We start from the raw sequence: 144,179 nt of genomic DNA on the forward strand, positions 1-144,179 counted from the left end.
AAAACACACATTAAGCCGGGAGGCGCCATACATGCTCCGTAAGATCATGACGAAGAGCATGATGCACAATCCGATCTCGAAGCTCCTTGCCGGTACGTTGGTGAAGTGCAATCCTTTCCTCGAACGTACGCTCAGGTAAGACGATTGGATCAATGTCGTCTCCATCCTCGAGTGAGCTTATGGCGTACCCCGCGTCTTCAACCTTCATGTTATGCAATATAACACATGCGTACATTGTTCGAGTGATCCGATTCACGCTTTTTGATCTTGCTGGTTGGGTTAGAATGTGCCATGAGTTTTGAAGCCCTCCAAAGGCACGCTCGACATCCTTCCGGGCACTTTCTTGAAACTTTTTAATTTTCTTTCGCTTCTCATCTTAAGGGCATGAATACACCTTTACAAAAGTCGACCATTCGGGATAAATGTCGTCTGCAAGATAGTAACCCTTTTTGTAGTGGGTGCCATTAACAGTGAACGAGCTATCAGGTGCACAATCTTCAATGATTTCCCTGAATAAAGGCGACTAGTTCAGAACATTTATATCGTTGTTCGAACCAGCTGTGCCGAAAAAAGCATGCCAGATCTACCTATCGTATGAAGCTACTGCTTCAAGCATGATGGTTGGATGACCGTGATCACCACGCGTAAACTGACCTTGCCATGCCTTGGGGCAGTTCTTCCAAGGCCAGTGCATACAATCAATGCTTCCAAGCATGTAACACCCTGAGCTAGGCTTGAAATACTACCGAAAATATATAGCGTATACATGGGATTATCGTAGAACATAAACTATATGAAAATAAAGGGATTCGGTGAATCCATCATCAACAAACAAGTACATAAAGCATAATGCAAGTAGGGGCAAATGAATCCTTGATCCATGTAAGACTAAGCCCAAACTTTAGCGCAAGCATCCATCAACCATCACGTCTTGGATTCACAAGGTTACCTGAAAAGTGTACTAAACAAGGTCAACACTAGGTTGGCGAGTTCGTAGGGGCAAATGACGAGGATCTAATGCCAAAGCCATTCACATTATGAACTAAGCTAATGAACAAGGAACACACTTACAGTAAGCCCTTAGAAGGCACAAGTACTCAATATCGGTTGGCTCGTAGCGCAACCTGGACCCACATGTATCCATTGCACAATCATACCATAGCTAGAACACACATAATGCACAAGAACACAAAATGTCGACATCAACAAATATCCATCAAGTTCTAAAATGTCAAACATGTCCATCAATGTCCCTCAATTGTTCTCATGTCATCCAATTGTCATCAAGTACGTATAGCACCCGTTTATTGCACATGCACACAAGGTCCCTCTATTGTCATCGATATTGTCATCAAGTACATAAGTACCCGTTTAATGTCATCAAGTACATAAGTACCCGTTTAATGTCATCAAGTACGTAAGTACCCGTTTATTTGTACATGCACACATTGTCCCTCTATTGTCGTCGATATTGTCATCAAGTACATAAGTACTCGTTTAATGTTATCAAGTACATAAGTACCCGTTTAATGTCATCAAGTACGTAAGTACCCGTTTATTGTCATCATGTCCATCAACTCAACCATGCACAATACACATACATTTCATACGACTTTACATTTAAGGAATCTTAGATGTTTGTATACAGGGTCACCCGCAGCCTTCCTACCACATCTCCAACTCATTAAATGTATCATCGTCTTCCATGTATGTACAACTACCCTAATCATAAATAAATCAATCCTACTCAAACAATACATAATCAATCAATGTCCATCAATGACCCTCACATATGTACTCACATAATGAACTACGCAAGGTATATAGAATACGCATAGTAAACAAGAACAAGTAATAATGATATCAAGAAGTATCTAACAAGTTCTATAATGCCCAACATGTCTATCAATGTCCCTCAATTGCACTCAATTACACGTAATGTACCTGATTGTACTCAATTGCGCGTAATGTACTTCATTGTACTCAATTGCACCATGACCATCAATGTCCACCCAGAAACAAACACTATGTGTATATACTTCGTACGATACTACTTTTGAAATGCCTTTGATACTTATATATAGGGTCACCCACAGCCTTCCCACCACATCTCCAACCTTTCAAAGGTATTATCGTCCTCCATATATACACAACTAACCTAAAAGTCAACCAAACACGTACATACAATAATCATATAACAACCACGTATTTACACATTAACAATTCCATCAATCAAACAATGTCATCACTCAAGACACTTAACATATGCACAATCAAGTCATGTCATCATCAAGGAGATCAAACGTATGCTCAATTGAACTATGTCATCAATCAAGGCAACACATAATTGCACAAACAACAAGTTAACACACAAAGGTTGTACACTTTTCAGCCCGAATCTCAAACGAGTAAGGAGCTACGAACTCACCTTGATCGGCAATAGCAAGTTAATATCAAGCTACGAATGCCCAATGGTCGTCAAAAGTCCACAATCTAACAATATATGTCACAATACAAGACATGGTCAATACTAGTTATACTATACCACAATTTCCCCTAAAGATGTTTTATAAGTCATTCGAGAACGTTTAAATGACAAATGAAGAGTTTTGGTTAGACACGGTTCAATGACTTAGCACCAAAATTCCACTTGAAAATCAAAGTGTTTAGAAATGTGTTTAACCAATTTTGTTAACCTTAGTATGTTAATATAAGACCAAAAACAAGTTTTGGATCATTAAAAGTCGACCGATAACCGAACGAAAAAGTTGGGGAAGGAACAGAAAAACTGCGGCCGCTCGCACGGTCGGCCGTGTGAGCGTCTGCAGTACGGGAAGAACTGGGCATGTAGCACAGCCACAAGCACGATGCGTCTATCTGAGCGGTCGTGCTCCGACTGGCAGATTCTTGACTTCAAGATCGACTAAGGAAGCTCCAAGACACATTTTTATACATAAATCAACATATTTTAACATCATTAAACATAACCCACATCATAATCTTGATTCATAACATCAATCTTGATTCAAATCGTTTGTTGACCTAATTTTAGTAACATAAACCCTAATTTTGCCCTCTTTAGGGTTTGACCCGATTTTGACCCAAGTTTTGTTAGCTATGACTATAATCAAGTTTACAAACATAAAATAATCGATTTGGGAGGAACTTGACTTACCAAAATCACCACAATTGTTCAAACCCGAAAATTGACCCAAATGGAGGATTCTTGCACTTTTTGATGACCCAAATTTTGATATGATGCAAAGGAGATGTAATAGATGATGTTTCTAGCACTAATCCAATTTGAAACCATAATCTTGGTGTAAGAATCTTAGAGAGAGAAAGACATTTGTGTGTGTGTGTATGTGTTTTTTTCTTGTAAGAAGAAAGGAAGGAAGAAAAGATAAGGGAAGGAATGAATGGATGGTTGGAAAAATAAGGAAGTTAGTTGGGTGATGGGTCATGGGTTTGACCCATGGAGGATCCATTTCATGTTGCTAACTAGATTTAATGTCATCTAGTACCGTAAAGCCAATTAGATATAAATGTCATCTCAAGGTTTAGGTTCGATTTGCACCAACGATGATATCGACTAGCACATAAGTCTTAAACGATAAAGTGATCTATTTGGACACATTGCACTTACATGAACTCCAAATTGCACTTGAACTATATTGGCCAACTCGATAGTTAGTTAAATTGTACATATGGTCAAAAGGTCACGAACCACGATTGTTACAAAGCATGCCTGGGAAGCCATGAAGCTCTTCATGTCGAGCGTACAAGCATTGTATGTCCTCCGTGTTGGTCTACGCAAGTATTCATCCCTGTAAAGTTCAAACACACACTTACAATAATAGTCTAGATAACACCTTGCTGTTTCTTCACCCATCTGTAGATACTCGTCAAGCGAGTCGGGATTGTAGCCATACGCCAATTGACGTATGGCGCATACACACTTTTGGATGGTGCTAAAACCAGGCTTTCCTCGGGCATCAAGCTGCTTGTCTTGCATTCTTTTAAAATGCAAAGGCACAGGACCTGGATTGCGAGATGGGTATGATATTATGTCGTTGACAATGCGCATGAACATAGGTCTAGACATATGAAATCGTCGCCTAAAGCTCTTCAACAAATACTTTGGGTTTTCGTTAAAGTAAGCTGCCATTAGGCGCTCGTCAGCACCATATCGATCTCTTTCGACGACGCTACGGGGTATGTATGGTCTTGATGATTCACCTTGTTCAAGAAAATTAACACATTCGGCCATGATACCAAAAATCTCTTTATCATCGTCTCCAGTAGGAAACCAATCGGGTCTCGTGTACGTTGATAAACTTGAATGAAACTGGTTGTTCATGATGATTTATGTATACGAAAGTGTGTTTTGGTATAATATAGCTGAATATATGCAAGAATGGTGTCAAATGGTGGTTCACTTGAAGTTTATATATAGCCATTTTGAAAAACTAGCCATTAAGGATTAAAGTTGTCACTTTTTTGAACCTGTTTTGAACTATATAGCCGTTTAGCGGCTAATTTTGCCAAATTGTGAAACTTATTTTTGTCTCCTTCCCTTTTGAAATCCAACCGTTACATTAAAAAAAAAAAAGAAACGAAGAAGACTAGTCCCTAGAGGAACGAACGTGCCAGACGAGCAAGGAACGAGTCCCACCCAACGGTGTGGACTCGTCCCTGCAAGTCGAACGAGGCCAGGGACGAACCACTGGCTACCCTCTAAGTATTTGAATATTGCATTGAATATTTGTGGGATGAAATATATGAGTTATATATTAGATTTGTGAAACAACTACCTAATAGCAAAACTTAATAATACATTGCACCGGAATTAAGATTTTTTTGGTTTTATTGGTTGTCTAATTATCATACGTAGAATTTTTTTTATATGTAAGAATCGCATAAAAAAGTTTATGTGACACAAGTCACAACATCCAATTTTAATTGTCAACGTGTCATTACATATTCATATTCGTGAATTAAGGGTCACAATAGTTTTTTGTTTTTTTTTTCCTGATGGTCGCAATATAAATTTGTTGAAAATGCCAACATGAGATCGATTCAACAACCTACATGTCGTTTAGTGAGTTTTTGACCTTGTATATATATCGACATCCGATATCTTAATTTATAATTCCACTTGACCTATATTCACAATTTTCCATCCCATAGCCAATAATTTCACAATTGAATAATTGAGAGAGAAAAAAAAGGAGTTTAAAATCATGGCGTTGGGTAACACCACCAGGTCAACGGTCAACCCCACCAGGGTATTAGCGGCGACGTCGCCGCTAATAGTGGGACCCCCGACACATACCGACCAGCTTGCAGACTAACGTGACCGTCGACGTGGCAGTGCCACGTCATCACCATTTGCGGCGACGTCGCCGCTAATGTTGATGACGTGGCACTGCCACGTCGACGGTCACGTAAGCTGGTCGGTATGTGTACATCGGGAATTTAAGTATCGGGAATGGTTTTTTGTATTTGTTTCAGTAAAATGAACACTTGTTTCAATAATATAAACACTTGTTTCAATAATATAAACACTTGTTTCAATAAGATCAACAGATAGTGCATAGGAATTATCGTTGCAACAATTTGAGACTATATATATATGGAATGTCTAATTATCTATCGTATACTTATACTTGACAACCAATATTCATGTAATAATAAGTCATGGTTTTCATACTGAATCTTTGTCTATTTCGGAAAAAATTTGGATACATAGGAATCATCATTTTCATTACATATTTGTAGTTGTTGTTATTGTGTATCTTTTCCTTTTCAATCTTATTGTTTATATATATATATATGTATTATGAATATAGATATAGATATTATACGTATGTGTAAATATATATATATATACATATATAGGAATCATCGTTTTCATTACATATTTGTAGTTGCTGGTTTTGTGTATCTTTTCCTTTTCAAGCTTATTGTTTATATATATATATATGTATTATGAATATAGATATTGATATTTTATGTATGTGTAAATATATATACATATATATATATATTATGGACATCATTAATAGTTAATGAGGTTGATGTTGATTTGAATTGTTTCAGATGGATAGTTTAGAGGATATTTGGGCAGACCCAGAAAACGTACGTATTGAAGTGCCGGATAATGTGTTTGAGCAACCTGTTGCAGACGGTGAATATGAATGCGAACCTGGGGACTTTGAAACTGATGAGGTGTTCGGTTCCTTTGAAGAATTAACGGAGTGGGCTCAAAGAATAGCAATGGATTTGGGTTATGTTCTAGTTATACGGCGGACGAACAAAAACTCAAAAGAGGTGGTCAATAAAGTGACCCTTATATGTCACCACGGTGGAGCGCGCGATGCAAGGTTAATTGGTCCACCTAAACGGTCAAGTAAGATAGGTTGTCCTTTCACTTTAATAGGCCGCTCTGGGCGTGATGGTGGTTGGAGGTTAAGTGTCCAGGATTGGAGACACAATCATGATCCAACTACTAATCTGCAAGGGAATGCATACGCCAGACGGATGACGGATGAAGAAAAGGAATTTGTGGGAACCCAATCGGATCGCGGTTTGTACCCACATCAGATCCTGGTAAACCTCAAACTTGAATTTCCAGGAAACTTGACTCGCAAAGGAGACATTACGAACTTCCTAAAAGCGAGAAGAAGGTCGGGGCAAGCAGGGCGCACTCCAATGCAGGTACAAACATTAAATATTTTATTGTACTACGTAGTTGGAATTGACTTATTTACTCTATCTTGGTCATTAATCGCAGGTTATGTTTTCATTGTTGCAAGAGAAAAGGTACTTTTACCAGTTCACCACAAATAACAAAAATGAACGCTTGGAGAACCTATTTTCATTCATCCAACATCAATGACCCTATGGCGCGCATTTCCCTGGGTTATTGAAATCGACTCCACTTACAAAACTAACATCTACAACATGCCGCTAGTTGAGATCGTCGGCGTGACTTCAACGGGGAAGACCTTCAGTTTAGCGTATGCGTTTATCGTAAACGAGCGGGAGGCAAATTATCAATGGGTTTTACGATGTCTTCGGTCCACCCTTGATGATAGCTTTGCCGTTCGTGTCGTTCTTACTGACAGGGAGCTGGCCCTGATGAGAGCTTTGAAGGTTGTTATGCCGGATTCGAAACATCTACTGTGTAGGTACCATATATGGCAAAACATAATCAAGCACTGCGAACCGGCATTGCGTATGAAGAAAGATGTTAACATTGACAGGCTTAACGTTTGGTGGAAAAAAGTATATCAGTCTCGGACTTCTGCCAGCCTTTGGGACCCACCCCTGCTAGTGAACCAAGTCTTCTTGAATTTTGCTTTTTTATCCCTGTAGATCTTCAGGGCATCCTGACGTATCATCCTGGTCACGGCCTCTCGTAACGGGTGATTTTCTGGGTGACCTAGATAGGGTTCTAAGTAGAACCGTCTCTGCAATAGTACCAAGTAAAAGTTAGCATCTACCATATTTTTTAAATAAAGTATTTAAAAAGTAAAAAAAATTAGTTTTATACCATAAGCCAGTCAGTAAGTCCATCCTTGATGGGCTGGGGCACCTGATCCCACGACTCGTAATTATGTGGGACGGTAGCGACATAGGTCCCCAAATAGCTCTTGTACCACTTGGCGTGGTCCCCGATTGCCTGCCACCTACTGAGATCGTTATTTAACATAAGCGAGATTCGGCGTCCCGAATTCTGAAACTCGCGCTCCAGATCGTTGTTAGCAGCAGCAGCTCTCCCTGTGCTAATACCTGCAAAACAAAATAAAATAACAAATATATATACATATGTACCATATATTTATATGCAACGTACATTAATATATACTTACCACCCGTACGCCTACAACCCCATTCGGGATTCCACCCCCAGTTTGGAGGGTCGTTGCCACCATCTCCGCCGTGAAGTGCAGCCATTTTAACCTACATCAGCCGTCTCAATTTATAAAATAACATAAACAAACATAAAAGTCATAAAAAAGGTGCGACCTAAATTAACATATTTTCGACACAAAATTGTTTTCCAAAATTATTATACCTAAAATGACCACTTTTTTGCAACTTTTTTTCAAACATTCGTTTATAACATTAATACTAACCTAATAACAACTATATTAACAATTACAATTATACTAAAAGTGTTTTTCTAACTAAGAATCATACTTTGAACTATAATAAACAATAATTATAACTACAAATGTTTTCCTAAAAATTAATGAATTTCTAAAAATCATATCATTCCTAACTATAATAACATAAGTAATCTTTCCTAACTATAAAACTATAACATTTCTATAACTAATACTTTCTAACATATAATTACTAACACTTGTTCCTAACATATTTTTTATATAACATTAAACTATAACATTTATATAACTAATATTTTCTAACACATATTTTTTCTAACTTTTTTTTTCAACATATATTTTCTAACAAAAATATATAACAATTCTATAACTAATAATTTCTATAAGAAATAAATATTTGATAACATTATTATATATTCAAATAAAAACAAGTATTTAAAAGGTAAATGAGTGTTATCTCGTCTGAAAAATAGTTTACCGGAAAAATATGTATAGCAAAAAACGGACTGTCTGGCTGGCCGGAAAAAATAATAGTCACCGGAAAACTATAAAAATTGTTTTCCCATACGTCAGTGGTGGAAAATACGTTCCCCGCAAAACTGGTAGAAAGAATAAATTTTCGCCGGAAAAATGTCGCCGCTAAAAATACGCCTGAAAAACGACTCCGGGAAGCCGGAAAAGGTAGATAGTGTAAAAAGGAATGTTGATAACAATGATGAGGGGATAGATGGCCGGATTTGTGAGTTATAAGAATGGAGTAAAAAGGATTTTCCTGCAGAAAGAATGGAGGAGGACGAAATTTCTTAAGGAGGAGGAGAAGTATTCCGGAGAAGAGGAGGAGAAGAGGAACGAATGGATTGCATTGTTTATATCGAAAATCTGCCAGTGGGGGACCCACTATTAGCGGCGACGTCGCCGCTAATAGTGGGGACCACCACCACGTGATACGGTCAAACGTTACAGACGCAAGTGACCCTGGGACCCACTATTAGCGGCGACGTCGCCGCTAATAGTGGGTGGTCGGGTTACACTTTTTTCCCTGGTCGGGTTACGCGCTTCGAAAATCATTGGTATATACTAATAAAAATTGTCGGTTAATAGCGCCAAAATCAATTACAAATTACAAATTATGGAGTCAGTCAACCCCCTAACATGAATAAAAAATATCTTATAAGGTGACTTTGCCTAGTGGAATATGTTCAAGTATTAAAATATTACCATTCGGGAAATTTTATCATTCTTTGGCAATATAACCTTACAATACAAAATCACATATAATGAACATCATCTATAAGAAAATTTGTATTGTTCGTGTTTATGTCATCCAAACCATTCTCCCCATTAACATTTTTAAGAAAAAATTATAATGGTTACTTATACCGTCAATATACTAGTGGCATGTTGGTGATGCTTATGATTACAATCTTATTATTATGTGAGATTCGTGGTACGACCAGTGATGATTGGTAGTGATCGTGTGTGGTTGTGGTCACGAACTGTTTAAATTTATTTTTATTTTTTTCACTCTAATGATGGTGGGTTCTAGATTAAAACTAAACGTTGATTAGTAATAGCCTAATAGGTTAAAAGTATTTAAGATTTTTTTTGATGTAATCATGGTATGACGTTAACCAGGACTCATGGTGGCTACAAATAATGTTACCACTATGAATGTTCGAATAGAGTAATAAACAAAATATGTTAATGTTATCTTTATACTAAATTTTTTTTTAAGAAATGGAAAACTCGACTTTATAAACTTTTCACTTTGCAAGCTATCATAGATCCAGATTTGCAAAGGAGACCCATCACCCGATCACTGACCTTTACTACCTTTTTACACAAAATTACTGATATATATAGCTACACCTGTCACATGCTTTGTTTTCGATTTTACTCTTATTAAACTTTGCTTTTGGCGAAGAGGTTAAATACAATAATTCCCTACCAAAAAATAGATCAATATTATATAGTTTTATCATGTTATTAATCAATGAGATATGTATCTTTTGTTTCGTCCTATTGCCGAGTATTATAACTATTAATTCCTTTTTTTTGGATTTAATTTGCCACATTTACTATTCAAAGGAATTTAAATACAAAGAAATCTGATAATAGAGTGATGTGATTGAAAATGAGAATGTTTTCTAACTTATAGTGAATTAATGATATAAAATAAGGTTAAGGAAACAAAATATAAATAAAGTGATTTCTACATTTCGGACAAATGAATAGTTGCTTTTCTTTTTATTAGGTATCGGGTGAATGCATTTTTTAGTATGGATCTGGTTAATTAAAACATTATACTCTAGATCTCTTGTTGTGATATTTAAATTGTACATGTCAAGAAATTAAATATAATTTATCTTTTATATTGTTGTAAAAGACAATAACTTAAAACACATTTGATAGATGTGACTGGAAAAAAACAATATACGAATAATTATCCATACACAGGGTATTTCACTATATTTGTGACTAATAGTTAACAAATTTATCTCCCAATTACCAACTTAGCATACGTTTAAAAGTACACCTAATTTGTTAAACTCAGTTGTACTTAGGGCTGTAAACGGTTCGGTTCGATTCAGTTAGCTAGAAATTTTGAACCGTTTTTTCGGGTTTCGGTTTGGTTTGGTTAGTTAGAAATTTTGAACCGTTAATTTCGACTACCCAAAAAAGTCGGTTAATTTCGGTTAACCATTATTAAAGTTATGTTAATATAAAGTTTAAGTTTTCAATTATAATAGTCAATTTACATTGTATTAATTAATTTTTCTATGTATAATAGTTATTTAACTAAATTAATATTTTGTTTTATAAATAAATATACATTACATCTAATTTTGAATTACTTTTTTCTAAGGTTATATTTATGAAATGCAAGTTACTATTTAAGAGTATCACGATTTACTACTTAAAATATCTTCTCTTCGATAAGAATATCGATTTGAAATGATAAAAATTCCTATTTTTGATAAATACTTTAAAAAAAGTTAACAACTTTTTTTAAAAAAAGTATCTATATATAAGAAAATTACTTAGAATATACAAAACTAATAATAGATTGTGAAAGAAAATTAAGAAAATTGTTAATACTTTAGGCAACAAATACAATAATTTAGCTAAATAGATTTGTAAATGATGTATTCATGTAATATTTATATGTATAAATATGCATATATATGATTATATGTAGGTATATATCAAAATTTGCTTCGGTTCGGTTAACCGCAGGTAATGAATATTTAAAACCGTAACCGAATCGTTACAAATCGGGTTTTTTCGGGTTTCGTTTTTTTCCGCTTTTGATTTTTTCTGTTTTTGATCACGCGATTCAGATCGGTTTTCCTGTTTTTCGATTCATTTCTTACAACCCTAGTTGTACTACCGAAGTTATCAAACACATTTGCTTTTACATCAACAATCAATTAGAAACATGTAAGCAATGCACATGTGTTGTTACACGAGACATGACACTTGTATGGGATGACACAATGTATCATGATCGGTAAATCAATGATGAGTTGGTGGAGTGGTTTGGAGTTCCCTGGTGACCTATAGGTCTCAGGTTTGAATCTTCATTCCACCAACTTTGAGATATAGGTAGTCCTTCTATGAGGGTTTGGCTTGGGTATACCAAGACCCAAGTCTGAGAGGGCAGGGTTTATCCCTATTAATCGTCATGCCTTCGGGCGGATTAGTAGGGGGTTTTCCCCCCATTGGGTATTTGAAATAGGCAATTCTACTTCGAGGAAGTTCTCTAGCGCGGACCCGGTCAAGACAACGTATGCTAAACCTCTCGCTATCAAATCGCGATACGAAGTTTAAAGCTAAATTTACCTTTAAAAAAAAATGTATCATGACGGTAACTTCCTTAAATTAAATTAAATTAATAATAATAATGTCTCACCGAAACTAAACATAATAGTTGGTTCATAAAGCCTTTAAAGTTAGTGTTTTGTTGTAACAAAATTAAAAATGATAATGATCCAAAGACTTTCGTTGCATTGAAAATACTCGTTCCATTATTTTGAAATCGTAAATTGAAAATTGTTGGATGATGATGTGTCAAGTCTCAATTCGTCAAAAGAAAAAAGTTTAAGAAAAAAAAAATCATTAATAAAGTCATATTTAAAGCCCACTATTTTTGGTCGATGGTGTTTGAAATTGTAAATGTACCTGGCTTCTAATCCTACAAAGTGACCCCAATGAAAGTTATTTGTTTGATGGCTCTTTAAAAATAGAATATTATTGAGGGCAAACCTTTCTTTTCGTGGTCTCCATAATCCCTCATTAGACTGCAGTTTATGCACGTTTGGGTTAGAAAACGAGCTCACCTGTATGCGAATCCGAGTTTTACATCCTAAAACTTTATGCCGTCCTGGTGCCAAATTTGAATACCTTATGGCTCACCATGGGATATAATAACATGACTCTAAACGTTCGATGCATCTGATAAAACAAGCACATTATGAAAGCAGTTTGTTTCATGTGGGCCCTTTGAAAACATAGAAATAAAGTCACGCTTTCATCAAGTAGAAGATCTAGTAGTGCTTCTACTAGATCTTCTACTTGATGAGAGTGTGACTTCTATTTGATTTATTGTTTCGATTTCCTTCCTTTACTTGTCTCATCGTCAAGAGTCACTTTTCTTGACCATTATGGCAAATTACCCTTATGATGTAATTTTATTTTGGTATTTCGTTGAACCTTTCAATAGAATTTCATTGGTGTTAAAAATAAATACAAATTCCGGATTAGACACTCAACTTTGATGATGGATTTACAACTCATTCCTATAGCCAATATAAATTAGAAGCCGAACAAATAGAAATCAACTATCCGCTAAATTAAATGGTTATAGCTTAGTAATGGGCTACTATCATGTTGGACCAGCTGATTTGGGCTGCTATATAGTTTGATCCAACAAGTCACTGAACATATAACATAGGACCAATAAATATGCCCCATAAAGGCATAAATTACACTCATGGTGCTCGTGATACCTCCCTGTTCGTCTATTCGGGAAGGAGCAGGCAACCCACATTCAAATTTGGATCTCCCGCCGTGTGAATTTCTTAGGAAACGGAGAGAAGAATAGAGAAGATTGTTTGCATGTAAACCAAAAATTTAATTTACTCAATAATCAGCACAATAAAAACCTCAAACTGTTCATGAGTTCATCCGTCGTATTTCAAGACTCTATTATAATGTCATAAATTTCATATAAACAAACTCAGTGTTCATAATCTTGGTAATCCTCCAAGAACGTTATACCTTTATCCTGAGTAATTCAGAACTATCTATAATAGATAAATGCCTGCGCGATGCGGCGGTGTGGCGGAGACGGTAGCGTTGGCATCGACAGTAGCCATGTGGTGGCGGTGGCTATGTCATTATTAATCCAAAAACAATTAAAAAATAGGTAGTATAGTTATTTTTATAGTTGAATAATGTATGTTATAAATAATTTTTATTAAGAATATTATAAATATATTAGGTAAAGATGTTTAAATGAATGAAAAAATCAAGTTCAGGGACCAAAAATGTAATTTTCCCCTAATTATTATGCACATTTTGACTAGATTTCCTTCCTACCCATTATCCATTGTTCACAAGCTTCTTATTTAGTTCAATACTTGTACTTATTATGTACTTTAAATACTTATAATCTCATCCATAATAATACTATAGTATCTGATATGTCCATTTATATGCATATTCCCATATCGTTTCTAAGTCGTTTTAAGCTTAATTATGTGTAAATTATATGTATATTTGATGCTTTGATGGTATTGTTAGTAATTTCAGGCTTAGAACAGGTAAAATGGTTAGAAACAGCTTTCGGAGGACTAGAAGATGCACTAGGATGGTTCGTGGACGCATACGAGTGAGGACGGAATAAAAACTACAAGTTTTGGCTGAAAACAGGGCAGGTGCGTCGCACCTAGTAGAGTGGTGCGGAGTATTTTCTTATCAGAAACTTGGAAGTTGTTGAAAAGCAGGGAGGTGCGACGCACCAACCCTGTGGTGCGTCGCATATCGGGCAGGATTAATTTTGGAAACAAGGCCAGGTGCGCCGCACCTGAAGCTTGGTGCGTCGCACCTGTAGGTCGGTTTGTGAAGACTTTTTGCAAACTCTATAAATACAAGACCATAACCCTCCCATTCGATACACAATCACCTCTAGTCGATTTTAGGGTTCTTTGGGGCTATTCTCAGCAGCTTTTTCGTCCATCAAGGTCTAAGGGTTGTTCGTGAGCTTCAAGGCATTCGGTTGTCGATTTTCTTAGCGTTTACTTGTTTTCTACACATTGGTACAATATGTTCTTCTATATTTTTACTCTTTGTGCTTTGTTTTTGATTATGAGTAGCTAAATAATTCGTCATCCACTGAGATGAAGTGATACATTGAATAATGGTTGCATAAATCTTTTGAATTCAAGTTGATTTGATTTAACGTTGTGTTGTAATCTTAGCTTATTAATTCTTTGTTATTTAACTCTTAATTGCGGATAGTTTTTGCATGATCTCAGTGGTAACTTAGGTTGTGTAGAAGTTATTTTGATTGCTTGGTTAGAAGCAATTGTTTCTATGACGGGTACGGTAGAAAGTAATTGATAGTTAATAAGGGTTAACGGGTTAATGGTTGGGTACAATCAATAGACACAATTGTTATCTAAGTAACCAAAACAATTATTTGGCTAGGAAAGTTATGAAATGTGTCTTGGGGTACCGGTCTTAGTAATTGAACTAGTTAATTAAGGGAATTTAATAAAGTAACGAACTTGACGGGTACGGGGTGAGTCTTTGTTTAATTCTTGGTTATAAAATCAACATATTTGAATTGGTTCTTTAAATATATGCAACCTAAATAATGTGTATCATGGAGTCGAAGTGGATGATCTTCTCATCCTATTTGATTTAAAACAATTTTCTTTTCGATAAATTCTACGGAATTTCTAACTCTTTCAATCAACTAACTTTCCATTTAAAATCAAGATGACGTGGTGTCTTTAAAAACCATACTCTTTTTAACTACTTAAAACTCGTTAGCTCTTTGTAGTCTCCGTGGAACGAACCTTTACTTACTTTAATCTATATTACATACGAACGGGTCCACTGCCCGATTGTGTGTGGTATTCGATTCGGAGTATTTATAAGGATTTTAATTTAACTAGATTTTCACACATCAGTATCTAAATCAACACGCCACTTTTCACTTGACAATCAACATTAATTTAAACAATTCCACTTTCTGACCAGCTGTTGGTTTTAGTATATTCGAGTTACTTATACTTTAAACTAGGAACTGAAACCAAATTCATATTAAACTAGACTTGTATACCTTTCCAACGATAGCTTACACATCTCCTACGGACTTACGGTTTGAAAGTTATAAGCATTTTAAAATGACATATTTTTCGTAAAAGTTGCTGTCCTAAATTCGAAATCCAACAAAAACACCCTTAAACTAACTCCAACAAATTTCTAATGCTTCCACTTATTAGTCTAAACTTATATGACTCTTAAACTAGTGATTTTAACAAGATTTGATATGAAACAAACATTATATTCATCATAAAACCCATTTAGCCAAACACTACCAAAATCTTTCATCTTTGACCAAATCTCTTACTAAACAATTCTAGCTCATCATATCATTCTTAAACTACATTTTATTTCCAATGCAACATTATAACTAGTTGTAAAAAGAATCATAATTCAACTAGTTATTTACTCACTTTCACCATGTTACTCATTTTGCCATCAAAATCATCTTTTACAAAATAACTAGCTTTACAACCAAACTTGATTTTAACTACAATATATATATTTCAATCATCAAATTATGGTATAATATCCACATTCTAGCATCATACAAGACTATATTCAAGATTATATCATACATGTATATAAGCCCCAAAAATCCCATTTTCTATCTATTCACATAATTACAACAACCAAGGATTCAAGATTATACCTTAAGAATAAGATTATCAAGATAATTAGTAACTTGAAATCCCTTGTATAATCATCCTAATGCATTGTATGAGCTTTCTCCATCTTCAATTTTACCCAAATTCATCATCTCTAGAAACCCATCTTTTACACACACTAAAACACCAAGAACACATACACACTAACTCTCTTTGATTTGAGATAAAAAGAGGATTTGTTGTGGTTAGAGATGGATATTATCACTTGAATGGATAAATCATTTGAATTGTTACATGAATATTAAGCTTTTCTTCTCTTTTTCTTCTTCACAGTCACATACACACACTATACACACTCACACACTTCTTTTTTTTTTTCCAGAAGGTTTTAGAAGGGGGGGAAGTGGGGGACGACTTTTTGGTAAAAAGGGTAAGAAATCATATACCCAATACCACTTAAAACTATATCTAACTCTTTATTTAACTTAAAAGTTAGTTTTACTCATTTTAATGTATGTTATAATATTTGGGAACATTGTATATCATTAAAAATGAAATAACATTATTACGTCATAAATATAATTTTACACTTTTCAGTATATTATTTTTAGTATTATTAATACTTCTGAAAAACGAGATGTTACACCAGTTAACCAAAATTTGTACATGTATTTGAATTTAGTTTGCATCTGGGGGTTTTGAAAACCCTAGTATGGAATTAGGAAATAAATTTCCAGATTTGTTGCATGTATAACAGATTTATTTGTATTGAATTTAGTTTGGAATTGGGGGTTTTGAAAACCCTAATTTTATTTGACAATTAGTGAAATGAATTTGTATTCCATATATGAGCATATGAATTCGTTTTCAATATATGAGAACTTTTGTTTGGTTAACCTTTTTAGAGTCTGCTGCTTCTGGCCGGAATTTGTTGGTGTTAATTCAATATTATTATTATTATTATTATTATTATTATTATTATTATACAGATTAGGAATACGTTTTTATACACATAATTGTTGACTGGGCATCCAAGTCATCGATAAAAATAATCCACTTCATTGCCACGCCATCAAAAAATAATGTAACCGATAAAAAGGTAAATTTTTGGTCAACCATGTACAAATTTGAAAAGTATGTTGGTCATACAGCTTAATATTCTGATTTGATGGGCAACCATGTACAAGAAGGAAAGTACGATGGTCATCCGATGACTTAACCCTAAAAGAAAATACGTTTAATCGGCTATCACCGGTCAACCGGTCAACTTTTGGTCAACCGTGTACAAATTTGAAAAGTATATTGGTCATACAGCTTAGTTTTCTGGTTTGATGGACAACCATGTACAAGAAAGAAAGTACGATAGTTATCCTGTGACTTAACCCTTTATACTAATGTCTTAAGTTTCAAAATTCACATACCAATGGACATTTTGGTCATTTACATAATAGACAAACTCTCGTGCTCATAAACTTGGAACTCCCCTTTTTTCACCAACACACACAAAATACACAGTAAGCCACACCGCACTCCACCACTTTGAACATTGATATATATCGACTTTCAGGTATTCTTTCTGATCATCTTCTATGTATCTATACATACATTCATCTGCATTTATTCTATCCTTTATCTTAAATATAACCTCTAATAATTACATATTTTGTCTTTGTGTCTGTTTGTGTGTGTGCTTATACAAAACACTTAAACCCTAAATAGTAATAAGAGTTAAAACCCTAATTTACTGTCTGTAATTTTATTTAAAACATATTAATTGGACCAATAATTAATCACTAATTTAGAATTCTTGAAAATATTTTATAAAAATAAAAAAGTTGAAATTTTTATTATCTATTTATCTCTTTCTTTAACAATGAGTGAACACCCATAAAATAAAACATTAGATTCTCACTATTTTAAGTTTATTTAAAAAAATTTAGTCAAAATTTGTTTTTCAAAATAAAAAAATAAAATAATGTTTTGGGTTTTTCCTGCATGCAGATGACTTTAGACAGAGTTAATCGGCCAAGTGCTGACGTGGTTGATCAGTTGAATACGGGTTTAGGAAATATGAGTTTGAATTCGGGCCAAAGAAAAGGGTGGGAAGATTCGACCATAGGATATGTAACGGGGGACGGTAGTAGACTTAATTGGGCGACGTGGGCTGAAGCTAAGAAGAAAGCTGGTAAATGGGGTGATGATAATAATGTGGAGAATATCGAGGATGATGATGAGAATGACGTTGATGAGTCGGATGAGGATGGGCTAGTTAGCGATGATTATGATTCAGACGACAGTCAAAAGAGCCATGATTCGCGGAAAAAGAATCCATGGTTAGCTGAATTTTTTAGTACTTTGGATGGTTTAACTGCTGAACAGATTGTGGAACCAGCTAGGCAATGGCATTGTCCAGCTTGTCGGGATGGTCCTGGTTCTATTCATTGGTTCAGGGGTATGAAGTCGTTTGTTACTCATGTGAAAACTAAAGGGACACGAAGGCCGAGGCTGCATTGGGATTTTGCGGAGCTTTTGGATGAAGAATTGCGTAGGAGGGGCGCTACGTTAGTAAAAGCTGGCGAATCGTATGGAAAGTGGAAGGGACTTGATAAAGAAACTGAAGATCGGGAAATAGTCTGGCCACCGATGGTGATTGTTATGAATACACAGCTTGAGAAGGATGAAAACGAGAAGGTATATCCCTATTTTTATAGAGGTTGCAATTTTGACCTGTTCATACATGAATGTTTTGAAAAATGGATAAAATTGTTTGCTCCTCCCATAGCCCATAGGATAGACATGATTCAATGCAGACCTGTTTTGACTCTTTACTCAACCATCCATCTTGCCGCTTCTAGTACTGTATTTGGATGTATGTTTGAATCAAATATCTAGAAGTAGCTTTTTAGTGTACCATTCGAGTATTCTGGGTCAAAATAATCAGAATTGGTGAAATAAATAAGCAATAGCTATAACAAAACTGATTGTTAAGTTGAGTGTTAGGCTATTGTCCTTACTTTTACTAACTCATTATTTAATCAAGTGATTCCAAAGTTGCAACAATCACTATGAAAATGCATATCCAAAAATAGTTGATCTAACCATTAATATAGAGTATTCCATTAACTTAATGTGGTTTTTATGTATTAAAACTCAAGAAGATTTACAAAAGTTCAATTGTAATTACAGTGGCTTGGCATGGGACCCCAAGAGCTTCTTGAATACTTTGAGTCTTATGAAGCTGTGAAAGCACGTAGTTCATTTGGGCCTGAAGGGCACAGGGGGATGAGTGTGTTAATATTTGACACCTCAGCTATTGGATATTTAGAGGCTGAGCGTCTAAGCAATCATTTTGTACGTCAAGGTGTAGATAGAGATGCTTGGAATCGTCACCCATATCTGCTCCATCCCGATGGTAAGCGCCAGTTATATGGCTTCATGGCAAAAGAAAGTGACTTGGATGCCTTTAACCAGCATTCACCTGGTATGTACTCTTGTTCTTTCTTTCTTACATGTTTGGCTGTTGGATGGGGAAATTTTCTGAAAACAGGTGGAAAGGGTTCAATACAGCGTAAAGTAAACACAATTATATACAACTTTTCAAATTGTTCTATTCAAACAAATTTGATCGTTATCTCAATGAATACCTTTTGTAAGTGATGGTCATGGTTTTGAACCTAAAAATCCTGGGCACACCCGTAACCTTGATTTGACATTTTCTATAACTGGTTAGGCAGGGCAGTTTCACAATTTGAGCTGATATATTTTTTCTTCTTTTGTTTTCAATATTATTTTAAAGTATGTAATAATCATCTTTAAGATTAAATATCTTATTATCGATGCTTGAACCAAATCTTACAAACATTTCTCATATGAACAAATTGATAACCAAATTTTATTAAACATCATCTCTAACTTTTATGTATTTAATAAAGCCTTGTTTTGAAAAGATTTATAGATTCCTAAGGGAACTATAATTATATTAATAAACTAAGTTTTGGTTTCCAATCTGTGCATATCCTGAAAGTCGTATTCATATATACTTACAAGTTACAAACTCTGATTAACTCAGTGCGGTTTGGCTGGGTTAGATCTTTAAAACGGACTGTGTATGATGGTTAGGAGAATCCTAACCGGTGGGCTAGATTGTCAAGCCAATCGGCATCACTCTGATACTCTGATTGTTTCGTTTGGTCTCTGCTGAACTATGCACATCCCTTTTTAGACATATTTAATATATTAATTATGTTTGAAATTTGCAGTTAAAAAAAAGAGTGAAATTTATGTTTGAAATTCATAAATCTGGACAAATATGGTGTTGGCTGTCAACTTTGTTATAGAAGTTACTATTTTGACCTGAACCACCCGTTTTGACTCCATAAGTTTCTTCCCCGACCCATCCATTTTTCTATTTATAGGAATCACTGTTTGAGTCTTTAAAACCCTTCGTTGTTTGCTTATTTAGGAAAATTGAAGTTGAAATCTGAGTTGGTGTCATATCAAGAAAAGGTTGTGGATAAATTAAAGCAACTAAACAAGGACAGTGAACAACTGATCTGGTATAAGAAAAAGATTGCCAAACAAGAGAGGAGTTCAAAAGCGCTTGAAGATGCATTTTGGTTATTGTCTGAGAAGCTCAGGAAGATTGAAGAAGAGAACAAACTTGTCAGGCAGAGAACAAAGAAGTACCATGAACAGAACCAAGAAGAGGTATTTCTGTTAACGTTTCTACGTAAAATTAGTTTGAAATTGTTGTAATACAATATTTTGAAGCATATTCTGATACTGGGATATAACTTGTACTTTGGCACCCTGTTTGATATATTGCGGTACTCGCATTCGGTATGCAACCAGCCGTTATAGTTAGTGTAGTGTTGTTCAACTAAGCTTTCCTATCTTAGGTACTGCCAGCTTTACCTAAGCTTTCCCCTTTCTTATTGGGAAAGTGATCCGTACTGCGCCGCTTTACCTATCTTAGGTACTGCCATGTTAAAAAAAGTTACAAATTAAACCTTTGAATTTGATAAACATACACAACCCCCCTGAATTTTACATAATCCCCCCTGCTTTACCTATCTTAGGTACTGCCAGCTTTACCTAAGCTTTCCCCTTTCTTATTTATGTCCTATCTCTATAAATAGATGGATTTCCAAGAGAATTTCTTTAAGGAACAGATACAAGTGATTCAAGATGCCAGGGATGCACACCAAAAAGAATTTGAGCAGCTACAGCAGAAGGAATGCAAGATAGATGGGAAATCTTGTGAAGTTGCAGATGCTTTTCAGAGGTATTACCCCTTCTTGCTTTTAGAGCAATGCTTTATATCCCATGAGATTTCAGACGGTTGACTTGACAAATTGCTCACGAAAATTATTGGACTATTTTTGGAATCTCTCAATGTACCCAGAAAAGAAACAAATTGCGTAACTTTTGAATTGAAAAGTCTGTACACATCTTGTAGTCGGCTAAGTTAGGTTTGGATAGTTCATGGCTCCACCTTTCATATTTTTGCTGCACGCCTATTTGCTAAAACCTTATGTGTACTGGTGGGTGACAATTTCTAAGCTGATACTTATTATTGGGTTGGGTTGGGAGATGATTTAATCCATTGGTCAAAATTAAAAATTTAGGTAAACGGTAAGTCGTCCAAAGTGTGTATTTGATACTTGTAGCCCCCTAAATTATCTTATTTGTAAGGGATTGTATTTTAATGGCATCAAAAGAGTTTTGTAATCATATATAAACATTTATATACAGTTTTAGGTCAAACCCAATCTGACCCATTTTAAAACCAACTCACTTAACACAAATCTATTTTAATCTGTTCACCGTCTGACCAGCCAATCTTTGCACCTCTATGAATGCGTGATGATCGTAAGAAAGAAATGCAGGATGTTACCTTTTATAGGTTAAATATGTTTCCTACCGTTATTACTTTCACCCTCTGAATCGTGAATCTTTATGAACACATATAGCAAGGAGAATGTTGAAGAGCTTGTGAAGTCTCAGGCAAAAGAGATAAAGGAAATCGAGGAAGAAAGGGAGAGGTTGATGAAATTGCATGAAGAGGAGGTGGCTGAAATGAAAAGCAAGCATGGGAATGAAGAGATAGAAATGGAGCAAAAATTTAACTCAAAATTGGACCAGTTGATGGTAAAATTGCACTTGGTAAAAGGCTAGTATCAAAAGCTTTATTTAGCTAGAATTTTCCAAACCTCATCATGTTATAGTTTTGGTGAGGTCCATGTAGTTAGCATGTGGTTCAACTGCTATGCAAGTGTTTGCATCTCCAAAGAACTTGTGTTTATGCTGCTTAGCTCTATCTTGTTTCTGTTTTGCTGCATGGAGTTGTAGTCGTGACCTTGTGGGTGTGTATATGTATCGTTACCGTTATGCACTTCTTATTTTCTTGGTTATCTTCGTGCAATTGCAGCAATATATGTAATACATGTTTGTCAAATTGGTGACGCTTTTATTCACTTGCATGCGACAGGAACACAATATGTTTGGTTCAACTCGGTTCAAATTTTTGTAAAAAGCCTTTTTTTGGCTTGGTTATCTTGTATTAGCTGTAAATTTAGTTCGAATATTTTATGTCTCCTTAGTAAATCTAAACTAGAAACCAAGTATTTATGTGTGGTCCGTGGTTTGGTTTTTAGATAAAACTGTTCTATTGTTCTTGATTTTCTGATTTTGGTCCCATCCTGTGTAGTTGCAGTCTGATTAACACCATCAACTCCATAATCATCCGACACAATCTAGTGAAATATTAATGTTTCTATTATGTTTTGCTGCTCCTTTCGAGTAATTGTTAGTTTGTGATGATTATACATGCTCAAACCTTTGATGGATCACTTATTGTCGAAACTATTTCTTTCTTTTATTTTTTGATTTTGGCGGTCTTCCTGTTGGTCATTAAATAACTGGCTCAAAAAGTGTATCAGATTCACCGATTAGTTTAGTAATCATCATAAATTGTAATAGCAAACTGAGAGACCACATTTGGAACAAAGCAACTTATCAAATTTTTCGTTACCATCATTATGTGAATCACTATTTGTATTTTGACATAATGTATTGATTAGTTTAGTAATCACTATTTTTTAATATATCTTGATTAATGAATAAATGTTTGGGCTCCATGAATTTTATGGACTAAATACGTGAGTCCACACCTAAGCTTAGTTATATTCCCATCCCCTATACATATATATGTATCATGTTTTCATGTATGATTATGAACTTGGTTGTGGTTTTTATATTGTTCACGGAAAGTTTTATATAATTCGACAAAAACTTCCATTTTTCCCTTTAAATTTGTCCTTATATATCATATATGAATGGTTGTTATATCATCTCTCTTCCGCAACTCAGATGGGTTCTGCAGTCGGCGAAAGTCAAGTGCATTCTATGGATTCAATTTAGGTATGTGTAGGGCAGTTTCCTCTGTTTTTATACTCTTTATTAGTTATGTACTTTTTGTGCTAGGGAATTAAAATTGAATTTAATCTGTAAGGGGTAAAATTTGATAGATGAAGTAGTCTTTTCACCTTTGTTATATTGTCGTTGTTTTCTTTCTTGTAGTGATGCCGGTTGTTCAAAGACGAGTGAAAGGACCTATGTGGTTGCATTTCCTGATTGGGGTAAGTTTCTTACTACTGTTGTTTGGTGCACATTCACCTTAAGGGAGCGACGTAATACTTTCTATTTTGTTTTGCTCTCAATTAGTTCTTGCTTGTTCTTCCATATATGGACACTTTTATAAGTTTTGCATCATATGTGTGACACCACTTTTGCTTATTAATTGATATTTATTTCACTGACCCATGTTCAGTGAACACATATATCGTAAATTACACTAGCATTGACTCTTAAGCTGATAAGTTCAAACAACTTTTGAGCTTTGATATGTGTTTAGAAGTGGAAAGTTTGACCAAATTTCTTATATATGGGTCCGTTCCGGTTATAATACATATCTGATAGGCCAAACGCCTAAAGTTTAGAAAATGTCTCCAGGCACACATGACTGAGTGGGTTTTGCCTAAAACAGAGAAAATAAAGTTGGTTTCGAAAAGAATCCCCAACAAGTCTTTCAATTGGATTCCTTTTTCTTCTGTCCACAAGCACATTGAAAGCCCCAGAAAGTGTATTGTAAATGCTTTTTGTCATGTACAACCTCATAAATTATATTATTCTATATTAATTTATTGTTGATATAATATACATTTGCAATCATTTTGACACTAGTTATTCATATAGGAAAAATTATGTGCAAAAGGTGTTCTGTTCTAGGTAAACACGACCAAACCGGTATAAAGGACGCATTTTAACCCAAACTATCTCAATGGGATTGACCCGTTAACCCAACTGCTCATTTTTACCACCTTTAGTCTAACGGTTTTATATTTATGTTTTTGGTTTTCCTTCTATGGTTTGTTGTGGTACAAGACTTTTAACTCCATTGTTTTATTGATGATTATCTTCTATTGATATCTTTCTGTTATTGGAAACTCTGATGCAGGCCCAGCCTGTGCTAGAGTTCTCATCAGCTTGTGCAGGATTGGCAGGTTAGCTTCAATTTTAGATCTGCATAACCCAACCCTTGTTCCATAACATCAGTTGGTCTTTTAGTCTTAATCTCTAAGCCCTTGTAGTTTTATGGATAATTTGATATGTATACTTCATTTGCTAGTTGGTGCGTAGGAGTTAAATAGCACCATGATACTATCATATAAGAAGCATTAAAATACGCCTGAATGTTAGCCATTTTCTCATCTATTTCAGTTTTGGTTGTAAGTGACTCAATTACTATCTTTGTTGAATGAATTTTTGTAGGTGGTGCAATTCCAGCTCTTGCTCAACTAGCATCATCTTCTTATCACGCAGCAGTCTCATTCCCATCGTTATCCACATCACCTCCTAAGGATCATGAATTAAACAAATCGAGAACTTCTTCCACTCTATAGTCAGACAATACGGTGCGTCTTGTGCTCATGGATACAATGTCATGTATGAAAGCAAATGCTCTTCAAAGTCATGATTTACTGGGTTAAGGTGACCTGACTTCTTTGTCACTAACTACATGTACATCTTTCGAAATTTGGAATCTTATATGAAACTCTACACACACATTGTAGGTACATACTTTTTTTTGTAGTTTATGCATTACATAACCTTATATTAATAATTAACTTAGCTTAGAATTAGGACCAGAATATCTCTTGCTATTTGGTGACAATATTTCTTAGTTAGTATCCCTGATTTTATGGGATTGTTATAACTAGAATTGTGGGTCTGTTGCTGTTTTAGTTCTCTATTAAAGAGGCCAGAATATGTAATTGTTATATACACATAAATAATTAAACTATTTATGTTTCAGTCGCACATGGACTCAAAGACCCATGTCTAGCGTGTATATTTCTGTAGGCAATGGGTTGCTTTTACCTCAATGTGTCAGACTTAATTAGTTTTTATCCATGCTTTTGTTTGTTTTTGTGTTCGTATTTATTTACATTTTTAGGTTGTGTTACTGTTTTGAAAGAATATATGTTGGAGTGACGGAAAACTGTGATAAATAAGTTGTTGCTATAAGTCGATTGAGTAGGAATACAGGTGATCAGGTGATCAGCCGATCAGGTGGTTCATAATGATGATGTAAAGTAGTTGCAAAGTTGTCAACATAAGAGCATCGCTAGAGTATGCAGAAGGGAGTAGCTTGGCATGGGCAACTGCAGAAAAGATATATGCTTTTGGAGAACGGAAAAAAACATGAGAAAGTTCATTTGCGCTTCTGTAATATAAACAATGTGCAGGTTCTTCATGTTTGGGAGAAGCAGAAACAAGGTTGCAGAGTCAATGGTAAACTTATTAGTCCTGTCTTTCATTTTTTTTTTCTTGAGCTGTGTCTATGTTTGCGGTTGTGCCATTATTGATTCTGTGTAGCTTTGAAAATTCCTGGGGGTTATGTTCGCTGAGGCCATGATTTTTTTGGGTTAGTTGACTTAGTTCTTCGGCAAATGTCATACTTGTGTTGGAATGAGTAACTTGATGCAAGTTATGTAGTGGTAGTTGGTCTGGAGGCTGATATGTGGCTGTTTGAATTGCTGTAAGATCATTAGCACATTATAGTCTGGTTTGAACTTAGTACGCGAGATTAGGGCTCAAAGATTAGCTTGGCTGGTTCTAGTTTGAGCTGTTGCTATTAGTTTCTCTCTGAGGAGGTTCGAGTCTGTTTGGGGATGGAATGAGATTTTAGATTGTATGCCCACCGTATCAGTTCTAGTATGAAGACTCAAGCAAAGTGTGTCAGGATAAATTGATTCCCAAGGCTTCAAATAGATTAGTTTAAGACTTCAACCAGAAATCTTACTATTCAAAACTGATTATATCACAATGCTTGTAGAGTACCAATTGATCTAGGCATTTTGTAAAATCTTGGTGCCTGCAATCTCCATCTTTATATCTATACAAGTTTTAATGAATATGTGCAAGTTTTCGGTAGATTGAACAGGATCTGTGTCAGTGTCAGTATCGAATTATTAGCAGGTTTTTTTGTTAAAGGTCATAATATATTTCCTTTACTGTTTTCTGGCATAAAATGAGAAATAAGAGAAAACTGGCTAAAGCTTTGCATGCCATAGCAAATCTAGTGAAGGTAATATCATCTAATGCAACAAATACAGAGAAATGAGAGTACAGTACAATACAATATCAAGTAGTTTTCTATGCCAAGAACATTTGACGCTTTCTTACAACAAGAAGATCATTTACACTAACATCTGCTGATCCTCATGATGTTAACATCATAGATAATTTTCTTTAGAATAATAATAATAATAATAAAAAAGAACCTATACTCATTTTTCAAATGATATTTTACAATGTGCAATAGCTGCTTGGATGGATTGATCTCTTGAATAAAACGAATTCCTTCTTTCATCATGACTATTATCATGCATTGGGGAAGACTTGACTGAGACCGGACAACTTTTGCTACCCACTTGTTTTGACGTTCGCGTTATTCTAATATTCTTCATTATGGCATCCATCATCTTACTAAAACCATCACATCTCATCATTCGACATGATTTAATCTCTTCTTTACTTCGGTTTAGAGTATAAGTGTTCGTGACAAACTTGTTATTAACGCCGTTTTTTATGGTCATTAGACCACAATTTCTTTGCAAGTCTATTTTATTTAGTTTGTGGTCAGTGAAAGTTTTCTTGGTCTTCTTGTCGAATTTGTCAATTGGCGACGATTGCAGTCGCCAGGAGAGGTTTAGCGACGAGATGAGAATGCTCTTGATGGATCTTAGTTTCACCATGAACTTCCTTATGCCACCAAACCTAGCCGAGTTCCTTTGAAAATTCACAAGAGAATTTATTTAATTACTTTAATACCGACCAAGTACATATATTAAAATAAAAATATGAAACTAATAAAAACAAAGTAATATCCATATGTGAATTGAATATTTCTTGATATAAGACACAGAAGCAAAAGGACAATAACGTGTACATTGATCTAAAAGACAAATTTATTCTTGTAATAGAAAATTTTTTGGAGACGGCAAACATTATATCTTTCACAAATATGTTTTTTTTTACAAGACTACTATTGGGTCAACGCATCTAGTATTTTCTATTTCGTGTCACTCTTGAGGTTATTAGACCTTTTCAACTAATTAAATGCAGTCTTACGTGCATAAAGAAAATTGTAAGTTTCATATCAAAATTATACCGTCCATAAGTATACAACTGCTTAATGTTAACTTAAAAGTTTTGTTGAACAAAACTTTCATCTAAGTTTTTAGGATTCCAATACATAGTTACTATTAGCAAGACATTTTTTTTTCCTTTTTAATATTACTCCCTAATTTAATTAGTACCTATAAAGGATTAAATAAACTTTGTTAGAGAAAATATTACCGGTTCTTTAGCTTTGGTAGATTTTTCTTGAATCTTCGTGACCGAGTTGCTCCTCGATCTTCAATGGGAGCCCCGAAGACGTATGGTGAATGCAACCCTTGATGACACCGTGGGCTAGTCACTCTTTGAAATATGCGTTTGTAATGGATTGAATTTTTGCTTTTGTTGTCATGTTTGTGCTTTTTATGAGCAACATCCATCACTTGAGAAGTTGCACAAGTGGAAGTGCTCATAGGTGATTCATGGTCGTGGAATGGATGGTTAGAGGTCGCAATGGGGGTAGTAGGAAAGTCGAGAAGGGTCGAAGAAGAATTAAATGAGAAACAAAATTCAAGTTCTTCTTCTTTTTCATCGTTATGATTGGTTTTTGTGATCAATGCTGATAGTGATGGTGGTGGCGGCAAAGATATTTCAAGGTAATTCTTTTTTTTATGATGGTTTGAAATACGACGTCTAGTGTGATGGTGATCATCGACACCACCATCTTTATCGCCGGAGAGAAGCCCGACTTTTGAGGAAGTAGAGAAGGAGAAGCTTTCTGGATTTTGCAAGTCATTCATGTTTGTTAACTTGCAAGAAACTAATTTTATGTTTCTAACTTTATAAGTGTATAACATATGGTGGGCTTTTAGACCATAAGACAAACTTATAGATTATTAATTTTGGACCATAATCAATCTTGTTTAGCCGTCGGTAGTCATAAATCGTACGAGTATATTATAAAGATAGTAATGACAAAAGAGAACATATATCTTATCCAAATTATGGAAATAAATTGTTTTTAAGTTGTATTTATATCTAAGATTATTGATACGTGTATGATTTGTGTTGAAGAATCTTTATTTTTTAGATTTTCTGTGTTTTATGCATCAAAGTTGTCAAGTTGAAACACATTTCATAATCAATGGCGTAAAACGTCTACTTAAAGTTGCATCTAACCAATTACAAGATTGAAACACATTTCAGAATCCTTGGTGTGAATGTCGTGTGTGAGAAAATGGTCAAGGAATATTGTAATTGTAATATTGAAATGATAAATATAGTCTTCGAAATTTACAAAAGTTATTGCATTCATAAGATTTGATTAGAACTTTTGCAAATTAAAATTCGCTCATGTTAATGGCCACAATTAGCTAGGAAGTACTATAATTAACGACATTTGGTGCTTTTTATATTGACTAGGCAAAAAATATTCTTTCAGTTATACACAAATATTCAAGTACTTTAACATCGTATTTATCTAGCTAATCAAAAAGTTTGAAAACTGACAACAAGATATTTGATATTTGACATGATAGCGTATATGTATACAATTTGAAAACTGAATAACTACAATAAACACGTACAATTATAATTTGATATGCAACAAAAATTCACACACACGCAAAAAAAAAGGAATTTTTAGTAATATACTTTCCCAATGTATCTAATTGCCAATGTTACAAAAGAATACAACATCGTAAAGGAGAATAAAAGAAGGAAAAAAAAAACCGAAAAAAATCCCCCTCCAAATATACATTTTGTCACACTTTGAACTTTTGCATCCGATGGAGAAAACCGTTATCATACACTTACAACAACCTTTAACCGAAACAACCTCTAATGAACAAGGAAATCGAAGAAGATGATCGATGATTATAACTTACTTAAGAACAACACTCACATTACGCATCATTTCCTTAAACTCCGAGAAATCAACAAGCCCGTCGTGATTTCTATCGACAGATGAAATCATCATCTCGACTCTCCTCATTTCATTTCCTTCCGCGAATCCTAACTTAACAAGCACGGTTTGTAGCTCTGTGGCCGATATGTATCCATCCCCGTCTTCGTCAAACACCTTAAATGCCTCGGTTAAATCGGTCTCCTCTTGCTTGACATCACTATCCGCAACCTCATCTTTGTCTCCATCTTGATTACCTATACAATCAACAAATAACTATAGTCGTTTTTCGTATATTTTCATCATACTTGCAAAAGACTTGGTTTCCTAGTAAAGTTTATAATTAATAAAGCATTAACTGTGGGGTTTTCCCCTGAATTTTGTGGTTGGGCTCTGCATACTGCCTCATGTCCAAAATTTAAACGTTTAAAAAAATTTAAAAAAATTCATGGAACATATTCTAAACAAAAAATATACGGACTCTATATATTTGATTAATCTCGTGGAATAGATATTACCTAAATCGTCGCTATCACCCAACCGAAAAAATAGATCATCAATCTCCTTATGCAAAGATTGGAAATCATCAAATGTAAGCCCGGTATTGCCAGGTTGAATGAAAGTCTTGATAATAGAATCCAATTCATTCATATTCGCATCAAGTCCTAAAAGGATCAACGCGCGACTTAGTTCATCAACCGTGATCAATTCATCATGGTTGGTATCAAACATGTCAAAAATCCTACGAAGGCGGACAGAGTTCAACGAGGGTGATCTAAGACAAAACGAAGAGGATTTTAGGTTGTTATGTTTAGGGGAAAGTTGATCAACGACGGTGGTTGTTGTAGGTGTTTCCATCGTGTTTTTTTTCCCTTTCCCCCGGATTTCGTATTCAATCTGTTGTTTGAAATGAACAAAAGATTGAATGGAATAGGGGGAAATATGAAAATAATAGAATGTAACAAGAAGATTCAAATGAATATATTTTTTTTTTGTGTGGGATTTTATTGCAAATTTGGATGGCGATCCGAGATCGAGATCATGGAAATTATGAATCAATAATTGAAATATGATTGGGATTGGATTGCTGGCAGAATCTTGGATCGAATGGATACGCCAATATTACGGTAACTTCCATTACTTATAGATTTAAAAGTTTCGTTAAAAAAATGATGTTACAATTTTCGTGGAGATAGTTTTAAAACCGTTATATACACATGGGAGTAACAAACGAATAATCTAATTCCCATGATGATATAATATAAATATATAAATGAAATAATATGGTAACAACTACTAAAGTAAATAAAGTTTATTATATAGAGCATAACAACGATGTCAAATCAAGTAGTTGAAATATAATGTAGTTGATCAATCTTAACTTGTCTAATGTTTTATAGTTTGTTGGTTTTACTTTCAGAGTATTTGTACATGGAAATAAAGAGAGAGTTGCAATTGAATGAAAGTACGGGCTGGACTCAGCGCTTGATGGGCTAATATATCTATGGGGCTAAAAGCCTAAATCTAGTAGATGGGCCAAGATTTTACAGCAAAGATGCAACCCACCCATACATACAACAACAAGTCAACCTGTCTCTAATAACGTCTCTTATAAGGCTGTAAAACTCTATAGTAGTTATAATTTCTGATTTTTACCTCTAATGACATCATTAGCTGATCTATATGTTGAAGAGGATTACATTCAGGAGTATCAATATATTGCATGCATAGAAAGTTTTAGTCGCTGCATTGCACGTTGAATGGTAATTTGGTTGAAGATAAGTCCATGTTTATCTAGTCGCTCCGTGAACTTTATAATATTAGGGGTGGCAAAATGGGTGGTTCACGTGGGTTGGGTAACTTTTCAAAGCAAGTAATTTGGCTGTTATGAGTTGAAACAGGACGGACAGTTAAAAAACCTACCCCTTTTAACTTATTTTTTGTTCTTTGTTTCGTTTAACCCATCCATAAGTAAATGGGTCAAACTTTACACATCCGTTGAAATGTGTCAACAAAAAATTAGGCTCCGTGAAACCAGAAGCATTCTGATACAATTCGATGACAGCAGTTGAGTTCCTTTTCTTCAAAAAGTATCCATACAGAAAATTAGTATCTTTGTTTAAGTTAAAACATGACACTATGTCAAAAGAAGTAAAGAGATATGAAAATAAGATTAGAACTTATGACCTCCACTTTTACCTAACATGTCCCTCGATACTAGGCTACTAACTCGGGGAACCCAAATTGAGGAAAGTAAGAAACAAAATTCAGGTGTTCAAAGTTGAGTAGGAGTATAAAATACACCATTATGGTGGTTAAAAGAGATTATACAGACAGAGAACCAGAATTGTTTGTGAAGCAATGAGTGATGAAGCATCAGAACAATTACATTAAATACATAGCTAAATTACGAAACAGATGTATTTTAGGTCCTTATTCATCAGAAACTTTAACTATTTTCTTGCCAACGTTATAGCCACGAAAGAGCCCTGCAAAAGCTGAAGGAATAGTTTCTACACCACATGATACATCTTCAAGAACATGCATTTTCCCCCTTTGAATGTGATCAATGGTTGTGGAGACAAACTCGGGAAACAAACTCATGTAATCACCTACTAAGAAACCTTGAATGGAGATTCTCTTGTATATTACATTTAGCATATCGGGTGCTGCACGTTTTCCTGCACTTGTGTATTCTGAAATAGCTCCACAAACAGCAACCCTACCACGCAAGTTCATATTGGATACCGCTGCTTCTAGCATCTCGGCTCCCACATTATCAAAATATATGTCAATCCCATCAGGGAAATACCTAATATGAAAAAATCACCCTTTGTCAAATCTCAAAAGGTCAAGAACTATTAATACAAAAAACTTTTAGTAACGTTTATACCTCTGGAGCGTAGCGTCTAGATCAGTTGCTTCTTTATAGTTGAACGCTTCATCAAACCCGAGCTTTTCTTTTAGCAAATTCACCTGAAGGTCAAATTACAATCAAATGCCCATGTTATATTTTGATAAAATATGAAACTAAAAAGCCTAATCGAAATAAGAGGCCGAAATGGTTACAGAACAAACCTTTTTTGTGCTCCCAGCACAACCCACAACATAACACCCCAACTGTTTAGCATATTGGCCTACCAAATTTCCAATAGAGCCAGATGCCGCAGACACAAAAACCTTTTCACCCTTGTTGGGCTTACATACTTCAAAGAAGCCAGCGTATGCGGTGAGCCCACTTATCCCTGTATTTCATACAAAGCCCATATCAGGTAATAATTTTAACTATGATCAAATAGTCAGAAACTTTTCAATACTTTTAAAAAATTTTTTGTCATTAAGAACACATTAAAACAAAATTTCCTATAAACTAATATATTGCTATACTAACATATAGTTCTTACAGAAATATTTGTGTATTGAGGTGGTTAAAATTGACATACCTAAAAGTCCAACATGGTATGACAATGGTAAGCCCATTGGATCCAATTTTCTTAGCATGAATCCCTGTGATATGCTATACTCTCCCCAGCTTATAACGCCTGCCACATAGTCACCTTTTTCAAATTCTGAATTTCCAGAAGCTATTACTTTTCCCACACCAAAAGCATCAATCACCTAAACAAATCCAGTTTAGGTTAAAGGGGCGAGCCAGAAAATATATATAGCTTATAGGGACGGAGCCAGAAAATCATTATCAACTTATCAAGTGATCAAATTTTACTATTTTATCAAATTGGAAATATACTTTAAAATAATCATTATTCACGTAAAATAAACATGCGTCGAGGGGTCATCAGACCCCTCTGACGTCTCCAATGTGGCACCACCGGTTGTTTGTTTTTTGTAGTGGTTGTAACTCAATGATGATCCATGAAATGATATTAATTAGTACTACTTTCTGTCTTTTTGCTTACACATTGTTAGCTAAATACCAAACACACATGCTTTTATTCTTCAACTTGTCAATTAAGTAATATAACTAAGTGGTTTTCTTAGGTAATATTTTGGAAGTAAAGAATGAAAGAAAAAAAAAACACTTTAAAACCATATATAAAGTACATTATTGGGTTAACAACTAACCTCACCAGGAGTAAGACCAACTGTATAGCTCCGGGAAACACTAACAGTCTTCATTCGGTTAAGCTGATATGGGTCAATTGATATATAAAGATTCTTGATGATGATATCATTTGATCCAGGCTTTACCGAAAGGAACAAGTGTTCAGTTTTGACCTCGAAATCACTCTCTTCTGGTGCACCTTCAATTTGAGCCTTTATGGCTATGTATTTGTTTGTAACCTCCATTTGCAACTATTGTCAAATGAGTTATGAAATATGAACCCACCTTTTAAGCTGTTATGGGTTGAGAAAAAGAGGGTGGCAAATGACCATTTTTAATAACAAGATTACAGAATGGTGACAAAAAGGGTATCAAATCATCCTTTTGACTTTTTATATTTGGATCAAAGGACATATAATATTGAATTTAACAATTAGATTAGAAAGTTTGTACATATTCTAACAAGAATAATGCTAAGTTTAAAGTAATATAGATTAGAATGGTCTTCAATATGCTTCGGCACACCGGCCAGGTCAGCAAAATGGTCAAGTAAACTCAACGAGCACATTGAATTTTTTTTGCCTCCAACACATTAAAAACTCAGTTTATGTCAACCTTTATATGAAACTAAACATACATTATATTGAATTAAAAACAGAATCACACCAATAAAAGGAAATGGCAAAGATAGCTCCTTAAGGTATATATAAGAGTTTATTAAATGCATTAATAATATACACATTTCTCTTAATAACACCAGAACGTACAGATATCACAGACATATACACAAAACACACAGAAAACGCATATTCAAAAGACACACGCAAATCACACTTAGCGTTTGTTCCTATATGGATGTTTGTTTATCTTGTATGTAGTATTGTAGTTTCATGGTTGCATTTACCGCTAGTATTTAGAGGTGCCCGAATGGACAATTTGGACAGAGTGGGTAATTGGCTCAAAGGGGTTGTTTGGGTTTACCCGTAAGCATCTATTCGGTTCATTTTCATTGGTTTTGCTAACCCGTGCCCTTACATTCAATGAACTCAAACTTTCCAAAACCCGTATTAAGAATTATCAACATATTAATATCAATCTATTAAGATACCATGTTAGTGTTTCTATTAACAAAACGATTTGTAAATCTATGAGCTTTTAACTTCTCTTTGGGCACCTTTGACACGTTTCATGTTGGATACAAGTATTTAAGGTTTGCCGTTTGTCTTGCTTCAAGATAAAATATAAACCAATAAACCCGTTTCATATGCCTATTCAACACAGATGTAACGAGGTCCAGTTAAAATAACCGACTACCCTTGTTTGAGTGAGCCCTCACCATTGGATGGTGGATGGCTCGTGCTATCCCGTTTATTAAAAAAAAAGTGGTAACAACAAATTTTGTGTTTTATGGTTTTACTATCTATATATAGTTAAAACTTAAACTACTAGCTTTTCAAATCATTTTAACTATCCGGTTTACAAAACCACAAAGGAATTTCAAAACATGCCATTGAACTGAACCAAACAAACCTGGAATTTGCTTACTCAGATTTGGAATTTAAATAGTGTTCATAGTAACATTCAAAAAAAAAAGTGTTCATAGTCTAGTATTAAATAATTATTTAAACGGTCCTAAAAGAGCATAGAATGCTTTTTTCTCCCAACATAGAACCAGACTCAATCACGAAACAGAAGCTGTTCTGTGTGTCCTTATTCATCAGAAAGTTTAACTATTTTCTTGCCAACATTAGAGCCACTAAAGAGCCCGAGAAAAGCTGAAGGAATAGATTCTATACCACTTGAGACATCTTCAAGAACATGGATTTTGCCCGTTTGAATGTGATCAACTGTCGTGGAGACAAACTCAGGAAACAAATTCATGTAATCACCTGCTAAGAAACCCCGAATGTTGATTCTCTTGTATATGACACTTAGCATATCTGGTGCAGCACGTTTTCCAGCATCCAGGTATTCCGATATAACCCCACAAACTGCAATTCTTCCATACAAATTCATATTTGATACGGCTGCATCTAACATCTCGGCTCCCACATTATCAAAATATATGTCAATCCCCTCAGGAAAATACCTAATGTCATAAAATTACGCTTATGTTAAAACTCAAAAGAGTTGCAAAAGTGAAAATTATTGGTATCGTCTGTACCTTTCTAGCGTTGAGTGTAGATCGGTTTCTTCTTTATAGTTAAATGCTTCATCAAACCCCAGTGTTTCCTTTAGCAGTTCTACCTAAAACGTCAAATTTTTACAAAAATTTCACAAATGTTATATACAAAAATTTCACATCTATAGATTTGAAACAATTAGCTGCATAACAAACCTTTTTTGTGCTTCCAGCACAACCCACAACATAACATCCCAAGCTTTTAGCATATTGGCCTACCAAATTTCCTACAGATCCAGAAGCAGCAGATACAAAGACCTTTTCACCCTTCTTTGGCTTACATACTTCAAAAAACCCAGCATATGCTGTAAGCCCACTAAACCCTGCATTGCATAGAAAGCCCATATCATGTCATAAAAATTATTGGTTATCACCAAATAATCAGAACTTTCCAAAGATTTTTAGAGTTATGAGTACACATTAAACAAAATTATCAACTAAATATGTAATGATATATATAAATTGTTAGATGTTGACATACCTAGAACCCCAACATGGTATGACAATGGTAAGCCCATTGGATCCAATTTGCTTAGAATTAAGCCTTGTGATATGCTATACTCTCCCCAACTTATCATGCCCACAACATAATCCCCCTTTTCAAATTGTGGATTACCAGAAGCTACTACTTTCCCCACACCATATGCATCAATCACCTAAACAAATTCAGTTAGCAATATTTATATATATAGTTAAATAACAAACAACAAGCAAGGTTGGATCATGCGGTAACACCCATGACTCTGGATACAAAGGTCAAGGGTTTGATCCTTACTCCTTGCAAGACCGGAGGTCCTTTTTCTACTTTAGGTAAAATCTGAAAGCATTCTCTACCTCAGGTGATCTACATCTCAACCTCTCTCATACACCGTCATAGACGGTATTGGGACGCATAACCCGTGAAAGACGGCATTGGGTGTTACTTATCTTTTAACTAACAAACAAACTCTGAGTTGAAGTATAACAAACACATTTGTAAAGACAATTTTCCTAATTATTGTATGGACTTGTAGATAAGACAATTTTCTTCTTTATTTGTAACTAGCTAGTTGAGTTAAAGAGTACGTGTGAAATAAGAGGTAAATTTGTTGTACATTCTGCTATGATTACCACACTCGAAGTTATGTACAATTGGATTAAGTTCCGCTTTCTAATTCGGTCCATTTTCTCACCATGAATTCTAGTTTACATGGTATCAGAGCTAATCAATGATAGTTTATCTTTATAATTCTTTTTTATTGGTTTTCAAACAAATTACGTGCTTCCGCTTGGTTATTTGTGATTCCATTAGTATGTTCGCCGTGGTGTGCTATGGTTTTGATTGTGTGATTCGTTGTTTTTTCATTAAGGAAATGTATTGATGTATATATAAGACTCTTTTCCTTTAATTTGTAATTAATTGAGTTAAGGAGTCAAATAAGTGTAAAATTATGATCATAACACCCACAACCGACATTCTCTAAAATATAATAACGTTTCATTTCTCCACCACTCATGATTGTATCATAAAACTTTAGGGTGCGTTTAGATCATGAAAACTCCCTTGTTTTCCGTTTTCATTTTCCATGAAAACATGGAAAACAGAGAACGCGTTTAAATTGTAACATTTTAGAAAATGAAAATTCTCTTTTTCAACTTTTGCACTAAAATTAAATAACTGTTTTTTTCAGTTTTTGTTTTCACTTTTCTATTTTCTAAACCTTTTATAAACTTAAAATTATTTGACCATGTTTTCTAGTTTTCTAAAATGGAAAAATGAAAAACTCCATCTTTTATTTTGAACGCGTTTTCAAAATTTTCAAAGGTTTTTTAAAAATGAAAAACCTTTTTCATTTTCTAAAAAACTAGAAATGAAAAACTTAAAAACATTTTCTCCGATTAAACGCGCACTTAATGTCCCACCTTATCCAACTCTTCAGCTATCATAAGGTTCATATAATTCGATAATTCATGTTCCATGAAAAAAAAAAAAAAAGAAAAAAAAAAGTAGACTATTGAGTTTGACTTGAGAACTAACCTCACCAGGAGCAATAGCAACAGCATAGTTTGAAGTTTTCTGAGAAGCACTAGCAGTCTTCATTCGGTTAATCTGATATGGGTCAATCGATACATACAGATTTTTTATAATGATATCATTGGATCCCGGCTTAACCGATAGCGAAAACTGTTCTGTTTTGACCTCGAAATCACTCTCTTTTGGTATACCATCAACTTTAGCTTTGATGGCTATGTACTTGTTTGTAACCTCCTCCATTTTCACAACTATTTAGTTATTCTCAAATGATGATGTTCTTTTTAAGAGCAAATGTAATGTAAAGTTGCATATGATCCTTTTCTATGTTTATAGACGGAGAAGACAATGATAGCAAATAACCATGACCATTTTTTTTTAATAACAAGACAACGATGGCAAAATAAGAAACAATGATGACAAAAAGAGTATCGAATAATTAAATTGACTTATATATGAGGGATCAATGAACAAATATTATAGTACGAGATTTAGTTTAGACTCCAAGAGCGTCTCAATGTTATAAAAGTGAAAAGTCTGTTGTATTATACCATTAAGTTTTTATAAATTTGCACTTTACTTTTTTTCTTTTGAATTTCAATAAGACTACACCTCTAGATTAGGCAGGTGGAAAACTTATACAGGTATTTTTACAACAATTTAAATTTACATTAATCCTCTGTGCCCCATAATATTATTTGCTTTCTATTTCTATTTCTTATACCAAAAATAGCCTAACGCTTTCAAATTTTGCACTATCGAGTCTTTGCAAGCCTTCTTGTTTGAGAACCTTTATATTAATTAACTTTCTAACATTTTATAAGTAGGTCTAAGCAATTATTATTTTCCTATCCATATTCCTTACCACTTACAATTTAATCAAGTTAAATAGAGACATTTCATCTTTTTCTAGTTCATTAGGCCCATGCTTATAGGTCATTGTCCCTGCGTCTTCTATGCTTCCGACGCAACAAGTGGTTCAGACGCAATTATTACCGGCTGCGTCTTGCGAGCATCTAGGAGGTGTCTTCCGAAGTTAGACGCGGAAAGGAGAGAGAGGTGGGGCCCGAATAGTGTTAGAAATGGAGAAGAAGTGGGGGTTATAAGAAGGGGGTGTTCTTGGTGTGTCTAGAAGAGAGAGAAACTGATGAATAATGTTAGACGTGGGTTAGAAGTGAGGTGTTATAAGGAGGGGCCTTAAGAACCATTTTCAATAAACTTTCGTAAACTTTGATAAACAATAAGTTTTATTAAAACCCAAGTCAATCTTGTTGTACTGGATTAACCTAGAATCAGTCGGATGACCGGTTAAATAACACCCAACCGGAATTCTAATCCAGAATTAGTTCAAACTGATTTTGTTCGATATTTCTTCTTTTTAAAGGGAAAATATAGAAATAACCATATTTTTATATCAACTTTTAGTTAAGTTTAATATTCACCATATTTATATAATAATACTAGTTTTAATACCAGTACAATTTACGGTAGCTATATTATTGTATCATAAAGAAATTCGAATATGCCTCATATATAATTCGTGAATATGAAATAAATTGTAGTTAAAGTAAATCGATTATTGAAACTAAATTATAATAAACAGTATTGATAAATATAATATATGTTTAGTTAGAGTTTTAGATTTAACTTAAATTTTTAGAACACATCAAACTTAGAACTTGTAAGCATAATGAATGATGACACATAGCCTTGCAATTTCAGATTGTAAACTTAAATTTTTGAAGTATTCATGTTAAAAATTTATTATAATTAATATAAGTAATAGGAGTTGAAGAATTGAGAAATAAAAAGAGATAATTTATTAATGAGAAAACGATCAATCAAATAAGGTTATAATGTCTTTTGTATTAATAAACTAAGAGTTAAAGTTTAATTCCAAGTGTAATAAGAAAATTGAATTTATATACAATTAAAAAAAACTAAATTAACAAAATAAATAAATTAAAAGGACACGTGTCGATCAAGGATTACGGCACGTGTCGTCTCAAGAACGTGTCAATCATGTTTTAGTTTATTGGTAGATAATATAAATATTATATGATATAACATATCCGTATTTGATTATATATTTTGAGCATCATTTCTAATGGATTGTAATTATTTAATTTGAAATTTAGGTTTAGTATTTAGTTTTGTAAGAATTTATTCGTTTTATCATATACCTTTCATTTTAGTCTATATTTACAACTTTTTCAAAAAAAAAATAAAAAAATTAAAAAAGGTAGAACTAGCTTAATTAAAATATCTGGAAAAAGCAAAACATATCGTTGTTCAAGTCTCTAAAATGGCATATCCATGTCATTTTATTTTATTTTTTTATTTGCTTTAGGTATTTCGACTTGATTATTTGATAGTTCTTGTTAAATATAACTTTAAATGATGTAATTCAAGAGCAGAATTTTCTTTTAAAAAAACGTTATATATTTTTATATATTCACATTGACTACAACCCTTACAATTATATTTAACATTTTTTATTTGATATTTGTAACATAAACTCGCCACCAAGCTACCGAAAAAATGATGACTAAAGTGAAAAAAAAAAATAATAATAAATTTTTTTTTAGAGTTAGTGGTATAATTAAAGCCCCACCCTATGTGATGTCGTCATCTCCATCCCTAATGCCACATCAGTTTTCTAATGTGTAAAACTTTTACAATGTATAATTCACTAATTATCTTTTAATATCATGCCTTTAATTTTTCATGTGACTTGATCTTATGATTAGAAGGATTATTAGATTGATTAATTAGAAAGATCTATCACTACTCTACCCAAAAACAACTCTAATCTTCATCCGGCCATCACCATCGAGCTCATTATTTTATTTTTTTCTATTTTTTAATTTTTTTTTTTGAAAAAATCTTTTTAATTATTTAAAACATAAATTAAAATAATATGAAAAGAAAGAAAGACACAAATGGCCCCACGAGTACTAACGACAAAAGCAACTTTCCTATATATATACTCAAAGACTCATACTAGTGTCTCTACATCCCGGTCTAACAGTTTTCGAAAATGGACTAGTAAAGATGATGATCCTTGACGACAAGGCCATGCTTATCCCATCTTGAACGATGAGCACGATGACTACATGATATTTTCAAACTAATGTCAGTATTTGTATCACATATTCACAACACATGCATAGGAAACGGCCTAATGACTATATGATATTTTCAAACTAATGTCAGTATTTGTATCATATATTTTTATCTTCTTTATTTGTTTTGTTATAATAAATTTATGTTTGAATATGTTGAGTTATCTTATCTTATTATTATTTTACTTATATTTGATTGAAAAATGTAAAGCAAGCTTAGTAAAAGATACGATTATGCTTTTAACTCAGTCACCGACCCGTTATTCAACGAGTTATTAGTTACGCTTTGCTAATGATAATTTACTTCTATCTTATGTTGGAATAAAAAGTTAATTATATATCATTTACGCCCCGTATACCCTGAACAGGGAATATTTGGTAACCCGACCAGGAGTCACTTGTATTTTAGTAACGACATCGTTGCTGATGATTTGACCTTTTGACTGCCCGATTGACTAACTTTTGAAAGTGGGTTCACACCTTTAGCAGCGGCGTCGCTGCTTAAGGCTAGTAGTATTTATGTTTTTAAATTCTAAATGACATCATTTCACTATACACGTTACAGTTTCATATTTTTAAAGAAAAATGATTAACCTTTCATCCAATGTTTTAAAAACCGGTATTTTAGTTATACCGGCGTGGAAAAATTTTCCGGTATTATCGGTAATACCGGAAATACCGGTCAGTACGACTATTTTTAATTTATTATATTTTTTGTGTAAAAATCTTACAAAACTTGTTACAATTTAACAAAAATAGTCAAAATGCAATTATAATTTACTCAAAAATAATACCAAATATGTATTTCATAACAAAGTATAGGTTTTAAAGTTCACAAATAACAAAAAATAACATTAAAGTATCATAAAAATAATTTTAAAAAAAAATCAAAATTTATTTTTTGAAAATACCGGAAATACCGGTATGGTAATACCGGAAAATACCGGGAATACCGGCCGGTATTGAATAGTGAAAATACCGGCAAAATACCGGACTTAAAATACCGGCGTGGTCTCCGGTACCAGTAATACCGGTTATACCGGCCGGTATTTACCGGTATTTAAAACATTGCCTTCATCTAAAGTTCCTCCTAAACCACCACATGTTATGATATTATAATTAGGAGGATTTTGGGCTCATGTACAATGCACATGATGGCTTGACAAGGAATTTTTAACTGGAGTTAGCGGCATGAACAACGACCGACAATGAAAATGAATAGCACAGAAATACCTTGTGAGAAATAAAAAGTATAAAGATGAAAATGGTAATCCAGCAATACACATGGACGATTTGTGACAATTTCTCTAATTTTAAAATCTTAGAAGAGTAAGAATGTATCCAATTATAATTCATTTAATGTTTATTTTAGTGAGAAAAAAAATAAGTAATCATTGTTCATAAATAAACAGTAAATTTAAGTTGATAAATTTCGTAGCTGGAAAAAAAATGTATCATTTGCTTTTGAATTTTTTATTTGAATATATAGATGTACTAGTCTTCGGATCACAACCAATGGCATCAAATACAAAGCTAAATCATGACACAGATTACATATTATTCATCAGAAACTTTAACTATTCTCTTGCCAACATTATTGCCACTAAAGAGCCCGAGAAAAGCTGAAGGAATAGATTCTACGCCACTTGAAACATCTTCAAGAACATGAATTTTGCCAGTTTGAATGTGATCAACGGTCGTGGAGACAAACTCAGGCAACAAATTCATGTAATCAACTGATAAGAACCCCCGAATGTTGATTCTCTTGTATATGACACTTAGCATATCTGGTGCAATCCGTTTTCCAGCATCTAGGTATTCCGATATTACCCCACAAACTGCAATTCTTCCATACAAGCTCATATTTGATATGACTGCATCTAACATCTCACCTCCCACGTTATCAAAATATATGTCAATCCCATCCGGAAAATACCTAATGTGATAAAATTACGCTTATGTTAAAACTCAAGGGTTACAAAAGCCAAAAACTCTTCGTAGCTTCCATACCTTTCTAGCGTTGAGTGTAGATCGGTTTCTTCTTCATAGTTAAACGCTTCATCGAACCCAAGTGTTTCCTTCAGGAGTTTTACCTGAAAATTTGATTTTTACAAAAATTTCAATTTACAAAAATTTCATATTGTTAAATTTATAACAAGCAATACTTTTTATAACAAACCTTTTTTGTGCTACCAGCACAACCAACAACATAACATCCCAAGATTTTGGCATATTGGCCTACCAAATTTCCCACAGATCCAGAAGCACCAGATATAAAGACCTTTTCACCCTTCTTGGGTTTACATACTTGAAAGAACCCAGCATATGCAGTAAGCCCACTAAACCCTGTATATCATACCAAGCCCATATCATGTTATAAAAATATAAATGATATTGGTTAGCATCAAATAATCATAACTTTTCAAAGATTGTTAGTGTGAAAAGTAGACATTAAAACAAAGTTATCAATCAAATACATATACTATCTAATATATGTACATTGTAAGAATTTGACATACCTAAAACCCCAACATGGTATGACAATGGTAGGCCCATTGGATCCAGTTTGTTTAGAATTAAGCCTTGTGAGATGCTATATTCCCCTTTGCTATATTCCCCCCAGCTTATCATGCCCACAACATAATCACCCTTTTGAAATAGTGGATTCCCAGAAGCTACTACTTTCCCCACACCATATGCATCAATCACCTATTTAAATAACAAACAAATTTTGTAAAGATACAAGGACCAAACATCTTAAGGTTAAAGGTTCAAGGGTGCTAGATGTAACTTTTTTAATTCATTGCAAACTTGTTGTACAATTTGGTTAGGATTACCACAGCGGAAATTATATAGAACTGAATATAGTTTCACTTTCTCATTTCAATTTTGGTTTATTTTTTCACCATTTATCTAATTTACATGGTATCGAAGCTAATAAATGGTGGGTTTTTTTGTTATAATTCTTCTCGCTTGATTTTTGATCAAATTATGTGCTCCCGTTTGGTTATTTGAGATTCCATGGGTTTGTTCGCGGTGATGTGCGCTATGGTTGAAAGGGTATGTAAAGATACAGTTGCATAGTGGGTAAACCTTAGGGGCCAGTTGCAAGTTTATATCAATGATAGAATTTGTGATCTTTACAACATTAAGGGGTGTTTGGTAGAGTTAAATGGAATCGGAGAAAAGTGAATAGAAAAAACTTCTCTTGTTTGGTGAATGAGAAAAGGAATGAAGATGTGAGAATCATTGACAATTCTTCCATTTTCTATAAATTACATGAAATAGATGGGAATGAAAAAAAATTTTTTTTTTTTAATGATATTATATGTATCAAATTTGGTAAAGGTGATAATGGAAATATTTAGAAGATAAGAATTTATAATGCAATTATAAAGATAAAGGTTTAAAGTGTAAATTAATTTATTACGGGACAAATTTGGTCATTTTTAATAACTTTTTCCATAGAGAATAATGTGTGATAATTTTTATAAAGGGGTATATATATAAGCCTCTTTTCTTCTAATTTGTCACTAATTATGTTAAAAGAGTATGAAATATGGTGTAAACTTTATTGGTTATGATTACCCGCAACGGACATTCTTTACAATTGACTAAAGTTTCATTTTCTTGTTTCAATTCGCTTTATTTTTTCACCGTTCATGATTTTATCATAAAACTTGTATGTCTTACCTATCTAACCCTTCAACTGTTAGATTTATAAGGTTCGTATGAGCCACGGAAGATAAAGAAAAAAAATCACCCCTAGAGCAAAATTCATCATAAGACTTCTTTATGTACCACCTTATATAATTCTTCAGGTATATTATGGGGTTCATTCCAAATGTAACAAATTTTGGACGAATGTTTATATATAATGTGAAATAACTAAAGTTGTGTTCATTATAGTAATTATACTTAAATTATGTCTATTGTACGTATCCAAATATATCGCACCAAACAAAAATCAACAAGTGGCAGTTATATATGGTTGTCACGTATGAATTTTTACATACAATATATCGACATAATTTAAAGATAAATACATATATACAATGAACACAACTTTAATTATTTCAAACTATAGACATTCGTCCAAAGTGATATGTGATTTGGCGTGGAAGAATTATGCACGATCTTTATTTTAATATATGCATGTTATTTTATATGTTAGGTAATGCAATGTTTAAAATAAGGTATATAATACCGGTATGAGAGAATACTCCTATACAATGAGCCTGGTATTTTGTCCGGTAGTTTTACTAGTCATTATCGCCGGTGTTTTACGGTATTTCTCATATTGTAAAACCGGTTTAAAGTTTTTATATTTTTTTAATTTTTTATAAAATTATTTTTATCGTATATACTTTAAGGTTTTTTCTTCTTGTTTATAGACTTTAAAACTTATATTTTGTTATGATACACCTATATGAGATTATTTTGAGAAAATTGTAATTATATTTTGACTACTTTTTTAAATTATAACAAGTTTTGAAACATTTTTAAAATAATATCTATTAAAAAGAATTAATCATACCGATATTACCGGTCGGTAATACTGTCCGAGTATTACGCCGGCACGGGGAAAAAAATACTGGTAGTTAAAACATTGAGTTAATGTATCTTAGTGGGTTAGATAGTTAGATAATGATAGTTATAACTTTCTGAATGTGTCCCATGTTAATTAGGCAGGTCCCTTCCCATACTTGCAAGGCTATTTATAGCTATAGTTAATCGTTTGCAATTTTTTAAAAATGGTTAATACTTTGAAATTTGGTGTGTACGTCGGATTTGAATAGTAGCAACGCCCTAAAGGGTAATGAATTTGTCTGTTCTTTTCTTTTTATTTTTGGAGTCTCACTCAATCTACGGATTACTATCCTTGGGAGTTTGTACGTTTTTTTTCATAAATCTATTAGAAACTATTTGAATTGAAGGAACCATGAGAATCTCTAAAATATAATTTGATGTTCATATGTAAATGCTATGTGAACAAATTTGTTCACATATAAACAGATCAAGTTATACTTAATATTACAGATCTGTGATCGGGTTCAACATGAACCTTACCATATGATCCGTATAATACTCTATAATACTATTGCATTTGACTTGAGAACTAACCTCACCAGGAGCAAGAGCAATTGCATAGTTTGTAGTTTTCTGAGAAGCACTGGCAGTCTTCATTCGGTTAATCTGATATGGGTCTATCGATACATACAGATTCTTGATAATGATATCATTGGTTCCAGGCTTAACCGATAGGGATAACCGTTCCGTTTTGACCTCGAAATCACTCTCTTTTGGTGCACCATCAACTTGAGCCTTTATGGCTATGTATTTGTTTGTAACCTCCTCCATTCACAACTATTTAATTATTGTCAAATACTCAGATGATGATAATTATGATGATTTAAGAGAAAATGTAATGTAAAGTGCATATGATCTTTTTCTATGTTTATAGACGGAGAAGACAGGGATGGCAAATAGCCATGACCATTTTTAATAACAAGACAACCATGGATCATGGGCAAATATTATACGTAAGGATGACAATGGAGTAGGTATTATTAGGGATCTCTATCCCCATCCCCGTATCCGGTTTTCATTTGTAATTTCCATCTCTGTCCCCATCCCCGCCGGGAAAGGAAGTTACATCTTCATACCCGTCCCCATTGGGTATCTGGGATTTTTTTTTTTGTACGAACATAAATTTATTGTGATAGAAGATATGCAGAAGAATTTATATTTCGACATTTTTTTTCTATGTATAAACTAATATATATGTTAGGTAAATGATTAATAAAGTATAACACATGAAAAGTATTAAACAAAAGCTCTAAACTTAAAAATCATTATAATTTATAAAAAAGAACTTAAGGTGATTCTAATAAATATATATATATATATAGTATTTTTGGGTTCGAGTACGGGGATTGGGGATTTACGGTTTCCCATATCCGTCCCCATCCCCATCGGGGAATAGATTTATATCCCCATACCCCTCCCCATCCCTGGTCAACGTGAGGATTCCTCGGTCAAATCGGATGCTGGTATCGGATTCCCCATCAGGTATGTGTATTTTTGTCATCCCTAATTATACGTACTCCGTATTGGAACACATGTCATGATTTGTTAAAATTGTTTTTACCAAAAAATTGTTTTTAGTATATACCAATAACAATAACAATACATTATAAAGCATTTGTTCCTGTTAAAATTTTTCAACTTTCAACTTTTCAACTACTCATTTTTATCCCTATTCTCTACTCTCAAATCTCAACCACTCATTTTTTTTCTCCATCCTCCATAAATCATTTTGTTCTTCTTATTCATTCAAAATCTTTTATCACAAAAACCGTACATCGATAAGTTATGAAAATTATATGGGTGTTCTTAAAACTTCATGTTCTTTCAATAGAGATGTCATTCGATATACTTTCGATGAATTTTTAAATCTGAAGGCGGAACCCGTACGGCTAAAACATTTGGCTATTACACTCTATGACCAATCACTCCCACTATCTCACCGTCGCAACGCACGGATACTTTATCTCGTATAACAATACTAATATAATATTAATATTAATATGTTAGTTCTTTAAGGAGTAATCAAATATACTCGTATATCATTTCCCAATTTGAAAAAAATATTAATTTTTCAAACAAAATTGTCTAAAAATCTTCTTAATTATAACGTATTGTCACGTGAAAAAATCAAGGAAAGAGATTAGAAAAAAGAATAATTGAATTACACTTGTCAAGATTTAAGGTTTTTAAAAAGATTTTTAGGGTATTTTTAAGAGGACTAATCATTTTTCAAATTATCTATAACCCTTTATAAAACATATCGACATCTTCTATTTTAGGAAATTTATCACTTTTTTTTTATCCAAAATACCCTTATTTTTTAATCTTAATTCCTCTATACACGTAATTTATACTTTTATACTAATTAATAAATAAAATAACCCTCTCTTTAAAAGTTATACAAGAATTATCTAAAATACCATTAATGATTAAATTACAAATTTTAACCGTTTACCAAAAATATCTTTATTAACTTTTTATATCAAATATCTTTACATCAATTATCTATATCACTCGACGCCTCCACCGCCACCGAACAGTACCCCTGCCACACTGGCACACTGCAACCTAAAATCACCGACAATCTACTCTGACATATAGAAACTCAAACTCACGTGAATTTACTCAAGTTTCAAGGTCGATTAGCTTACTAAAGAGCTACCTACCACATTAACAATCTAAATTAAGTTAATTTATTTTTTACGCGACATGTTTGTGATGTTTATACTAAAATTAAAAATATAAGTTAAAATTAATCAAATGGTTTGATCGTAGAATTTGAAAATTTGTTTTAGTTTGACTTTATGAGTATGTTTGGAGAAATAACGGTAGCTTTTGCTTGGAGTTATAAGTTGTACTTTTAGTTGAAACTATAATATAATGAATTATATAAACGATTGTATATAAAACCTAAAAAGATTATACGTAAAAACAATAAAAAAAAAATTGGATAGAAAAATTAAAAGAAAATAGATTATACATACCAATTAAAGGAGATGAAGGATCCGATGATACTAGTGATTGAAGATAGAATCTATGACTGGTTGAAGAGAATAAATTTATTAGGTTTTTTTCATGGTTATGTATTGTTTGGGAGCCGTATATATCAGAAACTAATTTACGTGGGAGATTTAGAAGGTTAAATAAGTAATTTAAAGATTAAAAGCTTTCAGCTTTTCTTGAACACTTGTTGTAGTAGCGTTAGATAAAATAGTTTTTTCAACCAACCCAAAAACCAAACAAGACTTTTTATTAACTAGGAGTTTTTTCTTAAAAGCTTGTAACTCTTAAAAGCTCCATGCCAAACACACTATTTTTTGTGTAGTTTTTAAAAATTAAAAGCTTCATCGAAATGCTAAAACTTTTGAAACGCTAAAGCTAAAGCTAGTTGTATCCAAACAAAGCTTTTAACACTTTAGGAACTCTTAGTTTAAATTTAAAAAGCTAAAGCTCTTGAAAAGAGCTTAAAAAACTTGTGCCAAACATAGGCTATGAGTTATTTATTTTTCAACTTTGATCGTGAAATATGTATTGAGACATAAATATGTAGAAGACAACATTGCGTATTGTTTATTGTTTTATATAATATTTGATGCAAAATATATTAACATATTGGATGTTAAATATATTTCATTGGTATACTTTATATCGATTATTATATAACATAAATAAAATATTTGAAGTTAAAATTGAAAAAATTAATAAAAAAAAGAGGCTTTTAAAGTCAAATAGAACATATATTAAGTTAGATCAAGTGGTTTATGAATAATGTTATAAGTTAGAGATCATGGAGTCTATTGCATTTGTCTTTTTAATTTGCTATTTAAAATTGATAAAAACATTAATGATGATGTGACGAATGAAGTGTCACATGAGCACTAAAAGGTGTAGATTTAATTGTCTTTATATTTAAAAAAAATACAAAAAATACCATAAAATGACACATAAGCAAAAAACTAACTAGGCAACAAAACAAAATAGCCACATTAGCCCTAATTTATCATCGCTTAGTTATATATATATATATATATATATATATAGGTAACACTCCGGTGAGAACACTTTTAAAATAAGAACGGTGAGAACACTTAAAAATATCATTTTGATGCATTAAAAGTCCATAAAACTAACATAGTGCTTAACTAGTTATCATTATTTAAGTGTTTAACAACAACTAATTATCATTATTTAAGTGTTTAATAACACATTGATCCGTCAAAATCGAAAAAATCACGTTTTTTGTTTTGTGCATCCATCTTGGATGCATATTTATCAAAATGATGCATCCAACAAAAAACGTGATTTTTTCGAGTTTGACGGATCAATGTGTCGTTAAACACTTTAATGATGATAATTAGTTAAACACTATATCAGTTTTATAGACTTTTAATGCATCAAAATGTAGTTTTTAAGTGTTCTCATTTGTTCTCATTTAAGTTGGTTCTTATTTGATTGTCACCTATATATATATATAGTTTGAATCAACTTCGTAATTATCTCAAAATTTATAGCAGTTATACAATTTGTTTAGATAACAATATCAATTTCAATTATCAAAAGACTGTCATCTTAAATTGTAAAATATGTTAAAGTGTGTAGTGAACTTTTTGGTTAAATAAGCAAAGTATGTATTTAAGAGAATATAGGTATTAATGCATAAAAAATGAGGAGGGGTGGAGAGTTTATATAGGCCCTAACAATTACACTAAGCACCCTTGCTAATTTCATTACAAGCCCTTGGTTAATTATTACAAAACCCTCCATCCATAACAATATTAAATATAAGGACAACATAACTGTAAATTAGCAAAACTAGCACTAATTAAAATCTAAGCTAACATATATATATATATATATATATATATATATCTTTTATGAATAAAAGAAAATTGTGATAACATCATTATTCTTATTTTTCACTTTTAAAGATTTTAATTGTTAACAATTTTGCATATATATATATATATTACTATCGGATTACATGACATATGCATACACTTTTCGGTATATGAAAATAAAATTTTTTCTTGATTTGCTCGTGTAATACGCGGGTTACTATCTATCCATCTATCTATCTGTGTATATATATATATATATATATAGAGAGAGAGAGAGAGAGAGAGATGAGTTGGTTATTGTAAAACAAGTATTAAAGTAAAACAAATAAGATAAGATCTTGACTCTTCAATCGTAATAAAATTGATTCACGAAACACAAGTATTAAAATGATGCACGATACTTTTCATAATGCATGATGATTTTCAATGGAAAAAACTCCTATTATTTTATTTTAATACTTGTTTTATTTTACCTAAAAACTATATATATATATATATATATATATATCAAAGCATTATTAAATAAGGTTGTTTTTTGTTTTTGTTTTTTTTTACTATTCTTCATAATACTTTTGATAATACTTTACATATATTAGATAATTTACTTTTAAAATGCATATTGGGAAGTCCTTGCCAATGAAATAAGACATGAGATTTTTCTTAAACATTAAGTAGGTTTCTTCTGTAAAAGCATTATTAAATAAAGTTGTTTTCTGTTTTTTTTTTTTTTTACTATTCTTCATAATGCTTTTGATAATAATTTACATATATTAAATAATTTACCTTTGAAATGTATATTGGGAAATCCTTGTCAATGAGGTGGGATAGGAGATTTTTTTCTAACATTAAGTCGGTTTCCTCTAGAATGGTAGTGGGACTTCCAACGCTAGTCATACCCTCGGATTGACTGTGCTGGTGACGTGGTCGATCATTACCGGACGATGAAGAGACAATGTCCCTAAGTCCAATCACCACTGTTGTTCAAAAAATAATTTACATATATTAGATATAGTTTCAAACAGATGGTTTTATATGTGTTGTATTTTTTTTATGTATATTAAAATTATAACGATATAATATAGTTTTTGCAAATCCCATTTATGTCATTATTTGCATCATCAAGCCTTGACATCAGGTAAAACAATTTTGTTAATGTTTCGTTTTCTCATATGATTGCCGGCCAAAGTAAGATGGACAATGATATTTTTTTCTATTCACCAAGTCAAAAGCATATGAATTAGATAGGAAACAAAGCATCTTCATTTCGGTTCCGAACTAACGACCTGTATATGTGACACTTGTATAATTCTAATTTTCAAATTCACAAAATATTTCAGCCCATGGCCACAAAAGATTCAGCCCATATTATAAGAAAAGGAAAAAAAATTTCAACCTAACGTTGAGCCCATATAAACATTAATTTAATATGACAGAACCCAACATCAATGCTAAGCCCACTAAGCCAGATATCCTAACTTCAATGACTTTGCCTTTGAGGCTATGAGACATCTCTATTATTACATGGTGTCTTGGTGATGTACGAATAAAGGTAGTTCTAAAGTTATCACATGATACCATTACGATCACAAAGTTTGTACCGAAAACTTAATGCCCTTGTTATCCACTCATCGTCTGTTTGTTATTGCTCTTATAAGGAGCCAATACTTTTAGAGCTGATGAGACTATTTATTATTATGATATTGAAGGAAGACAATGATTATTTTGTGTGTGTATATATTGGGAATTTGAAGGGTCCTAGACTAGTGTTGGGTTAATTATGTATTGGAAATGTTGTATAGGAGTGGGGATTCTCTCAACTTGACCAGAAAATGTTTTTACTTTATCTTTAAAGAATTAATTATCGATTTTTTTTATGTGATGTTGAGAAAGATTAAATATGAGTTAACACTAAATGTCGCATTGTGACCCATAGTATCATGTGATGACTTCAAAACTACTTTTATTCATACAACACCATGTAATAGAGATGTTTCAAATGTGAAGTCAATGAAGTCAGTATTAGTTGTTAGTAGCTCGTTATCCCTAACTTTTTAATTAAATGCGACACCAGGTCAACATTTAACATACAACTTTGTTGTGTTTCATTATATATGGTGTGAGAACTAGATATCATGATATAAAGTTCATTCATTTAATTTAAAAATTATATTGACAGACAACCCTGGTTAAAATGAAGATTAAAAAAAAAAAAAGAGAGAATAAGAAAATTAAATTAAAGATTGTGTAATGAGAATGGGTGGATAATAGGATACAACCTCAAGATTTCTAGTAGTGAAATAGCAATAATACCCTTATAGTTGTGCAATCAAGTTGCATGTAATAATATAAAGAATTTCAGGGGTAACATTGTAAAACAACTTGAAAAAGAAGTTATCTTTAAAGGAGGGGCTTATCTACTTTAAAAGAAGAAAGTGCACCTCAAATTTTGTTAAGAGGATTTGCAGGCCAAAGATAGTATCTTTTTATAGGCTATCAAAAATCTTGTAATCATCATCACATATATTTTACAGTAGTACCCTGCAAAATCTTTCTAAAAAATGTCTCATTCTCTGTGTTGTACCCCTCTTGCCTCATTGAGTTCTTCAACCAAACCAGGTAGTCATTTCTTTCTCTTACATATATTGTATATATGTATATGTATATGCATATGTATTTGAATTTGACTATTATAAGGTACATATATATATCTGTTTGTGTATGTACAAGAGTCTAGAGTAATTATTATAACTTGAAAGTGTAATTATTGTTTTAGAGTGTTTTGCAGACACCATGTATCATTTGAAGTGATAATAATTGTATTTGGTCATTTGGTGTGATGAAAACTGTGTAGTATACTCCTTTTGTCCCAATTTATATGTACTGCATTGACTATTTGAAGTCTTTCTCTATAAAAGTTGACCTTAAGTTTTCTTTTTTGTGTTATATAATAATTGATGCAAAATATATGAACGGATTGGATTTTAGATGTTATTTCATTGATATAATTTTCATCAAGTATTAAGTAACATAATTAAAAATATTTAGGGTCAAAGTAGAAAAAGGAAAGACTTCAAAAAGTCAATATAGGAAATGTCTATTGTGATGGGGGAGGAGTTATTTTGTTATGTGCTAAGGGTGTTTGTATCTTCACGATTGCTTATTTAAGTGCTTATAAGTACATTTTTTCATAACAATGCACATCCATCCATCCATCCATCCATCCATCCTCTGAATGTATGTATATGTAGAGACAGCCATATAATGATTATTCGCCTTGTTAGAAGTCTTGTTATGGCATATACTTGGTAAAAGAATACAATGATGTCTGCACATATAGGCCATGACTTTTCTTAAAGTGTGGTAGAATGGTCTTATTGGTTTCTAACAAATTGTAATGTTATAGGGCTCATTGGAGGAAATTCTAGAGCCCCAAAAGTGATTTTTATCAACAATTTGACTAATCAGAAGTCAAAATCTGAAAGATTTCAAACTTTGGAAGTCAAGGTAAGAGTCTTTTGGGTAAATGTATACTCATACTTGCCTTAATTTCCTCATAAACCACTGCAAAAACTTGTATCTCTGTTTTCTACTAGAAAAATTATAGTTTGATGCATAATGAGCCTAAAATTTGTGTATTAAGATGCCACAATTCTGAAGAACTAAAAAAAGTCAACATTATATGTAAGAAAGTAAAGATTTATCACATTATATATCAGAAACAATATGTATTTCTGTTATTCACTTTCACGTCCGTTTTGCAGGCTAGCACCGACGATACAAAAAGTGTCACAAAAGTAAACAGTATAGTATGTAGTGCTTGTGAGGGAAATGGTAAGCTAATGTATACAAGGTTTAAAGACCTTCAAGTTACTTGTTACAATTTATTGCTCCCTTTTTATCAATCAAAATTCAGTCAATTTAATCATTGTGTACTTGTTTAGGCCCTTAAGAAACTATTGACTAATGCCCTTGCAGCTACGAAAGTTAAATTGACAATACATAACCTTGCTATTAATCGTATACAACAACGAAATGGTTCAGTAATTGATTTTTGAAACAAGTGCATACTTCAGGAATTAAGGGACGAAACTGATAGAAAAATAGAAGGTTAACAATAGACTTCAAATGAGAAAATGTATCTCTTTTTATAAAATAGACATTTGACCACATTAGCCAGCTTATGTTTTTGTGATGTCAAGCTATTGTACTTTGTAAATCAAATTTGGAGTATAAGCTTTACTTTTCTATCCCCATGACTTATGAAATCGTTTAACTTCTTTGTATGGTTTGATTTGGCAAACTTTAGGTGCTATACAATGTACACAATGCAAAGGACATGGAGTAAACTCAGAAGATCACTTCGGTGGACGATTCAAAGCTGGTGGTTTATGCTGGCTCTGCAGGTTTGTTATTCTATATTCTTGTTATTTTAATAAAATATATGAGTATAAAGTAAGATATATCATAATATTACCTGAAGTTATATTATTTGTTTGATTAATGTTGAAATCTTATTGGTTGAAGTAACAATTGCAAGAATTCAACTGTTAGTATTTTCACAACATGACTATCCTTGCATGATGTGCAGAGGTAAAAAGGAGATTCTTTGTGGAGACTGCAATGGAGCTGGATTTACAGGCGGGTTCATGAGCACTGCTGATTCATAAAAAAAATAATTCCGTTTCTATAATGCTCTATAAATCAGTTTTGTTCGTTCTAAATGCTGTAGACCTATATATAGTGAACAGCTAATGTGTTACACTGCAGTGTTATGCTGCTGCTTCTTGCGAAACACTAAAACTCGGTTTATTTAAATTCATTCGTTCTGTAAGTGTAAGTTAATAGTAGTGAATTTTCACCTTATAGTTTTATGGATCATGCATTTCTCGACATTAGACTCACTTCATCCATGGTGGATGAATGTTGCTACTTATTATCGCAATCATATAAAGCATATATTATTTATAAAAAGAATCAACGAAGTGTTGTGGGTAAACTTAAGCCGCAGGCCCTAGTTTAACCCAAACTAAATATGACCCCTTTCTATTTAGACTTATTACCTGACCCACCCATTCTGCTCATTTGTTTCATATGCGTTCCCTGCAAGTATCAACTATTTAAACCCGTCCGACTGTTATTCATTACCCACCCACAAGACTCGCCTATATTGTTGTGACCTTTACCACGAGATGAGTCCTGTAACCCTGTCACCTGTGAGAAAGTATAAAATGTAATGTGAATACTAATTAGCGGCCCAATTGATATTTTTTATTGTACTAAAATACAGTTGCTCTAATAACTTATCGATCAATCATAGCTCTTGATTCTTCAAATTTTCAATTTTGACTTTTATTGACTTTTAACAAATAAATAAATACATTTACACATATAAAGATCGACCACTTATAACCAAAAGATAAATATAAGGATGAATGATTAACTTTATTCAAATATCTATAATAAAATAATATAACGCCTTTGTGTTACGTTATAATTAATCCTCATCCTATTATGGTATTATCCTACTATAACTATGTATATATACACACACATGTATGATATATGATATTAATCTTATCTTAATCTCAAACTTACCTTAATTTTAATCTTAATTAATATTAACTAAAAGACCATTGACTTAATAACTATTAACCAATTCGATGTATCTAAATTATTTAAATCAAAACATGTCTAAAATAATTTAATTCTTGTCCATCACAAATTTACACTTTTTAACCAATATTTTCAATATAAAACTATAAAAAATAGCTAATATATCCGATAAGATACTAACTAATATATATTTAATAAAATAATAGACAACATATATTACATGATATATCTTAATATTATATAAATAAAATATCAATTAACTTAAAAAAATAAAATCTAATGTAGATATATTAAGATTTTAAAAGTAATTGTTCAATTAGTTTTTTGGAAGTTTTTAGTAATTGTCATGATATATATATAAGAAACAAAAGATGTAAAAATATAAAATTTATAGAAACCGCATATAACATTGTCATATTTTAATTGAAATATTTAAGATATATCTTATCTAAAAATATTATATTGATAACGTCTAAGTCACATATATTGGACACGGGTTTCGTTGGCTCTAAATTTTGCAAATCTATTTGAAGAATGAGGTTTCGAATTATCTCAAACTTTGAACTCAAATCCACCAAGCTAATGTTTATGCCAGCTAATCATCATGTTAGCTCTACTTTGTAAAAGACACCACCGTCGGTAATTATCCCGCCTTTGAAAGTGTTAGTGATAATTTTGAATTTTGTTTGTTACGCATCAACGCCTTTGCAAAAGATGAAAAAAGATATATATTTTAAATGTCCATTTATCATATTATTTTGCTTTATATATGCTAACATTCTTGACATTTGAATAAAACAGTTAGCTTTTACGTATTTCTTTAACTTTGAAATTACAAACTTTTATGAGTCTAAGTATGAAGATCTAATATTGATAATGTCATAAACCCGTGTCCAGTGTGGACACGGATTTAAAATCTAGTTAGTTTCACTATAAACCATCTGGCAAGTGCTTTAAACTCATTTGCACCTCATGGAGCTTTTTTATAAAATTCCTTTTTCTAAACTAGTGAAGCATAAGTTTATGCTTCTGGATATCAACGTTGACCACTGGAATCTTTTATTATGCATTTTTTATATATCTATAACAATGAAGATATAATTATGTCTTCTGTTTTTTGGTATGACAGATATTATCTGAATAAGTAGAACCCCATGTTCAATCCATTTGTACTCGAAGGTCCTTTAATGAAGGGAGGGAGACAGGAGGTTCATTTGCCAGGTTTGAAACTGGGATCAATAACATTCGTATCTAATATCAGCGGGTTCATAACCAAGATTATGATAACATTGCTCTAAGATAACACTAGAGTTACACTCAAGTCAAAAATTTCATTATTATTATTTTTTATTTAAAATGTTTCAATTTGTTGTACGAAAATGGTGTTTGTAATTATTGTGGTACAAAACTAGTGAATCTGCATTTGGTTTGGATGTTGGGTTTTTTCCAAATAGGATTTGGCAAATGAAGCTTGTACTTTTTGCAATTAAAAATATGCTTAAAGTGTGAACCGCATTTGCCAAATATAGGTTGGACAAATCCAAAACCCTCCAAAATGCATTTCCCAATTGCTAGTTCACTTAGTCTTGTACCACAATTATATCAAAAAAAATGATTGATAGACCTAATTGGTAAGCCTAAAATAGATCAGATTGATAAGCTTATAAATACGATAAAAACACATGAATGGTAAAGATGGAGAGACTCTTAAATATGCCCTATCTTGTAAAAAAGTTATATGTCCTTCCAACCAAATTATTGGGAAATGATAAATCCATTTAACAAAACCTCTTAATAATCATCCTAACATTAAGAATGAGGACATTTGAAAAGATCAATGGATAAAATTAAGAAATACAAATAGTAGAATCCACGTATCATATTTATAAGGTTTTAAGAAGATTTTTATAATATTTAGAATGATTAATCAATTTTCATTGTATTAAAAGAAAAAGAAAAGTTGGTGTAGAAGCCTTGTGTTACTCCAACACCCACATCATGTATCCTTCTAACAATATAGAACAACTGATGGTCAAAAATGAATATGTGTAATCCATATAGACCAATCACAACACACCATCATGGCATCATCCTATCTTATATACTTCCAATCATTTTGATATCTTTTTTCTCAAAAATTCTGTTTGCCAAAAACAAACCAAGAAACAACAACAGTATAGAGTATGGCAGCCACACTTGCTTGTCTCCAAATCCCAACAGTTACCTCTAAATCATCACATTCACAAACACAGTCACTAATTCTATCAGATTCTACTAAACTACAAAATAATCTCCCTAATAATAATGTCATTAACTTTAACCACTTGAAGTCAGCTTCTCTCCCTCTCTCAGCACTCACATTACCCTTCTTCTTAAGCCCACAGGTAATTAAGTACATTTTTATATAACCAACCATCAATAGATGAATTGATATTTGCGGATACTTAAGACCTTGTCTTCGGTTCAAATCCTGGTATGAGCAAAATGGTCCCCGGGTTGATGAGTATATGCAGAGTCAATGCCGCTGAGCCCAAAATTTTCCCTTCTTTTTAAAATAAAGTACTTTGGAAACTATTCTGTCAATAAATTAGACCCTCTTCTTTGGTATATTCTTTTGATAAAAAAAAAACTGGAAACAGGATGCATTGGCTGCTGGAGGTGAGCTGGGGATACTTGAAGGAAGATCATTGGCCTTAATTCATCCAATAGTGATGGGTGGTCTATTTGTATACACATTATATGCTGGCTATTTAGGATGGCAATGGAGAAGGGTAAGAACAATACAAGATGAGATTAATGAGTTGAAAAAACAAGAAAAGCCGGTTGCTGTTACTCCAGAAGGATCACCAGCTGAAACCACCCCACCATCACCAATTCAAACCAAGATTCAACAACTTTCTGAGGTTTGTTTCAAGGTTTTTGCTATACCATGCATTTCTAGGAATCAGATATTTATTTATTTTTGGGTGAAGTGTTTAGGATGTATCAACTATAGCCCGAAATGTATCTGCCTTTAAATGAGTCGACTGTGTGTACCCCAACTTTCAAATATTGTTATTATATGTACCTGACTAACTAGAAACATATATATTGGTAATGTGGCCGCAACTTATATAGGCGCCACGTTTATCCAAATACTTCGATATTTGAAAGTTGGATACACAAAATAGATCCTTAGTTTTATAATGTACATCTCTTGTGGAGTTAGGATTTAAAGAAGTTGGGATTACTTAGTTTGATGTGCCTATCTGCTTAAGGTATCAACCCGCTACCAAGGTATTTTTAAGTGCTTATTATTTATGAAATAAACAGGTAAACAGTTTTAGAATAGTGTTTGGTATTGTTTATCCGCTTTGAAAATAGTCATACGTAAGTAATAAGCTAATAAGCACTTAATAAAAGCAACCCCAAACACCCGATATTACCTCAAACTTATGTTTAGAGTTTAGGTCTTGTCTGAGCAATCAAGAAACTCCTGTTCGGAGTGTTAAGAGAATCACAGGGTTATCTATTACTTTCCTTTCAAGTATTATATGTTATCTTTCGTATGGTTAGGGGATGCCACTGTCTGTTGTTTTCTTATTCTAACCGTATATGTATGAGATGGTATATGATTAGTCCTTACGAGGATTTACTAACTTACAAAATGTTCAAAATGAGTACATGTGAGTACAAAAATGGATAATAATAGTTCTTTCTATAAGGGGTGAAATGGTCTGCGGTGATAATATTGAGTTTAAAGACAGTTCCCCTAGGTAACTTGCGTAAGATGACATTGTTGTTGTTTAGGCTAGCTAGCAATTCACACTAAGCAACACAGAGTACTGCTTCAAGCTACAGGTTGAAAAGGCATTAAGATGAGAGGGAAAATAAGAGATGAGACAAAGAAACCATTAGCTAGTGCACCAACCTTCTATGCTTATATATAGGCGTGATATTTGGTCGGCCCGTTGGCTTGACTTTGAGCCTGATTGAAGCCCATAGGGATTTCTACACCACCAAATAGAAACATGAAATGTGATTTACAGTTTTAAAAATTTGTATATGAATAAATATAAAAACTATGAGAATTCTGATATGGAATAATAAAGTTAAAGTACTATTTTGGGAATAAGAGAGAATTAATCAAGTTTGAACTCTATACAGGAGAGAAAGGAGTTGATTAAGGGGCAATATAAGGACAAACACTTCAATGCAGGTTCGATATTGCTCGGATTTGGTGTGTTTGAGTCCATTGGTGGTGGAGTCAACACTTATATTAGGACAGGGAAGCTATTTCCAGGGCCACATCTATACGCTGGTGCAGGTAACAAACTTACTTCAATCCATTTTTTTAAACAAATATAACTTTGGAATATATTAGTTACATGTACGTGTATACCATATATATAAAAAAGAAATGAAATCACCAGTATTTTTCTGGAACAGCAATAACGGTGTTGTGGGCTGCAGCCGCTGCACTAGTACCCCCAATGCAGAAAGGAAATGAAACTGCACGAAACCTTCATATAGCTTTGAATGTGCTAAATGTTCTCCTTTTCGTATGGCAAATCCCAACCGGATGGGATATTGTTCTTAAGGTCTTTGAGTTCACCAAATGGCCCTAAATTAAATGTTTTATGTCCTAATAAACTGAGCTTACTTCTTACATATATCTACCTAATTGATTATACTTGTACCATTCTTTATGTTTAATCAATATATACCTAGTTATCATTTATGTGGATGTTTATATTCTAATAATCCTGGGGACTTTAGAACCCATTTCTGTATTTCCTTTGGTTATGTTTGTTGTGATCTCCCTGGATATTGTCTTCTTTGATGGAACTTTTATGACTTCTTTTTTCTTTCTAGTGGTACTGTTTTGCTTTTACATCTTGTGGGGGTTCCGTATTTACGCCTGATCATCTTGGAGGTGGTTTACATAAGTTTATGGACTATTCTTTTATCGCCAATTAATTTTGGGCTATTTGATTGGAAAGTACTCCAACTTATCCCATAAATTTTTTTTGAGGCCCGAATAAAAAACTTCTCTATTGTGAGGAAGAAAACCGGCTAAAATGTCTTTTGTGAGACTGTACCGGCTGAAGCATGATGTGGAGCCGGTTATTCTGGCCTCCATGTGTGCATCTTGAACCCCATTTTTACCCTATTTATTAATTTGTATATATAACAGTAGTAGTTTCTATACACTTGCAGTATATAAAAGTTCCATGTTTGTCATACAACCGTTTGGACCATGTTCTAGGTTAACATTTTTCAATTGCTTTTGTTCGGAACCCAGAAAAAATATTTGGAACAAGTTGAAGTATTTTTCAATTAAATAGCCCATTAATTTTAGAATGAAATCTCATTTTGGCTTTTATATATGTTAGCCATTGTTGTGGCCATTAATATCAAGTGGAATTGAGATTATATGCTCATCATTGTATTGTATACATATACATTTGTCATCCCTTTTCTACTTTCATAAGGGAAATAGATCCTCATACGCTAGGGTGCACCTAACTTTTATACTTTCAATGTATTTTATTTACGGTGCCTTAAATAGATTGATAGACGAACTTTTCAAAGGGATCTCGTGCTAAAAATCGGTCAACATCCCCAACTTTCGACAAACTCAGCCGGATTGGTCATGACTCGGCTGGTTGTATCGAATCGTGTCAACAAAAAGTCAAATAACTTTTATCTAATAATGGGTTAGTTGATGAATTATGTTATTACTTTTAGATAAGTATGTTTAAATTGAAAAATTATGTTAATGTTTTTAGACAATTATGTTTAGATTGAAGTTTTTTTTTAATATTGTTAGTTTTGTTTATTACATATAAATTTCAAAGTTATTATTTTAATGTGAAATATTCATTTGAAAACTAAAAAATTAGCCAAAACACAATGTAATTTCAATCTAACACAATGTGTTTTATATGTTTTTTTAAAACACTATGTGTTTTTATTATATAATATAAAAACACATTTTGTTAAGTTTTAAATCACAGTGATTATTCAAAGACACGATGATATGAACTTAACACAATGTGTTTATATAAAAAAAACACATTGTGTTAAATTCAGATCACAGTGTGTTTTGGCCAGTTTTATAGTTTTCACGAAAATTTTAGTTTTCAAATAATCACAACCTAATAATACATAAAAACCCAATCCGATATTTTTACTCGATCCAATATGATATTTCAAAAAATCCTGACTCCTTTTTCGCCAAACTAATCCCGATTCCGGAGGGTGCAACGTAAATAAAACTTAATACCTTTCTCTTATAAAACCATTTATAACCACTAGATATATGCCCGCGTGATGCGACAACGACGGCGGTTTGGTGACGGTGGTGCGAGAGCTAGCGAGATAGGACGGAGGCTCAAGGAGGAGGTATGTTTTTGAGTTAGGATTTAAGATATATTTTAGAGATGGATACACACATAGGGTTAAGAAAAGAGAAAAATGTGAAAAATGTTGAAAAAAGTAATTAGGGGTTTATTGAGGATAATGAAAAAATGTTTAATTTTTTAATCCACTTTGCTTTATAAGGGATTATAGATATAGATATAGATTTGTGTGTAATTATAACATTTGTAGCAATTTATCGTTGTCATTTTATAGTTTCATGAATATTATTGACATCAATAATAGACAGGATGTTATGTCACAGTGTCACATCAGTTTATTAAAGATTTATCTACATGACACTTCTCTTTTCAAATTATACAGAGGATACTCACTTGACTCATATGTCTTTATATTATTCATGCTAACCAAACTTTGAATAGTTACTTGTTAAATTTCATAGAAAAAACAAGCAAGAAAACTTTGAATAAGGCAACAAGGGAAAAGCAAGATTCCTATCATCATCAACCACTATTTTATTTGTTATTTATATTAGTGTGTTGAAGTCATAGGTACCCTTAAGTAATATTATTCCTTTTACTCAACTCTCTATGACTTATCTCCCTAATGGCAAACATCATCTCTCCAAGGTTGTATGCTTGCTACAATTGTCACAACCATGTTGCACTACATGATGATATTGTCTCTAAAACTTTTCAGGTACATACTATATATATGCATATATCTTTCATATTTGATCTATAGTTAGAAAGTTTGATGATCATCATGTGGTTTGATTGTAGGCAAAACATGGGAGAGCCTATTTGTTCTCGCACGTGATGAACTTGGTAGCGGGTATCAAAGAGGACCGACACTTGATGACCGGATTACATAGTGTGGCAGACGTTCATTGCTCAGATTGTGGGGAGATATTAGGATGGAAGTATGAGAAAGCATACGAGGAATCCCAAAAGTATAAAGAAGGCAAAACTGTCTTAGAAAAGTTTAAGATTGTGAAAGACAATTGGTAACTACTACTCAATATTCTTATTGCTTGTGAAACAAGTACTATATTTTTCTTAATTATCATTTATGGATATTTCATTGTCTATAGTGATGTTGAGATAGCTAAAGTTCATGATAGGTTGGTGCTTTAGCTTGTTGAACTATGTTTGTAAATTATTATTAAGATAATATGGTATAAAACATCTTTGTTTGTGTTGATGTATTCTCTTGTGGATAAAGATTTGTTTAATTAATTAAATATTGATTATCCTATTCAATTATATACTAACTGCTTCTCATTGGATGTGTTTTTATGTCAATAATTATTGTATGTATTTTAATCACTATATAAACTTTCCTGGAAGCACTCATGGATAGATACTGAAATGAAATCTATATAGAATTCATGTTAAAACCTCGATCTCTGAAGTTATAAGAGGATAACAGTATGGAGTCACGGGTAGTCTGTCGTCGAATCCAGCATCACTCGGAAACCACCCCCGGGCGTTCAGGGTCAACCATTTCAACATTGTGGGGTGTTTATAATCCATTTGGCTTCGGGATTTTTTTTTTTTTTGTTATCGCTTTCCTATCACAAATACGAGTAGATAATAGTAAAAAAAAAGGTGCGCGGGTAGAAAGGAATAGTTCTTGATGGGATGGAAAATTCTATAGCATCCAGTCCTGGGTTATTTTGATGGATGATACTTGATGCACTGATTGTAGCTATTACACTACAGATTGTATGAGGCTATATTTGTTACAGTATATCAACCTAAAGTATGGAGCCTTTTCTCCATTTCACAAATCACCTCTAATTGGTATGTACCAATAACGGTCTATTAGATCAGTAACTAGAACACAAGACATTATCAAAGACGATTCAAGAAAGTTGGTGCAGTTGCTTTCTTCATCGTCATGTTTAACATACAACATATAAAGCACAGAATATACATAAATTTAGCACCATATTCTACAGGGCATAGCCTAAAAAAGAAGAAAGATTGTGTATGACAAGTTTTCTAGAGCTTTGACCATGCAGATTACATGTTTATAAAGACATTTGACACGTTATTCAGAATCATGACAAAATCAGACGGAGGATTTCCCCAGAATACTTGAAAGATTTCTCTGTTTCTTCAAGACAATGGTTCTTCTCTTCTCTAGTCCAGTTCTGGTCATATCATTATAACACAAGTGTTAAAAGTATGCTTTTGAACCTACTAACTGCCATTCAAATTTGACATACTTTTTGGTACACCTTCAATACATTTATTCGAGGTCAGCCAAATGGGTCACATCGGTTGTTAAATAGGTCAAATGTAGCCCAACATGTATGCAACTATGCACATATTTACAGCTTATGAAGTTGTACAAACTTAGAAAAAAAAATATAAACAAAAAATGTAAGAACAGCAAAAACCAAACTTGACCCCACCGGTTTTGACAAGTAGAAAAAAAATATGACCAAACCCACTCCCATTTTGACCTATCCGGCAAACCTGTTTGATTGCAACTTCTGGCAACTAGCAAGTATCATATCTTAACTAGAAAATAGAAGGATATAATAGAATATAATTATGAAATCAGTTCAGTTGACTAATTGACTTCACAGCATGAAGAGTAATTTACCTCGGCAACTGCATTCAACTTCTCCCTAACATTTTGCAAAAGCTGGGAAAGTTCGCCATCCCATTTGTAGAACTCTAATTCCTTTCCATTCAGTACCTCCTTGGCTACCTAAATGTGGAACTTGTTATATGCAAAATATTTGTGCAGGCAGGATATGAACAATATAAACAGAGTAGAGGTGACATAATTAGCGCCACATGTATAATATTCATGGTTCGAGTCAGGTAGGCTGTAAACCACTCGAACCAAAATACTCTCAGCCAAAATTTAATTTGGTTGTATTATTTACAAGTACTTAGTGTTAAATATGATCATAAATTTTAGAGGATTACTATATCCTTCTACAAACATGCCTACATATGTTCTTGCACCCACATGCCACTCATTTCATACATTCAAAAAAGGGCCCACAGCAGCAAAATCCTTTGGATGAATCATAAGCGCATGTAGCAAGATTTATAGGAATGTTTGTAGAGGACTTAACATATCACTAATGTTGATTCACTTAGAATCTAACTTATGAGCAAAATTAAAGCGATTTAGAAGCTTCTATGTATTGACAACACACTTTGTGCGACTTTCCCCCCATTTGGCCCATTTCTGTTTTAGCTGAAACTTTTAACTGTGTGGTTGGTTAGATGTAAAAGATGAGCTGAACCCAATCCTGGAATGAATTGAAATTGCCAACTCTAAAGATCATTAGTTTACAAGTGTCCTTCTAAGAGCATAAAATCCATATGGACTTATGAACCAAGCGTTGGTCTACCAGCGATCATTTTAGTGATATGACCCTCAGAAGTACATACCCTGGTGCACCAAGGATCAATTTTGGGTATACAAACCTTGTTAAGCCAAAGAGCCTTCGTGCAACAGGGTTCCCCTTTATGCTTACAAACCAGATAAACCTTAGAAAGTTGAGAAGTGTTTGATCATTTTTTGATAGTACAAATGAGCTTATGAATGATATTAACTAGTGGCAAGCTCATGAAGGGCCAAGAATATGAGAAATACGACCAACATGATCAACTTTAAAAAAAAAACATGTAGCTTTGCTAACCTTTTTTCCTATCATCCGACCACCGGCAGAGTGAGCAAAATAGGTGTTGTAGAAGTGACAAAGAAATGCTTGTGGATCTTTCTTTGATAATTCTTCAACATAAGCCGCATATTTGAGTCCTGGTGGTGAAGGTTCAGGTATAGAGTGGCCTTGTTCTTTAAACCATGCCAAATCTTTTGCCAGACATTCCGACCTCTCCAGTCCAGTGTTCCTAAATTCAGCATCTGTAACGGAAAACAATAAAAAATAACAAACTAATTAGAGTGTGTAAGTTGAAAAGGTCGACGACATATTTGGCCACTCAACACCCTTATGCCTATACATCTAAGAGTCTAAATGGTGTTTCAATATATAAATTGGAAGTGATTATGTCATATTAAATAATAGAACCAGTCATCGGTTGCAATATAACAGGCTGCTAGAGATAGTGTTGGAACAGATTTCAGCTGTTTAAGGTTGTGATAATTAGAGAATTAAAAACCAAAGATAGCATGACCAAATGGAGTGTTCTTGTGAATAAGAAATCTTGAAATGAGAGTAGGTTAAACGAAGGGATTAAGTTTACTTTTGTAGATCAACTTCCTATGTGGTATAAATCTCAATTCCCAAACCTATTAATCTGACCATAATCGGTTGGCTAATCAAAACAAAATATCTTCATCCAATGATTACTTAAAACTTCTTAAAGTAACAACAATAAATTTCAAAGTAAATACTAGCAACTTCATTAAATAGATGGTACAGTATATGCATAAGGAAGTTCTAAATGATTATGCTTTCAAATCCTTAATTAAACACTTCATTCTCCAACGCCTACTATGATGTGAGAATATAGGAATACGTGATAGTGGATCCTTAGAGGCTGTTCAAATGTGTATGCCAAATGATTGCTGCAAGCTTAACAAATTATATTTCGATAACTTCATGTTTTCAACATCAGTTTTCTTATAATTAATCCTTGTTTATTTGTTCAAAACTAATTATATGAACCTAGAAACTAGAAATCATAATCACTTTTTGCAGAACACAAACCTAAAGAACTAGGAACCTTTTACAATCTCAAACTCTCAATATATTCATGTGGTTCAAACTCTTTGTACAGTCGTATTTGCAAATTTTGACTAAATATAAATAAAAGTAAAACATTTATCTAACTTTTAAATCACAGGAGAGAAGAGATCAAAAGTAACCATTATGAAAAATGAGCTTCCAAAATACCCAGAGTAAAGTATGCCTTATCATATGGTACAATTAAATGATTAATTCAAGTAGAAATTCATGGATTATCTGAAAGCTTTCGAATAGATAAAGGCCATATGCTCCCTGGTAAAATATGGAGATTGATCCAGAATAAAAATGGTTATCTTATTTTTACACTTCATTAGTTAAAGCTATACATTCGAACAATGTTGAAACAAGTATTGAAAAGATATTACAACACCCAATACATCACTCCACAATATTATAATGTGTTACTTCACTCTAAAAGGATTTACACAACTACTGTATGCATCATAACTCAATTCATTTATTAATAAAAGATAGAATGACCAAGCATAGTTGTCATTGATCTTTTTACAGGCTCTTATTTGCCGCTAAAAAAAAGTGATACGGGTAAATTTGCATGATAACTTAAGAGAGCTTATTTGCCACCAAGTTGATTTCGATACTTCAAATCCATCATTATACTTCCAAATTTTGCATATAAACATCTTGGTGAAACATATACACATTCTATATACGTGACATTCTAATTAATTGATATATACATCTTACCATATGTTCAATATGAAATTCAAAAGTATAAGGATAACTTTGAAGTTCCTTGATCATTTTGGTAGCAAATAAGCCCCTTCAAAAAAAGATGAGTCACAAATGTACTCTAATGATATATTTTGGATGGCAAATTAGCCATTTTAACTTGGATTAGCGACAACTAAAATCTTTCAAAAGATTCATGGCAAATTTATTCTGGTCCTATATGTTGGGCAAGTTGAGTGCCAAATTTGCTCTTTTAACCGATTGGCAACTTTGCCTTTGCAAGTATATTTGGATTGCAAATTTGCTATTGTAACCTTACTTGATAGCATTAACAACTCTTAAGAACCATGAATCTTTTATACCCTACTCAAATACTAATCATAATCTTATAGCTACTTAATAGTGAATATGTAACTAAAAAACTTAAAACACACAACAAAACAAATTAAAACTTGCACTCAGTCTCCCAAACCCCACAATCATCATAATCCCATAAAAAAGAAGCCCTTATTGGTAAATCTAGAACACTCATTAGCCTACATGATGAACTCTATGATTAACAACTCATAAAAAGCATGACTATCATGTACCCTTCTCAAGTAACAATATATACCCAAATCCCAACTGCTACGCGACGTATATGACGTAGGCCATCATTCATTTACCCAAGTTAGAGAGACTGCTTCCAAAGAAACACCGGACTTTGCGCATAAATTTAACTCTACTAACTAACCGAAAACAATTAAATAAAAACAAGAAACTTACATTCAGGGAAATCAGCCTTATCAACAATCTTTTCAAGTGTATCATAAACCAATTTACTATCAACCAAAAACTTCAAATAACCATCAATACTTGGTTCCCATTTAGGCAAAGGCTTTTCTTGTGCTTCTTTTTCACCTTCTTTTGATTGATCTTTTGTATGCAATTTCATAGCCACAAATCTCATTTCTTCCACAAACCCTTTTCCTTCACCAGGATACCTTTTCTTTGACATCTCCTCCGCCGCTGCCTCCGTCGTTCCGGCAGCCTCCACCACCATTTTCTTGGGCTTAAACACAAAAAGATTCAAACTTTGTGTAGATTTTGATATGGGTATGTTGTATATAGATGTTTTAAGAGTAGATATGAACTGGGTCTTCTTTAAAAACAATTTTGATGGTGTTTTAGAGGCTGATATGAATTGGGGTTTGTTTATATATAGTTGTGATTGTGATATTGAAGTTATTGAAGCCATCTTTTTGAATTGGAATTAAGATGATTATTAGGATTATATATATATATATATATATATGGGTTTTGGTTGTTCTAATCTTCAAGACAAAGGCAATATAATAATATAATATAAATATAAATATACAATACGTATGGGATTATTATAATGAATGATTTGATGTTCTGGGGAGTTCAAGAAAGAAAGAGACAGAAGTGTGTGTTTGGAGGAAGGAAGATGAATGAATGTATGTATGGACTATGTATGGGCACAAGTTTCAGACAACTTGTTTTCGGATATACTTTTCTGTTAAACGGTATTTTGGAGTTTATATATAAAAAGTATGGAAAATTTCATGAGAAGGGTAACTTTTTAATTAAAATCCTTAAATTAAAAAAATCTATTGAGGTGTCGTTTATTAAAAAGATTTTATTTTAAAATATTTATCAATAAAGATAATGACGTTAGTTTTTCATCGGTAGTCACTCATTAAATATCACGTCACCATGTCATATTGTCAAAAAAGTTTACATGGACATCCTACTTTTTTTTTAACAGTAAATTTGGGCTCAGCGGCATGTCTCTGTATATATCTAACTCCAATACCGAAGGAAACCCATTATGGGAAAACCCTATCTCCATTCCTGGAAGCATTTTGCACACACCAAAATTTGAACCTAAAACCTCACAGTATCAGGCTCCGCCATATACCAATCCATTTTCATATTGAAAATACATATGTGTTTATATATAGGGTGTCAATCAAATGAGAACCAACTTAAAATGAAAACATATGAGAACACTCAAAAACTACATTTTGATGCATTAAAAGTCCATAAAACTGATATAGTGCTTAACTAATTATCATTATTTAAGTGTTTAACAACACATTGATCCGTCAAACTCGAAAAAATCACGTTTTTTGTTGGATGCATCATTTTGATAAATATGCATCCAATATGGATGCATAAAACAAAAAACGTGATTTTTTCGATTTTGACAGATCAATGTGTTGTTAAACACTTAAATAATGATAATTAGTTAAGCACTATGTTAGTTTTATGGACTTTTAATGCATCAAAATGATGTTTTTAAGTGTTCTCACAGTTCTTATTTTAAAAGTGTTCTCACCGGAATGTTACCCTTATATATATATATATATGGGGGATGGTAATATAAGGCTGTAGGGTATCTAAGCTTAGGTGTGGAACACTCACACATTGTTTTTTTAATCCATAAAAATCATGGGGGCCCATGCATTTATTCATTAAACAATAAATAGTAAAATATTAGTATGTGAGGGGTTCCACACCTAAGCTTAGGTGCCGAACAACCTTATATTCCCTTTTCCCTATATATATATGTGTGTGTGTGTGTGTGTGTGTGGAAAAGTGAATATAAGGCTGTCCGGCACTTAAGCTTAGGTGTGGAACCCTTCACAATTCACATACTAATTTTTTAATATTTTTTGAATTTTAAATAAATCACATGGGCCTCATGAATTTTATGGATTAAAAAAAATACGTGAGTGTTTCACACTTATGTATATATATAGGGGAATGGGAATATAAGGCTCACATGAATTTTATGGATTAAAGTGGGTGTTATGTATATATATAGGGGAATGGGAATATAAGGCTCTTAAGTATCTAAACTTAAGTGTGATAAGGCTCTTAAGTATCTAAACTTAAGTGTGAAACACTTAAGTTTAGATACTTAAGAGCCTTATATTCCCATTCCCCTATATATATATACATAACACCCACTTTAGTCTCCTTTAGCCCAACGAATCAAAAGTTTTAAAGAAATATCGAGGGTGTCGTAAGAAGAAGGAAATACAAACTAGAAAGATTTTTTCTTGGATAAAGAAACAAATTACTCAATCTATTTCCATATTGCTGAATGCTTGACCCGACCCCTTGTTGTTTGAAAAAACCTTCCACTTCAGTTGGTATTCATAGATGTAGAAATCGGGCCTATAAATAGGGATATTCCCGAAATTATCGAGGGTGTCGTTGGTCTTATACATTTAAGAAGAAGGAAATATATTTTAAGTTCATATCTTTATCCACGTGGACTTCTTTTAATTACATGGCAGGCTGACAAAACGGTTGACTAACGATAAAACGGTATTACCTTTATTGAAAAACTCTTAGAAATGAAATCTTTTTAAAAAACGGAACTTAAATAGGATCACTTTAATAAAAATTTTAAGTAAAAAGATTATTTTTTATGGATTGTTCCCTAAAAAGAAAAGTAAAGTTTGTTTTTTTCTTTTTTGAAAAGGTTAATTTCGTTTGAAATTTCTTGTCACGATTCAATAGCGGGAGTTCTAGCATATATTATTTTAATCGGGTTTGTGCTAGAAAACTTTCTCGAAGTAGAATTGTCTATTTCAAATATTCGATGAGAGAAAAGCTTCTTACTAATCCACACGAAGCCACAACGATTAATAGGGGTAAACACTTTACTTCTCCAAGATTCAGACCTGGATTCAACAGGCTCAAACCCCTTCATGGGAAATTAACCTTGCTACTGAAGTTTAGGGATGACAATGTACCAAATATGACGGATATATGTAATCCTGGATCTAGATCCTATTTTTAAAAAATGACCATCCGTATAAAATAATAGCATCATTATTCATTAGTTGTAATTTTAAATTGTTAAAGACAATGATCATGCAGAAATGCAATGTGTTATCTTAAAAAAAAAAAAAATCTATTTGGGCCCTAAAACACTATAAGTTTTACAATGTTCTTAAATTTAGGACTTCCAAAAAATTTACTTCGAACAATGATTCAATGGTTTTATTTTCAATAAAAAAATAAAAATAAAAACCAACTATTTGGGCCCTAAAATACTATAGGTTTTACAATGTTCTTAGAGGGTTGACAACCCATCACTCAAATCCTTTTTCACCACTCACTTCTAACCAATCACCTTATGTCACCTCAACTGCACCACTCATCCAAATTTTGTTGGCATCCGACCACTCACTTCACCACTCATTTTACAATTTTCATTTTATTTAAACATTAAATTTTCATTAAATTAAAAAACATTACATAATAAATAAAAATAAAGCATACATAATACTTAAAAAACATTACGAAAATATTACATGACAAATAAAAACATAACTAACATAATAAATTTAAAATACATAAATACTAAGCATCGGAATAGTCCGAGTCCACAGTACTATCACCGTTGTTACGATGAATATAACGGTATGGTTCAGGTGACCCGACAACGTTGCCAGGTGGAGGAGATACGTACTCCTCCCCCGGGTCAGAGTAGTAAGATACATCCTCACCATTACCGGAGATACGTACTCCTCCCCCGGGTCAGAGTAGTAAGATGCATCCTCACCATTACCGACACTGCCTTGCCAGTACTCCCCGTGGCCTAGCGTGGTGGTCAAAGTCGAAGAGGCGCTGGTAAGCTGACAGATAACTTGATTCAGCCAATCCATCTTCTGACGAAGATACGCGAGATACTCACTTTCGTTGCGATTAAGAACCCGATTGGTCCGTCAATTGGTCGATCTGGGCTTGGTAAACCGCCTTGTTTTTAGACACGCTCTGAACGATGTTGTTTACTGCAGTGCGGTGTCTGGAGTCGTAATTTAGGTGGACTTGGATCGCTATTTTAACATCACGAAGATTCATTGGACTGTTAGCCATGAAGAAGGTAGATTGTGGTAAAATGAGATTTATATTTAGGAGAAAGTATTTGAAATTAGAGAGTTGTGTGTGTAAATATGTAGTAAGTAGTATATATATGAAAGGTGAAAAGATAAAAAAGAAAAAAAAAAACAAACGGCTCAAATTTTCGAAAACTAACCGTTGGCAACCTCGATTTCATGCAACATGTGAGTGGTGGACTGCGTGGTGTGACCACGCATTCTCACCCCTCCACGCGTGGTCAGGCGTTGGCGGCGGTGTTGAGTTGTGGTGCCGCGCCTATAATCCATCCATCATCCATCCATTGCCAACCCCCTTAAATTTAGGACTTTTGGAAAATTTACTTCGAACAATGATTTAATGGTTTTATTTTCATTAATATATTTTTACTTTTTTAGTCTTTTTATTATGAAATGTAATTTTTTTTAATATGAAAAGTAATATATTATATTAAAACTTTGGAAATAACACCTATTTTTAATTACATTATCATTTGCATATATAATAATCCTAAGGTGGATGAAAAAAACAAACAATTACGTTAGAAACAATAACAGGCTTTTATTTCTCCTTCCAATTCCATACTTCTTTTCTCCATTGTTTTCTTTCAATCTGTACGTCATTTCTTCTAACAAATATTTGATTGAAAAAAATTTGGATCCTTGAAGCAAACTTTCAAATGGCATCTACTTCAGCTTCATCAATACAAAAGAGTTACAAGTACGATGTATTTATAAGTTTTAGAGGTGTAGATACTCGCAAAAACTTTGTTGACCATCTTTTTAATGCTCTTGAGCACAAGAGCATTCGTACTTACAAGGACGATGAGAATCAACAAAGGGAAAAGGATCAGCGATGAGCTTAACAAATCCATTGAAGACTCAAAACTCTATGTCATTGTTTTTTCAAAGAACTATGCTTCCTCATCTTGGTGTTTAGACGAGCTTGTGAAGATTATGGAGTGTCAGAAGAAGAGTGATCGGACTGCTTACCCCGTCTTCTATGATGTGGATCCTAGTGAAGTCCGAAATCAAAGTGGATCAGTTGGAGCAGCCTTTGCCAAACATATTGAAAATATTGAGGCTTCTGGAAAATGGAGAGATGCTTTAAAGGAAGCATCCAATCTGGCTGGATGGGAGTTGAAGAACACTCTTGATGGGTAATAGAATCATACATTCATCATTATATCTTTTCAGTATTCTACTTTTATTTCGTTCTAAGTAATAAGAAAATTATAATTATAATTCTTATTTTTTTAAATAACACTTAGTAAACATAAACTGTTCAATCTAACAATGCTATTGATCGATCTAAGGTATTTAGATAATTACGTGGAGTATATTTTGAATAAGCTAATAAAATTTTTATTTTTTAATATATAGGCATGAAGCTAAGTTCATCAAGAAAATTGTTGAGGAGATCATCTCACTTAAGTTACGTTTTATTGATTTGAGTGTTGAGGGTAAGTTGATAGGCATGGAGTCCCGGGTAAACGATGTTGTTTCAGTTTTGGACATTGGTTCTGATGATGTCCGCATGATAGGGATCAAGGGAATGGGAGGTGCAGGGAAGACAACTTTGGCCAGAGCTGTTTTTGATCATATATCGATTTGGTTTGAAGGTAAAAGCTTTGTTGAGAATGTAAGGGAAGTCTCAAAAGCTTCATTATCTGGTTTGAAGAAATTGCAAGAGCAAATCATGTCAGATGTCTTAAATGATCAACCAATCAAAATAAGGAGTGTTCATGATGGGAAAAACATAATGAAAAAGATGATGTGTGGTCAAAAAGTTCTTGTTGTTCTAGATGATGTGGACAATGTAGAACAGCTTGAGGCTTTGGCCGGTGAGCCAAATTGGTTTAACACGGGAAGTAGAATCATCATTACAACTAGAGACGAGCAAGTGCTGGTAGCGCACCAAGTGGACCTGGTTCAGGATGTCAATCTGTTATCACATGAGGAAGCACTTTGCCTCTTTAGTCGGTATGCATTTGGGAAAGAGATCCCAATTCAACGGTACAAAGAGCTATCAGATCAAGTTGTTTGTTATGCTGCTGGCCTTCCGCTAACAATCAGAGTTTTGGGCTCGTTTCTTTGTGGTAAGAATGAGCCTGAATGGAAAGATGCTATAGAAAGACTAAAAGAAATTCCGTTGAAGGAAACTCTTGAAAAGTTGGAATTAAGCTATACTGGTCTAGAGGACGATTACAAGGAAATATTTCTAGATGTTGCATGCATACTGAAAGGTTGGGGAAAAGATAAAGCAATTGAAATGCTTGAAAGCTGTGGCTTTCGGGCTAGAATTGGTTTAAAAGTACTTGAGCAGAAGTCTCTGATAACTATCTCTACTGGTTATGAGGTCTTAGAAATGCACGACCATATTGAAGAAATGGGCAAGAATATTGTTCGTCGTTTGCACCCTGATGACCCTAACAAACATAGCCGACTGTGGATTTATGAGGAAATTGGTGATATATTGGTTAATGACTTGGTAAGGATCAAGATTATTTCTAACGTGGCAAAGTTTAACCAGTTCTTATTGATTATTATGCAATTTTCATTAGTCCTTTGTTTGGATTGCAGGGTACTGAGGCAACAAGATGTATCATAGGGTGTGATGACCCAAAAATTCTTTTGAGACGTCTTCGAAAAATGAAGAAACTTAGATATCTCGGAATTGATTGGATGGATGGAGATAAACTTGATGAAGACAAGATATTCTTGCCAAATTCTTTACGGTTCGTGAATTGGTACCAATACCCTTCTTATTTTTTACTCAAGCAATTTGAAGCAGATAATCTTGTTGGACTTCGATTGGAAGGGGGCAACATCAAAAAATTCTGGGAAGGCAAGGAAAGAAAGGTAGAATACTTGGTGGTTTTTTCTATGATTCAACATAAATTTGTATGTCCATTAGTTCATATAAACCATATTATATTATTAATCCTTCAATCTTGTTGCTTATGGCAGGTCCTTAGTAAGCTCAAATTCCTTAACCTTAATCATTCGAGGTTCTTGGAAACCCTCGACCTTGAAATGACTCCAAATCTCGAGACATTATATCTTGAATATTGTGAGTGTTTGCAAGAAATTCAGATGCCAGTTGGTGGATGTATGAAGCTCAAATCTATGAAATTCAATTATTCACGGTTGACAAAACTTAACCTAATAGGATTGAGTCTCGAGACATTAAGTCTTAGACATTGTTATTATCTGGAAGAACTTAACATACCTTTTCCATGTCCAAATCTCAAATCCATGGATATTTACGGGGCAAGGAACTTGAGGACCCTTGACCTTAGGATGACTCCGAATCTGGAGAGGTTAGATGCTTACTGGTGTTCTAACTTGGTAGGAATCCAAGCTCCAGTCGGATGTCTGAAAAAGCTTGTCTATGTAGACTTTGGTCTTTGTAGGACGTTTCTAAATATCAAGTTTGACAAACAAATTGAGTCACACAAGGCCGTGTCTTTAGCTGAACTAAATCTCTCAGCGTGTTCCGTAGATGAGTGCCCATTGCACCCCTTGAGCTACTCGTCAAAGTTTAAGTTTGGGTGTGTTTATAATGAAAATCCAACATTGTCGTTAGGAAATCTTGGAAGGCTTATTTCTGCAGGTTTTTGTCGTTGCACAAACCTAGAAAGTTTTTTAAAAAGCATTTGTGGGTTGCGATGCTTAAGAAAGCTTACACTCAATGGAAGTATTCCAGAGGCGCCCAAGCACTTTGACCGGCTAGAGTGTCTAGAAGAGCTAGTATTGTCAGATACATATATCACACATCTTCCAGACAACATTCGTATGTTGAAACACCTGAAGTCTCTCAAACTTGACAAATGTAGCCGTTTTGAGAAGTTACCGGAAGATTTTGGCCAATTACAATCACTAGAGGAGCTAATTTTGCGGTCTACAGTGATTAAACATCTTCCAGACAGCTTGTGCATGTTAAAACAACTGAAATCTCTCAAACTTATATCTTGTTGTCATCTTGAGAAGTTACCCGAAGATTTTGGCCAATTAGAGTCTCTGGGGGAGCTAGTTTTGTCAGGTTTAACAATCAAACATCTTCCGAATAACATTTGTATGTTGAAAAAACTCAAAACTGTTAAACTTGGTCCTTGTTGGGAGACGTTAGTCGAGGAAATGGGGCGGTTAGAATGTCTAGAAGATCTAACTTTGTTATCTTCATGGGTTAAACATCTTCCGGATTCTTTTTGCAACTTGAAACTACTGAAATCTCTCAGACTTGATTCTTGCAGATATAATAAGAAGTTAATCGGGTTTCTGGGAAGGTTAGAATTTCTAGAGAAGCTAAGTTTGTCATCCGGCGATATTTGGGATCTTCCGGATAGCATTTGCAAGTTGAAACATCTGAAAACACTTCAACTTACATATTGTCCTCTACTTAAAAAGTTACCCGATGAACTTGGCCGATTAGAATGCTTACAAGAGTTGGATCTAACATTTACACCCGTAAGTCATCTTCCAGATAGTATTTCGAGGTTAAAAGGTTTGCGTATTTTTGGCTATTATTAATGGCTTACTCAATTGTATTATTTTACATCCATTTTAGTTAATGTTTACTTTTATATAAAACAAATTACTCTTTCCTCATTTTATATTTACTACTAATTTAAACATTTTTACTCAATATACTTATAGCAACCTTAATAAAAATAACTTACAACATAAACACTCCAACCCTCGAACCCCTTAATAACCATACTAACGTCTTTTACATCAATTAATTTTACATTTACCACCACACCGCTACCATTGCCACATTCGCCACAGCATCGCCGCTACCACCATCGTCGTCGGATCACATGGGCATGCATACTCTAGTATCTAAAAAAAGTGATTAACATCGTTGTCTCTGCAAACAGAAGTTAAGGTTTCAAACCACATACCATGCAAAGGTTGGATGTTCTTTTTTATCATTTATAATTTTAGGTAGAATCTGAAAGCATCCTCTCTACATATGTAGAGTTAAGGTTGTTTATATCTTAACCTCTCATACGCAGTCGAGGTATTGAAACCCAAAACTTATGAAAAATGACTTAAGTGTTACTTTTTTGTTTTTAGTATTTGATGGGTTTTGGGTTTTGAGTTCTAATACCTCGACATTTAAGTCGAGGTATTGGGTTTCATGGGTTCCAAAACCTATGAAACATATATCTTCTAGTTAGAAACAAATTGCCCTTCTATGAAACTAATACAAAGAACTTTTTGTTTTCTTCTTCAACTATAGAGGAACAGTACAAAGTATTGCTTTGCTATTAGTATATACATGGGTGAAGCTTGACCAATTTGTTCGAGAGATTTAGTGCATTTGATATAAAATATAAATCTTTGTATTAGTTTCATAGAAGGGCAATTTTTTACAAAAACATTTGCTAATTACATGTTTGCACTTTGTTTTTAACGGATTTGTAGCATATATATATGCAGTCTTTTTTTTTTTGTTCTCGTTTATACAACATCGTTAAGTTAGATATATGGTCATTAATTTCACCAGTTAAAACAAAGTTTCATATAAACAAAAACGAAGACATTTAAAAGGACAATTCGAAGTTGAAAGCACTTTGTACTAGGAGTATTATATTTGTGTAAATAGATACTTTAAAGGGAATGAAAGTGAAATAAGACAAAAACCAAGGGTCTAGTTGCTCAAGTGGTAGAAAGAAACTCCGTAACGGCACCGTCAGTATAATTTGGAGTCGTGATGAAATGATTTACAAATTCTTGAACACTTCAAATCCATGGAGAATACCATTAGATATTTTGTTTCTTTAAAAAATATTTTAGGTTCAAACCTAGAGTTTATGTTTGATGGGGAAAAAAAACAAAATTCAAACCTTTACATAAATATATTTCGGATAGTTTTAAAATTAGAAGTAAAATTTATGTAATATTTAGCCGTTCAAAAAGAAAATAAACATTTTGGCTATGGTAATTTAATAAGGAAATAACCAAAATTCAAACTTTAACATAAACATATTTGCGATAGTTTTAAAAGTAAAACTGATGTACTCAATATTTAGTTGTTCAAAAAGAAGTTAAATATTTTAAAAGAAATAACCGAAAACAGTTGTAAAACAACCCGTTTCAACAAGATATATATATATATATATATATATATGAGTTATAAAAATCTCAATTTTTTTTACCCGTTCATACAAATGTGATTCAATGACCGAAGCAAACACAACAGTTAATATGTATGTGTGCTTACTATTTATTATTCATATAAACAGTACTATCAAATGCTGGAATAGCTCAGTTGGTTAGAGCGTGTGGCTGTTAACCACAAGGTCGGAGGTTCAAGCCCTCCTTCTAGCGTTATTTATTTTTCTTATTTTTTTGTTTGTATATCTAAAATCAATTTCCTGTTCTTTCTTTCTAGCCTTCTAACTTCTCTTTTTCTTCCAAATTTGAGTTCTGATACATACCACCATGATCTTTGTAATAAGTGGAACTTCAAAGAACTAAGTCATGAACCGAGACCATATTAAACGGGTATGTTTGATACATGTCTCTTGAAACTTAGCAGATATGGTGTGATAGTTATTTTTTTAAGCAAGGTAACAACGTTAAACATTTATGCTTGGTAGATTTCCAACATTTATATAATTTGCGCTTTAATTAATCAATTAACCTAGGAAATCTTCAATCACGTTCTTCACACTAGTTGTGAATTCGATTACAAGAACCTAATTCACAATATCACAACCCAAATTGTTTTTACTCACCCGCTATGAAATTATTGTCATATGTATTTGAAAGAAGGCACGAACAAAGATATTTAGAACCGTGATATTCTAATCCTTTTATAAGACTCCCAACAGTACATGACTATCAGCCAGAGAGGTTATAAGTGTATTATCATCCCTCATTTGGATATGTAATTATCTGGGTATATTTGTAAATTATTAATTAACATAACATGCTTAATACCATCCTATAAGTACATTTATGCATTTCGACCTCATCAGAGTACACTCGATAAGCCCATGGAAGTGAGTCTGCAAGTGCAACTGTGATTCTTTAACTGTTCTAAGGAAACAAAGTATTTCAAACAACACTTCATATACTTACCAAATCTCAAGTATTTCAAACATATCAGAAAATCCAGTGTACGTGATTTATATATCTATATATGCCTTGTACAATAGTAGTCTAATACAGTCATGAACACCAAAAGAAGAGCACAAGAAAAAATTCATATCATATTATGCCGTGTTCTGCTTGCTATTTTGCTAATTGTTCAAGTACTGGAAACTTGTTCCAAGTCTCCTCCAAAACGTTTACTTGCATCGGTGGCAATGAAAAAACGCTAACTGTGGAACTCCTACTTCTTATTTCCTTCAAAACACGCAGAGCGGAAATGGTGCTTTTTGTGTACAAACTTTTCATGTACTCAAGCTCCGCAAATTCTTTAGCCCCCACAGTTCCTGATGTGGTTGCCTCACTATTGTCCGAGGTACTAGCAGCCATGTCGGCAGATGGAGTTGGCAGTTCAGCTAATGGGAAGAGGCGGTCTAGCAATGCCTCACACTCTTTCACAAGCTTGTAAAGTAAGTCTGTTGTGAAAAATGGTTGTTGTAGGACTTTTTGAATGTATGGTAGACGAAGAACAGCTCCAGTTCTTTTATCGTATTTCTTCAGAATCTTCCCTATTCCTGTATGATTGATTAAACCATGGTGATCAGAATGTTGATATAATGAACTTCAAATGAAACATATATTTATTCACACATCTCACACAACATATACATTTGTCTCCAATGTGACTAGAATTCACAACTTTTTGATTAATGTGACTCATTTTCAAATATCGGTACGCCAAAGACCCTCCAGTGACATTTTTTTTTTTTGATGAGACCCAAAAATACATGTTCATATATTCAATGACAAAAGGCAGATAAACCATAGTGATCGAGTTATGAAGGAAAAATTATTTTACCAGTGTAGTTAAGGGCGCTGTAATTCTCCAGCAGAACCATTTCTCCATGAAAATCGACCAAATCTTTCCGTATCTTTATCATCTCTTCACTTGAATCCTTTGCCTTTGCCACACTATCTTGCAGTTCCTGTACAACGAACACCTCTATGATCAGTGATGATCATCTCATAAAAAATACTGTACAATAAATCCAATTACAGGCTTTGTTCAATGAAGTCACAATATGCATTCTAGACATTGTCTTCGTCTTACTTGTACTTTTAGCTTATTAAAACGTTCTGTATACGTATGTTGACTTTCATATGTATGTAAGTATATAACTTTGATCGTTTCATAAAAAAACAATAAGCAATATCATTTTAGTAATCATCTCACTTATTTTAGTCAAAACCACAATGACAAAATAGACAATAAAAATAAATACTAACTTATGTCCACTAAGTTACTTTTATAAAGTTAAGAACCACATTCTTTAAGAACATATTAATAAAACTAGGCTTCATGATGTAGTTTAGTGGCAGAGGATATACAAAGTTCATAGTTTAAGTTTCTATCTCATTTGATTTATTTTCATTATAGTTGACCAAAAAATCGATCAATGAGAGCTGATGATGGATCGCTTATCCTTAATACTAAAATATTCTAAAACACATAAAGCCAATCACAATTAAATATTATGAGGATCATGTTCTCATGTATGACTTTTAGAAGTCCTAACTTAAGTGTCATAAATATTGAACAACTTCTAATCACGTGGACAAACCTTGATTTCCAAAGGCTATATATATTTGTTTCAGATTTTTAGTTATTTTCAAAACATAAAACACCTTAACTAATACAAGAGAAGATTTTCTTAAACCAGAATTGTTTGCATTTTTTGTGGATCACGAGTCAGAAACTATTACTTATACGAATGACGACGACAACAATACTCAATCCTGACTAAGTATGGGAAGATGACATGTAGACAGTCATAAATATATACTCGTATTACTTTTATCAACCACAACAATAATCAATCTTGTCACAAATAATTTATGAGGATATAAGATGAAGAGTCATACATATATCCAAATATCCAGATAGAGACTGCACCAAGGAACGTAATGAGCAACTATTACGTATACCACTCAAAGTTAAAGTTATATGGAATGTTTCTTGTGGTTCAAAATAGCAAGAATCTTTGTATCCACTAAAAAAAGAATCATTTTCACTACAATGCACAAAAAGAAGATTCCTTTCTTTAATTGTCCCTTTCAAAAGTTAAGCATATCTAAAGTGTACCCATTCCATACAAATATTTACATGCCTAAAACTTACAAATTTTATTATGCATATTAGTTACAAGTTGCTTCAAGTGAGCTAAAGTTTGTATGCATTGTAATGTTAGGACTTTAATCTCATCATGGCTTTCAAATTATGTTATAACAAATAGCCAAAACAAAACTATATCTATATGTATGACATGACATATAAGGGAAAAAGTGAATTATGGGTTAAAAAATTAGCATATGATAAATTTCACCCAACATAAATGCCCAACAACACCACTTCCCCCGACATATAAATATATAATGAAATGAATGATGTATCAATTTTGATGCATAATGTAAAACTTATATACTAAATTAAAAAAAGAAAAAAGAAAAAAAAAATTACCTTCAATTTGATGATGTACTCTTCTTCTTTCTCAACAAAGAAAGTGTTGAATTTCTCAATCTCCTTCTCTAACAAATCAACAAAATCAACTTCCTCTTTTGACATTCCACCATCAACCACCGTCCAATCTCCGGCACCACCGCCGGAAAACTTTAATCTTTTAGCCTCCCTGTTACAAACATCACCAGAAGATTTCCCTTGTGGGTTGATTAACTTCAAGCTTTTCTTGAGTTCTTTATAAGACAAAAACTTATCTCGCCATTCAGGCAAAGTTTGTTCAATCTGATTGCTCAAACTCTTGCCAAATTTCATATCTTTTTTCAAATGGGTATGATTTTTTCTTGGTTTCTTGATATGGGTTATGATTCCTTTCTTGATTTCTTGGTATAAAAATTATTTTTTCTTGGTTTCTTGAAATGGGTATGCTTTTTTTTCTTGAAATTAGAAATCTTAATATGGGTATGATTGTTTTCTTGATTTTGTGGAAATGGGTATGAATATTTTCTTGATTTCTTGATATGGGTATGATTCCTTTTTATGTTTAATTTCTTGATATGGGTATGATTATGAGTTTTGAAGATATGGGTATGAATATTTTAAGATATCTTGAAATGGGTGTGTGAGTAAATGTGAGATTATAAAGAGAAAAGTGGTGGGTGAAGAAGAAGTGATATCAAGAAGAGAAGCATATGCGGAGGGATGGAATTGGAATATTCTTTATTTTTTAGAAGAATATTTCTGGTTTAATTCCTTTTCAAGAGACATACAATGTGTTTTTTTTTAGATGATTACGTGGCAGTTCGTAGTGGCCTTGAAAGTCAAGCTAATTTACCAATAGAGACTGGCTATATCGAGAGTGGATGTTGGAAAAGTATCCTTAAACTTATATAATGAAAAAATATTACTCGTAAAAATTAAAAATAAGATAATGATATAACCTAATTTGTATATCTAAAAACCAACCTAACTATTACATGATAACATGTGTAAAAATCAAAAGATAATATTAAATTTATGAATTCATGTATTAAATTTTTAAAGTTTTAAGTTAATTTTTAGGTATATATGTTTGATTGATTAATCGTGATTATAGGTTTCCTAAAAAATATACTTAAAATAAATAATAAGACAGATTTTATAAAGACCAACTTGACTTGTGTTTTCGAGCAAAGATGTTCGATTATCTCACATATTGTTTATCGTGGTATACATGACCGACTCTAAGGAAACTTGGGTATAAGACGAGCTTGAAGAAAGATTCATAAGGTGAGAACAACGATTTGACCTAGGGAACCTAAAATCCAAAACTGCTTCTGCCTAACGTCTTAATCATCAATACAAATGCTAATGGTTTATCAATAAAGACATAGACACTATATAAAATATAAGTTTTACAAATATATGCATATATTAATTTTAAAAATATGGGCCCTGGAAAATTAAACTCCGGACAATCGTCAACTTTGTCCTATGCCTAAGCCCCCATGGTGATATACTATCACAATATTAATTTAAGAATTTGTACATTTAACATAAGTATTTTATCTTAATATATACTATAAAACAGTTGAACTAATGACTTATTAACCAATTAAATCGCTTAATTTTATAAAATTGACTATCTCTTATGTCATCATTTAGATTAACTATAAATTAAAAATCCTAATAATCATTATCCAAATATATTATTATATTAATATTGATATTAATTTGTAGAAAAAAATTTAAACTTTTTTGTTTTCCATAAATAATTTATACTTTTGAGCCTTGAAAATTCAACTTACATATATTTTTAACCATCAACTTGAGAAGTTTATATATATATATATATATTTTTAATCATAAAACATGATAATTTTTTTTAAAACGACAATATTTATATATTTAGTTTTTTAAAGTTATAATTGTCAATCAAATCAAGAGTTTTAATTGTTATCAAAGAATATGAAAACAATCCTAATTGTTATCTAATTATCATAGGACATGTGATTGAAAATAAACCTATTCGTGTTATGTCTTGCATCATGATCAAATACATATACTTGAATGTTAAGTACAGGATCACAAGTATATTTACATTTTAACTGTGATTATTATACTACAATTTGCAAAGTATAACACTTGGAACCTTATATCTCAAAATTATAAGCTATTATGAACTAAATGTATGACGATCTAATATTGATTGTATCGTAAACCCCGTGTCCAATGTTAGACACGGGTCTAAAATCTAGTTATTTATATTTGCATGTTGTAATCTATATATAACTATTTTTATGTATAATGTATGTAATAACTTACTCGTATTTGACGTATAGCCAAAGACGTAATCACCAACATTTATGGGTCTTCGATCGAAGCCAATGTTTTGTAAAAAAGTTTATATCTGGAGTATGGACGGCAAAGTAACTATCAATCATAATACATATGACCTAAATTTTGATTATGAAACAAATTCTAACCAATGACTCCGTATTTAAACAAAATTTTTCTTTAAAGATTAAATACGATAAATAAAAAAAATTAAAAAAAAAAAAAAAAAACTCGCTACAAACCCCTTAATCAATCCAAGATGACCAAAAAACGTAAATAGCTAACGATTATGCCATGATTCTTGTTAATTAGCTTGTTTGCAATAAACCTTGTGAACTTAATCCAATTATGATACCAAATTTTAAGGTGGCAAGTTTTCTATGATACCCGTCAAAGTTTCATTTGATTCTCTTTAACACCCTGTTGTAGTGACCCATGCTCCAACAAATAAAAACCAAATCATATACACGTAAAAGAAGTCACTTGTCATTATGTCTACCTTAATTTAATAAATATTAATTTGAAAATAGAAAACTTTGACTATCTTTTTTTCAACGGCAAAGAAAAGGTTGTCTATAAGAAAAATACTCCATTTCTTAACGTGGACTATTGGGATCTCAAGGCGGATATGCTTATATGCTAAAAAGCAACGAATTTTGGGGACGATAGTGATGTGTTTCTAATGTTTTTGACAAACCTATGTAATATGTGCCATAACTCTATTCTTGTGGAGAATATATAATTAAATACTGGTAAGTGATATACTAATATTATGTATAATTTTAAAGTAAATAAAAAAACCCCGTCTAGATGGTTAAAAAAAATGTATGTTAGTCCTCCCGTTGTCGAATCACGAAAAAAAAAAAGTTATTCAAAGTTTCACAATTCAGGGTTTGTAACATTAAAACTTGCAAATGTAACACCCGCGGTTTAGATTTGTCAAAATCTTGTAGTTTGGATGCAATACGACTAATCTTATTAGCGAGATACAGTAATCGTATTCGTTGAGTAAACTTATTTATGGAAACTATCTATGTTGTTTAATGTGGAGAAAAACTAATTTGTCGGAAGCTAAGTAGACGATTTATTGAAAATATAATTTTTGAAAATGGTTAGCGAATAAAATGTTGGTTGTTAGTAATAATGATAGTGAAGTTATTAAAATTTGGAAACACTCATAATAACACTCAAAATTCCCCATGTCTTTCCACCTCCTCTACATAAACCCATAAGAAACTCTCAAATGAGAGAAAAACCCAAAAACACACAACACTCAAATCACAAAACATCCTCTAAAAAAACTCTCAAATCTCACAAATAATTCTTCATTTAAAAATCATATTTTTCTCTTGTATTCTATAAATCTAGCAACAAAATTTCACTATATTCATCATCCATCTCATATTCTTGAGTCAAAGTATAAAACTTTTGTATTTTCTTTTCCTATAAAATTGGCAATTTTAACAAGATCTACAAAGTTTCTATTGTAAAGTTTCTAACTTTTTACTACCAAAAGTTGTAAATACATCTATTATATCTAGATCTAAAGTTATTTGTGTTTTTGTTAACAAAGTGTCCATCTTTTTGATGATTTAATAACTTTTTCCAAACTTTCTTATCAAATGGGTCACGTACTTATAGTCTGTTTTGGAGCCCGAAAGCTTAATATTGTTTTTCTATACTAATGAGGAATGTAAAAGCACAACTTGATTTCAAAAACTAACAATGATTTTAAAGAAAAACGTTTTGAGAGTTCTTAGAGAAGAACACACAAATTTGGTCAAGAACACTCAAATTTGGAAAACACTCAAATCCTCAAAAAAAAACTCAAATGGCCAAAAACACTCAAATCCTCATAAACACTCAAATTATAGAAACACTCAAATTGCCAGAAACACTCAAATCCTCAGAAACACTCAAATTACAGAAACACTCAAATGGTCAAAACTCTCAAATGGTCAAAACTCTCAAAATGGTCAAAACACTCAAAAGGGTCAAACACGCAAAACTTGTGAACGTTAGACAAACCTTGTAAGCTTAGAGACTTGTTGATACTTGTGGATAATCTACTCGCCTCTATTACTTGTTTAGGTATCAGACGAGCATCAGGTGAGTTTCGTAATCCCCTTATCACATGTTTTCATGGGGCTGAAAAGGATACAAAACTGTTTTATGGTAAAAACGTATTTATTTGATACTATATGGTATTGTAGCAACCTAATTTGGATACATTTGTGATTACATACTTTTGGATACACTTATTTCTACATATTTTGGACATGCTTACATATTTTGGATACACGTATGCTTACGTATCTTGGATACGCTTATTATTACATATTTTGGATACCTAAATGTTTTTATGTGTCGTAAATGTTATTCTATCATGGCTTTTAGACTACTTTGTGAAATTGATATACAAACTAGCCAGGTCATGTTTATGACTGTAAGTGCACAGTTGATACACATACTAGCCAGGTGATGTTTATGACTGTAAGTGCACGATTAATACTCATACTAGCCAGGTCATGTTTATGACTGTAAGTGCACGATTGATACACATACTAGCTAGGTCATGTTTATGACTGTAAGTGCACGATTGATACACATACTAGATGTAACAACCCTCAATTTCCGACTAGGACAACTTACTTATATTTATCTAGGTATCTATCCTTAAAGGTTTATTAAGAGAATTAACCTTCTAGATATTGAAGGCATAGTGATAATTGCCCTCTAGTTCGATGAAATAACATAGATGACGAGTTACCTTAGAAATGCCATAAACAAAAACTATAGGCATCCAAGAAAATCTCATAGTATAATTAGTTCTAATTGAACTTCATGAAATGTTAACGAACCAAAAATTTAATTTCAAGGAGTTAAATCATAAGAATAACTATGCAAGACTCAGAAGATGAGATAACAACCCAAAAATTTCTTATGGATATCCAACAGTTCAAACACCAAGTTAATTAAAGTACATATGAGCACAAAAATATAATGACCATCTCAAAAAAATTTTATTTATAAATCTTATTCATGCAAAAGAGTGGAATAATAATAAGTAAATATATGTTTGTCTAATAAAAATGCAAGATTATAACTAAAGAGTTAAGTAACAAATCCAAGATATAAAATGTATATACACATACACGGATATATATATATACACACATATGAACACAAAATATATCTTAAAAGTCTTCTACCTAGTTAATTTAAATGTCCATACATGCATCCATACTTACATACATGTTATACAAATACATACACACTTAAAATACACTCCAAAAATTCAAAATCCCTCCTAAAAACACCACCCTAAAACCAGCCCCCTCCTCCCCATACACTTCACCCAATCAAAATATAACTAGATGTTTCATCCTTACACTCCCAAGACACCTTTGGTTACTACAACACTTCACACCATCCTTCACACTCCACCATCCTTTTCACTCTCACCAACACACACAATATCTTTCTCTCTCTCAAATTTTCTGCACTCTTCCTCCATTCTCTTCTTCAAATTTTCAGCTCCAATAACAAAGAAAAAGGCAAGAGAAATCAATCTAAAGTTATAGTAATAATAAGGGTTTTTAAAGGATTAAACAAGGGTTGATTCAAGATAGTTTTAAGGGTTATTTCAAGCTTGGAATAAGGGTTGTTTAGAGCTCATAGGGCCACGAAATTTCTGCCCAAAATCACTTTCAAATCCGAGTTCATCAAGGGTACAAATCTTCATCTCTTAGTTTAATCTATCTTGTTTTTGTATATACTAAAAGATCTTTATCAAAGACCATGTTTTTCTTTGATTTTCCTCTTGAAAATACACTTGATGAAGGCAAGTTGATAGAATCTTCTTCCTCATGCTCATGCATGTCGAAATCTAGAAGAAAGATTCAAGGATTCAACAAGTTTAAGACCCAAAAGTGTTGTTATAGATTAAATAACTTTTAAAGTGATTTTTCCTTTGAAATATGGTCATATTTTTATATATTTTGATGAATATATTTCTGGATTTTTTCATAAAAATATGTTTTTAAGTTGTTGAATTGAAGATGGATAAAGATTTATTGTTAATATGATGAGATGATTACATGCATGCTTAGATTTGCACTAGTTTAATTTGATTTTGATATGGGACTTGAGATGGATCTTTTAAGGATGATTGATGAACTTGAAATTGATTGAAATCTGCATATTTGATGTTAAGAGATACACAATAAAGTAATAATTTTGTTAGTGGGAATCTAGAGGTTAAAGCAAGCAAACAAAACCATTGGTGAGTTGATATAACCAATAAACTTTCTGACAGAATTGATCTCCTGTCTTAGAACGGGTAAACTGAACATTTGAGAACATTTTCAAGAAAAACTATCAAAATAAAAGTTGTAGACAAATGAGTTAAGATTAACCTCCAACTGGAATTACTCAAAATACTAAATCAAACGAAAGATATGATTTTTCTACTGAAACTGGTCAAAACTGAAATTTTGTATGAATATGTTATAAACTTTAACAATTTTTAACTCCTAATCCATAAAGTCCCAGGAAGTCATACTTGGTGGAAAGTAATTCCAATGCGTTGTGAACTTAAAATAAAATCATGGGATTTTTCTAACAATCAGAACATCAAAAACTTTTATAAAACTTCTGATGTCGCAAGCAGTGCCCATTCGGGACAGTTCGTGTTTGGATAATTTTTAAGGACACCAAACATCATCTAAAAATTCACCAAAAATTCACAAAAATACTAGATACATATAAGTCACTGTGTAAAAATCATGAAGGTCCAAATAATTCGTCTTGACCCCAAAATAGTAGCTAACATTTCTAAAAAATAAAGTATAAAACAGAAAATTTGTAAGTAATCTTATAAATGGCATAATGGGCTATGTAATGAACTAAGAACCATAATGGGCTAACCCGGCCCAAATAATGAACCCAAAGGAACACAAATCAGTAGGCCCACTTGGCCCAATAAGCCTTATAGCCCAATAACCACTATGACCCATTATGCACCTAACCCAAATAAGGTAAAGCCCAATAACTAATGTAAGCCCAAAACATTTAAATGGCCCATAACACTTAAACGAATTTCATGAGATAAGTGTAATAAAAATAAAACAAAGATAATTAAGTGAGATAGGAATAAGTAATTATGCTAACCAAGTTATATACTGATATCACAAATGCTAATTCGCGCTAAAATCGGTTACACAACAAATGATGAATAAGGATAACATAGCTTAATATGATATTTCTACATGATAACCTAAGATGCCAAGTGAAACCACAAATGACGCCAAGTTACCAAAAATCTAACAAATTATAACTACACATGTAATGAAAGTAACCCTTACACCATCAATCTCTACAACCAAAACGATGCGAGTGTTACCAATATACTTGGACCCCACAATTGATAGTAACATAATGAAAATGGCATTTCTAAGTGATAGCTTAAGATAGGAACTTACGTATATTAGTCCTATCGTAGGGATAGTCTTGGCTTGAAAAATGATGGAGGAACATAATGGATATATGGTCAAGGAAGCTATAGATGGGAAGTACTCATTTTGCATAGATGAGTATAATATGCGGCATACCAAGGTGAGTCATAGCCCCCTTTCAAACTCTTTTATGTGTTTTACTTTCGGGGTGAAAAGCATGATAAATGAAACTACTTTCTATATATGCAATGTTTCTTGAAAGAGAGTTTGTTATATGAAATGATTCTTGATATATGAGTATGAAATGATAATAAAGGATTTATGTGATGAGCTTGAGTTCTGTCAAACCGCGGCGTTCGGTACACTACTATTTACTCCGAAAGTGGAGGCCTGTAGTTAGTTAGTTGCGCAACTAGGTTTCGTCCGCCCACCCAAAGCGTACCGTTGGAAGGTTGGTTGCCTTCGTGACAACCTCCACTTCTAGTCTGGCCCCCGGGTGTTCTAACTACCTTAAGATAATCGGGCGTCTCCATGGCACGACCCATTATCAATATTGTAATTATTATTACGGCACTTGATTGACAGCTTGTGCTATGAATTGAATTATTGGATTGTAATCGGACTTGAATAAAATGGTAGTAGTAGTGGCTCAAGCATTTACTCATCAAAATTATGTAAATTATGCCTTTGTGGCTAAATGAAATTTGATATTGAATTATGCCCTTGTGGCTAAGTGAAAGGGATATTAATACTGTTGATAATTGGAAATTGTTTGGACATACGGATTGGGTATCGTCCCTCATGTGATATCTTGAAAGACGTTGAAATTGGTGATATTGAAATAATTTTGGTAACCGAATGATTTTGGTGTGATATACGATTAATCAATTTATATACTTTTTCTCTCATGATGATTTGACAAATGAGAACCTGAAAGTTTACTATAGATTCTCCAAGTCTTGATATGACATTATGGTATTTGGAAACTTGATAACATGATATGAAAACTTTGTCGATCATATGGTTTGGATATTTCGAAATGTAATAGTAATCAGTTTTTCTAAGTATTAAAACGGTGATGTACAAGATTTATATAAAAACCTATGCACTCACCAACTACGTTTTCGTAGTTGACACTTTTTCTTCATGCTTTTCAGGAAATAAGCTTAAGCATTGAGGATTTATATGCTTCATGAATATTTGCATTGCCCTTTGGAGTCAAAGATCAAACCTTGTGATAGGCAATGGAATCCGCCTTGATCATTGTAGTATACTACTTCATGTGCTTGTTATTTGTTTCGTGAACTTAATATTCAAGTACGGTGGACGCATTTGTACTTGGAAATTGGTTCACATGCGTGTACATTTGTAAATTCTTTTATCAAATAAAACTATGGTGAATGTTATTTATAATCCTTTGTTTTGAATACTCGACTTTCTGTACATCTCATCATTCCGCCTTAGTTGGGGTGTTACACTAGCCAAGTCATGTTTATGACTGTAAGTGCACGATTGATACACATACTAGCCAAGTCATGTCTATGACTGTAAGTGCACGATTGATACACATACTAACCAGGTCATGTTTATGACTGTAAGGGCACGCATTGATATTCATTTTAGCCAGGTCATATCTATGATCGTAAGAGGCTTCATATATATTCACAGATATTCTTTTACGCATACAAACCCTACGAACTCACCAACCATTGTGTTGACGCTTTTTAGTATCCTTTCAGGTGTGCAAGTTAATCATGTTAGAAGTGGCTAAGGAGGATAGCATGGTAACCTTTAGCAGACTCAGACTTAGGATTTGGAGCTGCATATCTTTTGTTTTGATTGTTGATGCCTTATGTTTAGACTATGGCATTATGCCTAACTGCTTATCCCCTACGTGGGAGTTAATTTATGTTTGCTTTGGATTCTGACTTTATGTTAAATGCTTATGATATAATTATATAAATGAGGGTTGTTGTATGTATTTATGTAGTTACTCTATGTAACATCCATGACGAGTGTGCTATGCGTCGCATTCCGAGTTTTTCGCCTTAGTCGGGGTGTGACAACAAAAGTCATTAAAGTTTATTCTGAGTCAACAAATGGTGTTTGAAATTCTATTTTACAGTGATTATTTGAGTTATGTTTGTAAAACATAAATAATCAGAAAAGTTGTTTAGCTGTAAAGGTGATTATCTGCGTCTTTATAAAGGGAAAACACAGTTTTTTCAAAACTGTAAAAGACATGCCTTTTGAAAATGCGAGTTAAAAAAGACAAAATTCATTTTGAAATCGCAGCCTCAAACATCCCAGGGCCGGCCCTGGCCATGGGCGGGCTGGGCGACGGCCTTGAGCGACAAAAGATAAGGGGCAGAAAATTTTGGTATCTATCAATGCTAGATTTGTGCATATTACGAATCTGTAGTGGTAATTTACAGATTTTGGATAATCAATAGAACAAAGGTATTCTTTTATGATGCAAATTGTATGTTTTATCTAGTTGTGGAAAAGTTGAATATGAAAATAAAACTTACGGGAATATTTTAATGGAGTTTTTTGGGATGGGTTTGTATGAAGAAGAAAGAGATACAGTACTTTTCTAGTTATTTTTTTTAAAGCCCCTTATAATAATCTAAATTTATATATCGCTCCTTACTATGCTTGTCTTTTTGTGGAAATGTATGCAGCTCTTGACTAGCACATCTTTGACTAACTTATACTTTCAATTCAATTACATGGTTGCTTTGCTTAGTTTACGACTCTATTCTTTTTCATTTTGACTAGTTTCTACGTATAAATTTAGAACGATCTTTTAATAAAGAGACTAGCTAATGAACCCGCGTTTAACCCGGATATTTAAATAAACTTTTGCTAATAATTACTTGATATGTATGTAAACCGAATAGATCTAATAATGTGTAAATGGGTTGTCGTTGCCACCTCTATAAAACTAACTATCTTTTTTTTATATATATATTTTGGGGAAAAATAGTTATATGAAAATATCATATACACATTAAAAAGAGTTTCATCAATATAATTCGAGCAATAAAAAAAGAATTTAATATTAACAAAGAAATGAGAAAAAAAATGAAACAAAAAAAATAAATTAAGATCAATATGTTTCATCAATATGTTTCGAGCAATAAAAAAAAAAGAATTTAAGATTAATAAAGAAATGAGAAAAAAGAAAAATGAAATACTAAAAAATAAATGAGAAAAAAGAAAAATGAAATACTAAAAAATAAAAACAAAAAACAAAACATCATATGATGTCATGCTTTTTATAAGGCAACTTAAGAAAAAAATATTGAATTGACACATTGGAATTTTTCTAAAAATAACTTACAAAAACAATTCTCTTTTATTTATATAAGAGAAGAGATTTTTAAAACCTAGTTGGTCATATTTATTTGTCTTTTTTTTTTTTTTACTTATTTGCAATTAAAAGATCGGTTAGAAAAAGAGTTTAATTAAAGAATTTATACACATTTTTGGTGATCATTAATAGCAAAACTTGTGATTTGAAGTTTATTTCTTTTAACTTATAAATTTATAACATTTTTTTTATTAAGAATTGACCCGCATAGCTTAATATTGTTGTAAGATCTTCAGTCATTTGTTTACAAAAATTTAGTAAGGGCAATTTTTGGCTCTTTAGCCCTGAGCATCAAATAACTCAGGACCGACCCTGAAACATCCTATAAGTACAAATTAGGTTGGCCTGTTCGAGGATACAATATTTTTGATCTAAATTGAACACTTATAATAATTTTGATATTTATAATTTTGCTATTATACTTTTAGTATTATTATTAGTAAAACTAGATTCTTGCGATATTGGTCTCAAATTTTATAATATGTAGTCGTGGGAATGGGATGTGGGGTTGATCGATACCATCCCGTACCCGGTTTCGGTACGGACAATACGAGTTTCAAAATTACCAAGATATGATACAAATCATGTTCCCATTTAAAGTTTTAATTCATTACTAGGACCTACTGTACCGGCATATTGGTATCAAATTCAAACTAGTCTCGATTAAAACCAATAGGTATCTCACTAACCATTTCATAGCTAATATGCACTCTAGTTAGCATACTGGAAAGACATCATGCCTCCAAATGTTTCAAAGCTTATGTGCATAAAAGCTCCGAATGCTTGACCAATAATCAACTGTTTGTGTGTGAAATAGACAAGGAACTTGCTGACTCGCTTTGACTTGGACTGGGCCACATCTCATTTCGTAAGAGTCACTAGCAAATAAGAGTCACCTAAAAAGTCATCTTGATTTTGATGTAATTCGATTTGACTCGTGATTCGTAAGATTTATGACCGATAAAAGTTTCACAACTATGATTATGAATTTATAATATATGAAAGTAGTAGTGAAGTCAACAATATTGCATGCATATATGCCCAAATTTATCTATATAGCGTTTCAGTTATTGATAAATGTAAAGAATCTTCACACCAAAATCATTCTGTTGAAAGATCAAATAGTAAAAAGCTAAAACCACAATCGCCAAAATATAGGTGTTAGCTTTTTGATTAACCAATAATCCATTACATTACAAAACCGTAAAAAGTTCAAAAATTGTTTATCTATACTTTACTATAAAACAAATTACCCCTCTTTTTAATTTTCTACATTTAAAATACTTAAATGAAAATACCATTAATTTTCAACACATTCCTAACTCATATATTAAATCTACCAAATATACATCTCTAAAATATTTCCCAACCATATTTATCCAAACTATCTATCTCTTTTATTCATTAATTTAAATATTTTCATCTAATATCTCTATAACACTCTTAAGACTATTTACAAAGGATACATCCTTAACCTCAAAATAACTACACTACCATTATATCAATTATTTTTAGATTGATAACCACATCGTTACCACCACCGTCACCATCACCACCCGTTGCCGCCACCGCCGTCACATTGTTTGGGTACCTATCTCGTATCCCTATATGAGAAATGAAAACCATAGCTTCATGACTAAGTTTAATTTTTCAGGATATGTTAAAAAGTGTTGTACATTTCATATAACCACCTCTTGAAAATATGTATAAATATTTAAGTACAAATTAACTATAACTCGAGACAACTTTTAACATTTCCCATATTAGGCCTGTGCTTATAAGGAGGACCGTCCTCCAGCTTCTTCCTTGCCACATCAACATCACATAACCCAGGACTCCCCTCGGGACACTCACTGTTTATAAGGACAGCTTTTTCAGGACTTCTTCACCACATCATCTATTAATTATAATTTATCTCTCACACACAAATACACCTATATATACCCCACACATATATATAAAACCAAAAAAAAGAGATAAAAGGACCCACAACCGTTCGTTTTCGAACTTTTTGGCGGAGAACAAAGGAGAGGACGCAAGGACGAGGATACCGGGTGTCAATAGGGATCGAGCGTCCTTATGCCTTGGGACGCAGCCAAGGACGCGCTATAAACACAGGCCTTATATAAACTGTATGGACTATTCAGTCTATTCGGTATTCGTGGGATTTTTCCGGCATTGGTATTGATTAGCATGATCCCGAAAACTATCAGAAGTAGTTGTTGACGCCGGTTCCACTTCGGATTCAGTACCCCTCTAATCTCTATTTAAGTAAACATATTTATATGTAATAATAGTTTTAGATAAACTTAACTCTAAATTGTTAAACGGAAATTATTTTTATTTTGAGAATCAAGATGATAAAATACCATACTTTAAAACCTATTTACTATATGTTTGATCATGATATTTTAGTTTTATATATACGGTTTGGAAAATAGCTAATCCTTCTAAATATTTGGCTAAAAAATTTTATGAATATGACATATGAATTCTACTTATTGTCTTTTTTAATCCTATTATTTGATCTTCTTAAATGTCATCATCTTTTTTAACGAATACTTTTAGAATAATAAATAATGAATTGAAAGAATATATCATCCTCGGTAAGGTTTTACACTTTTAGCTCATGTGCAGAAGCCAAAAATCTTACAATACTATTAAAGGAGATTAGTTGATGACCTATGTAAAGGGTATGTGTCAACCATTTAGGCTGTCTAACTAGGAAAGAGTCTTCTATTTATGACATCATTTTTAGCCTAGGAAAAATGTTTCAAAATTATTTCAATTGTTGAAAGTCTTAATCTTCCTTTGCAAGATTTGTTGTAGCCTTTTTAATTTAAAATTATTTAGCTTCTCTTAGAAGCTTTACACTCCCCAACACATATTTATATTTAAATACAACCAAAGCTTACATATCTACCTCCATCTGCTTTTTCTTTCTTTCATTTTCTTCTATATGTGTATTTTCTTTCTCCTTCTCTATTTATTTCATTATTCGTCTTTTTAATAAAAATTTAACTTAAAATTTATTTATTTTTTCAGGATTCCAGATTGTTTTTAACATAAAATTGAAACAGGATTCCAGATTAGTTCTATTTATTTCGTAGGTATGTTTTATGGATTTCGATTTTCTTTGATCTATTGTTTGTAGATCATGAATCTGTATATAGAAAAAAGAGATTACTTTCTTTCTCCTTTTCTATTTATTTCGTAGGTATGTTTTATGGATTTCGATTTTCTTTGATCTATTGTTTGTAGATCATGAATCTGTATATAGAAAAAAGAGATTACTTTCTTTCTCCTTTTCTATTTATTTCGTAGGTATGTTTTATGGATTTCGATTTTCTTTGATCTATTGTTTCTTGATGATGAATCTGTATATAGAAAAAACAATTTGTGATGATGAAGCTTTAACTTTTTTTCATTCCTATTTCTTAATTTTTGGTTTTTTGGTTTTTGTTTTACAGATAAGTAGATGCAGATGATATCAAAAGGTAATTTTTATACTTTGGGTATAATTGTTTTTTAATTTTCAAAAGGATTGAAGAATCGACGGTCTTTGTTGATACATTCTTGAATAATATCTTCTTTTTAGATTTTAGTTTATAGTAATACATTCAAATTGATAGATTTGTGATCTTCACATCATCAACAACAACAATTACATATTTCTGAGAGAATGGACTTTGTGTTGTAGGTTTTAACGTATGTTCCTTTCTCCAATACAGAATAATATGTCTGTTTAATGAAACATTTGTTAATAATATCTTTCTTTATAGTTTTTTGTTTACAGTAATACATTCAAATTGATAGTTTTGTGATCTGCACATCATCAACAGCAACAATTACATATTGCCAAGATAATGGAGTTTGTGTTGTATGTATTAACGTATGTTCCTTTCTCCAAAATAAAGAATAAAATGTATGTTTAATGATAGACTTTGGTTATTCATTGTTCACTTACTTGAATATTAGACTTTGCATTGTTTTAAATTGTTTACATAATCCACTTACAGAATCATTGTCTACATAATCCACTTACAGAATCAAAGTGATGTCTTTGAAGAATGGTCTGTCCTTCGAGATGGTCTTCTTGGCGAGGCAAATGATGGCGAAGTAGACATTCCAATTCCTGCCGATTTACTTATTGATGGCATCGATGATAAGCTCCAAGTATACTATCAAAGGAAAGAGTCTAAGGTCAATGAGATGGTATGGAGAAAATGGATGGAGACAAACCAGCAACCTTCTAAAAAATAATGTCAACATTTTGTACCTTTTTGTACAACAATCATCAACTTAATTTGTTACTAATCTTGCACGTTCTTGATGGGCATGTATTATTCAAGTTGTTGCTTATTAACTTTATTTAAAAGTACTACTTGTAAATGGTATGTACATGTATAAGTTTAGAAATGTAATAGTATTATTAAACTGATCTTCTATTATTTCGTTTGGTTATGGCTTTCAATGGGATTTGGTTCAGTTGTTGTATTATTATTCAAATTAGGCTCGGTTTTGCTGCTTTACAAATTTAACTAAAAAAAAGGTGTAGTAGCCTCTTTGAAATACCTAAAAAGGGAACCCTAATTATGAAATACCTAAAAAAATTTAAACTTCATATCCGAATGTTCCGAATTATGAACCCTGATGCGAGGGCAAAAAATTAAAATATAACTGCATTGAAGTTTAATCCCAATTTTAGTGATTCGAGTTATTAACTTTTTAAATTTTATCTTGGAAACCCACATAACCAAACGTTTTGAAATAACCTTTATGATTTGATTAGGATCATTAGTAGGCTTTTTGCAGAAATTGTACTAATACATCCAGATGTTTTTGAATTTTAAACTACCTCGAAGTTTTAAAGTAACTCCAATTTTTCACCTTAAGTCAAGTTACCATTGAATTAAAATTGGAACCTCATATCCAAATGTTCGGAATTATGAACCTTAAGACGACCCGCCTAAAACTATTTTGTACATTTCTGGTTTTTTACCCCAACGTAAGTAGCCCATTTTGATGGCCTAATCTATTACTATTCTACTCTTATTTAGCCCAACATATTATTTATCTTTGTTTTTTTAACCCAAGTAATTAAATTGATAATATGTATGCAGTAAAAATGAACTAAATGTAACAAAACATAAAACAAATTATTTTTTTCTAGAATAGGGTAAATTAAATTAATAATATATAAACGTGTATGTTTAATAAAAAGTGATTAAGGATGTATGTGAACAGAAATTAGTAAACGTATGAATATGAACAGAAATATACATATCAGAAGAAACACAATAAATCGGAATTAAGATGTATGTGGCAGTTATATTAATGATAGGAATAGAGAAAGACTTGTTAGAAATACTATATAAACCGATACATTGGGTTCAATTCATCAACAAAATTACTTTTAAACTTCATTAGTCTTAAAAACATTTGAATTAACTTTCAACTTTTTGGAAAAAATATGTCAAAATTGTATGGTTGGACTGTGTCTCCAAATGATCGTACTTATGTGTTCAAGAGGAGGGACATGCGAAAGATGACGATTGAGAAGATGAAGAAGGTGTTGCAACAGGATGAAGATTTTGTAAGGGAGGTTTATCGAATGGGTGCCTGGAAAAACCATAGAACAAATGAAGATAAAGAATTGATAAGGGTTCTGAGGGGTAGATTTGATCCAGAGGTCGTAACATTGGATGATTTAGCAAAGAAGGTTATAGGTTGGATGTGGATGTCAACACCACATATGGAAACAGGCCATTTGAAAATTTTTTGGGCGGATGGTAAACATAGATGGTTCCTTGCCAACAAAATTTTGGAGTCCACTGACATCGAATTGCTTGAGCAAATAACTTCGTCCTCTTTTATAACAATACGAAAGAAGGAAGAGAAGAAGCGTTGCGAGTATTTAGTCCAGTTTGAACATGATTTGGGGGTAAGGATTGATGATTTGAAGGAAGGAGAGGACCATGAAAGGGATGGAGGATATGCATCGGAGGGGATGAATGAGGAGGAGTTATGGGGTTATGAGTGGTAATATGTTTTGAATGTTTTTAACTTCTTATTTGCTATATGAACGGACATGTAATGTTATATTCGGGTTATGAAAATGAACAATGTTTTTGTTGTGATTATTGATTGATGTGTGTTAAATTTTCATTACATTTAAATGATTAATGTGTTGCTTATCTGCATTTGCGATGATAGATTTGTTGATTAGCATGTGTTATGCTTTGCATGGGTTGTCATGTTATTATTGCAGGTAATCAACTTCTTTTTTAGCCCAAAATTCGTAGCCCAGTTTTAGAATTAGTTTTACGACCCATTTGCCTGATGATAACTCCATCTCCAAAAAACATTAGGGCTTATACATAATTATGTCAACAAACTTAAATATTTACACATGTGATTCATACTACATTGTACATACATAACATATTTTATATAAAGTATGCTGATGCAAAACCTAAACAAAATCATCAATCATACTTCCGATTCGTTCATATTTCTAAGGATACTTAATACTGCTTGTCCAACCATAACCACACATAGTCCAAACATACTTGAGACTTAACAAACATCTAGGTGTAGAGTTTTACCTTCCACATTGTCATCTGGATTGAATTGGATTCTGATCATGCCATCTTTTTCGACTCCTGTCATACTCATGAAGTAACTCCAATCCATGATCATAACCATGTCACTAACATCCCCTGTCTTCTTACCTTTTAAGGTTGGCGCCAAATGAAATGGGAAGAAACTTTCAGCAAGGTGAAGAACACCAGACTCGTATTGAAATAGCTTATGCTTTTGAACAAAGGCCCTTGACATCACCTACAAAAAAAGATAATCAATGTTAATACCTAACACCAAAATATAACTTAGGTAGTATGATCACTTCTCCATTGTATGAGGCTAAGTATGATAACTTGGTTATATTTATTTATATACATGAAGAAGACATATTTTTTTTACCAATTCATTCTTTGCAACACTATGATGAAGAATTCTCCGAAAACAGTATAAGGCATGAGATGAGTGTGCAATATGAACATATCTACATTTGTGGTACTTTGTTTCAGGTTTCGCTTCATCGTCTGAAGAAGATGGGCACTGAATATCCTTACTAAACACTACATTAGAAACAAATAAATACGTCAATCTGATTAATAAATTACCTGTCAGTAAATGACTTTTTTATTTTATTAAAACAATTCTATTACCTATAACATCATCCTGTATAAGACTTCCATCAGATTGAAACACTTCTACCTTGAATGTCAAGTCCAAATTTTGGCTAAACTTTAACACGTTACCTGGACGAATATTATTCTTTGAACAGAAATTCCTCCACCCCACCTCATTAAAACCACATGCAATCTTTCCATTCCTACCATCGAATTCATAAGATCGATACGAAACAGTTACTTTCCCAATATACTTTCTGCCAAAAACAACAGTGGTATCTTGTCAGTCATGATCCACATTTCTGTTCAATGTAGACAACATGTATGTTGAAAGCACCTATAATCAAAAACAAATAATCAAAACTTACCTACAGTATATTGATATAAAAAACATGTGTCTCCAAAAGTAATAAACATAGTCATTTACAAAATTACGTACCACTTGATCAAATGTATGTTCAGTTGCAACAACTAACTGACTTTTAACAGGTGAATCACCACCGTGCATCATTCTACAATACTCTAGACCACCCTTACAGTAAACTTGAACACCAAACATATACTTCTCTTTCCAAGTAAAACACAAAGTAGAAAAATCTTGATATGGATATGTCTTCACAAACTTATTCCAAGCACTACCATAAAGAAAGCAAATCCCATCTTCCAAACATGAAGCATGAACCTTATGTGTCTTACCCCTACCATCTATTAATGTCATGGTAAAGGTACTTGACTTTGGCAGCACATTACCAACAATATTCGGTATGACCTAAAAACACATAATCAAAATGATATTTTAGAAAAGAAAACATACATATATTGGAATCAGAAAATCATATTTTAAATGTATATTTGTAGGAAGGACTAACCAGATGCTTTAGTAACAGCTTATTGTCTCCACATTTCACAAGAAATTCGAATTCAAACTCCAGCTATTGATGAAAGTCAAATAAACCAAAAAGTTATTAATCTGAATATACTAATAATAGAAACATAGAGGACAAAGACGCATATACTTTTGGATGTATGTATGTGTGTTTGTGTGTGTGTGTGTAATATAAAAGATAGTGGTAAACCTAGGATGGTTAAACAAGCACACATACAAATATCGCATCAATAGCTTTTATTGGAAGAATATAGAAAAAGGTATGGTCCCCAAATTGGTATACGAAAATAACATAATGAAATTAAAAATTATACCCATGTCCCCTAAAAGAAACTTAGAAGCAACATTATTTCCAAACCTTAACAGACACATGGTCCCAAAACTGGCCCCAAACCCTTTAAATAATAAAACCCTAACATCACAAAGAAACACATGTATTTCAGAGCATGAGTACTACATATTCAATAATCAATTAATGAAGCAAATTAAAGAACAAAAAATACAAAAAAAAACTAACCTTTCCAGCCATCATCAGTGTTCTTTGATCTAAAATGGATAACACTTTGATCGGAAGTGAGAGTAGTTGCTTAGTGTTTCTGTGGTGGGCGAGATTATTAGTTAAAGCCATGTTTGGTCAAATGGATTAAATATCCACTTGAAATTAACAAATATATAGTGTACAATTCTAACCCCTTTACTTTTAATACTTAATCATATATTTAAACTTATAAAGAAGGTTAACTTGTATTTGCTTTGTATTTTTTTTTAGTATTTGTATTCTACATATTTTATGTAGCCCATTTATTATGCTAATTTTTTTTAACCCAACATGAGTTATAGTGATAGAATTTATAAGCAGATTTTCTTATGGTTTATGGAATTATTTTGAATAGTAACAATTAAGTAGAGCAACATCATATATGTTAGTCTCTTTGGTTTTCTCAAACATTAAGTCACTTTCTAAGATTTATATAAATTTACATGATTTGAAGATTTGTGTTAAGTCATGTTGTGGTTGGTTTCAAACAAGATACATGATGGACGTTCAGATAGAAACAATTGTTTTATAGTCATACAACTTATATGCAGATTTTCTTATGGTTTATGGAATTATTTTCAATAGTAACAATTAAATAGACCAACAACTTTATAGTCCATCTGTTTGGTTTTCTCAAACATTTAGTCATCTTTCTAGGATTTATATAAAATACATGATTTGAAGATTAGTGTAATGTCATGTTGTGTATTAGACCTGATAATAAAGTTACATGATTTGAAGATTACTGATAATAATCTTTTGCAGAAACCTGATATACATGACATGTTGTAATAGACCTGAAGTGTTTGGGCCCTATAAAATTCTATGTATGAGGCTTCAAATACACTTCAGAGTTTTATGGATCAACACACATAGATTGCAACACTTACCATTATCCGAAATTACATGTAATATGTTGCTGTAAAATTGTTCAGAACTACCAACATATTAATATTCTGCATTACAAATTTCTTCAATACCTTACTTCAAATAAACCACACTTATGTTACACATCCAGATTAGAGACAAATATCCTTACATACTGAGGAACATAATCAACATACTTCAAGATAAACGTGGCCACCAACAACTGATCTTTCTTTGTTTATTCCAAATTTTATAGAATCGCCAACAATAAAACCAGTGGATTGCATAAACACTGGCCAATCAAACTTGATCTTAACATGTGAAAAATCACCGGGTCTGCGAGCATCAATCTTTTTAACGAGATCTCCTTTGAACTTCATGTGACCAAAAAGTAAATTAACTCCATTATATTCATACACCTTATGCTCACGAACAAAAGAAGCTGACACTGTCTGCAATATTTAAAAGTTTATATATCAATTACATACACATCTTATAATCATTTATTAAAACAATTTGCGAGAGATTAGTACCACAATAGCAAAATAAATAACCCTAAATTTACATACCACTTCTTTGTGAGTCATACAACTTTCAAGAAACTTGTGCAAGAAAAACGGACGCTTTAAGTTTTTATAATTATGTTTTTTTATCCTGCACTCATGGAAGATTTGAGAATTATATGCTTTATCATTAATCTTTGCCCCATTCCACTTTTTCTTTATTTGCAGGTCCTCAAACACTAAAACAGTTTACACAGGTTAATGTTTGAAAATCTAACGATCAAAATATATAACTTTAAAAATTAGTGACCAAAATAATAAACTTACATGCATCAACGATGAAACCTACTCCAATATTGTTTTGATTAAAAACATCCAACAAATACTTCTCTTGTCCACAACTTGTCAACATCATCGTGTATCCCGCATCCACACCATTAACCATCATTAAGTTAGTCCATTGAGACCCATAAAAACCAACCGCACGCCATTCTTTATTTTGCTGGTTATTTGGATGAAGCTTATACATAACCTTCACTCTTTCATCCTGCAGAGGTCCAATTATTTCCACATCCTTATCAAGTTTGAAGTCAGATTCCTCATTCAACTCACTCAAAATTAAAGATGGAAAGCACTGTGAAGATATCATAAATATAACGTATCAGTCAAAGACCACCAACTATATTTGTTTAAATGTACTTGTCATTAAGTAAATGAAAAAAATAAAATCAAACAGTAATCTGACCTCTTGGTTAATAGTTGTAGAAGAAACTTTGATCAAACATCTTTTAGCCACCCAGTTACCGTCGAATATATCCCTCATCAACTCGATACCCAAAGAATTGAAACATATAACCTCAAACACTTTCTTATCAACCTTTTTAAAGAACATCTTAGTAATTCCTAATTCCCCAACATCATTCAATGAAATAAACTGCTTCCAGGACCAATATCCAATTTTCAAAATACCAGAACCCATATCATAAACAAAAACTACGTGTTTACGTCTTCTAGAATCAATCAAAGTGATTTTGTCGCAATTATCCGGTATTTCGTTCTTGAAAATTTTGGGCATTATCTATATGAAAAATTACCAAAACTTAACTCAAAAAGATATAACATATTTTCTTACAAGACAGAAATTTAGTTATATGGCAACTTACCAGAAATTCTTTGTAAGTTCCATCTTTTGGAACATCAACAAGTATCTGAAATTTTACCTGTACAGATTTATAAATTATTTTAAAACCAAATTATAATATAACCTATGTATTTCACATCAAACATTTTTAAACTAATTCATTCTTTTTAAAACAAAAAAAATATAATATATTAAAATTTATTCAAACACATGAAATTGTATATTATAAAACACTAATGGTCCCCAAAAGTTAGATATTGTATTAAATCATTAAACATATACGACCCAATATTTCATGAATTATCGTAATCTAATCAAGTATTGTAATTTAAAATATCAAAAACCCTAATTTAGAATAACCCCCAAACATATTTTACTAAATTAATCTGATAAACAAATTTCAAGCAATTGGATCATGTCTAAGTAAAGTAAAATAATAACAAATTCATTAAGAATAAATCGACACTTACCATTCGAGGCTTGAAATATACAGTAGCTAATGTTTTCCCCATTTCTGATATGATTAATTAAAAAAACGTAACTGTAAATCCTACACGAGTAACTAACATATACGGCATAAGGGTTTAACTATATTATATTGTCAACTTCACCCCCTTTAAAATATAAAAGTGTATATCAAACTTAACTTCTAATAGTAATATTAGTAACTTTCATAAATAGAATAATTTGACTTTGAACAAAAATTTTTTTTATATAATCCGAATTAGTAAAATAAAGTGATATATAATTGATGGAATTGGTTTTATACATATGCATACACAATTTTTAGTGTCAAAAGAAATTTATATAAGCTCTACGTATTATCCGTGTTTCTAAACAAATCTAACACAATACAACTCATATTGAAAAACTGACTAAACAGTACTGTTAAAATAGTAAAAATTTAGTTATATTGTAACTAAACCCGAGGCTCCGCTAAAAGTATGGATTACAAACTCATCTGCTTATATCCTTTAGTACAATTACTATATATTATATTACAAATTGTTTTGGCTGATTTTCTTTCACAACTCATTGGTTTTTGCAAAAACTTAAACTTATCAAATGGAATTACAAAAAATACATAAAATCGATCTATGTTTATCAAATTTAATCGACAAAAATCGTTGTATACGTATCCATATTCAATTTTTACAACATTTTTGTTACATTTTAAGTTATAAGTTACCTTATCATTTTTTTATTTTGCATTTTTTTTCATTATTCTAAAATTTATAACTTCTTATTTGTCTAAATGGTAAAACATTTAAATTTTTTTTAAAACAAATCATGAAAATAACCAATACATGTAACTAATGAAATTTACTTTGTACGTCGTTACATAAATATATAACGTCAAAAAAAATTTATATCAATGACTATAAATTGACCGTGTTTCTACACGGGTTTAAAACTAGTTTATATGTAAGTAAATGACAACTCAATAAACTAACACCAGAAGCCCACTGTCCAATAAAATCCATCTTTTAGAACAAACTCTCTTGGACTTGGACCCGTCTACACTCTACAGAACCCCACCGGCCCATCAGATAAAAAGGAAAAAAAAACACATTGCCTACTTGGAAATTGGAATACATATTTCATACCGAGTATTTGCTTATGAAGTCATTATAGGCCCCTTGAAAACTCGCAAAACACCTCTCGTCTATGTTTAGTACTTGAATTAATTGAAAGAAATTAAATGAATTGCAAACACAAAAGCATCTGTATTGACACAAAAAAAAAAAAAAGCTATAAGAACTTAAAGCTAACAGGTCTTGAATTATTTGATTAATTGCGTATCATGAGCATTTTAATATAACCTCTTTTTATATTAGAAAAATGTTATCAGCCCTCCTGATGTTGGGCTATACTTAAGTGGTGTTTGGTTCTGACTTAATAAATTAAGTTATGACTTAATTAAAAATACTTAATTCATTAAGTCATCGAAAGTGTTTGTTTTCTTGACTTAATAAACAAAAAAACAACTGTATTGACTTAATCCATACAGGCGTTATTTATCCATTCAGTCACTTAATCAAATTGTCAACTCCTTTTCTTTTCAAAAACATTTGATACTCCCTAATCAAGAAACTTTTTTGTGATTATATTTCATGTTTTATTTTATAGTTTTGCTTTATACAGTTTTTATATACGTTTTTTATTTAATAACCAACAAAAAGGCTATTTTATTCAACACCAAACATGACTAAACAGCCCTAAGAATGAAGACACACAAAGCAAGATTACCACACACATGATGGTCCAAACCTTCATCATATATTGCCTGTAAACTACACCCTTAGACTGGTTTTTGACTCGTAAAAGACTTGTGACTTCACTTTGTCGATAACCTTTGACACCGATGGCTGCACAGAATTGGAAACCGCCTCATTACGCGTCTTTCAAATGCTCCAAAAAACTGTAAGAATTGTCGCATAAACAATCTTTATCTTCTTAACACTACCAAAAACAGAACTACAGTACCACGATATTGGCTATTGCCCCCTAAAGGCGTTACACCAGGTTGGAAGTTTTGTTTTTGTATAGTAAAAAGAAGTTTTTGTTATATAAAATTGAAATCATTTATAAAGGGTATTACACCGAGTAGGAAGTCTTGTTTTGTTTTGTGAAAAATTAGTTTTTGTTTTACTATAAATTTGAAACATTTTTCAACTACAAAATCTACAAAATCTAATAGAGTTTGTTAAGACCGTGAATCGATTTTATAATCAGTGGATTAAATTAGTGGTTACTAATTATATTATATAAAAATTAGTATTCAGGCTAGTCCATTGAACGTGTATTCTTCAAATCTATACATCAAAGGTTTTAAATTAAAGAATGAAACATATGAAAGTTAACTCCATATAAATATTGATTTCAGTTAACCCATTTTTTTCTAACTTTAGTTAAGTAAAAAAATTTGCAGTTTGTTTAATTTACGACAAACACAAACAACAATTTTAGACTAAACGATTTAAAGTTAAGCTCAACAAAAAGTGTACAGTATATAATTTGAAAAGTACATACTAACTCATCAACAAAGATCATCTCGAACGTTTTGATTTTTCTTCGGGTTGTTCTACTCTGAAACAATCCATACATGCACAACGCGGAGTCGTAAATGATGGTTAACATGTGTTGGCTTAAGATCTTCAAGATTAACTAATATGGTCTTATTTTTTGTTGTTGAAGAAAAACGATAATGAACCTATAATGAACAACAAACTAAATTAAAAAAGATGAATAATAACAATAACATAATAATTCAATGTCAAATAAAATTAAAAAAGATGAATAATAACAATAACATAAGAATTCAAAGTCAAATAATAATGATTAAACATGAACAAAATATTGTAGAAAAAAACCCTTTTTGAAGTTGTCTTTTTTTTTTTGTTGAGAATAGTCGTAATATGTGAGGAGTTTTTCTATGTTGTATATATATAGATAATTTTTGGGAGACTTTTAAGGATAAAAAGATTTGTTTTTAATTTTTTTTTATCAATAATAGGGCGGCCTACATAAATTTTAATTATTAAAAAAAATATTGAAAAAATAGAGGATTATTTAAGAGGAAGAATTAAGTTCAAAAAGGGGATTAGGGTTGCCAAGTGTACCCTCAGGCCCGTCCATTGGATGGATAGTCTTAAGATATATAAATCTTGGGAAAATGATCCGTACTGCAGACTTTACCTAAGCTTAGGTACTGGCACATTAAAAAAAGTTACATATTAAACCTTTGAATTTAATAAACATACATAACCCCCCCTGCATTTTATATAAACTCCCCCTGAATTTTACATAATCACCCCCTGCTTTACCTAAGATAGGTACTGCATGCTTTACCTAACTTTTCCCCATAAATCTTATAATAATTGTGAAACAAAAAGTGTATCACCAATATCACAACTTAATGAATACGAAAGCTACAAAAAGAAACATATGAAAATTAACTCTATAAAAATATTGATTCCATTTTACTCATTTTTTTTTCAACTTTAGTTAAATAAAAGAAGAAACAAAAACTGTATGACCAATATCATAACTTAATCAATACGAAAGCTAAAGAAGAAACATATGAAAATTAACTCCATATAAATATTGATTCCAGTTTACATGGTGATTATATAAAGAGAAACAAAAAGTGTAGATTATATAATCTGAAAAATACATACCAATTTATCATTAAAGGCCATCTCAAACGTTTTGATTTTCTTCGGGTTGTTCCACTCTGAAACAGTTCATACATGTACAACACAGAGTCGTAGATCATGTTTAACATGTGTTGGCTTAAGATTTTCAAGATAAACTAATATGGTCTTATTTTTTGTTGTTGACGAATAATTCATAATGAACCTATAATAGATAACAAATTAAATTAAAAGAGATAATAATAATACTAACATAAGAATTCAATGTTAAATGATAATATTAATAATAATAAATATTAATAAATAGAGGATTAATAATGAAGGAGTATTAGACATTTAGACTAAAAGAGGGGGATTAGGGGTGCCAAGTGTACCCCAACCCCCTCTTTTAATATTATAGATATAGATAGGGGTTAGGTATTGTAAAATAAGTATTAAAGTAAAACAAATAAGACAAGATCTTGCCCTTTAGATCATGGTTAAATTAATGCACGAAGATTCACGAATCAATTGATTCACGATGATTTTCATGATGCACGGTGATATTCAGTGAGGAAAAACCTATTGTTTTATTTGTTTTACTTTAATACTTGTTTTATTTCCTTAAAACATATATATATATATATATATATATATATATATATATATATATATGTATATGGGTAAAGTTATTTTGAGAACCTTTTTTTGCGAGAACCTTTGAGAACGTTTCAAATCAAGCTCAATCGATGATTATTCTTTACATGAAAATTGTTTTTTGATTGTTTTCTAAATAACTTATGTGTGATTTTGAAATTTATTATTATGTGGAGCATGGATTATCATCCGTTATACAATTATATGGAGATTTGGATTATTGATCACATGTGCACGAATATTGCTATGATCACATGTATACAAGTCGATCACATGTAATCATAACAATATTTATGCACATGTGATCAAGAATCCAAATCTCTACATAATTGTATAACGGATGATAATCCATGCCTCCACACAATTATAAACTTCAAAATTACACATAAGTTATTCAGAAAACAATAAAAAATAATTTTCATTTAAGAATAATCATCGGTTGGGCTTGATTTGAAAAAATTATCAAAAGTTCTCGCAAAAAAAAAGTTCTTAAAATAACTTTTTACTATATATATATATATATATACTATATATATAATTCATTAAAGGGCAACGTTATGAATAGTGACATCGTCCATGCAACACTGTTCTATTGGATTATCTTAACCACATATCACTACTTTGAATTTTTGCCATATCAGATTTGTCATATCAGATTCCGTTTAGATTTTTTTACGGTTTTTCTTGGTCTTTTTCACAGTTTTTTTCCCTTTGTTTTTCATAACTAAGATATTGGAAAATTTTAGTCAATCACAGTTTTTTTTCCTTTGTTTTCCATAACTAAGATATTGAAAAATTTTAGTCAACATTTTGTTTTTCTTTCATTTTTGATTTTTGTTTTTTTTAGCAAACTAAATGTTTGTATTTGATATTGCAAACTTTTTGACGTTGTTTTGTTGGTTATCTCACACAAACATTTTTGGTTTTATTCAGATTATTTCTTCTTTATTTTTTTCACATTTTTTCCTTATTGAATTTTCAAGTAAATTCAATGCAAGCAGAGTACCATAAAAAATCGTATCGGAAGCCCTGCGAGCGAGAAACTAACCTCACCGGTTAATAATTCACTCCATTTTATGAAACGTTACAAAACATTATTTAAGTTAATATGCCATGGGTTGATTGTCACCCAATGAAAGTCAATTCTAACAAACATAAAAGAATTAATAAAATTTAGTCATGCTTATCTCAATGAACCTTTTTTAAACGCAAACATTTATTTTTTAATTATAGTTAGTCTTGTAAGAAATATTAAATGATCGATGATCATAATTTCGAACTTGATCTAATTAAACAAGTATTATATTTAAATGTTTGTTAATAGGTCGATCTTTACCCGTTAGCTCTACCATTCACCAATCATGAACCTCCATTTTGATTTTACCTTCTTACCCTCATTTTCACGGTGAGTGCTTCAAGATGCATACCCTTTTTATACTTAATCTAATTAAAGAAGTAATATATTCAAATGTTCATTAATCATTCAGATTAAGAGAGTGATAAGGAGTGGTAAGATCTTTATCCCTGTTACCTCTACCTTCCACCAATCATAAACCTCCATCTAGATTTTATCATCTCACCCTCATTTCCACGATGGGTGCGCTAAGATCCTTACCCTACAATATATATATATATATATGTATATATATTGTTTTTAAATATATATATATATATATATATTGTTTTTAAAAATAAAAAATTATCAACATATAATAATTGAATAAATACAATTGAAAATAAAAAAATATCTTTGAATTATAGTTAGGCTTGTAAAAAAAATTGATAAATGATGACTATAGTTTTGAGCTTCGTCTAAAAAAACAAGTATTATATGTAGATGTTCGTTCAGTTAGATTAAGAAATTGGGAGGGAGTGGTAAGATTTTTACCCCCTTACCAGTACCATCCACCAATTATAATCTCTATCTAGAGTTTACCTTCTTACCCCCATTTTCACAATGGGTGCGCTAAAATCCTATATATATATATATATATATATGGGGAAATAATTTGTACTGTGAAACAATACTTAACCATTTGCACAGCAAGAAAAAAAATAAAAGAAATAGTTACAAATTCAACCCTTATGTTTTATAAAGACTCAAAAATTCCCCCTGATAATGTACATGGCAGTACCCAAATATATGTACAGTTGCAGTACATATATTAACCCCTATATATATATATATTGTATTTAACAATAAAAACTATCAAAATATAAATATCAAATTTCATTAAAAATAAAAAAATCTACATTGCATAATAATTGAATAAATACAATTGAAAATAAAAATTTAAAAATTGCACAGGCATCTATATTTTCGGCATATTTAGGTTTACCCTAAGAACCAACTAGATTATAATGAGTGTAATCGTGTTAGTTGGTAAAATTTTGAAATCCCACTGCAAATTCTTTTTATTCGTCTCCAGAGTTGTTTCGTCAACAAATTTGCAGCCAACTCATCATTTTGATAGAGAACTTGAGAGATTGGTAATGGTTTATTTCTATAAAAATAATTGTGTATTTATAAGTAAAAAAGGAGGATTTAATTTTATAATAAAAATGGGTATAACGAATAGTATGGGAATTAACTGTCAATAACCAACGATTATGAGACTATCTGAGTGATTTAACAGTATGATCCTACTTTTCGCCTTCCCCATTAAATGTACCCGCATGACCGGCGACGATGTAGCCGTGCGGCTCATGTGATACCGGCACAGGCGCACACTACCAAAACTTACGAATATTTGAGATCAATAAAAAGTCGGATTACAAAACATTGGTTGGAATATAATAAAAAAAGAAATAGTAGCAAACTAACTAACCAACCATATTTTCCCACTTTTTGTATTTAAATATAAAAAAGTGACTTCTATATTCAAGAAACCAATGAAACCAACCATAACCCATTCATTCATTCTTGTTCTTCAAACTTCTATCACAATTCTTTAATAATCCTTCTTTCATCACTTTCTCTCACACCCATTTTTTCAATCTTCCAAAAATCACCAAAACAAACACTATATTACAAAACTTCATTAATATGTCATCATCCTCACTTTTTGCTACAAATGGCATGGTTTTAGCGACGGCCATGGCTGCCGTCTCCGGCACCGTCATCCTCCTTGCCTTCCATCTCCAGAAACAACCAACCAACACCAACATAACCCACCAGCCAAGACCATGCATCTCTATAGGTTTGTATTTCTTTCTTGAAGTTGTTTGACTTTGATCAAGTCAAACTCTTTTACAGTCTTGTTGACTTTTTGTTTTGACGTTTTTTTTTTTTAATTTCATTAGATGGGAAGAAGAAGGTGAAAAAGAAAAAGAAAGTTCACTTTGCAAAAGATGTGATGGAACCAAGTGGGAATGGGGAAGAGTTTAGAAAGAGACTACAAAGTAAGAAATTTCAAAAGATGAGGACTAATTCGTCATTGTTCAAAGATGAAGGGGGTAAAAAGAAAGTTATTATGCCAGCTAATAGAATGGCTCTTTACACTGGAATTCTCAGAGATCGAAGTGTTCACCGGTTTGCTTATTCATGATTTTTTTTTTCTTCTAATTTTCTTCACTGTGAAAATTTAGTCCTTATTGTTTGTGTATAATACATGTTTGATCCCTTATCTTTCATAGGGTTGTAAAATACATCCTTTTTTGGTCATACAATATGAGTATTATACTGTTTGTTTTTGTAAGAATCGAAAAGATAGACTTACATTGTACATATAATATGAAGGTACTTTTGTTAATACGAGCATGGTATCCGTGCGTTGCGGCGAATACTATTGACATGACGTCTAGATCGAGGGGTGATGTGGGTCTCATGGAGACGTTCCACGGCGGTGGTGGTGTTGAACGTAGGTGGAAGCGATGGACGTTGGAGGTGATGGTTGGGTTTTGAGGACAACAGTGGAGGTGTGTGTATTTTTGTGGCAAAAAGAAAATAATAGGGAGAATAAATGTAGGGGATAAGGAGGGGTAAAAGGGTAAAATCGCATATCTCAAACCTTGTAAACTTTCAACATGGGTTGATAATTTTTAATAAGGAGTATAGATAGTTATTTTTGAGTGTGTAATATGATGACGATGTTAAAGGCTTTTTGAATGCATGCTTCATGCTATAAATGTTGGTATTTATACTAGATTTATACTCATGCAATGCGACAACGGTGAGGTAATGATGACGGGGGCGGCAGTGGGGACGGTTGTGGGATCAACGCGGATGATTATAAAAGTAATTGATGTTAAATGTGGTATTATAGTTATTTTAAGTGTTAAAATTTATATTGTAAATTATTTCATTAAGAGTATTATAGGTATATTAGATAGAGATGTTTAAATCTCTCTATATAACTAAAAGATGATAGATTTTTGCTTATTTGACATTTATGGGAGAATGCCATGTATGATTTGTCATTATTTCATTAATTTTCTAATTTTAAGTTGTCATGCCATTTAATATTTATATTTATATATTATCTTTAATAATAATTAATCTTAATCATAATCAATTAATAAAAAATTTTCTACTCACATTCCGTTAAAATTTATTAAAATATGAAAGTTGTGCAAATCTTGAGTTTAGGTCTTTAGAATGCTCATATAATTTTAGAAATTATTAAAATTTTAATTTAATATATAACTAGGCTTTTTCTTATTATTTATTTAATTTTTATCTAACTAATTTATGACATTATATTTGAATTTTAATTTTTAGTCCCTTTATTTAAAAGTTTTTAAAACTATCAAGCCTAATGTAAAATAAGCCTAATATATAATAACATCTTTTTAATGATGTAGTAAAAGTTGAATCTTCTCTTTTCATTATAGCAAAATTGATAACTTGCGACTAAAATTATATATAAGCATTTTTACTTTACGGGTTTTTCTATGCTTCATTGTGATAACTAGCGAATTTACCCGAATTCAACCCGGGTGTTTTAATTAAAATCATAAAATTATAAAATATGCATGTAATTTTTGTTATTAATTATAAATTGATATGGAGATGATGAATTGAATAACATAATAGTTATAATATTAAAATTTTTGTTTCTAATAAAAGATTAGGAACTTTAAATAAGTATTTAGTGAGCTATTTTATTAAAAATATTGTAAATTATTAATGACATCATAATTAAAATAAAGACCTTTTAAAAAAAAATGCAGACTTGCCACATCACATTTTTTCTAAAATTACTTTTGAAAGACAATTCTCTTTTATTTAGTATAAAGATAAGTTATGCAAATCTTAAATAACGTAGACATGTTATATTAACAGATTTTGTATCACTATTTTTGTTATTTGTATTTGTCATCCACAAATACAAAGATTTTTATTATTATTATTATTATTATTATTATTTTAGTCTTTTAAATCATATATACGCGCTTTAGACTTCATTTGCAATTTGCAAAGATTTCTAAAGAATTTTTTTAATAATATTATTATTTTAGTCTTTTAAATCATATATACGCGCTTTAGACTTCATTTGCAATTTGCAAAGATTTTTTTCTTCACTGAATTGGGTATATTATTACTACTATTATGTATAGAGAGATCATTATAGATTATTTTTATTATTTGTTTTACAGTTGTTTTATATTCATATTCAAATTACTCTCATATTTTAATTTTCTTTATTTTTTATGACATCAATCACTATGATTAAGGTTATAACCCCTAGGAAACATAAGGTTGTATTGAAAAAACGTTCTCTTATTAATATTTTTATAATTAATATGTATCTATAGTTAATTTTTTTTATATTTAATATGGATAATTTAGGGCTAATGTGACTTAAGTATTTAAGTGCCAAATACGTTTTTAGTTTATTTGTCATTTTTTTCTTTTTTTTTTTTTTAATATTTTGGGATATAATTATATATATAAAAAAGATTATACTTAGTCAAATCTACTATTCAAGTACTATACAATGAAAAAAACTTTCAAAATTCAAATTTAGTCACGTACTAATTTAATTTACATAGAGTAATAGTTATATATTGATTATTATATCATATTACTTTGTATTGAATTAATAATGATATGGTGAACTTTTTTTTTTTTCATCTTCTGAATTTTATAAGATTTTAATTTTACTTTTTAGTTATTAAAAAGTCCAATATTTTATTTAAATTCAATAAATTTTTAAATTTGGAAAGTGCATTAATTATTTTTAAAAGATTTTAATAAGATTTATTCACCATACAACGCATGGGTTTAATCTAGTTAGTGAATAAAGAGGAATGATATTTTTGGTTTTTCAAAGGTAGAAAGTTTAAGAAAAAAAAAAGGAGTGATTTGTTTTATTAGATAGTATAGATATAAATATTTTTTCGGTAAAAGGTCGTCACCCCTGGTTAACTTGTATTAATCGCAAATAAGAACAGACAATATGGCTGAATGTCAGTTGACTTAAACATTTACATAGTAAATGCCCTCACGATCCCCCCCCCCCCAGTGCAAATAATAAAGAGGACCCGTGATGCAAGAAATGAATCAAGTGAGTGACTGGACAGGCCCAGAACACCCAAGAACAATCGAACTAGCAATATAAACAATAAGAATGAAAAACAAAGCTAGTAGTCAATATTTATGAACCAAACATCTACATGAACATCGCTATCAGACTCATCTTCAAAATCATCATCACCAGGAACAATAGTAGCTGTATGAATCTGGAGTGGTATCTGATGGATTGAAGCTGGAGCAGTAGGAAATCTAACAGGAGCTGATAAACGTGTAGTGGCTGTAGTAGAAGTATCATCATCATGAACAATAGGCTTCGTAGAGGTGAAACCAGCCGTGTTTGGGTCTGGGTCCTGCTGGGCCATAGATGGAGTTGATGGAAAGCTGGCATCATCAATATTTAAGGTACTTAATGCCTCATACTGATTACCTGTAGAGACAACTGGTGCTAAAGTAGAAGGAATATCCGGCTGAGGAGCAACACATGTACCTGAATGTGTATCTGGTGAAACCCTTACAGACTGGGATGAATCTGTACATGCTGGGTTGTCTGGGGTGGTCATAGGGGTCATACATTTAGAGTTGGTAGGCGTCTCTGGTCTCTTAGGGACATACTTAACCGTGGGCTTAAGCATCTGGATACCCGCTGCAACTTGGGTCTTTTTGGACCTTCTTCTTATCTTCTTGGGCTGCTGGAAACCCCGCTCATCCTGTGGATCCTGTATATCATGTGTTTTAGTGCCAGAAGGATCTGCATCAGTTGCTGGAGTACTTTTAGGTACCACAACTTCCATTTCCTCAGCGAACTTAGGCCTGTCAACACAATCAAGAAACTTGTGCCCAAAAGTAGCACAATGAGAATATCTATCCGGTTTCTAAAGATACTGTAATCTGAATTTTTGCATTTTACCCAAATCAAGTGCCTCAACAAAAGCTGGAATATCATGATCTGCTTTCACTTTGATCAAAACTCTAGCAAACATAGCCCTACCCGACTTTTTCTCAATCATTTCCTCAGTAAATCTATCCAAAGCCACTGGATCCCAATAATACTAGTGATGTGACTCAAGATCTCATAGTCCATTCCAAATCATACACATTGACCCACATATGAACTAAAGTAGGTCTAACTTTATCATTCTCAATACCAACTTCCCATTTTTTCAACAAAACAGGAACATCGTTAAACAACCAAGGTCTATTATTAATCACAAACCAAACCCTCAGCTTTATCAAACTTAAAATAAAATCTACCTTGATTATTTAAAACCACATCAACAAGACCATATTTTTCCACAATCTAAATGCATGAAACCGAACAAAAGAAAAAGCAGGTCTTTTGCCAACAAAGTTACCAACCAAAGTCAATAACCATTTATCACTTTGTTTGACAATGAGATCATCAGGAATAACAACATGCCTAGTACCAATCTCAGTGAAAACAGGAGGAATGAAATGAAGCTTACCAGTCCTGTGAATGTTTGCCGCTTCTTTACAAAGATTGGCAAAAGTAGTAGGCGATTGATTACCTTTAGGAGTGGATTGAGAGAAGTGTTGCTCAGTAATAGGAGGAACTCCATCTTCATTCAAAGAAGCATGTTCCATGACACCAATAGTAGTATTATTAATATCATGATCCTGCCAAGTACTTTGTCCCACATTTCCATTATATCTAAATGCTCAGTGAGTCCCACAGATGTAATGTTAATACCATTATGGGGATGGGAATCACCATGCAAATCGGCTGCCTTTGACAAAGTATCCAATAAGTTTTCAACAGTAGCATTTGAGCTTTTCTTGACATTTGAATGTGGTGACACCAAAGTATCATTTTCACCTTGCAATCCCATGCAAAGAGTAGCTTCATTATGACCCGAGATTGTCGAATGGATTTGTTTTTGTAAAAACTCACTCATTCGGTCAAGAGAAACCTTTGGAATCGACTTCGCAGCCCCATCAATTGAATGAGAGTTTGATTGGTGATGTCGAGATGAAGGAATCGAGTCACCATACATAGAGGGGGTGGAGGTGGCATCGGGTTTGGAAAAGAAAAACTCGGATTTTCTTTGTCAAACATAGGGTTATCAACATGAGGATGGACCCGGTTTGAATCAATACCCGACCCTACCCCAAGATCCGAACCAATAGTGGTATTGAGTGTTTGAGATGAATCATCAGTATTATTTGCGGCTTTTGTAACATCCTCAACATCGACACTAGCCCCGGAGGTGCTAGTGTTTGTGACCCTCCAAGCATAGAAAATTGTTGAACCCCGTAATGTGCTATTTATATATTTCTTTCTTTCTTTCTTTAATAAGTTTATTTATAGTAACTAAAGTTTAAGATTTCACCAACTAAAATGGTGTTTGAATGGTTTGATATATTATTTGATTAATGTAGAGATAATTAGGTTACCTTAAAAATACCTTAGACTTTTTTTTTCTTTCCAAGACTACCATACTTTAGGTAATTTTACACCCACATGTGAACCTCATTTAATGTATAAGTTCCTAGTCAAAGTAGCATGACCATAAAGGAATAAAGAAAGATACTCTCAATTTTACTTAACATTTGGAATTCAATAATCAGGGATAACAAGAATTTGGTCTTTTCATTCGAATACTTGTAACGACCCATGATCAACACCATTATATAATAAGTTTTTTTTGATGCTGTATCTCAACTACATGTTCGAGAAAAAAAAACGCACAACTTAGTTTGGATCGTCACCCTCTCCTCTATGTCTATCTAACTAATAGGGTGAGAGTTCATACTCAATGAAAGAGCAAAATACCAACAAACAAAAATTTGCCATTGATAAGATAGAAATATCTATAATATACATGTTTCTTATTTTGAAATTTTTTTTATAGATAAGAAAAAATGAAAGAAAAAAAAGAAAAAGAAAATAGAATTGAATTCTAACAACCAATGACTTTTATTTGCTTGTGCATGGAAGTAGTTGAGATTTCAATCTTTGTCCAACAAAAAAAATTAGAAAAAAAAAATCCCTAGTCCCTACCATTTAATTAGTTTTTTTTTTTTTTTTTTATATATAGTGAGTTTCGATTCAGACATGTTAAAGGCAATTTTAATCAGAGTTTTTTTTTTCTGGACCTTCAACTCCTTCGTCATGGAAAATTCCTTTGAGATGATAACCCCAAAACTCGAATTTGAGAACTTAGGTAAACTTACCCCGGAGCTCACATAGTAGATATAAAAGATACTCCTAACCACTGAGGTACCATCTAATTAGCTAGCCAATTTTCTTCCAATTTTGTGCTCAAAAAGACAATCTTTTCTAATGTGTCATTTTCTTTTGTACTTCCATTCTTCTTAGAAAAAAGGTACACCCATCTTAGAATGTCACTTGGGACAACTTCTTTAATATGCCCTTATTTGTATGGGAACGATAGAAACAAACTTGTTTATAGAAATTGCCTCTTTCTTTATTTCCACTTGTTACATATATACATTTATTTCAGATTTCTAATGGTTGTTTAATGTTGTAGTGTATGAAACAAACATACAAAAGCTTTTAATTTAAAAAAGAAAGTTAGAATTGTTGAGTTTTTAATGGTAATGCATTAAACTATTAATGGATACTAGTTGTGGTACTATTGTTGATATAAGATGTATGAATGTATGATGAAAGATTCTTCATAGATCGAAGACACGAGTTATTATAGAATGAGTTTTTCTCGAAATTAGAGTTGTGTATACGAATAAACGATGTCCAATTTTGTCGTTCATATAAATTAAAAATGGAAGAGTTAAATATGACAATCATGCTAACATGCAAATAATTAAACTACTTAGAGCACATAGTACGTACATTTAGATTACATACACTCCCGTTATACATTACGATAAATATAAATTTTGACATGTATAATATTTGTTTTAACTTTTAATAATTAACATGCATATCGTGGTATGCTATTCCTACTAGGCTACAACAATATGATACCTTTGTACTATTGAATATTGATTCCATTTACATGTCTAGACTAACAATAGAAGACAAAAGACCTATAGTTGAGCTTCTAAGTATAGAAGGTTTTCTAATTCTATACCAAAGTTGGTGCGAAAACGTTATTTTGGACTTTTTATTTTTATTTTTTTAGGGACTCTTTCTTTTCTAGAGTGTTATTTCACGGGTAGGTAACATTAATTAACATGTGAATACTATGTGGGATATGTTTGTCCTTTGGCCAGTTCAACAGCAACTCACGTTCAAGTAACCAAACTTATTACTTAATACATATATATTTCATTCATTGTTTGAAAAAAAAAGAAAAATCATTGGACCACTAATTACGTATATTTATTAGTACTTGTGCTCTAAACACGTTGTTTTCCACAAGAAATGACAAATTAAATTCAAAATATAAATATTATGTGATCTTTATTTTTCGGCAACTTGCTAGAGATTGGTTTTCTGCATTTGACAAGGTATAAAAAATGAATGAGGATTTTTTAAAGTTAAAAGCCAACTTTATTAATAAAGTTAAAAATTTTGACTTTTTTAGATTAAAATTAACGGTTAAGATTTAAAAATCATCTTTGAATCTTAAATTTTAAATTTAATTCAAAGGTCAAGATCATTATCTATACTATATTATAAAAGAAATAACCCCTTTTATTTATGGAAGTGTTAAAAATATGTAATATTTTCACTTAGCACCCTTTAAAATATTTTAACATACACTACCCCATAATATTAATGATTAATTTATACTACCAATCCTTTATTCTTTAATATATTTTCATTAACTATTTACATCAATTATCTATACCACTTGACGCCGTCTCCACCACCAACACTCGGCCCCCCACTACAACGGCATTGTCACGACCACCGCCGCATTGCACGGGTAACGTGCTAGTAACTTTAATAAACATCCCCAAAAAGTAATACTTAATTTTAGGGGATCTCGATTAATTTTTTTTTTAACAGGATCTCGATTAATTATTACTAAGACTTAGAATGTTCACATCATATATGTTTCATTCACATTGAAAAAGGCACATTTTTTTTCCTTGTGGACATTGAATATTTTAAGTTGAAAGTCACATTTTTTTTTCCTTCTAATTTTTAAGTTTAATTCATCTTTAATACATTACTTGTTACAAAATTTGTAACATGCCATTGGCTTGTACATAATTTGCAACTCTTCATTGATGCAATTCAGTTTAGACATATACGAGATTGTAGAACATTGATTCAATCGATCTTTTTGGATTTTACAATAAAAAGTCGCCAATAAAAATATTTACTTTAACACATCATACCTTACATATATTGTGATGATTTCATTTTACTAGATATAATAATTATGTTACCTTTTTATACCGTCTCACGTCCTTGGAAAAAAGGGACTATGATCTACTAATTTCCGTCGGTCAAATGATCAATTTGTTCGAAACTTGATTAAAAAAAAATGATTAGCTTTGAAAATAAAAAAGAAAAAAAAACAGTTAACTCTTTATCAACTTTGATTGATATTTGTATTTAGTTATGTGTTAAATTAAATGTGCTGTTTTCTGATTTCAATTAATTGTCAATATAATACTTAAATCGTTGTGTTTCACGATTCCACTATGACAATTGCAAGAAGTCTTGTTTGTTTACGCTTCATGGAGTGTTTGACCGAAATTTGGCAATGAACTACGCAAGCAAATTGAGAGATAATATGATGTTAGGAAAATAGGGTCTAGGGAGGATATTTCTTTAATTTGAATCTTAAAAAACTTCCGTCATAAATTATCTTTATTATATTAATAAACAAATTACTCTCCCTTCTTTTCAACTCTCTACCTTTAAAATACCCTTAATTTTCAACACATTCCTAACTCACAAACTAAATTCACCTAATATACAACAACAACAACGGTACTCAATCCTGGCGATTGCCGGGGTTTGAGGGAGGTGTTGTGACGTATACAGCCTTATCCCTACCCAATGATAGAGAGACTGCTTTCTAAGGACCTCCAGCCTAGGGTATTACCCTTGAAAAAATAGTCTCAACGGCTAGTCGGATCAAAGCCGAAAGAGAAGCAAGACTCTCGATCTCAGATCTAGAGAGAAGGCGGAGAGTGCCTCAATGGCACTCTAGAGAGAGAGAGTGTGTGTGTCTTTTTTTTTCCACATATATAACTAATATATCCCTAAAATATCTTACACCCATAATTATTCAAACTATATATCTCCATTATTAATCAATTTAAATATTTTCACATTGATCGTGTATAGATATCCACGACAATAAGACGAATGGATAATAACAAGTAAAGTAATCTCTCAAAACCCCTAAGAGGGTATTCTTAAAAAGCTCGAGTTACAAAGGATGTCTCGACTTATGTAATAGTACTCAAACCTTGCTTAATCAGCCAAAATAGCCCCTCAAGGGTATGGCTCGAGTTATGTTGCTCTAGTAATGGGTTCGCTTAAGGTTTGCTCGAACAAGGATGTGTCGCGAGGGAATACTCGAGTAGTGATGTTGCTTGAATAATAGATGATGCCCGAGTTATGACCTTATGCTCATACTTGCTCTAGTAATGATTCTCATGCTCATGCCTTGCTAGAATAGTATGAGCTATGACATGCCTTGCTAGAATAGCATATGGCATGAGCGATGACATGCCTTGCTAGAATAACACATGGCATGAGCTATGACATGCCTTGCTAGAATAGCATGAGCTATGACATGCCTTGCTAGAATAGCACATGGCATGAGCTATGACATGCCTTGCTAGAATAGCACATGGCATGAGCTATGACATGCCTTGCTTGAATAGCACATGGCATGAGCTATGACATGCCTTGCTTGAGTACATGTCATATTTTATAGCTTAGTAAAATATAACATCTTGGCAGGCATGAGAACAACGGTAACCTTGTACATAAATTATACATATGACATATAAACATAAATATTCATATGGATAATCAATACATGTCAAGCTACAGTCTTTACAAAGAAAAGGAAACTAAAAACATTAGAATCCTTGAAAGTGTTTGTCACCTTTCCAAATATACTTTCTATAAAAGCTCAATTCAATGTCTGTCAATACACACATTCAATTTTATAGCATTTACAGTCAATCAAGAATCAATCATATCATATTCATCACACAATCACTGTCACCTTAGACTCGCTAAGAGTTTGTTAGGTTCGCACTAATTTATCAGGAGTTGTAGTGATTGTGTCCTAATCTTAATCCGTCACTTAATTGATAAATTTAGGTTCAAACATTGGCGCCATCCGTGGGACCGTTTTTTGAACGGATTCCATTTTCTCAAAAATCAAAATCACCATTTTGTGTCACTGTTTCCTTGGTTTTGCATGGCTGAGGAAGAAACTCCACTTTCAAAGGTAACATCATCTTAGTTTATAGGGATGGAGACAACTGGTAAGGAATGGTTACCAAAAAACACCACCGTTACTCCACTACCCATCATCACTGTAGAGGAAGGCGTTAGTAGTGAACGTGCCCTAGGTGAAAATAGAATCTCTGGTCAGAAACTATTGGATGTCACATCTAGACTCCAATATTCTTCTGGAAGTATACTTGATAAAAATACAACTATTGGGTCATTGTTCTCCACATTGGGAACATCATTTTCACCTGCCACCTCTTTTGTAGGCTTACCAAGTTGTACTACTCAAACGAGCTTACCCTCTTTTGTCACTAAAAATCTGTCAAAAAATACAAATTCACAAACTCAAAATGCCACCCCAATGGCATCCTTGCCAGTCACATCCTTGTTGGTTACACCCTTACCACTCGGGAGTGACTTGGTTACCCAGATAGACCCCTGGCTCATCAGGGACTATCACTATGCAAGAAAACCAACTTGTAGAATTACTAAAGTTTGTGGGGGAGTCCTCTCAAAATTCTCTTCAACCACCAACCACTCCCACTTTACCAACACAACCTAACCAAGAGTGGTTGTCACCACTAATCAATGCTCTAAAACCTGCTCTAGCTCCAACTCCACCTCCCCTGCCACCAACCTCTATGGAATCTTTAATGACATTGATGGTTGAGCAGCTTAAAAAGCAGCAACAACCCAACCTGGAGCCAACACCACCATCAAACCCGGCTCTGGAATTGCTAAAAATGCTGAAAGTATTATCAAGGGTGGAGGAAGGAGAGAGAGCTCGAACTATAAGCATTCCAAGGTTGGCAGTGAAATCAAGGTTCTGTGATTGGATTGCTGAGTACCCATTCCCTGATGGCCAGAAGGTTCCTCTTGTTGTGGGAACCTACGATGGTACAAGGGACCCAGAAGACCACCTAGCTTTGTATAACCAAGCCATTCTTACAGAAAAATGGGTGGATCCTGTGGCTTGCCACTTGTTCCCAGGGACATTGCAAGGCCATGCTAGAGATTGGTTCACAGGCCTGCCAGAGAAGAGTATCAAAGATTTCCAAGACTTTAAAGAAAAGTTTGTGGCTCATTTCTTCCAACAAAAGAAGCATCAACGTAATCACTTAGAGGCCCATTTGATAAGGCAACTAGAGAATGAGCCACTCAGGGACTTCATTCTAAGATTTACTCAAGAATGTCAAAAGATACCCGGGCTCCCTGAAAGTCAACAAATTTCAGGCTTCACTCTAGCTCTGCATCCTAGACCCCTCCAAGAAAAGTTGACTACAAAGGTTCCAAAGACCTTCAAAGAAGCCATTGACAGAGCCTATGATTACCTCCGGTCTAGGGAGACTGCCTTACTACTAAGAGAGTCACCAAGAAGGAAAAGTCATTGGGGGGAGTGTCATTTGATGGTAGTCGTCATGATGGTCAAGATCGATGAGAAAAAAGATTTAGTCCATATAACAAGAATGCATTAACTGTCAATCTGGTTAAGTGTCCCAAGGAAATCTTGAGCACTGAGAAAGTTTGTGCAACTTTCAAGTCTCCTTCCCCGATGAACTTTATATCCGGGAAGAAGAACATGGACGAATATTGTGAATTCCATGAAGATGATGGTCATGACAGAAATGCATGCAAGCAAATCAAAATAGCAATCAATAAGGCAGTGAAGGAAGGAAAATTGGAACATTTAGTCGCTGGAGCTATGGAAGGAAGGAAGGATGAGGCAAAAAAGACATTTGCATGGCAGAAGAAGAGTAAGGATGATAATGATCCAAGTCCAGCAGAAGGCTATGTTGAATGATCATGGAAGGGGATTAAAGCCACAAAGGCATGCCATGATGGCAACAATCATCCTTCTACCCTAACTTGTTGGTCACCCATCTTTCCCTTATCTTTAAAAATCTATCATTTAAGTGCTTCTTTGAAAATGACAGTTGGTCTAGTCATGTATCCCAACTTTGTCACTAATGAACTTATCAATTTACTTACAAGCATGACATTTCAAACAACTCTTCACATATAAATCAAAGTGAAAGGGTAATCCGGATTGCTAAGCATGAAGAAAACCCTTCATTTAAGAAACTTCCTATCCGGATCATAAAACCCAAATGCCTATAAGGCTAGGACATACAAGTCCAGGTGCTCAAAAGAGAAAGCATGACTTATATGGGAAAACTTTAGTAAGTGCAAGGCTGGCAAACGAAGAAGCTAACAAAGTGATCCTTTGCCAGCACTTAAAAAGTTTTCATATTGCTCATCCATGGAAAAGTGGAAGATACTTCTCATAGGGAAGTTATAAACACAAAAAATATGTGTATAGATATATATATGTATATGTATATATATATATGAAATAAAAACATTTTATATCATTATCATCCACAGGATGAAAGGATAGACACTTCTCATTGGGGAGTGATAATATGTGATAATATTAAAGGAAACTAAAAAAAATAGTGTTCGTCACACCTAGAATATTTATTCATCCTTAACATTCATCGGATGAAAGGATAAGTACTTCTCATTGGGAAGTAATAAAAAGGAGATCACTCCGTCATATATATTTTACGTCTTCGTCATTCATTGGATGAAAAGATAAGCGTTTCTCATAGGGAAACGACACGCATAAAATTTATTCATATGATAAAAAGGCAAACACTTCTCATCGGGAAGTTACAATTCTCGCGAGTAAGAAATAATAAAGTTTTAAAGAAAATCTATATATATACATATATCTTGTAAGACCCAGACGTGGGCAAAGAAAAATAAATTTCAAAATGCATGGGAAATATTCTAATAGGTATACCTATCGACATCTTGGTCATTTCAATATGCCCGAGGTACAAACATGGTGTGAAGTATATATCCACACAAAGTACATTCCTTATTAATATCCACAACTAAATGGCCGAGAAGAACTCATGGGTTAAGAGTTAAGACTTATAGGTCCCTAAACCTCCCGTGTCACATCTGTGAGGGAACTGAAGGAAGAGAATCATTTCCTTCTTCACATTTGATAGCATGGATATGCATGTGTGAGAAAGAGTCAGTTGTATTCAAACACACACAAATGAACATATATATATATATATATATATACACAATGATGTACAATTAGTGGAAAATATATTACAATGTCAATGACAACGACATTTATATAACAAAATAATTATACAATAGGTCCATGACAACGAAGTTATGATGATGACAAAATAAGTGTCACTTTCATATATGACATTCGACATAAGACTTACAAAAGGTGCATACATTTTGCAAAAGATATATTTACAAGGCATGGAGGTGCAAATATGTCATACAAAGGTTATATATTTGACACCTCACATACATGAAAGGAAGAGGTGCAACAAAGATGTCATGTCCAACCACCTAGTCGAAAAGAACGTCATAGCTCGGAATAAAGGAAATCCTTGAACCAGACCTACAAAAGGCGAGAAGCTTGTTAAAGTTTACATACAAAATCTATAAGAAATCTTATTATATGTAAACTTGGGAGGATTTGATCGTGTGTAGATATCCACGACAATAAGACGAGTGGATAATAAAAAGTAAAGTAATCTCTCGAAACCCCTAAGAGGGTATTCTCAAAAAGCTCGAGTTACAAAGGATGTCTCGAGTTATGTAATAGTACTCAAACCTTGCTTAATCAGCCAAAATAACCCCTCATGGGTATGGCTCGAGTTATGTTGCTCTAGTAATGGGTTCGCTTGAGGTTTGCTCGAACAAGGATGTGTCGCGAGGGAATATTCGAGTAGTGGATGTTGCTCGAATAATAGATGATACCCGAGTTATGACCTTATGCTCATACTTGCTCTAGTAATGATTCTCATGCTCATGCCTTGCGAGAATAGCACATGGCATGAGCTATGACATGCCTTGCTAGAATAGCACATGGCATGAGCTATGGCATGCCTTGCTAGAATAGCATGAGCTATGACATGCCTTGCTAGAATAGCACATGGCATGAGCTATGACATGCCCTGCTAGAATAGCACATGACATGAGCTATGACATGCCTTGCTAGAATAACACATGGCATGAGCTATGACATGCCTTGCTAGAATAGCACATGGCATGAGCTATGACATGCCTTGTTAGCATAGCACATGGCATGAGCTATGACATGTCTTGCTAGAATCACACATGGCATGAGCTATGACATGCCTTGCTTGAATAGCACATGGCATGAGCTATGACATGCCTTGCTAGAATAGCACATGGCATGAGCTATGACATGCCTTGCTAGAATAGCATGAGCTATGACATGCCTTGCTAGAATAGCACATGGCATGAGCTATGACATGCCTTGCTAGAATAACACATGGCATGAGCTATGACATGCCTTGCTAGATAAGCATGAGCTATGACATGCCTTGCTAGAATAGCACATGGCATGAGCTATGACATGCCTTGTTAGCATAGCACATGGAATGAGCTATGACATGTTTTGCTAGAATAACACATGGCATGAGCTATGACTTGTCTTGCTTGAATAGCACATGGCATGAGCTATGACATGCCTTGCTAGAATAGCACATGGCATGAGCTATGACATGCCTTGCTAGAATAGCACATGGCATGAGCTATGACATGCCTTGCTAGAATAGCACATGGCATGAGCTATGACATGCCTTGCTTGAATAGCACATGACATGAGCTATGACATCCCTTGTTCGAGTACATGTCATATTTTATAGCTCAGTAAAATATAACATCTTGGCAGACATGAGAACAAAGGTAACCTTGTACATAAATTATACATATGACATATAAACATAAATATTCATATGGATAATCAATACATGTCAAGCTACAGTCTTTACAAAGAAAAGGAAACTGAAAACATTAGAATCCTCGAAAGTGTTTGTCACCTTTCCAAATATATTTTCTATAAAATCTCAATTCAATGCGTGTCAATACACACATTCAATTTAATCACATTCAATGCTTACAGTCAATCAAGAATCAATCATATCATATTCATCACACAATCACTGCCACCTTAGACTCGCTAAGAGTTTGTTAGGTTCGCACTGATTTATTAGGAGTTGTAGTGATTGTGCCCTAATCTTAATCCGTCACTGAACTGATCAATTTAGGTTCAAACACACATATATCTCTATAATATTCTTAATAAAGTTATTTACAAAAGATATATTCCTTAACCATAAAATAACTACACTACCATTTACGTCAATTACTTTTGTATTAATAACCACATCGTAACCACCACCGTAACTAGCACCACCCGTTGCCACCACCGCCACCACATTGCGCGAATACCTATCTCGTATTATGAAATAAATCCTTTTCATTCCCTTCAAGTTTTTCAACTTCAATATGGACAACTACCAATAAGTTGAAGAGTTATGAACAACGAATATATACATATGAAAATCGTGTCCATTATTTATATCTAAGTATGCATCTCTAATGCATGAAAACAAACTATTTCACTTTATTTTTAACTTTTCACTCTTAAAATATTAATTTTTACTCCTTAATTTCTAGAAAAATTACTTAGATAGTCATATATAAGGGTATATATTCTAATTTGGACACCTAAATGTTTTTTATCTATATGGTCATAATTTTCTTACTATCTAATATAGTAGTAAGAAATAACAATAGCCAATAAAAATAAAACAAGTGTTATTTGATGAGCCCTATATGTGATATTAGCTTTGACTTATCTTATAGTTTTAAATTTATATTTTAGAAGATAATGGTAAATCAAATGGACTGAATGGGTGCTTGGGGTTGAGTTTTGAAAGAGAATTTTAAATTATTGCGTTTTAAAAACACAAATAATCCGTTTTTAGTATTTGATAATATGATTTTAAAAATTGATCATTTGCGTTTGAAAGTTATAAAAATGCAGTTTTTCAAAAGCAGCTCCCCTTACTGCAGAGAAACGTGATTCTTCCACATGTTTGAAAATGAAAATCTTTTCATCCACCAAAATAAATTGTTACGGAGTATTATATATACTCATCATCTATATTTTTATTCGGATGTCTCTTCCAAATTCCTCTTCGCTTTCTATAGATTTTTTTTTCATGGCAGTCGTTTATATGTCTTGGTATATATTATATTTGCTTTTTAATTAGATCTCTTATTAAAAGAGTGATTTATTGATTTCGTTTGCACATCAAAATATTCCAATAAAATAACATTGTTCTTTTATTTTCATGGCAGTTGTTTATATGTCTTGGTATATATTATATTTGCTTTTTAATTAGATCTCTTATTAAAAGAGTGATTTATTGATTTCGTTTGCACATCAAAATATTCCAATAAAATAACATTGTTCTTTTATTTAAAAAAAATTTAACATCAAGGATTTTAGAGTTTAACTCAAATTATTGTTTATCTAAATCTCTTTTTTTTTTCCTAGTACCTGCAAATTACATCTACTATCATCTAGACCTTGTTTGCTTGTTTATAATGATAAAATAATTGTTCATATTTTCAGTTTTGCTTTTCGTTCTCTCGTTTTTACTTTAACCAAATACCTTTTAATTGATGTCCTTTTTTGTCTTTTCACTTATTTACTCTTTAAAGTATATACACCTGCCAATTAAACATTCAAGAGTTGATTATCTGATTATTGTGATAATAAACAACATAATTAAATCCAAATATTATCTTTTAACATCACATTTTGTTACAACTAATTATCTAATTCTAATTATTAAAAACGCATAATCTATTTTCAAAAAGCAATCCCAAACACCCCTAAAGTTTATAACTTGAACAAGATGAAAAATTTTAAAAATTATTTTCTAATCGTGTTTATAAATTATTATTAGATTACAAGTTTGTATTATTAGGATATGATGGTTATTCTTGGGTCAAAAGTTTCCTTGAAAAAAATGTCACAAAAAACTTTGTAGATGTGTAAAGTTGGACATACACCTTTAATTATGACTATCTATGTAATTTTTATTAATTTTTAATCTTTTCTCAACCACACACTAAATCTATTTAATATACCTTTAAAATATTTCCAACTCCTATATACCTAAACTAGCCTTATCATCTGTTCATTAATTTAGATATCTCCACCTAATAATATATATAAAAAAAATTCTTAATAAAATTATTTATAACATACATTTATTAAGCTAGCTTTAAAATAACTTACAGTATACTTTTTACATAACTAACCACATCACACTATCGCCGCCATCAGTCATCATCACCGATGCTCGCATTTTGCGGGCTCCCTCAAGCTGCATAAAAAGTATACATTATTGTACTACAAACAAGTATGTACATATGATTATTGGAAAACGAGGTTAACAAATTTGTTGTTGATAGTTCACAAAATAACTTCAACTTCCAATGATCGCGACATTTAATGTCTTGTATCCACTTGGTTGGTTGAAAGCTACCTACACCGGTCACTCATAGTACACCTTTATTGTCCTCAACTATTGGAAGAGATTTAAACGGAATTCAATTGATAACTATGTACGTAAATGATACTCGTACTTAACTTTCTAAATTAGTCGATTACGTATAGTGTCAATGCTATCACTTCTGCAAACACAATGGCGTCTCTTTTGGCTCAATTATTGTGATTTCTATAACGGGACGAATTATCGAATCTTTTATCTTTTATATATAACGAGCATAATACTCGCACGTTGCGGTGGAATTTTGTTTTAGGAGTAATAATGTGTTATAAGGGTAGATACGATAATTTAGTGTTGTAGTGTACGGAGGACCATTTTGAGAACCATATATATAGTAAAAGGGGTTTTTTGGAAGAAAAAAAAGTATGCTTAATTTTTTAAGACATACCATAAATAAAACTTCAAAATGCTTTATAAGGGAGTATAGAAATAAAGATAAAGATAAATATGTATTGTTTTTTAAACTATTTTTAGAAATAATTATGATGTGACATGTCTACAAATTTTTTTTAAATGTTTTTATTTTATTTATGATGTCATATCTAATTAATAAAATTTTAAAGATAAATAGCCAATTAAATATTTTTAAAATGTTTTATTTTATTTATGATGTATACAAATTTATTCTTTTATTAGAAAACAAAATAAATACTTTTTTATATAATATCATAAATGTCTTTTTATGTTTTGTTAATGCAATAGGTAGTAATATATATAATTATTGTGTTAATCAATTTAATATCTTCAAGCCGAGTTATAATATATCAATAACAAAAATTATATACATTTTTTTAGATTTTTATTGCTTTTAAAATATTATTAAAAATGCCCAGATTGAAGCCAGACTGATTAACTAGTACTAAATAAATGGACTTTGTCTTATCCACGGATAAAAGAATAGTTTTTAAAACACGATTTGGCCGGGTAACAAAATAAAGAAAGTAAAATTGAGTCGTTGCATATCTATTAAGCAAGAACGACTACAAATTATGTTGTATTTGTCCATACTTTTAATTAGTGTGAACAAATTAAAAATTTTGTCACGCTTTTATGTGTGTAACAATTTGTAAAACTAGAAGTGTGTAGAAATTTATTCACACTAAAAAATGTGTAGAACTAAAAGTTCACACTTTTTAGTTTGAACTTTCATAATTATTTTGTAACACCCCATTTGTCCACACTAACTTTTTAGTTTGTGTAGATAAATGGAGTATTACAAAATAATTATGAAAGTTCACACTATTAGTTCTACACACATCTAGTTCTACATATTCTTACACACATAAAAGCGTGATAAAATTTTTAATATATTCACACTAGCTAAAAGTTTGAACAAATGCAACATTATTTGTAGTGAGCTTACACCTACATTAAATGATTTGCCGTTAAAAAAAAACATATTCTTTTATGGCAGTTATCATTGCATTCTTGCATGTGTTATGGTAAGAGATTAGGAAAGAAAATGAATGAATTATACTTGTCATGATTTAAGGTTTTAGAAGAATTATTAGACTATTTATTAGGAAGATATATCATTTCCTTTACTTACGGAAAATGATGAATGCTACTAAATAATTCTTTTAAAATTCTCCTAAGTACGTGATCTTTACACTTGATAGAATTAAAATATGAGATTGAAAAAAATAATAATAATAAATGGATTACACATGTCATGTTTTAAGGTTTTTAGGGAAATTATTAGGCTAATTTATTAGAAGGCAATATCTAATATTTTAAATACCGGTATTTAGTCATACTGATTTGGTAGCCGGTACCAGTATAACCTATATGGTTAGTTTTTATTCTTACTTTATAAAAACGCAACAAAACTTGTTATAAATAAACGAAAATCTCTCTCTCTCTCTCTCTCTCTCTATATATATATATATATATATATATATATATATATATAAGGCTATCTCTAAGTGCTTGGGTGGCGGTCTTTGTGCTCGTCACGTCAGGATTTTTCTGCGTGTCGTCACCAGATCGATTCAAGAGACACATCAACATCTACTTATGCCCCTACTTGGCTTAGTAGGCCTCCACATAAGCATCTAAGAGTGCCTTATATTTTTAAAAAATAGAACGAATTGCATTTTTGGTCCATGTGTTATCACCCATTTTGCAAGTTTGATACAAAAAAGTGAAAAGTTGCGACACGCATCCCTGTCATATCACACCTGTCGCGTTCATGGTCCAACAGTAACATGGCGTTTGAAATCAGCCGTTAACCCACCCATGTGTAGCTCACGTGCGGGGTATCTCAGTCATTTACTCCCTCCCACCCATATATATACCTAATTCACCCCCAAATTTCACTCCAATCATTATTCAATTTGCAGATGAAATCCCTAATATACACACCCATATAACCCGAATATACACACCCATATATATATATATATCAAAAAATCAATCACAAGTATAGAAAAATGGTGGCGACAACATGGTATCTTCGAGGCAATGCTGGTAAACATGACTTCATCGACAAAGTTTATGGTGAGTTTTGTTGATTGTTAACTTTTTTAAATTTTTTATTATTTATTTTTTAAGTTAGTATTATTTGGCTGGATATGTAGTTGATATAAACGTATGTTCAGTATAATTTTTATTTATTAAATATTTTTATTTTTTAAAAAAAAATTTTATTACAGAACAAAAACCTAGTTTCTTTACTCTAGGGATTTATCATGGTGGGATTTTTTCACAATTGCCAAACAGAAGCTATATGGGAGGTAATGTTAGTTATTTTGATTGTGTAGATGGGGACCAGTTTTCGGTAATAGAGTTAGATGCCATGCTTCAAGAGTTAGGATACAACACCAACATTCCAATGTTGTATCACTTTAAAGCACCAGATAGGGACTTGGATGATGGCCTATATCTCCTAAGTAGTGATGAAGATGTTTTATGTTTAGTGAAGTATGTTGACAGCTTTAAGCTATTACAAGTTTATGTTGAAAAGGGGAAAAAGGTCAGGAATCCAACACCACTAAAGACATACAGTCCTAGGAAAAAAATGCTTAGGAATCAAACACCATGTAACAAGACTTTGTTCAATGATGATGAAGCATATGTACCCATTCCTGTGGAAAGAGATGATTGACATGGTATTGGGCAAGTTAATGAATTGGGTACTAATGTAGACAGTATGAATAATGAATTTTTCAGTGAGGCATTTATAAATGACACCATGCCAATCCAAAGAGAATGTGGGCAGGGTAGTGGTACTGTGCTGAAAAACATGGGCAGGATAATGGGAAGACAGTTACTTTGTGGACAACGAACACATTATTCAGGAGGTGGAGGTGGATATGACACATTCCAGAGACAATGTAGATGCTGATGTAGAATGAGTTGCATGTGGGGATAAGCCAATTGAAAGCATGGTGAATGATGTGGAGGTTGAGAGGGTGAACTATGATAATATTGATAGTGAACCAGAGTCAGAGGATGATGCTAGAACAAAAGCTTTGAAGCAATTAAGAAGGGAGCAGAATAAAAACCCAGGAAAGAAGGTTGATTTTTATCCTGGGCAACCATTTGGAACTAAGAAAGAAGTTAAGGAGCTGGTTACCATGCTTTCAATTGAAACCAGAAGATTGTTAAAAATATGCAACAATGATGGAGAAATTTTTATTGTAATATGTGAGGGATCAATTCCTATTTTTAATGCAGAAGTGGGTTGTAGTCAAAAGAAAAAGGAATTGGGTAAAGGTGGTGGGTCATCTAATGTTGGGCCTGCAAGTGTGAATAGTCCAGCCCAGTCACCCAACAAGATTAGGTTTACCAAGAAAGCTATAAAGGAAATAGTCAATGAAAAATTCAAGGAAAGAGAAAAGGAAAAAGAAAATGAAAAACAAAAGGAATCTGAGAAAGAAACAGACAAGTTTAAATGCCCTTGGAGATTGCATGTATCTCTCACAAAACCAGCTAACACATGAGTTGTCAAAACATTTAAGGATAATCATAAATGTCTACAAGCAAGGGTTTTAAATAGATGCACTTCAGAGTTTTTGGCTAAAGAGATCCAACATCAGCTACATCCAGATTCTAAGGTTCAACCAAGCCATTTCAGAGAGCAGATTCAACAAAAGTATGAGATAGGATTTTCTAAGCACAAGATATACAAGGCACATATCAAGGCAAAAGAGAGACTCATGGGTGATTATACAAGTCAATATGCAAATTTGAGAGATTATCTCTTAGAGTTACAAGCAACCAATCCAGGCACTACTTGTAGACTTGATTTCGAGCCAGAACCAAATCTAGAAAGTACAACTAGAGTGTTTAGAAGATTATACATCTGTTTGGGTTCATTGAAGCAGGTTTTAAAGCTGGTGGAAGAGATCTTCTGGGATTGGATGGGACATTCATGAAGAGTTTGGCTAATGGTCAATTATTGCTTGCTGTTGGAATAGATCCAAACAATGGCACCTTTCCAGTGGCTTATGGGATAGTAGAATATGAAAATAAAGCTTTTTGGAGATGGTTTCTTGAGCATCTTGGAGAAGATCTTGATTTGAATCACATGTCTAATTCACTTTCATCAGTGACAGACAAAAGGTAAATTAACAAACTTTACTTCTTTTTTCATAAATTACATGTCTAATTACTTCCATTTTGATAAATTAGTGTTAATTGTTTGTTTTTAGGGAATAATTCCAGCCATTGCAGAACTATTCCCACGTGCAGAGCACAAATACTGCTTGAAACACATATATGAGAACATGAAGCTGACATACAGGGGACGTGTTTACAAAGAATTTCTCTGGAAGTGTGCAACTGCAACAACAGTTCCAGAATTTACCAAATTCATGGAAGATTTAAAGGCAGTCAACAGTTCTGCATATGATTGGTTAAAGGCAATACCACTAAGACACTGGGCTAGGTCGCATTTTTCTGGTAAGAATTGTATCAATTTTAAATACAAATTTATTTTATCCAATATTACAATAGATTTGTGTCAGTCTTAATTACAAGTGTTATTTTATCCAATAACAGGGAGATCTCATTGTGATGTACTTGTGAACAATATGTGTGAGACTGTGAATGGTAAACTAGTAGATGGTAGGGAAAAACCTATAATCATGTGTTTTAGAGTATGTGAGGGAGTACTTGATGAAGAGACATGCTAAGGTACAAAAGATGATTGACAATGTTGCTGGTCCATTAATACCCAATGCAACTGCAATGTTTGAGTTGATAAAGAAGGAGGCTGAAAGATACAGGATCCTCTTTAATGGTGGTACTAAGCTTCAGGTTGCTGGTCCATGGCAAGATCAACATGTAGTGGATATGATTAAAAGGTAATGTACATGTAGAAAATGGGAGTTATCTGGCATGCCATGTAAACATGTTGTGGCTAAATTCAATGACATGGGGGCTAATGGCATGCAATGTGGCATTCCTGAGTCTTATGTACATCCTATTTACTATCTTGCCACTTGGAGAACTATGTATAGTTTCACAATTGGACCTACAAAGGGAAGGGCACATTGCCCAAAGTTTGAGAGTCCCATCACAATTCTTCCACCAAAGCCAAAGGTTTCAACTGGGAGACCTAAGAAGAAGAGAAGAAGAAGTCAAGTTGAGATTCAGTTGGTTAAAGAAGGTACCAGGGCTGCTGCTTTGACTAAATGTGGAAATTGCAAGCAAGATGGACATAACAAAAGAACATGTCCAAAGGGACCAACTCAACAAGGTTCAACTTCAAAATTTGCTGGTTCAAATGTTGGAAGAAAGACGGTAGTCAAGAAGACTGCAATGAAGAAGACTGCAGTGAAGAAAACTGCCAAGTGATTTAGTATTTTCATGCTTTTGTTTGAACTTATTTGGTGTGTACTTAAGACTAAGTATTTGATCTTGTTTTTTGTTTCCTATTTCCTATTTAGACTAATGTGTGTGTACTAAAACACTAAAATGCAACTTAATTGAATGTATGAGTGCCACTGAATGTGACACAATTTTGGTAATGTTTTCTAGAATTTTGACTCTCATTGTCAATATTGGTAATGTTTGACTATAAATAGTCAATAATTAGTTTGACAGGTTTTTTGACTCTCATGGAATTTTGACTCTCATTGTCAAAATTCCTATTTCCTTTGAAGCTACTTCTAAATGTTTGTATGTTTGATTTTAATTAGTCAACAATTACTTTCATAGTTTTTTTGAATTAAACATGGAATAAAAGTACCAATTTACAAACTAATGTATAAAATTGAACAAAAGTACCAAATTTCATATATAGAAAACTAGATGTGTACACACATTACAATTTTAGCTTCAAAAAAAAAAACAGAACCTAATTTAATCTAAAATACACATAAACAACAAATGATATCTAACTTATTACTAAAAACTTCATGTATCTTCTTGCTTGAATTTCAAAAGCTCTGTAAGACTCCTCAAACCTATTCATTGATCTCAACAGCCCAGGGATGATTTCGACTAATCTTCTACACATAGGTGGATCATGCCAACTAATAAATCGATGTCTTGAACAGTAATAGAAGCGCCTTCCTTGGTTATTCTCAGTCCATGAGGTGCGAATCATAGAAGGATGGCCGCATCTACAAAAAAAACCATCGATTAATTTGGAAGTATTTCTTGGTTATGTCGTAATTTGGGGATTTTATAAATTAGGGTTTTTTTATGTATATCGATTGGAATGAATTTGGGGCTGAAATCAAGTATATATAGCGGTGGGAGGTGTAAATGACTGAAGTACCCCGCACGTGACACTCACAGGGGTGGGTTAACTGCTATTTTCAAATGGCACATTACTGTTGGACCACGAACGCAACATGTATGATAACACAGGGATGAGTTTCACGACTTTTCACTTTTTTGTATCAAGCTTGCAAAATAGGTGATAACACAGGGACCAAAAATGCAATTCGTTCTAAAAAATAAATGTTTGTGCCAGGAATCAAACATGGGCCTGTAGCAAGACACATATCTTTTCCAACTCACCTAATAAGAGATTGGTGCTAATTTATAGGACTCGGGTTCATCACGAACGATGGCATAAGAGAGGTCATGTAAACTATGGTGGAGGCAGGGATTTTGGTGGAGGTGGTGATTTTGGTGCCAACAAGAATGACTATGGTTTCAAAGGTAACAGCTGTCGAGGAGGTTCAAGCCATGGTGGTGATGGATAAAAAGGAGACAATGATGGTGGGCCTGTGAACCATGGACAAGATGTTAATGGGACTACCAGAAATACAACACAATGTGAGTATTCCTATGGTGATTCACTGATAAAAAGAATTTTTCATCAAGAGATAAGATTGGTTGTTTTTGGCGTCACATTTCAAAGTTGCAGTGGTGAATAACATGATATTCGCGCCTATTCATTGGTTTGACAATTTTTTCTAATCCTTTTTTAAGAGAGACAAATAGAAAGAGTTTGTTTTTTAGTTTTTATATTTTGGCATTATTGTCACTGTCAGGGGCGCAACTTCCATTGGGGTGGGAGGGGCGCCCGACCCCCCGAAATGTTTTTTACGATGTAGGGATATATATTTTTCGTGTAAATTTTTTTGATATATTCGGTTTCGACCCCCCATTTTAATTGAAAATTTTTTTATATACCAATAAGATTGATCCATTACATTTTACATAAGCCCATTCAAAATTACTTAGCCCAAACTAAAACCCATAACCTAATTACTAACTAGCCCATTAAAAAAAAAAAAAAAGAACGGAACAAAAATCTTAACAAAAAACCTCCCGCACCCCCATCTCAACTCTTCCCCCCTTCTGTCCCCTGCCACCCATGACCACCTCCACCTGCAGTCCCGCCGCCTGCCTCCATCAGACCTCCCCTCCGGCAGTGGAGCCGCCGCCGACCAGTCACCAGGTATGTGTGCCTTTATAGTTTTATTTATGGTTTTTAATTTTTAATAGAAATTAGGGATTTAAGTAGAAATGGTTAATTGAGAATTTGAGATAGTCTTTTTGTTAATTGATTACTTGATTACATTTATTATTTGCAATTTTTGTGGTTGTAGGACAAATTTTGAAAGAAAGAATGAAGAACAAAACCATAACTTCATTTTTCAAAAGAAAGAATCAAGAAGAACAAGTAGAAGGAATTGATGATGAAGAACAACAAGAAAGTAAACGTCAAAAAGCTTCAACAAGTGAACCGGTTATTGGTCCAGATACTTGCAATGAACAAATTCCACAAGCTAACATCAATGAAGCGGATGTTAGTAGCTTAGAAAGAGATCCTGCTAAACGACTTGAAATGTGGAAATATCCGGTTAAGTTACATGAGCAAGTAAGGCTAGCATATATATCATTAAGAGTGTATCAACCTAATCTTGAAGTGTATAAGCCTAGAGGTCCAAAGAATAATCTTCGTCGATTTAAATATGTTTGGTTTGGTATGTTCCCTAATTGGTTAGAGTATTCTCCAACAACACACAAGACTTATTGTTTTCTTTATGTTATTTGTATAAGGATAAACCAAATGAGCAAAGTGGTCATAGTGCATTTAGTTGTGAAGGATTTGACAATTGGAAAAAGGTTAATGATGAGAATAATTGTCCTTTGTTGAAGCACGTTAAATCTTCAAAACACAAAAAGGCATTAGTGTATGTTACATTTGAACATTTTTACCAAGTAGATTTGTTTATGGAGACATTGGACAAGCAAATACATGAGATGGATTGTAGATTCAGTGAGCAATCAGTATAGTTGTTATCTCTTGGTGCGACTTTATGTTCAAAAAAGATTAACATTGGTAACATTGTTCTTCTTGTTGAGAAATATTATCCTATGTACTTTACCGAGCGGGAGAGAAATCAATTAAGATGACAATTGGAGACTTTTCAAGTTGAAAGGATAAATAATGTCAAGCTAAGTAAGGTAGCAAGCCTTTCTGATCTCTGCCAAACTCTTGTTGAAACTGGGAAAAATAGCATGTACGGTTTGGTTGAAAGAGTGTGTCGGTTACTCTTGACACTTCCGGTTTTGACTACAACAACAGAGAGATGATTTTCGACAATGAAGATATTCAAGACTCGCCTACGTAATAAGATGTCAGATGATAATTTAGAAAACAGTATGGTGATTTACATAGAAAAAGAAATTGCTAGCAAGTTTGATGCGGAGTCCATAATTGAAGAATTCAAGGTTCTTAAAGGTCGAAAGGCTGAACTCTAATTTCTTCAGTGAATCGAACAAGGTACCAACCGTTTGTCTCCTTTTTAATGTTTACTTGTCTTGGACAAATGTTTAGTTTTTTAGTGATTGAAAGTTTTTTTTATATATATTAATAGTATTTAATTTTTGACCCAACCCGAACATATTACCCGACAAATAGCGTTGGGAAAAAAAAAATTAGATCCCAACCCCCACTCAAAAATTTGTAGCTTCGCCACTGATCACTGTATAGTAATAGTAATCAGGGATTGTTTTGCTCTCTTATCACCAATTGCCATCGGGTATTGACGGGGGATTAAGACCACCCACATCCCTTACCTTTTAGGGAGGTGAGTCACAGAAAATATTTTTAAAAAAATGAAAAGGTCACTTAAAATAACAACTTGGTTGGTGGCTTGACTTAAGGGAGTCACCCAATTTTTTGCCACTTGTCACTCTATGATTAGTTACAATTTATTTATAAACCTTATTCGTTTTTCTTTTATATATTTCATTTTATAATACTTTATAAAAATATAAAAACATGGTATTTTCTATTTTTTCTTTACGAACATTTTGACATAAACTTTGTTAAAAACAGAAAAATTTAGAAAAAATATATTTTCGGATATGAAACCTTATATTAAAATATAATTTTATGACACTTGTTATTGTTACATTGATTCAAAATATTCTTGGATAAAAAATCTTATTTTAAATTTTTTTTGATGTTATATAGTTTTTTTTTTATAAAAAGAGTCAATTTTGGTCTATAAATAGTGTATAGACATAGCTTATATTCATATCACCATCTCACTTCTAATCTATAAATTCTTTCAAATCCATATTTTCTAGCATAAATCATATTAATTTAGTTAAAAAATAATATAAGTTGAGTTGTGAATGTGGGTAAATGGTTGAGTTAGGTTGAGTTGTTTAAGTGGAAGAGAGAGAAACTAATTATATATATATATGACTACCATAGCTAAGAGAAAAAAATAAGTTTAACATGTGATCTTGACCACTCAAATTAAAATTTAAATTAATCTCAACCTTTTAAATTAAAAGTCAAACATAGATATTTTAAATATAGTAACTCTTTTATGTATTTATTATACATTCTTTAATCATGTTAACTTTTTAAAAAATTATTGTAATGGATATCAATTTGAGAATGGACTTGAATTTAACTAATTCTAATATTAATTGTCAGCTCACGTATTATGAAGTAACACATTTATAAACTAAACAATATTTAAAATATGAATTAAACAAATATATAAGAAGTTCGGCTTACAAAATTTTTAACAAAAAAACAATATCATTTAATTAGGAGATCACATGTCAAGTAAATACAATTGTTTGAATCCCATTGTGATAAATTATAATATAGAAGTTTAATTAGGAGTTAATATGTCAAGTAAATATGTTAAAAGTGTTACTTTCTTGAATCTAAGTTTAAAGTCATAAGAAATAACAATTATTTGAGTTTACATTTTAAAACTTTCTATACAAGTTTTTTTTTTTTTTCTTTTTTTTTTTTCCATTTTATGTCATGTTTATATCAAAACAAACATATTAGTTCGGTACTATATGCGGTAACGAGGTAATGGTGACCAGCTTTGTCAATCATCCATTTTGAATTTTGATTGTTATTTACTAGTGGAATGTTTAAAAGTTAAATGGTTAAGTTGAATAATTATATATATATATATATATATACATAATATAAATATTAAAGCTATAAGGTAGAGACTTACTATGGTATAATGGTTATACTTAGCGGTTTAAAACTAAGACAAATCATATACTTTGTAGTAGGCCTATTAATCGAGTTGATTTGCATACGGTTGGCGGATTGAAACTTTATGACCCCAACTTAAGCTAATAAAAGTTTTAAGACAGTAACTTCAATTCGGACCTGAGTAAGGATCTACCTAAGCGATCCAATTAATATGTTGATTTCAGGTGGGTTAGTGGGTTGATTTCATGTCACATGGGTTAATAAAGGTAGGTAGGCAGGTTAAATGGGTTGGCAGTTTGATCCCGGGTCATGTGTGTTGGTAGGTTGACAAGTTGATTCCAAGTCAAATGGGTTGTGGGATAAAATGAGTTGGTAGGTCGACCTTTAAAAAAACATTATTTAAATTTAAATATTTTTGGGTTGGCAAGTTGAATTATTAACCCCAAAAGTCAACCTGGCCCCAACCTAAAAAAATCAAGTTGGCGGGTTACCAGATCGAGATTTCACAATCCTAACCCAATTTTGCGAGTTGGTTTCGAGTCAAAATTCGGATAAGATCGAGTATTGACAATTTTAATATATATCAAAATCATTAAATTCGAGTAACTCACTAAGGAGGATCTAGTTAGGACAATTAAATTTAAATCTATTTGCAGATTTTACAATGCCATCCTATACCAATGACGATTTTAATTTTAGATTATTTGTTTAAGTTTTTTTATGAGATAAAATACTTTATTGTTTCGAACCCGGTCAACGACCGGGTATAGATCTAATTTTTTTTTTATTAAAGGTGGGGTTGATGTAGGTTGAGATCGAGTGTGGATGGTCTAATGATTTCGATCGTGCATTTTGTATATGGGTAGGGACCATGTTAGAGCATCTTGAAGTACCATAAAGTTACATCATCCTTGATCTTTTTCTTTCGCGTAAAAGACCATCTATTCGATATCTTTGTACTTTTCTTTTCTATCGACTTTGTGTCATTACTACTTTTATATAGAGACTTACATTTACATCTGACATGGTTGATGCGAAATGAGTCTACTTAAGAAGTTTCTTTGATACGAACACAAATCAAACAAAAATTACGATGAATCACATAGAAAACAAAACATCCCGGTGCAATGCACATGTTTCAACGGAAATTGTCAAATACAATTACAATTCACTAAAAAATAATACCAAATAGTTATTTCATAACAATTTTTACGTTTTAAAATTTATCAACAAGAAAAAATAACATTAAAGTTTCAAAAAGAATCTTGAAAAATTTAAAAAAGATGAAAAAATAGGTTATGTGAAAATATCATTTCTCTTTATTTACGGAAAATGATACATCATACTAATAATTCTCCCGTTTTGTGATCATAACACTTGATAAAATCACAATATGAGATTAGAAATAAAATGAATGTATTATTAATATTTTATTATTGTATGGATATTCACTTCCATATTTATGTCTTGACATATTCTCTAGAATATTTTATTAGAGCCTATAAATACAAGGCTATATTGTAACCCTAATTGATGATTAATAAGAATTACTTCTTCTCCTCTCTCAATTCTTCTCTCTATCTTATAATCACGTTATCAGCACAAGTGGCTCAAAACCCAACGTATATAATTCGGCCGACGTTTTTTTTAAGCCAATAACTTCTTGTTATAGGCCACATACATCCTCTTGTATCATCTTTAGATATTTAAGGGAATTAGTCCCCACTTGGCTAGCAATTGGTGAATAATTAATATTTTCTGAGAACTCATTACTTTGTAGAATTGAGAGAGGAGAAGATGTAATTCTTATTAATCATCCATTAGGGTTACAATATAGCCTTGTATTTATAAGCTCCAATAGAATGTTCTAGAGAATATGTCAAGACATAAATATGGAAGTGAATATCCATACAATAATAAAATATTCATAATACTCTCCCTTGGATATTCACAAGTTATTATACGCCAATATGGTGTTTGCTGCCTCATTAAAAACCTTACCAAGAAAAACCCAGTTGGATAAAATTGGTGAAGGGAAAAAGAGTGTAGCGCATAATACTCCTCCTCATTTGAATATTCGTCTTTAAAATATCAGATATCGATCTTGTATACAAATGACTCAATAATGTGCCAAGTTATTGCTCAAGCAGGTTTGATGAAGATTGATTGTATCGCTGTCTTGTTGATCATATGTTGAAATTAAATCTATCATTGTCTGAGCGGTCTATATACACCACATTATCTTCAAACGATTCCATTACACATTCTCCTCTTCTATCTTCATATTATAACAGAATGTATTATACTTGTCATATTTTGAGGTTTTTAAATTATTTATTAAAAAAATATTATTTTCCTTTACTTTCATTTTAGTTACCTGGTCTTTAATTTTGATTGATTGCCAACTGAGTCATCTTCTGAAACTTAAATAAACTCTAATAAAAAAGTTTTATACTACATTTGTTCCAAAGGTCCAGTATTTTGTTTTGTATCACATAATTTATGAA

The 144,179-nt window shown here is 32.4% G+C and overlaps 14 protein-coding genes and 1 non-coding gene across 15 annotated transcripts; 8 read left to right on the forward strand and 7 right to left on the reverse strand.

Annotated features, from left to right (window-relative positions):
- Positions 1–7,295: 7,295 nt before the first annotated feature.
- LOC122599509 lies at positions 7,296–8,620 on the reverse strand. Its single transcript, XM_043772037.1, has 4 exons — positions 8,614–8,620; positions 7,878–7,968; positions 7,559–7,797; positions 7,296–7,475 (listed from the first exon to the last, which is right to left on the reverse strand). The coding sequence occupies exons 2-4, from the start codon at positions 7,960–7,962 to the stop codon at positions 7,296–7,298; spliced, it is 504 nt and encodes a 167-aa protein (XP_043627972.1). The 5' UTR covers positions 7,963–7,968; positions 8,614–8,620.
- Positions 8,621–17,566: 8,946 nt separating this feature from the next.
- LOC122599876 (protein SUPPRESSOR OF GENE SILENCING 3-like) lies at positions 17,567–22,535 on the forward strand. The gene is made up of 6 exons (XM_043772477.1): positions 17,567–17,645; positions 18,080–18,769; positions 19,265–19,559; positions 20,541–20,785; positions 21,217–21,362; positions 22,051–22,535. Exons 2-6 carry the CDS (start codon positions 18,080–18,082, stop codon positions 22,253–22,255), a joined length of 1,581 nt encoding a protein of 526 aa, XP_043628412.1. The 5' UTR covers positions 17,567–17,645; the 3' UTR covers positions 22,256–22,535.
- An 880-nt stretch (positions 22,536–23,415) lies between these two features.
- Positions 23,416–25,195, forward strand: LOC122599510. Its single transcript, XM_043772038.1, has 4 exons — positions 23,416–23,500; positions 23,660–23,718; positions 24,597–24,642; positions 24,911–25,195. Exons 1-4 carry the CDS (start codon positions 23,416–23,418, stop codon positions 25,039–25,041), a joined length of 321 nt encoding a protein of 106 aa, XP_043627973.1. The 3' UTR covers positions 25,042–25,195.
- A 4,190-nt stretch (positions 25,196–29,385) lies between these two features.
- On the reverse strand, positions 29,386–30,771 carry LOC122602051 (calcium-binding protein CML42-like). Its single transcript, XM_043774784.1, has 2 exons — positions 30,185–30,771; positions 29,386–29,923 (listed from the first exon to the last, which is right to left on the reverse strand). Exons 1-2 carry the CDS (start codon positions 30,522–30,524, stop codon positions 29,646–29,648), a joined length of 618 nt encoding a protein of 205 aa, XP_043630719.1. The 5' UTR covers positions 30,525–30,771; the 3' UTR covers positions 29,386–29,645.
- Positions 30,772–32,032: 1,261 nt separating this feature from the next.
- LOC122602280 (2-alkenal reductase (NADP(+)-dependent)-like) lies at positions 32,033–34,125 on the reverse strand. The gene is made up of 5 exons (XM_043774989.1): positions 33,750–34,125; positions 33,110–33,284; positions 32,745–32,911; positions 32,560–32,642; positions 32,033–32,478 (listed from the first exon to the last, which is right to left on the reverse strand). Exons 1-5 carry the CDS (start codon positions 33,972–33,974, stop codon positions 32,100–32,102), a joined length of 1,029 nt encoding a protein of 342 aa, XP_043630924.1. The 5' UTR covers positions 33,975–34,125; the 3' UTR covers positions 32,033–32,099.
- A 1,109-nt stretch (positions 34,126–35,234) lies between these two features.
- On the reverse strand, positions 35,235–38,347 carry LOC122599769 (2-alkenal reductase (NADP(+)-dependent)-like). Its single transcript, XM_043772335.1, has 5 exons — positions 37,929–38,347; positions 36,393–36,567; positions 36,068–36,234; positions 35,894–35,976; positions 35,235–35,818 (listed from the first exon to the last, which is right to left on the reverse strand). The coding sequence occupies exons 1-5, from the start codon at positions 38,163–38,165 to the stop codon at positions 35,440–35,442; spliced, it is 1,041 nt and encodes a 346-aa protein (XP_043628270.1). The 5' UTR covers positions 38,166–38,347; the 3' UTR covers positions 35,235–35,439.
- Positions 38,348–42,504: 4,157 nt separating this feature from the next.
- On the reverse strand, positions 42,505–46,481 carry LOC122602194 (2-alkenal reductase (NADP(+)-dependent)-like). Its single transcript, XM_043774909.1, has 5 exons — positions 46,172–46,481; positions 43,567–43,756; positions 43,227–43,393; positions 43,058–43,140; positions 42,505–42,983 (listed from the first exon to the last, which is right to left on the reverse strand). The coding sequence occupies exons 1-5, from the start codon at positions 46,406–46,408 to the stop codon at positions 42,605–42,607; spliced, it is 1,056 nt and encodes a 351-aa protein (XP_043630844.1). The 5' UTR covers positions 46,409–46,481; the 3' UTR covers positions 42,505–42,604.
- Positions 46,482–52,911: 6,430 nt separating this feature from the next.
- On the forward strand, positions 52,912–55,338 carry LOC122599861 (protein BUNDLE SHEATH DEFECTIVE 2, chloroplastic-like). The gene is made up of 5 exons (XM_043772452.1): positions 52,912–53,091; positions 53,879–53,979; positions 54,237–54,306; positions 54,782–54,878; positions 55,064–55,338. Exons 1-5 carry the CDS (start codon positions 53,034–53,036, stop codon positions 55,140–55,142), a joined length of 405 nt encoding a protein of 134 aa, XP_043628387.1. The 5' UTR covers positions 52,912–53,033; the 3' UTR covers positions 55,143–55,338.
- Positions 55,339–58,219: 2,881 nt separating this feature from the next.
- Positions 58,220–60,860, forward strand: LOC122600596. Its single transcript, XM_043773345.1, has 4 exons — positions 58,220–58,472; positions 58,728–58,991; positions 60,235–60,394; positions 60,517–60,860. Exons 1-4 carry the CDS (start codon positions 58,272–58,274, stop codon positions 60,693–60,695), a joined length of 804 nt encoding a protein of 267 aa, XP_043629280.1. The 5' UTR covers positions 58,220–58,271; the 3' UTR covers positions 60,696–60,860.
- A 1,971-nt stretch (positions 60,861–62,831) lies between these two features.
- Positions 62,832–63,654, forward strand: LOC122602038 (protein yippee-like At4g27745). Its single transcript, XM_043774770.1, has 2 exons — positions 62,832–63,150; positions 63,234–63,654. Exons 1-2 carry the CDS (start codon positions 63,058–63,060, stop codon positions 63,459–63,461), a joined length of 321 nt encoding a protein of 106 aa, XP_043630705.1. The 5' UTR covers positions 62,832–63,057; the 3' UTR covers positions 63,462–63,654.
- A 650-nt stretch (positions 63,655–64,304) lies between these two features.
- On the reverse strand, positions 64,305–69,341 carry LOC122599375 (heme oxygenase 1, chloroplastic-like). The gene is made up of 4 exons (XM_043771881.1): positions 68,651–69,341; positions 66,125–66,348; positions 65,068–65,175; positions 64,305–64,609 (listed from the first exon to the last, which is right to left on the reverse strand). Exons 1-4 carry the CDS (start codon positions 69,120–69,122, stop codon positions 64,517–64,519), a joined length of 897 nt encoding a protein of 298 aa, XP_043627816.1. The 5' UTR covers positions 69,123–69,341; the 3' UTR covers positions 64,305–64,516.
- Positions 69,342–73,611: 4,270 nt separating this feature from the next.
- LOC122599511 (disease resistance protein RPV1-like) lies at positions 73,612–77,319 on the forward strand. Its single transcript, XM_043772039.1, has 4 exons — positions 73,612–73,946; positions 74,170–75,277; positions 75,370–75,648; positions 75,757–77,319. The coding sequence occupies exons 1-4, from the start codon at positions 73,612–73,614 to the stop codon at positions 77,317–77,319; spliced, it is 3,285 nt and encodes a 1,094-aa protein (XP_043627974.1).
- Positions 77,320–79,051: 1,732 nt separating this feature from the next.
- Positions 79,052–79,125, forward strand: TRNAN-GUU. The gene has a single exon. It is a non-coding gene; the product is annotated as a tRNA-Asn (tRNA).
- Positions 79,126–79,874: 749 nt separating this feature from the next.
- LOC122600198 (SPX domain-containing protein 1-like) lies at positions 79,875–83,020 on the reverse strand. Its single transcript, XM_043772874.1, has 3 exons — positions 82,409–83,020; positions 80,750–80,876; positions 79,875–80,465 (listed from the first exon to the last, which is right to left on the reverse strand). The coding sequence occupies exons 1-3, from the start codon at positions 82,718–82,720 to the stop codon at positions 80,035–80,037; spliced, it is 870 nt and encodes a 289-aa protein (XP_043628809.1). The 5' UTR covers positions 82,721–83,020; the 3' UTR covers positions 79,875–80,034.
- Positions 83,021–112,379: 29,359 nt separating this feature from the next.
- LOC122598813 lies at positions 112,380–113,175 on the forward strand. The gene is made up of 2 exons (XM_043771299.1): positions 112,380–112,677; positions 112,781–113,175. Exons 1-2 carry the CDS (start codon positions 112,524–112,526, stop codon positions 113,023–113,025), a joined length of 399 nt encoding a protein of 132 aa, XP_043627234.1. The 5' UTR covers positions 112,380–112,523; the 3' UTR covers positions 113,026–113,175.
- Positions 113,176–144,179: the final 31,004 nt, after the last annotated feature.

The sequence above is a fragment of the Erigeron canadensis genome, chromosome 5 (genome assembly GCF_010389155.1).
Source record: "Erigeron canadensis isolate Cc75 chromosome 5, C_canadensis_v1, whole genome shotgun sequence".
NCBI classification, from domain to species: domain Eukaryota; kingdom Viridiplantae; phylum Streptophyta; class Magnoliopsida; order Asterales; family Asteraceae; genus Erigeron; species Erigeron canadensis.

Coding starts and splice junctions, on each gene's coding strand:
- LOC122599509 (XM_043772037.1), bottom strand. CDS start 7,962: ATGGCTGCACTTCACGGCGGAGATGGTGGCAACGACCCTCCAAACTGG. Junction 7,798..7,877: donor GGGTTGTAGGCGTACGGGTG/GTAAGTATATAT, acceptor TTTGTTTTGCAG/GTATTAGCACAGGGAGAGCT. Junction 7,476..7,558: donor GACTTACTGACTGGCTTATG/GTATAAAACTAA, acceptor GTACTATTGCAG/AGACGGTTCTACTTAGAACC.
- LOC122599511 (XM_043772039.1), top strand. CDS start 73,612: ATGAGAATCAACAAAGGGAAAAGGATCAGCGATGAGCTTAACAAATCC. Junction 73,947..74,169: donor TTGAAGAACACTCTTGATGG/GTAATAGAATCA, acceptor TTTAATATATAG/GCATGAAGCTAAGTTCATCA. Junction 75,278..75,369: donor ATATATTGGTTAATGACTTG/GTAAGGATCAAG, acceptor TTTGGATTGCAG/GGTACTGAGGCAACAAGATG.
- LOC122602194 (XM_043774909.1), bottom strand. CDS start 46,408: ATGGAGGAGGTTACAAACAAATACATAGCCATAAAGGCTCAAGTTGAT. Junction 43,141..43,226: donor GTGCTGGTAGCACAAAAAAG/GTTTGTTATAAA, acceptor TCAAATTTTCAG/GTAAAACTCCTGAAGGAAAC. Junction 42,984..43,057: donor CTACACTCAACGCTAGAAAG/GTATGGAAGCTA, acceptor TTATCACATTAG/GTATTTTCCGGATGGGATTG.
- LOC122600198 (XM_043772874.1), bottom strand. CDS start 82,720: ATGAAATTTGGCAAGAGTTTGAGCAATCAGATTGAACAAACTTTGCCT. Junction 80,877..82,408: donor AGTACATCATCAAATTGAAG/GTAATTTTTTTT, acceptor TTCGTTGTACAG/GAACTGCAAGATAGTGTGGC. Junction 80,466..80,749: donor CAGCGCCCTTAACTACACTG/GTAAAATAATTT, acceptor TCAATCATACAG/GAATAGGGAAGATTCTGAAG.
- LOC122599876 (XM_043772477.1), top strand. CDS start 18,080: ATGACTTTAGACAGAGTTAATCGGCCAAGTGCTGACGTGGTTGATCAG. Junction 18,770..19,264: donor AGAAGGATGAAAACGAGAAG/GTATATCCCTAT, acceptor TTGTAATTACAG/TGGCTTGGCATGGGACCCCA. Junction 21,363..22,050: donor GTTGCAGATGCTTTTCAGAG/GTATTACCCCTT, acceptor GAACACATATAG/CAAGGAGAATGTTGAAGAGC.
- LOC122598813 (XM_043771299.1), top strand. CDS start 112,524: ATGTCATCATCCTCACTTTTTGCTACAAATGGCATGGTTTTAGCGACG. Junction 112,678..112,780: donor AAGACCATGCATCTCTATAG/GTTTGTATTTCT, acceptor TAATTTCATTAG/ATGGGAAGAAGAAGGTGAAA.
- LOC122600596 (XM_043773345.1), top strand. CDS start 58,272: ATGGCAGCCACACTTGCTTGTCTCCAAATCCCAACAGTTACCTCTAAA. Junction 58,992..60,234: donor AGATTCAACAACTTTCTGAG/GTTTGTTTCAAG, acceptor AACTCTATACAG/GAGAGAAAGGAGTTGATTAA. Junction 60,395..60,516: donor ACATCTATACGCTGGTGCAG/GTAACAAACTTA, acceptor TTTCTGGAACAG/CAATAACGGTGTTGTGGGCT.
- LOC122602051 (XM_043774784.1), bottom strand. CDS start 30,524: ATGGAAACACCTACAACAACCACCGTCGTTGATCAACTTTCCCCTAAA. Junction 29,924..30,184: donor GGGTGATAGCGACGATTTAG/GTAATATCTATT, acceptor TTGATTGTATAG/GTAATCAAGATGGAGACAAA.
- LOC122599375 (XM_043771881.1), bottom strand. CDS start 69,122: ATGGCTTCAATAACTTCAATATCACAATCACAACTATATATAAACAAA. Junction 66,349..68,650: donor TAAGGCTGATTTCCCTGAAT/GTAAGTTTCTTG, acceptor TTTCCGTTACAG/ATGCTGAATTTAGGAACACT. Junction 64,610..65,067: donor AGTTGAATGCAGTTGCCGAG/GTAAATTACTCT, acceptor TGATATGACCAG/AACTGGACTAGAGAAGAGAA.
- LOC122599861 (XM_043772452.1), top strand. CDS start 53,034: ATGTCTCATTCTCTGTGTTGTACCCCTCTTGCCTCATTGAGTTCTTCA. Junction 54,307..54,781: donor TAGTGCTTGTGAGGGAAATG/GTAAGCTAATGT, acceptor GGCAAACTTTAG/GTGCTATACAATGTACACAA. Junction 54,879..55,063: donor GGTTTATGCTGGCTCTGCAG/GTTTGTTATTCT, acceptor CATGATGTGCAG/AGGTAAAAAGGAGATTCTTT.
- LOC122602280 (XM_043774989.1), bottom strand. CDS start 33,974: ATGGAGGTTACAAACAAATACATAGCCATAAAGGCTCAAATTGAAGGT. Junction 32,912..33,109: donor ATACCATGTTGGACTTTTAG/GTATGTCAATTT, acceptor TATGAAATACAG/GGATAAGTGGGCTCACCGCA. Junction 32,479..32,559: donor CTAGACGCTACGCTCCAGAG/GTATAAACGTTA, acceptor TTTTCATATTAG/GTATTTCCCTGATGGGATTG.
- LOC122599769 (XM_043772335.1), bottom strand. CDS start 38,165: ATGGAGGAGGTTACAAACAAGTACATAGCCATCAAAGCTAAAGTTGAT. Junction 36,235..36,392: donor ATACCATGTTGGGGTTCTAG/GTATGTCAACAT, acceptor TATGCAATGCAG/GGTTTAGTGGGCTTACAGCA. Junction 35,819..35,893: donor CTACACTCAACGCTAGAAAG/GTACAGACGATA, acceptor TTATGACATTAG/GTATTTTCCTGAGGGGATTG.
- LOC122599510 (XM_043772038.1), top strand. CDS start 23,416: ATGGTTGTTATATCATCTCTCTTCCGCAACTCAGATGGGTTCTGCAGT. Junction 23,501..23,659: donor ATTCTATGGATTCAATTTAG/GTATGTGTAGGG, acceptor TCTTTCTTGTAG/TGATGCCGGTTGTTCAAAGA. Junction 24,643..24,910: donor AGCTTGTGCAGGATTGGCAG/GTTAGCTTCAAT, acceptor GAATTTTTGTAG/GTGGTGCAATTCCAGCTCTT.
- LOC122602038 (XM_043774770.1), top strand. CDS start 63,058: ATGGCAAACATCATCTCTCCAAGGTTGTATGCTTGCTACAATTGTCAC. Junction 63,151..63,233: donor TTGTCTCTAAAACTTTTCAG/GTACATACTATA, acceptor GTTTGATTGTAG/GCAAAACATGGGAGAGCCTA.